At 37.8% G+C, this 144,179-nt stretch overlaps 1 non-coding gene across 1 annotated transcript; it reads right to left on the bottom strand.

Annotated features, from left to right (window-relative positions):
• Positions 1 to 83,927: 83,927 nt before the first annotated feature.
• On the bottom strand, positions 83,928 to 84,034 carry LOC132651696 (U6 spliceosomal RNA). The gene has a single exon (XR_009589279.1). It is a non-coding gene; the product is annotated as a U6 spliceosomal RNA (small nuclear RNA).
• Positions 84,035 to 144,179: the final 60,145 nt, after the last annotated feature.

A 144,179-nucleotide genomic window follows, 5' to 3' on the forward strand; every position in this document is an offset into this window, starting at 1 on the left:
GAGGATTGTGACCAATAGATGCTTGTCAGGCAGGAATTTCCCCTTCCTTAGACATGCTGGGAGAGACCAGAATCTTTAAATCACCCAACTCACCTGAGCACAAGTCTCTTGTCTCTCACTGCTTTGGCAGTGGGGAATGTGAGCCCAAGCTACAGCTTGTAATGATTTATAATAAAAAGATCCTCATGTTGTTTGCAACAGAATGGCTCCTGGTGTTTGTCTTTGGAATATCATGATTCAGGCACAACATAATTTGAGGGCTCTCTGGGATCCCGGAGACCTCACAGGACTCCTGAGCTGGAGGACTAAAAGCCCAGGTAAGCACATTTTTTTCTTGGCCAAGTTCTTTATGTCTCTGTTCTGTCATTCTGTGTATTTTTGAGTTCTCAAGTCAGTAGTCAGTGAATGGCCAGGGATCTGTAGTGTCACAGTACATTGTGTGATGAGCTGGCAGACTGAGGCCATGGAGATCTTGGGAGATAATCCTAGATCCTGGTCGGGCAGTTCTCCCAATAGCACTGTGAGGGATACGGGGTCTCAAATCTCTTTGATAGGCCTAAATCTCTTTGATAGGCCTAGAAAGTGGGTCACTCCCATGGAGACAGGAAGTACTGACTGAATCTGTTCTTTTGTCTCTGTGTTTCTTGCTGTCCAGCAGGTGTTGAGTGAAAAAAGAAAATGGTTAAAAAGAAAGTGCTGGAAGAAGTAAGTAAAATTTTGTCTTTCTGTTCAAATGTATGTATGGTCATTATGTTTGTTTTGACTAATATTATGCTCTGTAGGTCGTGGTTAATATGATCAAACATAATTGGGTATGTTAAAACGTTAAATTTAAACATGTTTAAAATGTATAAATGTGCCTATGTGTTTATGAGGTCTATGAATGCATATGTTTAAATAACAACAATATAGGTTGCCACGTGGTATGTGATGTGCCTCACTGCCATCTTGAGGTTACCATGTGGGCTATAAAGTGACCAACATGTTGAGATCGTCATGTGAACTCTAAGGTGACCTGTGACTGCCATCTTGAGATTGCCACAGGCACTGTAATGTGATCTTGATGGCCATATGGTTTGGATAAAAAAAAGGGGGGGGAACCTTCATCAAATAATTTTCATTTCATTCTAGATTAATGAGTTATTTCAAGTTGGTATTGGTTTTAAAAATTAAATTGTTTGCAATGGTAAATTCTGGTTTTAAAATCTGGTTTTGACTTTTAAATTTATGTTTATTCCTTGAGACTTCTCTCCTAAAAAAGGGGTACTTTATTTTAATATTACAAAAACAGGTTTTAAAAAATGTTTAAATGTTTAAGGCTTTAAAACATTTAAAGTTTTTCAGGTAATTTAGACAATGATCTAGGTATTCTAATAAAAATTTTGAAAAAGTTTCTCCATCCTTTGGAGGATAAAAAAATACTTTGGTATTTAATTAGTTTTAGTAATGAAACCAAGCCATATGGTTTGCACTAATTGAGAAAATTTCAGTTTTTACAGTGTATCTTCTAGGGAGCTCTTTGTTTTTTAAGCTGCTTTGTTTATTGAAAAACATGTTTCCACCCAGGTCCACATCTTGACACAGAGAAAAGAGGAAGTTTCACCAAGTTCCTTAAAACTTGTTCTAAGTGCCTTAGAATTTGTTTATGTAATCTTGGACCATGTATGCTACATGGAAGTAATTTTAGAAAAAAAAAAGAGTTTAGTAGTTTCAAAACTTCTTTTTTTATTAATATGACTTGTTTTTGCTTTGCGTGTAAAAAACAAATGGTGGACTCTGGGCTCCTGCAGGACCATGTCAGGATTGAAAGCATTTTGTTGAGAGTTTCTATGTTTGAGAGAGAGAGAGAGAGAGAGAGAGAGAGAGAGAGAGAGAGAGAGAGAGAGAGATTAAGGAAAAGAATAGCTTGTCTAAAGTAAGAATGTCTGGTTAAGCCAGAAGAACAAAGCTAGCAACCTGAAGATATATAGAATGTTGCAAAAGATTAGTATATGTATAAATAACCAAAGGGTAAATATGACTTGAGAAAGAACTGTATTTAAAAATATGTTGTACTTAATTTAAAAGGCTGGTGATTCTGTATTGGAAAATATTTTCCTTATGCTTTCTTTAAGGGGGAAGAATTCTGGCTAATAGGTTTGGTGTGGCCAGAATATTTCACATAGTTTAAAATTGTTCTGTACTGTTATGTTATTTGTTTGGTTCTGGAGCTTGTTTGGTTACAATGTTAGAACTTTTAGTTATGGGGGATTGTGGATGCTCCACAGAGTTTGCTATATCATCATCAGCACCTAATGGTTATGTTTTATTTTGCCAGCCACAGCCTGTGGCAACAGGTGACTAATATGCTATGTTGGTTCAGAGATAAAGGGAGTGGAACCATCATCCTTTTGGTGCCATCTTTGTTTAGGGCTGCCAGCTATATTCAGTTCCCCGGGAGCACTGTGTATTAGTGCTATTGCATCTTTTGTAATAATGCTAAATGCAACTTTTGTCCTTTGAGCTTTTTACTGTTCAATTTTAATGCAAGTGGTAAGATCAGCATGATTTGCTAGGCTCTCTATAAACTGTATCTGATTAAAGGTTTTCTCTGATTTTAGTTCAGAAAGAGCAGATTTAAAGTTAGGCTAACGACTGTAGTTGGTTAAGATGTTGACCTTTAACCTAGTGTCTTTGTTTAGGTTTTTTAAGGTAGGATGGGTAAACACAAAGTTTGTCTATGTAGATCTACTGAAAATATGCAGTTCTAAAACATGCATTTTAGGACTATGCCAGAATTAGAGAGTATAGCATTCTGTTTTATAGGACACAGTTTAGAGCAGATGATAAAGATAGATAAAGAGTAACTCAGACATGCTGGTGCTAGGCTTGTCAGAGATCTGATGAATATGGCATTTTAACATGTGTAAGCTTATTGTGACAGAGAGTCCCCAAATCCTGACAGTATCTTCCCCAAGGCCTGCAAGAAGATTTGGAGACTTGACAGATGATGGCGACTCTGGATTGTGCTATACTACCCACTGGGCAATACTGCCTCAACTGGCCCACTGCTAGGGCCCAGCCTAAACTGTGGACAAATCTGTGGAGACCATTGTTTCACATTGCTAGAGGCAAGATGAGGTCAGTCTCTCATGTTCCTCTTTCCACAGAAGCAATCTCTCATCCTCTGTGACAAATGGCTGGACTGTCATGGACTAACCCAGCCCGGAGTCCCCCACCCTCAGAAGAATCAAGGAATTCAGACACAGGTAGGTGAAATGACAGAGACCACACCAAGTAGTATTGGATCTACTGTGCTTTACTGAAGTCAAGCCAACACTTATAAAGTTATTACATAAAGAAGCACCTGAAGTTTACATATTTCCCGGAGCATTCAGACTTTTTAAAAAGTTTATATTTTAACTGAAATAGTAACCTGGTAGGAGCAGTGTCTACAAAAAATCTTGGCCTAACAGCCTCTTAAGCAGAGCAAACATAGAACTAGTGTCATATTTACATAGTGTTATTGCTGCTAATTTAGCGAGTAGAGGGCCAGGGGATTGTTAAACTTTTGGTCTGTTTGCATAGTTTATTGTTAGTTAATTCCAGGCTGTTAATAATCCTCTGAGTTAAGTCAGCTAAAGTTTACAACCCCCTTGGAGATAAGCATTGAGGGGAATTCCTCCTTTTTGGGTTGCTAAGGATTTGCAATCTTTCCTTTGAGATAAGATGCTTGAGCTAGCCTGTCTGCAAAACTTATAGTATAATATAAAATTCTCTGACCTTCTATGTTTACCTATTTTTTTTTTTTTGCCTCATCATAAACATCTGTGTTAAGTAATGGTTTTGTAGTAATTTTACTGCAGTGGGAATATTCAGAACATTTATCCTAACAGATCCTGATTAAAATTTTCTTTAGAAAGCCCTAAAACTCCTGTCTCTTTATTACCTACAATGTTTGTTTTTGTTTTTGTTTTTCCACAAGCAATTCTTGATGCTGAATCTGATTTATTACCTCTCCTAAAATTTTCCTTCTACTCTTATTTGCTTAAGTTTTTAGTAATCTATTAGCAATGTGTTTCCTTGGATACTTAATTGTGCTGTTCAAGAAAAATAGAGAAACAGCAAAAATACTCATCAATCCAATCTTGCAAATGAGCAAGTGTGGGACTTTCAGAATACATCTTTTTAGCTTAAGTGGCCATGTTAGGGTTTTTGCCAGGGACTTCCAAAGAGCTCTTATTCCCATGGGAATCGTATCTCCTATCTGTTTGCATAATTTCATGCTTTCATACCACATTTCATGCTATACAGACAACTCCTGGACTTAGTGTAGCACTGGACCACCTCTTCTCATGATGCCATAAGAGCACAGGAGCCAGAGATACTTCCTAGGTGATGAACTAACTAGTCATCTCTGTCATTTTGTTTGGCCCATAGATTGGTATATACAATTTATCCTTCTCAGGTCTCTGAACACCATGATGGTTATGCTAAGCTAATGGTAGCTTTGCAGCTAATGAGCAGACAGTTAGATCCACAGTTAGCTCATTGGTCAGTTCATTAGCTAGCTAGAACTACAAGGTACTCTTATTTAAAAGCAAAAACAGGGAGGAGGGGCAAGATGGCAGCGCCAGGAGGACTCTCATTCTGAGCAGCAGCACAGCAGGATCAGCACAGTGAACAGCAATCAGAACTCTCGGCCATAAAACACAGTCATTGTGTTTCCCAGGTGAGAGGATACCCCACGGTGGGGGATTCAATCAGCTTTTAACTCACCCGGCTAATCCGCGGAAGAGATCCCGGTTCCGCCAGAGGCTTGGCTGCCAGCCAACAGCCCCAGCCCCAGCCCAGAGCCACAAGCCAGTGTCTCTGGTCACGGTCCCAGACTGAACCTTGGGCACCACACTATCAGAGACTGGAATTTTCAGTCGTGAGATAACCCCAGGGTACAGGAAACGATTGGGACCGGCCTTAGGTCACCCAGACATCCCCTGGAAAAGACTCGGGCGGGTTCCACGGGCACCCCAGGAGCCAGCCCGGAGCCAGAGCCGGGGACCCAGGTTCAGGCACAGAGCCCTGCCTGCCTGCGCGCCTGATTAGCCGCCGGAGATAGAAACGGCGGGTCTGATCTCAGAGCACTCAGCTCATCCCCAACCTGAAAAGGTCCCCGGAAAATTACCCAGCTTAGGGAGTCTCTCAGGCTCCCAAAAGCCGCAAAGGCAGACACAGGCAGTTTCTGCGCACCAGACAGCTGGCAGAGACTGAGCCACCATCACACAGCTGTGCTCCAGGCACAGGCAAATTTCTGTGGCCAGCCAGCTGGCGGACTCTGAGCAGTGTGCACCAGGGCAAAAAAAGACACTAGGAGTCCTTGTCTCCAGAGACTCCACGGGGAAGGAAGGAAACTGTACTGATCTAAAACACCCAATCCTTCCCTAGAAAAAGTCTAGCAGTCTAATGGGGCCGAGGCGCCAGCACTCAGCTGTGCTCCAGACACAAGCACAAAGAGTTGAGGTGCACCTGATGTCCAACTGGGTCACAGCAGCTGAACATTAAATTTGCAACAAGAAACCCAGAAACAGGGCAGCTGCCCTCAGGACTTCCCTGGGTGAGAGGAGAACCCTCTCGACTAACAAAGACCACAGTTACCACTCAGGTCTATATCCCTGAGGTGAGCAACTCCTGAAAAAACACCAGCCATTCAGGGACTATACCCAAAAAGCTGAGAAAACATCCTTCAGGAAAAACCAGCTTTCTGCAAAGGGGATTCTCTCCACCACAGGATCCCCAGGAACCACCAGAAAATAACCCCAAACTCCTAAGATAACAAAATGGGTAGAGGCCAGCGTAAAAGCTCAAGCAACAAAAGACAGAGCAATATGGCATCTCCAGAACCCAGTTACCCAGGGGCAAGTAGCCCTGGACACCCCACCATAACTGAAATCCAAGAAGATGACCTAACAAGTATGCTCATGAGGATGATAACAGAGGAAACAAATAAGATTCGTAAAGACATGGAGGAAGATAAACTCAAACAGAATATTGCCATCTGTAAAGAAATAGAGGAAGCTGCAGCCAAACAGTTTATGGCCTTTAGAAAGGAAATGCTTAAAACACTGAATGAAATGATAGAAATAGAGTTGAAGGAACTAAAAGAAAAACAGGAAAGTACAATCAGACAGGTGAAGGAAGTAAACAAAACAACTCAAGACCTGAAGATAGAATTGGAAAAATTAAAGAAAACACAAATGGAAGAAATAATGGAAAGGAAGAATCTAGGGAAGAAAACAGGAACTACAGAGGTAAGCATAACCAACAGACTACAAGAGATGGAAGAAAGAATCTCAGGTGTAGAAGATACAATGGAAGAAATCGATGTATCTGTCAAAGAAAATGTTAAATCTGAAAAATTCCTGACACAGACCGTCCAAGAAATGCAAGACAATATGAAAAGACAAAACCTAAGAATAATAGGTATAGAGGAAAAAGAAGACTCCCTTCTCCAAGGCCCAGAAAATATTTTCAACAAAATCATCGAAGAAAATTTCCCCAAGCTAAAGGAGAGGCCAATTAAAATACATGAGGCCTACAGAACACCCAACAAATTTGACCAGAAAAGAAAATCCTCCCGCCACATAATAATCAAAACAGTAAGTATACAGAACAAAGAAAAAATACTAAAAGCTGCAAGGGAAAAAGGCCAAGTAACATATAATGGCAAACCCATTAGAATCACACCTGACTTTTCAACAGAGAATATGAAAGCCAGAAGGGCCTGGACAGATATCATGCAGACCCTAAGAGAACACAGATGTCAGCCCAGGCTACTATACCCAGCAAAACTCTCAGTCCTCATAGATGGAGAAAACAAGATATTCAGTGACAAAAACAAATTTCAACAATACCTACAAACAAATCCAGCATTACAGAAGACACTGGAAGGGAAAATACAACCCAAGAAAGCTAGCTACATTCAAGAAAACACAGGAAATAAATAACGTCACTTCAGTAAAACAAAAAGCAACCAAGCACACAACCTGATGACCACAGCCAACATCAAAATCAAGAGATCTAACAGCCACTGGTCATTAATCTCTCTCAACATCAATGGACTCAACTCTCCAATAAAAAGACACAGATTAACAGAATGGATACGTAAACAAAACCCAGCAATCTGTTGCATACAAGAAACACACCTAAGACACAAAGATAGACATTACCTGAGGGTATAAAGGGTTGGAAGACGACTTTCCAAGCAAACGGACCCAAGAAGCAAGCAGGAGTAGCCATTCCAATATCTGATAAAATAGACTTTCACCCAAAATTAATCAAAAGAGATGGGGAAGGACATTTCATACTCATCAAGGGAAAATTCCACCAGGAAGACATCACAATCCTGAACATCTATGCCCCAAATACAAGGGCACCCACATTTGTGAAAGAAACATTGATAAAATTTAAAGCACATATAGATCCACACACATTAATAGTGGGAGACTTCAACACCCCACTCTCAACAAAGGACAGGTCAACCAAACAGAAATTAAACAAAGAAACAATGTCTCTGACAGAGGTCATGAATCAAATGGACCTAACAGACATTTACAGAACTTTACACCCAAACACAAAAGAATTTACCTTCTTCTCAGCACCTCATGGAACCTTCTCCAAAATAGACCACATAGTGGGTCACAAAGCGAGCCTCAACAGATACAAGAAGATTGAAATAATCCCATGTATCTTCTCTGATCACCATGGAATAAAGCTGGACCTCAACAATAACAGAAATAACAAAAAGCCTACACACACATGGAAACTGAACAACTTGTTACTAAATGACAGCTGGGTCAGGGAAGAAATAAAGAAAGAAATTAAAGTCTTTCTAGAAATCAATGAAAATGAAGACACAACATACCTGAACTTGTGGGACACAATGAAAGCAGTGCTAAGAGGAAAGTTCATAGCACTAAGTGCCTTCAAGAAGAAATTCGAGACATCTCATTCAAGCACCCTAATGGCTCACTTAAAAACCCTAGAAAAAGAAGAAGCAGACACACCAAGAAGGAGTAGACGGCTGGAAATAATCAAACTCAGGGCTGAAATCAATCAATTGGAAAAAAATAAAACAATTCAAAGAATCAATGAGAAAATCAACAAGATCGACAAACCCTTAGCCAGGCTAACTAAAAGGCAGAGAGACACCACCCAAATCAACAAAATCAGAAATGAAAAGGGGGATATAACTACAGACACTGAGGAAATCCAAACAATCATTAGGACTTACTTCAAAAGTCTATATGCCACAAAATTTGAAAATCTAAATGAAATAGACAATTTTCTTGATCGATTTGACTTACCAAAGCTGAACCAGGACCAGGTAAATCAACTAAATAGACCTATATCCTCCAAAGAAATAGAAGTGGTCATCAAAAGTCTCCCATCCAAAAAAAGCCCAGGACCAGATGGCTTCAGCGCAGAATTCTACCAGACCTTCAAAGAAGAGCTAACACCAATTCTCTTCAAACTATTCCACAAAATAGAAACAGAAGGAATATTACCAAATTCATTCTATGAAGCCACAGTCACCTTGGTACCTAAACCTCACAAAGACTCAACAAAGAAAGAGAATTTCAGGCCAATCTCCCTTATGAACATTGATGCAAAAATACTTAATAAAATACTTGCAAACCGAATCCAAGAACACATCGAAGTTATTATCCACTATGACCAAGTAGGCTTCATCCCAGGTATGCAGGGGTGGTTCAATATACGGAAATCCATCAATGTGATCCACCATATTAACAAACTGAAAGAAAAAAAACCACATGATAATCTCCCTAGATGCTGAAAAAGCCTTTGACAAAATCCAACATCCATTCATGTTCAAAGTATTGGAGAGATCAGGGATACAAGGCACATATCTAAACATAGTAAAGGCGATATACAGCAAGCCTATAGCCAACATCAAACTGAATGGAGAGAAACTTAAAGCAATCCCACTGAAATAAGGGACAAGACAAGGCTGCCCACTCTCTCCATATCTCTTCAACATAGTGTTGGAAGTCCTTGCTAGAGCAATAAGACAGTTGAAGGAGATCAAGGGGATACAAATTGGAAAGGAAGAAGTCAAATTATCACTATTTGCAGATGATATGAGAGTATACGTGAGTGACCCCAAAAACTCTACCAGGGAACTCCTACAGCTGATAAACACCTTCAGCAAAGTGGCAGGATACAAAATTAACTCAAAAAAATCAGTAGCCCTCCTGTATACAAAAGACAAAAGGGCTGAGAAAGAAATTAAGGAAACAACACCCTTCACAATAGCCACAAATGACATAAGGTACCTCGGAGTAACCCCAACCAAGGAAGTCAAAGACTTGTATGAAAAAAATTTCAAATCTCTGAAGAAAGAATTAGAAGAAGATATGAGAAGATGGAAAGATCTCCCATGCTCATGGCTTGGTAGGATTAACATATTAAAAATGGCCATCTTACCAAAAGCAATCTACAGATTCAATGCAATGCCCATCAAATTACCAACACAATTCTTTACAGACCTGGAAAGGAAAATTCTCAACTTCATATGGAATAACAAGAAACCCAGAATTGCTAAAACAATCCTCTACAATAAAAGATCTTCTGGAGGTATCTCCATCCCTGATCTTAAGTTGTACTATAGAACAACAGTTTTAAAAACTGCATGGTACTGGCATAGAAACAGAATGGTGGATCAATGGAACCGAACAGAGGACCCAGAAATAAACCCACACACTTATGGACACCTGATCTTTGACAAAGACGCCAAAACCATACAATGGAAAAAAGATAGCATCTTCAACAAATGGTGCTGGTCTAACTGGATGTCTACATGTAGAAAAATGAAAATAGATCCATACTTGTCACCCTGCACAAAACTGAAGTCCAAGTGGATCAAAGACCTCAACATAAAACCAGACACATTAAATCGGCTTGAAAAAAAAGTGGGAAATACCCTAGAACTCATTGGTACAGGGGGAAACTTCCTGAACAGAACACCAACAGCACAGGCTCTAAGAGCAACAACCAATAAATGGGACCTCATGAAACTGAAAAGCTTCTGTAAGGCAAAGGACACCGTCATCAAAACAAAGCGACCACCTACAGATTGGGAAAGAATCTTCACCAACCCTTTATCTGACAGAGGACTCATATCCAGTATATATAAAGAAATAAAGAAGCTGAAAAGCAGCAAACCAAGTAATCCACTTAAAAAATGGGGAAGAGAGCTAAACAGAGAATTCTCTGTAGAGGAATACCGAATGGCAGAGAAGCACTTAAAGAAATGCTCAACCTCATTAGCCATTAGGGAAATGCAAATCAAAACAACCCTGAGATTTCACCTTACACTCATGAGAATGGCCAAGATCAAAAACTCAAGTGACAACACATGCTGGAGAGGTTGTGGAGAAAGGGGAACCCTTCTCCACTGCTGGTGGGAATGTAAACTTGTACAACCACTCTGGAAATCAATCTGGCGCTTTCTCAGACAACTAGGAATAGCGCTTCCTCAAGATCCAGCCATACCACTACTGGGCATATATCCAAAAGAGGCTCAAGTACACAAAAAGGACATTTGCTCAACCATGTTTGTAGCAGCTTTATTTGTAATAACCAGAAGCTGGAAACAACCCAGATGCCGCTCAATTGAAGAATGGATGCAGAAATTGTGGTACATCTAGACAATGGAATATTACTCAGCAATGAAAAATAAGGAAATCATGAAATTTGCAGGTAAATGGTGGGATCTGGAAAGGATCATCCTGAGTGAGTTGTCTCAGAAGCAAAAAGACACACATGGTATATACTCACTCATATAGACATACAACATAGGACAAACCCACTAAAACCTGTGCATCTAAAGAAACTAAGCAAGAGAGAGGACCCTAACTAAAACGTCCAATCCCCATCCAGAAAGGCAAAGAGGATGGACATCAGAAGAAGAAGAAAACAGGAAACAACCTAGGAACCTACCACAGAGGGCCTCTGAAAGCCTCTGTCCTTCAGACTATCAAAGCAGATGCAGAGCCTGATGGGCAACTGTTGGGCAGAGTGAACGGAATTTTAGGTAAGAACTGGGAAATATTAAGAGCTGGAGAGTACAGGGTCTCCACAAGGAGAGCAACAGAACAAGAAAATTTGAACATAGGGAACTTCCCAGAGACTCATACTCCAACCAAGGACTATTCATGGAGATAACCTAGAACCCCTGCACAGATGTAGCCCAGGGCAGTTCAGAGTCCAATTGGGTTACATAGTAATGTGAAGAGGGACTGCCTCTGACATACTCTGATTGGCCTGCTCTTTGATCACCTCCCTCTGGGGGGGGAGCAGCCTTACCAGGCCACAGTAGAGGACAATACAGCCACTTTTGATGTGAACTGACAGACTAAGATCAGAAAGGAGAGGAGAACCTCCCCTATTAGTGGACTTGGGGAGTGTCATGCAAGCAGAGGGAGGAGGGAGGGTGGGATTGGGATGGGAGGAGGGAGGGGCTTATGGGGGGATGCAGAATGAATAAAGTGTAATTGATGAAAAAAAAAAAAAAAAGCCCAGGACCAGATGGCTTCAGCGCAGAATTCTACCAGACCTTCAAAGAAGAGCTAACACCAATTCTCTTCAAACTATTCCACAAAATAGAAACAGAAGGAATATTACCAAATTCATTCTATGAAGCCACAGTCACCTTGGTACCTAAACCTCACAAAGACTCAACAAAGAAAGAGAATTTCCGGCCAATCTCCCTTATGAACTTTGATGCAAAAATACTTAATAAAATACTTGCAAACCGAATCCAAGAACACATCAAAGATATTATCCACTATGACCAAGTAGGCTTCATCCCAGGTATGCAGGGGTGGTTCAATATACGGAAATCCATCAATGTGATCCACCATATTAACAAACTGAAAGAAAAAAAACCACATGATAATCTCCCTAGATGCTGAAAAAGCCTTTGACAAAATCCAACATCCATTCATGTTCAAAGTATTGGAGAGATCAGGGATACAAGGCACATATCTAAACATAGTAAAGGCGATATACAGCAAGCCTATAGCCAACATCAAACTGAATGGAGAGAAACTTAAAGCAATCCCACTGAAATAAGGGACAAGACAAGGCTGCCCACTCTCTCCATATCTCTTCAACATAGTGTTGGAAGTCCTTGCTAGAGCAATAAGACAGTTGAAGGAGATCAAGGGGATACAAATTGGAAAGGAAGAAGTCAAATTATCACTATTTGCAGATGATATGAGAGTATACGTGAGTGACCCCAAAAACTCTACCAGGGAACTCCTACACCTGATAAACACCTTCAGCAAAGTGGCAGGATACAAAATTAACTCAAAAAAATCAGTAGCCCTCCTGTATACAAAAGACAAAAGGGCTGAGAAAGAAATTAAGGAAACAACACCCTTCACAATAGCCACAAATGACATAAGGTACCTCAGAGTAATCCTAACCAAGGAAGTCAAAGACTTGTATGAAAAAAATTTCAAATCTCTGAAGAAAGAATTAGAAGAAGATATGAGAAGATGGAAAGATCTCCCATGCTCATGGCTTGGTAGGATTAACATAGTAAAAATGGCCATCTTACCAAAAGCAATCTACAGATTCAATGCAATGCCCATCAAATTACCAACACAATTCTTTACAGACCTGGAAAGGAAAATTCTCAACTTCATATGGAATAACAAGGAACCCAGAATTGCTAAAACAATCCTCTACAATAAAAGATCTTCTGGAGGTATCTCCATCCCTGATCTTAAGTTGTACTATAGAGCAACAGTTTTAAAAACTGCATGGTACTGGCATAGAAACAGAATGGTGGATCAATGGAACCGAACAGAGGACCCAGAAATAAACCCACACACTTATGGGCACCTGATCTTTGACAAAGACGCCAAAACCATACAATGGAAAAAAGATAGCATCTTCAACAAATGGTGCTGGTCTAACTGGATGTCTACATGTAGAAAAATGAAAATAGATCCATACTTGTCACCCTGCACAAAACTGAAGTCCAAGTGGATCAAAGACCTCAACATAAAACCAGAAACATCAAATCGGCTTGAAAAAAAAAGTGGGAAATACCCTAGAACTCATTGGTACAGGGGAAAACTTCCTGAACAGAACACCAACAGCACAGGCTCTAAGAGCAACAACCAATAAATGGGACCTCATGAAACTGAAAAGCTTCTGTAAAGCAAAGGACACCGTCATCAAAACAAAGCGACCACCTACAGATTGGGAAAGAATCTTCACCAACCCTTTATCTGACAGAGGACTCATATCCAGTATATATAAAGAACTAAAGAAGCTGAAAAGCAGCAAACCAAGTAATCCACTTAAAAAATGGGGAAGAGAGCTAAACAGAGAATTCTCTGTAGAGGAATACCGAATGGCAGAGAAGCACTTAAAGAAATGCTCAACCTCATTAGCCATTAGGGAAATGCAAATCAAAACAACCCTGAGATTTCACCTTACACTCATGAGAATGGCCAAGATCAAAAACTCAAGTGACAACACATGCTGGAGAGGTTGTGGAGAAAGGGGAACCCTTCTCCACTGCTGGTGGGAATGTAAACTTGTACAACCACTCTGGAAATCAATCTGGCGCTTTCTCAGACAACTAGGAACAGCGCTTCCTCAAGATCCAGCCATACCACTACTGGGCATATATCCGAAAGAGGCTCAAGTACACAAAAAGAACATTTGCTCAACCATGTTTGTAGCAGCTTTATTTGTAATAGCCAGAAGCTGGAAACAACCCAGATGCCGCTCAATTGAAGAATGGATGCAGAAATTGTGGTACATCTACACAATGGAATATTACACAGCAATGAAAAATAAGGAAATCATGAAATTTGCAGGTAAATGGTGGGATCTGGAAAGGATCATCCTGAGTGAGTTGTCTCAGAAGCAAAAAGACACACATGGTATATACTCACTCATATAGACATACAACTTAGGACAAACCCACTAAAACCTGTGCATCTAAAGAAACTAAGCAAGAGAGAGGACCCTAACTAAAATGTCCAATCCCCATCCAGAAAAGGAAAGAGGATGGACATAAGAAGAAGAAGAAAACAGGAAACAACCTAGGAACCTACCACAGAGGGCCTCTGAAAGCCTCTGTCCTTCAGACTATCAAAGCAGATGCTGAGCCTGATGGGCAACTGTTGGGCAGGTGAACGGAATTTTAGGTAAGAACTGGGAAATAGTAAGAGCTGGAGAGGACAGGGTCTCCACAAGGAGAGCAACAGAACAAGAAAATTTGAACATAGGGAACTTCCCAGAGACTCATATTCCAACCAAGGACTATTCATGGAGCTAACCTAGAACCCCTGAACAGATATAGCCCAGGGCAGTTCAGAGTCCAGTTGGGTTACATAGTAATGTGAAGAGGGACTGCCTCTGACATAATCTGATTGGCCTGCTCTTTGATCACCTCCCTCTGGTGTGGGAGCAGCCTTACCAGGCCACAGTAGAGGACAATACAGCCATTTTTGATGTGAACTGACAGACTAAGATCAGAAAGGAGAGGAGAACCTCCCCTATTAGTGGACTTGGGGAGTGGCATGCAAGCAGAGGGAGGAGGGAGGGTGGGATTGGGAGGGGAGGGAGGGGCTTATGGGGGGATGCAGAATGAATAAAGTGTAATTGATGAAAAATTTAAGAAAAAAGGGAAAAAATAATTTAAGAACCTTAAATGACTTTCAAAAGTGGAGGAAAACATGGAGTTAGTCAATTGGCATTGGACACGTCTCGCTCCTGGGGGCAATGGTTTCCTGAACCTACTCAGACCTCGGACACCACCACTGCTAGTTCTAGAACTGACGCAGGATGTTCCAACGAGGGGTTAAGGCTTCTCATAATATTTCCTATAAGCCCACACCTGTTTGTCTATATCCCCCATTTTTATTCATTATTAGCCAGATAGAGCCAAGTAATTGTGGTAATGATACTTGCTTTTTTGCCCAATGCTGGAATGCTAGTAAATTTAGGTATGCCCTGGTTACTCGCATGCCTCACTGGGTGCCTGTGCCCATTGACGCCCCTCACGCTATGACTCTCTTCAGACAGAAAAGGGATCTTGGAACTACAGCCACCATTGTTACTACCATCTCATTGACGGCTGTTGGAGCTACCACCAGGGCATTAGCCATGAGTCATACTGGGCAGACTGCTCAGACCCTGAATAATCATTTAGCCAATATAGCTCATGCCTTAGTTGTACATAAAGGAATTAATGCTCAACTAAAAGGAAGCTTGATGGTGTTCAATCAGAGGATTGACCTCGTGCAGGAGCAAATTGATACCCTATGGCAAATCGCTCAACCTGGCGGTCAATCAAAGTATGCTGGACTTTGTGTCACTAGCATACAACATGAGAATTTTTCCTGTGCTGAAAATCTGTCTAAACAATTGTCAAGCTATATTTTAGGTAACTGGACTGGAGAATTCGATACTACGATGGAGCAGCTGAGAGAGGCCATTGTCACAGTAAATTCTACCAGAGTGGACGCAGGACTAGCCACAGGATTATCAACATGGATTGCTGCAGCCATGAATCATCTGAAGGAATGGGCGGGCATGGGAGTGCTAGCAGGCCTTCTGGTGTTGGTCTCCTTGGTTTGCCTGTGGAATATATGCAAGATTAGAGTCTCACAACAGTGTGATGCAGCCATGATCATTCAGGCCTTTACAGTCATTGAAGCAGGACAGTCTCCCCAAGCATGGTTGGATACCATAAACAGCTAAAATGATACGCTCAGGATGCGAGGCTAAGCACTGCACTCAGGGTCAGCCGCTTTGGACCCAGAGAAGAGCATGTCTGATTGCATGCGGGTTGATGCCCCAGGTCCGGCCACTGAGAAAAAGGTATCAGACGGGTCTGATGCTCTTTGGGTTGATGACACCTAAATGAACATCTGTACAACATCCCAATTTATTTCTAATATCAGAGATCAGACCTCTACTCTTGCCTGATGCATCTAAAACAAAAAGGGGGAACTGTAGAGAGCTGCGGAATGCTATGCCTTAAAGATGGAGCTGGTTTCTGCCTTCCAACTTCCCGATGGTGAGTGCTCTCTGTCATGAACAATTCCACATTTGGCTAAGGCTGAGGATCTGGCTTGCTTCCATGTATGTGGACCTATCTGCATTGCCCCCGTGGCACGCCTGGGTTGGCTACCCAGAGGCTATTTAAGCTGTGGGCTGGCTTTCCCCGGGGTCCGAGGATTGTTCAATGTTCCTGAATAAACTGCATTGAAAAAAAAAAAAAAAAGCAAAAACAGGGTTGCCTTGCTCAAGGAATTCATGTCAGTTGCCTGTGTCTTAAGACATATAGCTGGTTAAAAAGATAAGGAGTTTAACATTTTAAGGTATATAAATATGAGTTATGAAGATATAAAAATAATTTAAATCATATTAAAAATGTGAGATACTTTAGATTTCCCCCCATTGCAACTGTTGTACTTATAAGGTTTCAGGATTTCAGAGTTTTAGCATTGATCAATAGAGTCTGATAAGTTAATGGAGCACTAACTATTTTTTATTCACCAGCTTGAGATTTTAATTTTCTTTGGTAGTTTTCTAAACATAGATTTAAAGGTGCTTGTCATCATGCTAAAATCATCTCTTTAATGTGTATATCTCACCCAATAGCCATAGCCTCTACTATAGTATTCTTAATATCTGCATTTCTGAGGTAGACTGGATTTAGGAATATCTTAAACATATTACTTCTAGTTGCTTTGTTAAGGAAAATCCAAGCATCCAGGGTTTAGCAAGAAACCCATGAATATATTTTTGTCTAAATTTCCAGTGTGAACATGAGGATGGGGTGAAAAGTAGATGCTGAAAAAGCATTTGATGAAATCTAACATCCATTCATGTTTAAAGTATTAAAGAGATCAGGGATACAAGGCACATATCTAAACCTAGTAAAGGCAATATTCAGTAAGCCTATAGCCAACCTCAAACTCAGCGGAGAGAAACTTAAATCCCACTGAAATGAAGAACAAGGCAAGGCTGCCCATGCTCTTGATATCTTTTGAACATAGTTCTGGAAGTCCTTGCTAGAGCAATAAGACAATTGAAGGAGATCGAGGGAGAAGAAATCAGAAAGAAAGAAATCACACTGTCAAATATTTTATTCCCACTCAGGTCTCCTTTTACACTCAAAGATATTTCCCTGTTTAAGCCAAACCAGTCCCCAGAATTGTCTGTTCTCCTTCTCTTTTCCCTACTCTTAAGGAGTCAAAACCCCAGGGAATCCTACACCCTGCTAGCCTATTTATTATATCAATAAGAATGTGAAGGTACATTTAGTGAGAACATTTAAAACTGCTCAGTTCAAAGTTACAACCTAGGAATTTCAGATCCAAGAGCCTAGTAGGAGACCACCTTGTCATTTGGTACATTTTGTTTAATCCCACATTACTTTGAAGCTTCCCTACTTAGGAAGCAGTCCAATTAAATAAACATTAAAATTTCATTTCCTACCTGATATTGTCACATCGGTAAACAGGAGTAAGGTGTGGGATCTGTATAAAGGGATGAGATAAAGGCTTGTTAGGTTTCACAAGAAAAAGTCAAGTGCACACAGAATCAGAGATACTGGACAATGAGGAAAGTTTGTTTACTCATCTCCATGGAAACCTCAAGATTCTCTCAGGTACTGATTGGCTGAGAGGGAGATTGATGTCATGCAATAGGTGAAAACCTGTAAGAGATTCAGGAGCCAGTTATTAAAAGGTCCAAGTGGACAGCCTGCTAGAGAGAAAGACTGATCAGCCCTACATGCCTTAATATGGGCAGCTAAAAGCACAGAACTCAGAGATGAAAGTTCCTGTGTCCAATCAGTTAGTTTAGGAAAAATGTCACATATTTCTTTCAAGTGATCATTAAAAAATCATGTATCTTTGACCTGAGTTTTACCTTATTACAAACTCCATTAGTATTTGACAATGCATACATATGTCCTCAGTCAGTGAATTACTTACTGTGAAATGTTCTCTGAACAAGGCAATTCTTTGAACAAAATAAATTTAATTGGGACCTTGCTTATATTTTTAAAGAGACCATCCAAGATTTCATGACAGTAAGCAATCATCTTATTGTTGTACTTTAACATAACTGATAACATTTCATAATGAACCACAAGCTACAGGCAGAGAGAGGGTGACAGACAGAGACAGAGAAAGAGAGCTATACAGACAGATTCAGGAATAGAGAGACCAAGACCAACAGAAGAAAAGACATAAAAAGACAGAGACCCGGAGACAGAGACTCCTTTCTGTCTGGTCATTTTCATTGGCATATCAATCTCAAAGGAAACCTTCCTATATTATAACTCTAATTGAAATTATATTATCTAACAAAGCCATAAATCCTAACCCTTGCCAGACATTACCTCACTGGGGACTCAGCATGTAAATAGATGAGATTCAAGAGAACATTGCAATTCACATCACCAAGGAGTAGAAGATGGAGGGACTTCTATGCTAAATGAACATAGTGAATTGATAGATTGTCACTCAATACAATGATTAAAGTCCCAGCAACTTCCAAGTTCCAAAGAGCACTGATGATTTCCTTTTGGGAAAATGTGGAATATATCCATAACTGAGAATTTTTCTGCTAATAAAATGACATCATAATGTTTTCAGGAAAATTGATGAATCCAGGAAAAATCATCCTGGGTGAAGTAAATTAATGTAGAAAGAGAAATATGTTATGTGTTCACTGTTTAGGAAGTCTCCAAATAATGCAGGATAAAATTCCAACAGGCCATCTCTAATGAACAAACCAATCTTCTACTAGGAAGAATGGGTGGCAGTGATTTGAGTTGTTGCCTCAGGGTATTCCATGGAAATTTTCAAGCCACCCAAGTTGTTGTCATTAAAACATGCTGCTCTCTGCCCTGAAATGATAGATCAGAGCCACGTTCTTGTATCCACAGAAATATTTCATTCTGCATCAAATGGGATTGCATACAGAGACCCACACTCTGATATTATTCTCGAGAGACACTATAAAACACCCAGCACTGAATGGGATTTTTCTATAAAAGTCTGCCTTCCTTCAGAGCTCTGCGAAGCCTGCAAAAGAGGAGGCAGCAAGAATGTCATAAGTAGAGGCCATTGCAGACACAAGATCAATGTCCTGTGAATCAGGCCAAAAAGAAAGATGATACAGCTAGACTTGATGAGACCTAATAAGCTAGGGTCAGATAGAAGGGCAAGGAAGTCCTCACCTATCAGCGAACTATAGAAAGGTCCTAGGGGTAGAAGAAGGAGGGTAGGCGGGTAGGAAGAAAAAGATGTATGGGGAACAAAGTTGATACAATGTGAACAATTCATAATAAATAAATACATAGAAAAACTGCGATCAAGGGGATGAAATATAGAGCTCTTCAGGACTAATGTCTTCTTCTTGGGGGTGTCCCATGGTGTGGCAAGGATGAACTCAGGTTTCTTTAAGGGACCTTGCACTGAGACTCTAATCATGTTTCATTGAGTAGATGAAAAACACATACTCAAATTGATGTATTTTAAAGAAAAAAAGTTTTTACTGTTACAGGGAAGGAACTTGAACCTGCGAGCAATGGAAATGTAGAATATATGAAATTCCCACATAATTAATAAAATTAATAGCTCAACATCTTTTGTAATTACTTTTAACATGGAGAAAATATTCCTCTCAAGTAGTGCAGAGTTGACTTTGTAAGGCATGCTTTCTAGGATCTCATTAGGTAGCAGAGAATCCTAGCCATGAACTATTGTTACCCAGCTACCTCAAACCTCATGAGCTCAGGAGGCACCTCAGATCAAGCAATCCTGACACTAACACTATGTTTAGAGGGTTTGTCTGGAGGACCACTATAGGTAACACTGCTGCTCTTGTGTCCTAGACATATAAAACGGAAACCTTTCTCTGTCCTGAAGGCCCAGTTTTAACTTTAATCCTCTGGAACAGGATGGTTCCTCACTGACTACAGAGTAGGACAGAGCTCTAAATCTAGCCAGGTCAGCCAAGGCAATGGTGCTCATAGACGTTTGGCAACAATACTGTGGAACATCACAAGCTATCAAGGAGTTTATTGCTCCTTAGTTCTCCTTTTATATACACTGATCTTTTTCTGTTTCAGCTAACAATTCCCAGGAATTTTCTGGTTTGCTTCTCTTTTCCTGCTCTTTAAGACTCAATATGCCAGGGAACACTAGACCCTGCCGGCCTAATATATCAATAAGAATGTGAAGGTACATTTAGTGAGTACACCAGTAACTGCTCAGTTCAAATTTACAATCAAGGATATTTCAGATCCAAGACCCTTAAACCCAGATCATTTTAAAGGTTCCCTACTTAGGAAGCAGTCCAATTAAATAAACATTATTTTTTTCATTTTCTACCTGACATTGTCACAGAGGTAAACAGGAGTAAAGATCTGGATAAAAGGATGAGATAAAGGCTTTTTGAATCTCACAAGAAAAGTCAGGTGTGCACAGGATGAGAGATACTGGACAGTGAGAAAACTTTCTTTACTCATCTCCATGGAAACCTCAATATTCTCTCAGGTGATGATTGGCCAAGAGGGAGAATTATGTCAGGAAACAGATGAAAGCCAGTAAGAGTTTCAGGCAGTTATTAAAAGGGCCAAGTGTACAGCCTGCATGAGAGAAAGGCTGAGCAGACAGATAGAGACATAGAGAGAAAGATATATGGAGACAGATTCAGAAACAGAAAGACCAAGACCAACAGAAACAAAGATATACAGTGACAGAGACCAAGAGACACAGACTCCAATCTGTCTGGTCACTTTCATTAGCATATAACCTATATATGCTAACTTTCATTAGCATATCACTTTCATAACCTCATAGCACACCTTCTAAAATATAACTCCAATAGAAATTATATTATCTAACAAGATCATACTTCCTAACACTTCTCAGACTTTTCCTCGTTGGGGATTAAACAAGTAAATAGATGAGCTGCAAGGGGACATTGCAATTCAAATCACCAGGAAATGGAAGAATATCGAGGGACTTCTAAGCTAAAAGAACATTGTTTGTCATTCAATACAACATTTAAAGTCCCAGAAAATTCCAATTCTATTATAACATTACAATGCTATTATGAAACTACAATGCTATTTTGACAACACAAAGATATGACCTCACAATGCTATTATGACATCACAACCTTATTATGAAATCACAATGGTGTTGACATAAAAATGGAATGATGACATCACAATGCTATGACGACTTCACAATGCTTTTATGTTATCAGAATGGTATCATGATATCAAACTTCATCAAGACATCCAATACCATGATGACATTACAAGGGTATTATGACATCACAATCACATTATTATGTCAATGTGCTATATGATATTACAATGGGATTATGAGGTCAATATGCTATTATGAATAATAATGCAATTATGACATTACAATACTAATACAACATGCTTGTGTTATGATATCAGAATGCTATGATGACATCACAGTGCAATTACATATCACAATGGTCTTAGACTTCACAATGCTTTTATAACATTACAATGCTATCTGGCATCACAATTCTATTATTACATCACAATGTTATGATGACTTCACAACCAGATGACTTCACAACAGTATTTGGATATCACATTTGTATTAGGATTTCACAGTGTTATGACAACATAACAAAGCTATTATCATATCAAAAGGGTATTAGGATATCACAATGCTAATATGTTCTCAAAATCATATTCTGACATCACAATGGTATAACATCACAATGCTATTATGATTTCAAAAAGCTACTATATCCCAGTGCTATTATGACATTACCATAATATGACATCATTATAGTATTATGAAATCACAATGTTGTTATGACATCAAAATGCTATGATGACATCACTATGCTATTATGATATCACAATGGCATTATTATATCAAAATTCATCATGATATCCCAATGGTATTATGACTGCTCAATGCTATTAATGCATGATTGTAGTATGACATCACGATGGACTTTGATATCACAATGGTATTATTACATCACAATGATATGATGACATCATAATGCTATGATGAAATCAAAATGCTATTATAACATCACAATGACATCATGTCATCACAATTCATCATCACATCCAATGCTATTATGACCAGATAATGCTATTATCTTATCATAAATTATCTTATCACAATGTGATTATAACATCAAAATTCTCTTATGATATTAAAAAACTATTATGACATCAGAAAGTTATTAGGATATCACAAAGCTAATATGACATCACAATATTATCAGGACATCACAATGGTTTTATGACATGATTATGGTATGATATCAAAATGAAGTTTTGCTATTATGACTTCTCAACTGTATGACTTCACAAGATATTAGGACAACACAATGGTATGATAACATCACAGTGTCATATGACTACACAATTATATTTTGCTATCACAATGCTATTATGAAATGGCAATGGTATAACATCTCAATGTTATTACAACTACACAATGGTGTTATGACAACAAAATGATACTATGACTTCACAATGATATTATGCTATAATAACATCACAATCACATTGTAACTTTAATAGGTTATTAATGACATCACAATTGTATTATGACATCACAATGTTATTATGACATCACAATGGGTTTATGAGACCAATATGCTATTATTACATAACAATGCTGTTATGATATCTTCAATGCTATTACAACATTAAAATGATATAAAATCACAATGCTATTATGGTATCAGTGTGAGGTGAACAAGGAGCAGGCCAATCTGTTCATGTTAGAGTCAGTCCCTGTTCCCATTACTATGGAAGCCACTTGGACTCTAAACTTCCATTTGTCCAGGGGTTCTATGTTATGTCCAAACATTGTACTTGCTTAGAGTATGAGTCTCAGGAAAGACCACTATACTCAGATATTATGGTTCTGTTGCTCTCATTCTGGAGCTCCTGTTCTCTCCAGATCTTATTATTTCCCACTACTTTCACTAGATTCCAAGCACTATGTCCAACAGTTGGCCATAAGTCTCAGCATCTGCTGGGCAGAGCCTTTCAGAGGCTCTCTGTGGCAGACTACTAACGTGTTTCCTGTTTTTTTTTTCTTCTGATGTCCATCCTCTTTGCCATACAGGATAGAGATTTTGCCATTTAACCAGAGTCCTCCCTCTTTAGGTGTACAGATTTTAGTAGGTTTATCCTATATTATATGTCTATATGAATGAGTATATACTGTGTGTGTCTTTCTGCTTCTGGGATAGCTCACTCAGGATGATCTTTCCAGTTCCCACCATTTACCTGCAAATTTCATGATTCCTTTTTTTTAATTGCTGAATAATATTCCTGCAAATTTAATGATTCCCTTTGTTTGTTTGTTCTTTATTACAGTTTTCACCATTTACCTGCAAATTTCCTGATTTTCATGTTTTTTTTTTATTGCTGAGTAATATCCAATTGTGTAGATGTACCAAAATTTCTGTATCTATTATTCAGTTGGGGTAGCATCTGGGTTGTTTCCAGTTCTGGCTAGTACAAATAAAGCTGCTACAAATATCGTTAAGCAAATGTCCTTATTGTGTACTTAAGCCTCTTTTGGATATTTGCCTAGGAGTGGTATAGCTGGGTCTTGAGGAAGTGCTATTTCTATTTGTATGAGAATGCACCAGATTGATTTCCAGAGTGATTGCACAAGTTTACATTACCATGAGCAGTCGAGGAGGGTTCCCCTTTCTCAATAATCTCTCCACCATGTTGTCACTTGAGTTTTTCAGCTTGGCCATTCTGATAGGAATAGCATTGAATCTGTAGACTGTGTTTGGTAAGATGGACATTTTCACTATGTTAAGCCTGCCAAGCTATGAGCATGGAAGATCTTTCCATCTTCTGGTATCTTCTTCTATTCTTCTAATTTTTTTTTCAGTGTCTTGAATTTGTTTTTTTTCATACAAGTCTTTGACTTTCTTGGTTAGGGTTACACCAAGATATATTATGTCATTTGCAGCTATTGTGAAGGGTGTTGTTTCCAAATTTCTTTCTCAGCCTTTTTATCCTTTGTACACAGGAAAGCTACTGATTTTTTTTTGAGTTAATTTTGTATCCGGCCACTTTGCTGAAGGTGTTTATCAGCTGAAGGAGTTCCCTGGTAGAGTTTTTGGGTCAGTCAAGTATACTATCATATCATCTGCCAATAGTGATAATTTGACTTCTTACTTTCCAATTTGTATCCTCTTGATCTCCTTCAATTGTCTTTTTTGCTTCCAGAACTATATTGAAGAGATATGGAGTGAGTAGCCTTGCCTTGTTCCTGATTTCATTAGGATTGCTTTAATTTTCTTTCTGCTTAGTTTGATGTTGGCTATAGGCTTGCTGTATATTTCCTTTACTGTGTTTAGATATGTGCCTTGTATTGCTGATGTCTCCAATACTTTAAACATGAATGGATGTTGGATTTTGTCAAATGCCATCACTGAAACATTGAGAATGAAGATTGGTGAACTATTTATGCAAACTAGCCCAGTCAGATCAGTCATTAACTGGCCAACATAGCACTAGTTTAACCATCAGAGGAATGACTTTACAAGCAAAATGGTTGTTTATCTCAGCTCACAGGATAGACAAAACGTGACACTGGGTGACAACAAGCCCTCAATACTAAGTGTAGCACTCAGGTTGCATGACCAGACAGACAGCCCCTATACCCTATTGGTGTATATTCTCCCATTTTTATTTTCTTTTCAGCATCTAAGAAATTGAAGGAAAAACAGTAAAATACAGTCAGGCAATTGAAGGAAATCAACAAAATGGCTCAAGATCTGAATATAGAATTAATAAAAAATTAAAGAAAACACAAATGGAGGAAATTGTGGAGAGAAAGAACTTAGGGAATAAAACATGAACTATAGTGTTAAATATAACCAACAGACTAAAAGAGATGGAGGAAAAAATCTCAGGTGTGGAAGTACAATGGAAGAAATAGATGTATCCTTCAAAGAAAATAATGAATCTAAAAAATTCCTGACACAGACCTTCCAAAAATTTCAAGACTAAATAAAAATTCAAAGCCTAAGAATATAGGAATAGTGGAAAAAAAAGATTCCCTCCTCTAAAGAATATATTTTCAACATCACTGAAAAAATTTTCCCCAACTTAAAGGAGAGGCCAATTAGAATACAAGAGGTCTACAGAACACCCAATGAATTAGACCAGAAAAGAAAATCATCCTGCCACATAATAATCAAAACCTTAAGTATACGACCAAAGAAAAATACTAAAAGCTGCAAGGAGAAAAGGCCAAGTAATATATAATGGCAATGCTATTATAACATCACAATACTATTATGACATAATGCAATATGTGTTCACAATGATAGGACATCACAATGGTATTACATCATCATAATTGAATAATTACTTCACAATGGTATTACAACATCACAGGGCTACGATGACAACACAATGTTAAGATGATATCACAATGCTCTTCTTACGTCACAATAGTATTATGATATCACAATTGTCTTATGACACCACAATAGTTTGACATTAGTATGCTATGATGACATCATATTGGTATTATTACATCACAGTATTATGATACCACCACACAATAATGACTTCAAAATTGTAGCATGACATCACAATGGTATCACTTCGCAATGCTTTGATGAAATCACATTGGTGTTATGACATCCCAATATTATTATAATATCACATTAGTGTTATGAGATCCAAAAGCTATTATGTCATCACAAAGATATGACATTGCAAAGGTTTTATGATATAATGTTATTATGACATCACAATGGTATTATTACACCACATTAATATCATGACATCCCAATGGTTTTATGATTTCAAAATGGACATCACAATGGTATTATGACCTCAAATTGTTTTTATGACATCCCAATGGAATTATGATTTCACCGTGGTATTATAACATCATAACGTTATTATATCACAATGCTATTATGACACTGAAAATTTAATGAACATTAGTTAAAGAAAATTGGTATCAGGGCTGGAGATGCAGCTCAGAGGTCAAGAGAACTGGTTACTCTTACAGATATCCTTCTTCAATTTCCAGCAACCACAAGATGGGCTCACAACCATCTAAAATGAGCTCTGGTGCCCTTTTTCAACATGCAGTCAGAACAGTGTAAATATATATATACTTATATACAGTGTTGTGTATTATATATATATGTGTATAATAATAATAAATAAGTAAATAAATAGTTGGTACAAAGTTCTTTTGGAATGTATACAATTTATCCTTGTTCTTTCAAATGCTGATTTCTGTCCCCCACTCTGGTTTCAATACAGAAATTGCTCTACAATGCTTATTCTATGCAACACCTGTCTTAAGTTTGTGTAAACATGCCACCATTTGTTCTCTGTATTTTCAATAAAACAACCAGCTAAAATGCTGAGCAATGGGTGGGACATCCTGGTCCATAGTGGAAGTAAGAGGAAGGAAGCAGGAGAGGAGAGGTGGAAAACCAGGAGGAAATATGTCTTGGAAATATGTTGAGAGATGGACCATACCTAAGATATGACTAAAAGCACATACAGTAAGTGAAATCTGAATGGTAGGAATCTAATCCAGTCTTGGAGGTTTAGGATAGAATACTTATTGCCAAGCATTGTGCTCTAGGTTAATTAAATAAATCCCAGTCTCTGTGTCATGATTTGGGTATACAGCTGGTTTAGGAATAACTGCTGCTTGAGTAAAAGGTATTTCAATAGTAAACATTAATAACTATCAACAAATGGAACCCAGCTAATCTAACTGTACATTAAATGGCCACAAACTAAGTATCTACACCCTTTAAATCAAATTTAACATAATTTGGTGGGGTGAATAAGCTCTCAGTAATACAATCCCAATAACCCAAACTTAAAACCTAAAAACTCCCAGGTCAATTACTGTCTCTTTAAGACAGTCTTAAACAGGCCCAGGAGCAAAAGACAGCCTATTTTGGAGAGACCTGAGACTTAGTATAAAAAAAGTGGCTGCTGCTATAGTCTAACAGGAGGATACACAAGCATGGCTTCCTTATACTATGGCTGGCTCAGCTCAGCTTAACTCAGCAGCCCTGTCTGTAGAGAAAGGAAATGGAGGCACACAGACCTCTAGACAGAGCTTGGCCTAAAACTGAATCTAAAATTTAAAAAAAAAAATGCCACGGCAGAGGGTGTTTTAATCCACTCTGACTTTGTTTTGGTTGTCATGGTCATGGATCTAGTTGCAATATATTTAATGGTGGTGGCTCTTCTGGATGACTTCTCTAAGAAAGTGCAAGGAGGAAATGGCGAAAACAATCAAAGACTGGAATACTAAGTTACAGACAATAAATATGGCACTCTTCCCAATAAAAATTAGATTAATAATGATTAAAATTCAAAACTCTCTGGCTGCAAGATAATTGTCAGCTCTTTCTGGTAAGGGTCCACCAATTCACTAAAACATCAACTAAATTCCAAAAAAAAAAAAAACACAACTGGGCTTTGCTTGTTACAGTGTAACAACTGACCGAAAACTTAAAATTTTGTCTCTTTGCTTAATTTTCATTTAAAGGCTTTGAGTTACAATTATATTGATTTGTGAAAAAATATTTGAACAAGGTGATAAAGGCTCAAGCCTTTAATCCCAATACAAAGTATAAAGAAACAGGCAGATCTCTGAGTCCCTGATCAGCCTAATTTACATAAGAAAGCCAGAATGGCAATTTTCTGCTGGTTAGCCACTTGCACAGATTGTCTCAGATTCAAAATCACAAAATTTCCCTTAAGGTTACCATGTAAGTTCTTTTTTCTTAATGATAGATGCTATGTCCTTACTGTTTTAAAGATTAAATTCACATCAATTTTAGGTTTATATGAGGAGAGATGATGTCACAATGCTCTAAAAAGTCCAGCCAATCTCAGAAAGTGGGACTTCCACAGAAGAACTGGTGCTAAAGAGCACTTTGGCTTAAGAGATATGTTCTGTTGGTCAATGTGAGGACCTAAAATTAGGCTGGGAGACCAACATGCAAACTGTATGCCTGCCATGTAAAAACAAACAAACAAAAAAAACTTTTAAATATTGACTAAATTTACATGTCACACTGCTCTGGAAGCTGACATATCCTTGCAACATGAAATATTTTCACAAGGGATAGATATGGCTCATGCCTAATGCAAGATAGACACCTGAGACTTACAGCTGACAAAGTACACACCAGCCTAGTTAAGTACTAAAAATTCAAAAATTATACTTCATATGTTTAAAAGGCAAAACTTCCATCCATATCAAAAAGGGCACACACAAAAAAAAGGCAAAACTAATTTCAAAACCCTAGGATGCCTACCCTAAACCTAAACCTAACTTCTAACCCTAAACCTAATCATAACCATAACCCTAACCCTAACTCTAACCCTAACCATAACCATAACCCTAACCATAACCCTAACTCTAACCCTATGTAGGCTATGTGGCCATCACAATGGTATAATGGCTTCAAAATGGTATTATGACATCACAATAGAATTTTGACATCAGAATGGCATTATATCCTCAAAATTCTTTATAATATCACTATGGCATTTTGACATCACATTGACAGTATGACATCACAATGAAATTATGACATCACAATTGTATGATGGCACCACATCATGACATCCTAAAGCTATTATGACATAGCAACGTTTTTATAAAACCAATATGCTATTATGACATGATTGTTGTATGACATCAAAATGGAATTTTGCCATCACAAAGCAATTATGACAACTCAATGCTATTATGACATTACAATGGCACCGTAAATCAAAATGCTATTATGACATCACAATAGCATTTTTTTTACTTCACAATGATATTAGGATGTAACAATTCTATTATGACATCACAAATGTAATATGACATCATGATTTTATTATGACATATCAAGGGTGTTATGTCATCACATTTGTGTCATGACATTTCAGTGCTTTTACAACATCAACAGGGTATTATAACACCTCATTTATATTGACATCACACTGGTATTATGACATTACAACTTTATTATGACAACTAAATGGTGTCATGATATCTCATTGCTTTTATTGCATCACAATGGAATTATTAATAACAACGGTTTCATGATATCTCAATGGAATTATGACATCACAAAGCTATATTGAAATGATATACATTTCATTGAAATGATTGCAGTATGAAATCAAAATGGAATTTTGAAATCACAATGGTATTATAACCTAAAAATGCTATTATGACATCAAAATCTTATTATGATAACACAATGGTATTATGACATGACAATTGTCTGACATCTGAATGCTATTATGACATCACAATTATAGGACATCACAATGGTGTTATGACATCACAGTAGTATTAGGACATCACAAAGGAATTTTGAGATCAAAATACCTTTATGATATCAAAATGCTATTATGATATTAAAATGGTAGTATGACCATGCAACTTTATTATGACATCTCAATGGTATTATGTCATAACAATGGTGTTATGACATCTTATAGCTGTTATTGTATAACAATAGAATTATGAATTAACAAAGGTATCATGATATGCTAATACAATTATGATATCACAAAGCTATTTCAACATGATTGTGGTATGAAATCACAATAGCATTATGACCTCAAAGTGCTATTATGACATCACAATCTTATGATATCACAATGGTATTATGACTTCACAATAATATTATGACATTGAAATGCTCTATGACATCTAAAGAGTATGACATTCCAATACAATTATGACATCACAATGGTATTTTGACATCACAATGATAATATGAGATCATAATGGTCTTATGACATCGCAATGCTATATTTCAATGATATTATGATATCACAATGATAAAACATAACAATGGTTTTATGACATCACAATGGTATTATATCTCAATGGCTTTATGATACCAAAATGCTATTCTTACAACAAAATGATGTTATGACATCACAATTGTATTATGTAACAAAATGCTATTATGGCATCACAAAGGCATTATTACATCTAAATGCTATAATGACATCAAAATGCTGGTATGAAATCACAATGGTATTATGATATCTTATTGATACAGTCAATTACAACTTTATCATGACATCTAATGCTATTATGTCATCACAAGGGTATCATCACAAATAATTGTTTTTATAACATGAATATGATGTTATGAAATAAAAAAGGTATCATGAAATCCCAATGGTAATTTGATATTCCAATGCTATTTTGACATCACACTGCTATGACATTCCAATGCTATTATAATTTCAAAATGGCATTATGAGATAACAGTGCTATTATGACATGTTATGGAATTCTTACATGACAATTGTAAGACATCCCAATGCTATAATATCCTCACAATGTTATGTCATTACAATGGTATTGTAATGTCACAACGTTGTTATGACTTCTCAATGGTATTATGACATCACAATGCTATTATGACCACACAATAATATTATGACATCACTATGCTATTATTACCTCAAAAGCTTTTATGACATTTCAAAGTTATTATCACTTCACAATGGTCTTACGACATATCAATGCAATCTGATCAATATGATATAACACCTGAAAACTATTATGACTTCACAATGGTGTTATGACATTATAATGGTATTATGATGTCACAGTGCTATTATAACTTCACAATGGTATTCTGACTTCACAATGCTATCATGATATCACAAAGGTATGGCACCCGAATGCTATCATATCTTCACAATGATATGATAACACAAATTTATGTTGTCATCAAAATGGTATTATGACATCACCATGCTATTAAAACATCATCATGGTATTATAGCCTGATTGTGGTATGACATCACAATGGAATTCTGACATCACAATGCTATTTTGACTTCCACACTATATGACTTCACAATGTTATTATGAAATCACATTTTTATTACTATAGTACAATTATATGACATCACTATGCTATTACACCATGACAAAGATAATTTTTCATCACTAAGCTATTATGACATCACAATGTTCTGACATCCAATAGTATTATCATTTCATGAACATATTATGATATAAAAATGTTATTATGATATCACAATGCTATTATGAATTCAAAATATTATTATGGCATAACAATGATATGACATTGCAATGGTATTATGACATCATAATGCTATAATTGTTCACAATACTCTTATGATATCTCAATGTTATTATGACATTTCAGTGATATGAAATCACAATGCTATTATAAAATCACAAAGGTTTTATGACATCATAATACTATTATGACCTCACAATATTATGACATCCCAATGGTTTTAAGATATCACAATTTTTATGACATCACAGTGCTATGATGACATCACAATGATTGATGACATCACAATGCTTGATGATATCACAATTCCCTTATGACAATGGAATTATGATATTACAATGCTATTATGAATTCACAACTGTATGGCTTTCCAATGATATTAAGACATTTCAATGCTCTTATCAGACCACAATGCTTTTATGATACCTCCATGCTATTACAGCATCATAAAGGTATTATGACATCATAATACTAGTAAGTCATTACAGTATTTTGACATCCCAATGGTATTATGTTTTCACAATATCACAATGCTATTATGACTTCGAAATGGCATTTCCACTTAATTGTGTTATGACATCACAATGGGATTTTTAAATCCAAAAGCTATTATAACCTCACAAGAGTAAGACTTCAAAATTATATTAGGACATCCAATGGTATTATGATATCACAATGCTAATATGACATCGCAATACCATCATGATATGAAAATTCATCATGACATCCAAATGCTATTATGGTATCACAATAGTTCGGTGCTAATTGGTTGAGAATTAATATGATGTCATGAAAGAGGTGAAAACCATTAAGAGTTTCCAAAGCCAGTTGATAAAATGGCCAAGTGGACAGCCTGCTTGAGAGAAAGGCTGAGCAGCCCTCCATGCCTCAATCTGAAGCATGAGCAGCTGAAAGCATAAAATCAAGAGATGACAATTCCTGTGCCCAAGACTCTTAGTTCAGTTAATCTGTCACATATTTCTTTCCAGTGGTCATTAATAAAGTCACAAGTCCTTGATATGCGAATTTCATATTTTCACAGATTCCATTATTATTTGTTAAATGCACAGATATGCCCTCTGTCAATGAATTACTTACTGTGGAAAAACTCCCTGACCAAGGCAAACCTTTGAACAAAAAAACATTTAATTGGGACCTTGCCTCTATTTTTACAGAGACAATCCAGGATGTCATGTTGGCAAGCAGTCATCTCGTTATAGTACCTCAGCAGAACTGACAGCTTTTCATTCTGAACCACAAGCAGAGAGAGTGACAGAAAGAGACAGAGAGAGATACAGACAGAGAGAGAAAGAGCTAGAGAAACCAATTCAGAAATAGAGAGACTGAGACATAAAGAAACAAATATACAAACTGACCTAGACAAAGAGACAGAGACTCCATTCTGTCTGGTCACTTTTACTGACATATCAACCTCCGAGCACATATTCCTATAGTATAACTCCAAAAGGAATTATATTTTTAATATTTTTTATTTTATAAAAATTACATTTTACTCAGTTTGTATTCCCCAATAAACCCTTCCCTCCACCCATCCTAATCCCACCCTCACTCCGCCTTGTCCACTCATGGCCTTTCCCAAGTCCACTGATAGGAACTTCCTCTTCTTCCTTCTCTTCCTACTATCAGATCATATCAGAAGTATCTGCATTGTCTTCCTCTGTGGCCTATTAAGGCTGCTCCACCATCAGGGTATGGTTTTCAAAGAGCAGGACAATCAGTTCGTGTAAGATGCAGTCCCTATTCCCATTACTATGGAACCCACTTGGACATTGAATTGCCATGAGCTCCATCTGTGCAAAGGTTCTAGGTTACCTCCATGCATAGTATTTGCTTAGAGTCTCAGGAAAAACTCTTGTGCTTGATTCTGTTGCTCTCCTGGTGGAGCTCCTGTCCTCTCCTGATCTTACTATTTTCCACTTCTTTCATTAGATTGCATGCATTCTGCTCAACAGTTAGCCATAATTCTCTGCATCTGCTTTGATAATCTGCACAGCAGAGGCTTTCACAGGCCCTCGGGGGCAGGCTCCTAATGTATTCCCTGATTTCTCCTTCTGCTGTCCTTTGCTTTACAGAAGTTTTTAAGTTTCATGAAGTCCATTTTACTGATTTTTGCTCTTAGAGCATGTGCTGTTGGTGTTCTCTTCAGGAAGTTGTCTCCTGTGCCAATGAGTTCAAGGATCATCCCCACTTTTTCTTCTAACTAATTTGATGTGTCTATGTTTATGATTATGTGTCTATGATTATGTTGAGGTCTTTGATCCACTTGGTCTTTAGTTTTGTGCAGGGTGATGAGTATGGATCTATTTTCATTTTTCTACATGTAGACATCCAATTGGATCAGCATCATTTGTTGAAGATGCTGTCTTTTCCTCATTGTATGGTTTTGGCATCTTTGCCAAAGATCAGGTGTCCATAAGTGTGTGGGTTTATCTCTGGGTCCTGTTTGGTTCCATTGATCCACCATTCTGTTTCTATGCCAGTACCATGCAGTTTTTATTGCTGTTGCTCTATAGTACAGCTTAAGATCAGGGATGGAGATACCTCCAGATGATCTTTTATTGTAGAAGATTATTTTAGCAATTCTGAGTTTCTTGTTATTGCATATGAAGTTGAGAATGTTTCTTTCTAAGTCTGTAAAGAATTGGTAATGTGATGGGAATTGCATTGAATCTGTAGATTGCTTTTGGTAAGATGGCCATTTTTACTATGTTAATCCTGACAAGCCATGAGCATGGGAAATCTTTCCATCTTCTGATGTCTTCTTCTAATTCTTTCTTCAGAGACTTGAAATTTTTTTTTCATACAAGTCTTTGACTTGTTTGGTTAGGGTTACTCCAAGGTATTTTATGTCACTTGTGCCTATTTTTAAGGGTGTTGTTTCCATAATTTCTCACTCAGCCCTTTTTTCTTTTGTATACAGGAGGGCTACTGATTTTTTAACTAATTTTTTATCAGGCCACTTTGCTGAAGGTGTTTTTCAGCTGTAGGAGTTCCCTGGTAGAGTTTTTGGGGTCACTCACGTATACTATCATATCTGCAAATAGTGATAATTTGACTTCTTTTTTTCCAATTTGTATCCACTTGATCTCCTTCAACTGTCTTATTGCTCTAGTAAGGATTTCCAGAACTATGTGAAGAGATATGGAGAAAGTGGGCAGCATTGCCTTGTCCCTGACTTCAGTGGGATTTCTTTAAGGTTCTCTCCATTCAGAGATCTTGTTGATAGGCTTGCTGTATATCACCTTTACTATGTTTAGATATGTGCCTTGTATCCCTGATCTCTCCAATACTTTAAACAGTAATGGATGTTGGATTTTGTCAAATACTTTTTCAGTATCTAGGAAGATTATCATGTGTTTTTTTTTTTCTTTCAGTTTGTTAATATGTTGGAATACATTGATGGATTTCCATATATTGAACCACCCCTGCATATCTTGGATGAAGCCTACTTGGTCGTAGTGGATGATATCTTTGATGTGTTTTTGTATTCAATTTGTGAGTATTTTGTTGAGTATTTTTGCATCGACATTCATAAGGGAGATTGGCCTGAAATTCTATTTATTTTGTTGGGTCTTTGTGAGGTTTAGGTACCAAGGTGACTGTGGCTTCATAGAATGAGTTTGGTAATGTTCCTTCTGTTACTATTTTGTGGAATAGTTTGAAGAGAACTGGAGATAGCTCTTCTTTGAAGGTCTCGTAGAATTCTGTGCTGAAACAATCTGGACCTGGGCTTTTATTTGGATGGGAGACTCTCAATGACTGCTTCTATTTCTATAGGACTATTTAATTGATTTACCTGGTCCTGATTCAGCTTTAGGTAAATGGAATTGATCAAGAAAATTGTCCATTTCATTTAGGTCTTTAAAATTTGTGGCATATAGACTTTTGAAGTAAGTCCTAATGATCATTTGGATTTCCTCAGTGTCTGTAGTTATGTTCCCCGTTTCATTTCTGATTTTGTTGATATGGATGGTTTCTCTATGCCTTTTACTTAGCTTGGCTAAGGGTGTCTCTCCTGTTGATTTTCTCAAAGAACCAGCTTTTGGTTTCATTGATTCTTTGAATGGTTTTGTTTGTTTCTGATGGATCTCAGCCCTGAGTTTGATTATTTACAGCCATCTACTCCTTTTTGTTGTGTGTGCTTCTTCTTTTTCTAGGGTTTTTAAATGAGCCATTAAGTTGTTTGAATGAGCTGTTTCGAATTTCTTCTTATAGGCACTTATTGCTATGGAATTTCCTATGAGGACTGCTTTCATAGTGTCCCACAAGTTTGGGTATGTTGTGTCTTCATTTTCATTGAAGTATAGGAAGACTTTAATTTCTTTCTTTCTTTCTTTCTTCCTTTTCTTTCTTTCCTAACCCATCTGTCATTTAGTTGCAATTTGTTCAGTTTCTATGTGTGCACAGGCTTATTTCTATTTCTGTGGTTGTTGAGGTCCAGCTTTATTCCATGGTAATCAGATAGGATACAGGAGATTATTTCAGTCTTGTATCTGATGAGGCTTGCTTTGTGACCAACTATATGGTCTATTTTGGAGAAGGTTCCATGAGGTGCTGAGAAGAAGACACATTCTTTTGTGTTTGGGTGTAAGGTTCTATAAATATCTGTCAGGTCCATTTGATTCATGACTTCTGTTAGAGACATTGTTTCTTTGTTTAATTTCTGTCTTGTTGACCTGTCCTTTGTTGAGAATGGGCTGTTGAAGCCTCCTATTATTAATGTGTGAGGATCTATGTGTGGTTAAAGTTTTATCAATATCTCTTTTACAAATGTGGGTGCCCTTGATTTGTGGCATAGATGTTCAGGATTGTGATATCTTCCTGGTGGAATTTTTTCTTGCTGAGTGTAAAGTGTCCTTCCCCATCTTTTTTGATTAACTTTGGTTGAAAATCTATTTTATGAGATATCAGAATGGCTACTCCTGCTTGCTTCTTGATTCCTTTTGCTTGGAAAGCTGTCTTCCAACCCTTTACCCTCAGGTAAAGTGTATCTTTGTTCCTTACATGTGTTTCTTGTATGCAACAGATTGCTTGGTTTTGTTTATGTGTCCATTCTGTTAGTCTGTGTCTTTTTTATTGGAGAATTGATTCCATTGATGTTGAGAGAGATTAATAACCAGTGGCTGTTAGATCTTTTGATTTTGATGTTGGCTGTGTTCTTAAGGTTGTGTGTTTGGTTGCTTTTTGTTTTACTGTAGTGAGGTTAATTATTTCCTGTGTTTTCTTGAAAGTAGCTAGTTTTCGTGGGTTGTATTTTCCCTTCTAGTGTCTTCTGTAACGCCTGCTTTGTGTGTAGGTATTGTTGAAATTTGGTTTTGTAATTGAATATTTTGTTTTCTCTGTCTATGAGGACTGAGAGTTTTGCATGGTGTAGTAGCCTGGGCTGACAGCTGTGTTCTCTTAGGGCCTACATGATATCTGTCCAGGCCCTTCTGGCTTTCATAGTCTCTGTTGAGAAGTCCGGTGTGTTTCTAATTGGTTTGCCATTATATGTTATTTGGCCTTTTACCCTTGCAGCTTTTAGAATCTTTTCTTTGTTCTGTATACTATGGTTTTGATTATTATGTGACAGGAGGATTTTCTTTTCTGGTCAAATTTATTGGGTGTTCTGTAGGTCTCTGGTATTCTTACTGGCCTCTCCTTTAAGTTGGGGAAATTCTCTTCAATATTTTGTTGAAAATATTTTCTGGTCCTTGCAGCAGGGAATATTCTTTTTCCTCTACACCTATTATTCTTAGGTTTTGTCTTTTTATGTTGTCTTGAATTTCTTGGTCGATCTGTGTCAAGAATTTTTTAGATTTAACATTTTCTTTGACAGATACATCTATTTCTTCCATTGTGTCTTCCACACCTGAGATTCTTTCTTCCATCTTCTGTAGTCTATTGGTCATGCTAACCTCTGTGGTTCCTGTTTTCTTCCCTAAGTTCTTTCTTTCCACATTTTTCTCCATTTGTGTTTTCTTTAACTTTTTCAATTCTATCCTCAGGTCTTGAGCCATTTTGTTGATTTCCTTCACCTGTCTGACTGTATTTTCCTGTTTTCCATCAATTCCTTCATCTGTTTGTTTGAACAATCCTCTTTTTCTTTTATTTCATTCAGTGAATAAGCATATCCTCTATATAGGCCACAAACTGTTTGGCTGCAACTTCCTCTATTTCTTTACAGATGGCCATAAACTCTTTGTTTTTATCTTCCCCTGTCTCTTTACACATTTTATTTGTTTCTTTTGTTATCTTCTTTATAATCATAGATTATAGGTCCTCTTCTTGCATTTCATTTATGCTGGGGTGTCTAGGGCTACTTGTCCCTGGATAACTGGGTTCTGGAGATGCCACATTGCTTTGCCTTTTGCTGGTTGAACTTTTATGTTGGGCTCTACCCTTTGGGTTATCTTAGGTTTTTGGAGTTGGTTTCTGGTTTTTCCTGGAAATCTGTGGTGGAGAGAATCCCTTTTGCAGGAAATTTTTTTTTTTTTTTTCTGAAGGAAGCCTTCTCAGCTTTTTGGGTATAGTCACTGGATGGCTGGTGTTTTTCAGGAGTTTCTGCTGATCACCTCAGGAGTAGAGATCTGAATGATAACTGTGCTCCTTATTAGTGGAGAGGGCTCTTCTCTCACCAGGAGAAGTCCTAAAGACAGCTGCCCAGATTCTTGCTGTGAATTTGGGGATCTGCTGCTATAACCTGTGTGTCCATTGGTTTGGTCAGTTTTGTTAGGGATAACTGGTTGCCCTGTGGAGCAGTATCTGAGGGTTGCTCTCAGGGATCCCGGGCTTTTGTAGGTCTGAGGTTGGGGCTCTGTGCCCCAGTACACAAGCAGTAATCTGTGGTGTGTGAGTACTGCTCTCCTGGTAACAGCAGGCTATCTGGTGCACAGCAGGTCCCTGGGTTATGCCAGTCTGGGGATATACTGGGTGGTCTAAGTCCATCCCCTTTGCTTAGTTTCCTGTGAGGATTTCTCCTGACAGTGACTCCAAGTCTCTGTTGTCCTGGGGCACACAGTTCTGTCTGTGAGGAATAGTTGGTAAAAAGCAGGTCTCTGGGCTGGTGGCATGTGCACGTGACTGCTAGTCTGCAGAAGCTGGGTACCCAACTACTCTCTGTGCTTCCCGTTTGGGGCCAGATCAGTGATGGCAGCTAGTACCCACCAGTCTGCAAGAAACTTTCCCCGGGTAAAGCCTGAGTAGCCCAAGTCAGTACTGTTTCTTTCCTTCCCTGTGGGGGCCTCTCCCAACAGGAACTCCCAGACTCTCTTGCACTAGGGTGTGCAGCTCTGTGCAAGAGAGCTGGGCACACATCCACTCTTTGTGCTGGCTCTGGGGCTTGATCCCACTTAAGTGATGGGGCTTGTACCCACCAGTCTTCGAGAAACTTCCCCAGGTAATGCCTGCACGTCCCAAGTCATACTGTTTCCTTCCTTCCCTGTGGGGCCCTCTCCCAACAGGAACTCCCTGTCTCTATTGCACTAGGGCACACAGCTCCATCTGTGCTAGAGAGCTGTCGTGAAGTCCCTGTCCATGCTGGTGGCGGGAGGTCAGTTCAGTGATGGAGGCTCTTACCTGCTGGTCTGTGAAACTTTTCCAGAGAAAGACCGGGTGACCCGTGGCCAGTCCCGCTACTTTCCTTTTCCATAGGTTTTTCTCATGACTGGGACTCCCAGTCTCTGGTGTTTCTGTGCCCACCAATCAGCCTGGGAAGCTGATCGGGACAAGAGGTATTAGGCTCTGGTCTGGAGACCTAGTGCCTGCATGACCTGGGATCTCTTCCAGGTTCTGGCTGGGTGGCCTGAGAGTGGGCTGACTGATTCCCACACCGTGGGGTTTTCCTCTCTCCTGGGAAACACAATCACTGTTGTTTTAGTGCCCAGAGTTCAGTCTCTTGGTTGCTGCATGGAAAATGTTGTCCTGTTCATTAGATGCAGTGTTCTCCTGGTGCCACCATCTTGGCCTACCCAGTCTTGTTCTTCTAATCAATTTAATGTACCTGGTTTTATGTTGAGGTCTTTGATCCACTTTAGTTTAGTGGAGGGGCATAAGTATGAATCTATTTGCATTGTTCTACATATAGAATTCCAGTTAAATCAGCATCATTTGTTGAAGATGCTCTTTTTTTTATTGTATGGTTTTGGCATCTTTGTCAAAAATCAAGTCTCCATAAGTGTGTGGGTTTATATCTGTGTCATTTATTTTGTTCCATTGATCCACCCTTCTGTTTCCATGCCAGTACTATGCAGTTTTTATTACTTTTGCTCTATAATACAGCTTGAGTTCTGGGATGGAGATACAGCCAGAAGATCTTTTATTGTGTAGGATTGTTTTGATAATTTTGGGTTTCTTGTTTGTCCATATGAAGTTGAGAATTTTTCTTTCAAGGTCTGTAAAGAATTGTGTTGGTAATTTTATTGAAGTTGTAGATTGCTTTTGGTAAGATGGCCATTTTTAAAAATTTAAGCCTGCCAAGTCATGAGCATGGGAGATTTTTCCATCTTCTGATATCCTCTTCTAATTGCCTCTTCAGAGACTTGAATTTTTTTTCATACACAGCTTTGACTTACTTGGTTAGAGTTTTACTAAGGTACTTTTTGTCTTTGACCAGACACAAGAACACATCAAAGATATTATCCACTATGACCAAGTAGGCTTCATCCCATGTATGCCTGGGTGGTTCAATATATGGAAATCTATCAATCTGATCCACCATGTTAACAAACTGAAATGAAAAATACCACATGATAATGTCCTTAGTTGATAAAAATTATTTGAGAAAATCCAACATCCATTTATGTTTAAACCATTGGAAAGGTCAGGGATAAAAAAAACACATATTTACATATAGTAAATCCATTTACAAAAATGGAGAGAAACTTAAAGCCATTCCACTGAAATCAGGGAAAAGGCAAAGCTGCCCACTCTCTCTATATGTCTTCATCATAGTTCTGGGAGTCCTTGCTAGAGCAATAAGACAATGTTAGGAAATCAAGAGGATAGAAATCTGAAAGGTAGAAGTCAAAATACAGCTATTTTCACATGATGTGATAGTATACCTAAGTGACCTCAAAAATTGTACCAAGTAATCCTACAGCTGATAAATTCCTACAGCAAAGTGGCTTTATACAAAATTAACCTAAAAATATCAGCATCCCTCCTGTATACACAAGATAAAAGGGCTGAGAAAAGAAAATAGGGAAACAAAAGGAATTATATTATCTAAAAATGACATAACTCCTAACTCTTCCCAGACATGTTCTCACTGGGGACTCAACATGTAAATAGATGAGCTTCAATTCAAATTCCAATTCAAATCACCAGGAAGCAGAAGAAGATGGAGGGACATCTAGGCTAGAAGAACATAGTTATTCTAATACTTTTTCATTCAATACAATGATTAAAATCCCAGCAACTTTCACTGACCAAAGAACAGGACTGAAAATCTGGATGGGTTTTTCCCTATGACACTCTATCTGTGAAACTTAGTGCTCTGGGAAGCCTGCAACATAGTTGGCAGGAAGAGTGCCATAAGTAGAGGGATTTGAGGACACAAGGAGAACAATAATCCCCTGAGAATCAGGCAGCAGAGGAAGATGATGCAGCCATCCTTGATGAGACCTGAGAAGCTAGGGTCTGATAGAAGGAGGAGGAAGACCTCCCCTATGAGGGAAGTAGAGATAGGGCACAGGTGTAAAAGAAAGAGGGTGGGTGGGACTGGAAAGAAAAGAGGTAGGGGGTAGCAGAGGGGATACAAAGTAAAAAAAAATGTAATACATAAATACATAAGAAAAACTGTGATCAAGGGGATGAAGTATAGAGCTCTTTGGGACAGATGGCTTCTTCTTTGCGGTGCCAGGGTGCATCAAGGATGAACTCAGTTTTCTTTAAGGAACTTGGCACTGAGACTCTGATCATTGACCAATGAGTACATGAACAACACATACTTCAACTGATATATTTTAAAGAAAAAATTTAGTGTGACACATAGTTTGGAATTTGAACCTGGGAGCAATGGAAAAGGAGTGTAATGTATATTACATGAAATTCCCATATAATCAATAAAAATAATATGTTTACAACTTTTACAATGAATTTTAACATTGAGAAAAGAATCCACTAAAGGAGGGCAGAGTTTGACTTTGTAAGGAATGCTTTCCAGGTACTCATTTCGTAGTAGAGAATCCTATCCATGAACTTGTGGTTTCCAGATACCTCAGACTCCATGAGCTCAGTGGCATGACTTAACTAGAAGTCCTGACACTAACACTACCTTTAGATGTTTTGTCTGAAGGACCACCGCAGGAAACACTACTTCACTTGTGTCTTAAGCATATAACAAAGACCCAGGTCTCTGTCCTGAAGGCCCAGTTTTAATTGTGAAACCCCAGAACCAAGAGGATTGCTCACTGACCATGGAGGAGGATCCAGCTGCCAATCCAGCCAGGTCAGACAAGTCAACCCTGCTCACAGAGTGTTCCCAACACTAGTGTGGTACATTGCTAGCTGTTAAATAGTTTATTGCTCCTTAGTTCTTCTTTTACATTTGCAGATCTTTCTCAATTCCAGCCAAATTTGTCCTGGGAATTGTCTGGTTTCCTACTCTTTTCCCTGCTCTTTAAAGACTCAATATACCAGGGAACCCTAGACACTGCCAGCCTATTATATCAGAAAGAATGTGAAGCTCAATTTCGTGACTACACAAGTAACTGCTCACTTCAAATTCACAACCAAGGATATTTCAGATCCAAGACCACAGTAGGTGACCTCCTTGTCATTCAGTGCATTATTTTTAATCCCACTGTACTTTCAAGCTTCCCTATGTAGAAAGTTGTCCAATTAAATAAACATTAAAGTATCATTTCCTAACTGATATTATAACAGAGGTAACCAGGAGTAAAGGTGTGGGATCTGGAAAAAGGGATGAGATAAAGTCTTGTTGGTGCTGATTGGCTGAGAGGGAAAATGATGTCATGAAACAAGTAAAAGCAAGTAAGAAATTCAGGAGCCAGTTATTAATTAAAAGGGCTAAGTGGACGGACTGCTGGAGAGAAAGGTTGAGCTGTATTACATACTTCAATATGGGCTACTAAAAGCACACAGCTCAGAGATGACAGTTCCTGTGTCCAAGACTCTTAGTTTAGGAAAAGTGTCACATATTTCTTTCAAGTTCTTATTAATAAAGTCATATGTCCTTGACATATGACTTTTATATTTTCACAGATTCCATTATTATTTATTAAATGCACAGATATGTCTTCAGTCAGTGAATTACTTACTGGGAAAATATTCCCTGAAAAAGGAAACTCTTTGAACAAAAAATGTTTAATTGGCAGCATGCTTACATTTTTAGAGACTATCCATGATATCCCATCAACAAGCAGAAAACTTGTTGAAGTCCTTCATCAGAACTGAGTGCTTTTCATAGTGAACCACAAGCAGAATGTAGAGAGAGAGCGAGAGACTGAGAGAAGACAGAGAGAGAAAGAGTTAAATAAACAGATTCAGAAACAGAGAGACCGAGACCAAGAAACACAAACAATTAAAGTGACAGAAGCTACTTTCTGTCTGTTCACTTTCATTAGAATATAGATCTCAAAACACACCTGCCTATAATATAACTTCATTAGGAAGTATATTATTAACAAGGCCATAATACTAACCCTTCTCAGAAATTTCCTCACTATTGAATCAACATATAAATAGATGAGCTTCCAGGGGACATTGCAATTCAAATCACTAGGAAGTGGAAGATGATGGATGGACTTCTAGGCTAAAAGAACATAGTTATCCTGATACTTTGTCATTCAACACAATGATTGATGACCAAGCTACTTCCAAGTTCTAAAGAACAGGACCAACAATCTTCTTTGGGCAAAATATGGAGTATTTCATTAACAGAGTATCATTCAGTTAAGAAAATGACATCTAGACATTTTAAGGCAAATGGATGGAACCAGGAAAAATCATCCTGGGTGCAGTAACTAAACCGAAGACAGACAAATATAGTATGTATTTCTTTATTAGGAGATTTCCTAATAGTGGGTTATAAAGTTCCAATAGACCATGTATTGTGACCATCAAGTCTTCCAGTAGAAAAATTGGATTTCAGTTGAGTTGTTGGCCCAGGGCATCCTATTGAAACTTTCAAGAAACCCAGGCTGTTGTTATTAAAATATGTTGCTCTCTGCCCACAACTGATATATCAGTTCCATGTTCTTGGATCTACAGTGTTGCTTCCTTCTGCATCAAATGGGATTGCATACAGAGATCCACTGTCCCATATTATGCAGAGAGAGAGAACTTAACTCACTAGGCTCTAAATGGAAATTCCCTATGAAATTTTTCCTCCCCTCAGAGCTCTGGGAAGCCTACAGGAGAGAAGGTAGGGAGAGTGTAGTAAGTAGAGGGAATTGAAGATACAAGGAGAACGATGCCCTGAGTTTTAGGCTACAGAGGAAGATGATGCAGCAAAACTTGATGAGATCTGATGACTAGGGTCAGATAGAAGGGGGAGGAGCACTTCCCCTAACATCGAACTAGATAAAGGGTATAAGGGTAGGAGAAGAATGGTTCATGGGACTGAGTAGAGAAGAGGGAGGTGGCAGCAGAGTAGATATAAAGGTAACAAATCAGGATAAATAAATATGTAAGAAAAGCTGTGATCAAGGTAATGAAGTATAGAACTCTTCAGGATATATGGCTTTTTCTTATGGGTGGTGCCAGGATGTGTCATGGTTAAACTCAGCATTATTTAAGGGACTTGACACTGAGACTCTGATCATGTTTCAATGTGCATATAAACAACACATCCTTGAACTGATGTATTTTAAAGAAAAAAAATAGTGTGACACATGGGTAGGAATTTGAACCTTGGAGCAATGGTAAATAATTGTAATATATGTAATATGAAATTCCCACATAAACAATAAAAATAACATGTTGACAACTTTTACAATGACTTTAACATGGAGAAAAGATTTGGCAGTGTTTGACTTTGTAAGTCTTGCTTTGCAGGAACTCATTATGTAGCAGAGAATCCTAGCCATGAATTAGTTGTTATCCAACGATCTCATGTGACCTCATGTGGCACCTCTGAACAACCAGTCATGTAACAAACACTACATTTATATGCTTTGTCTGGAGGACCACAGCAGGAAACATCCATGGTCTTGTGTCCTAGGCATATAACACGGAACCATTTCTCTCTCCTGAAGGCCCAATTTTAACTGTAAACCCCAGAATCAGTAGAGTCCCTCACTGACCACTGAGTAGGACATAGGTGCAATCCAGCCAGGTCAGTGAAGATGAACCTGCTCCTAGCAGGTTGGCCACACAAGTGTGAAACAGCATCAGCTATCAGAAAGTTTACTACCCCACAGTTCTCCTCTTACCCTCACTGATTATTCTCTGTTTAACCCAAACCAGTTACAGAAATTGCCTGGTTTCCTTATCTTTTCCCTGCTCTTAAAGACTCAATATCCCTAGGGAACCCTAGACCCTGGCAGCCTATTATATCAATAAGAATGTGAAGGTACATTTAGTGAATAAATAACTGCTCAGTTCAAAGTTACAATGTAGGAATTTCAGATCCAAGGACTCAGTAGGGGACCATGTTTGAAATTCTGTACATTCCTCTTAATCCTACATCACTTTGAAGCTTCCATACTCAGAAAGCGGTTCCATTAAATAAAGATTAAAGTTGTATTTCCTAGCTGACATTGTCTAAGAGGCAAACAGGAGTAAAGGTGTGGGATCTGGATAAAGGAATGATTTAAAGGCTTGCTTGGTTTCACAAGAAAAACTTATATGTGCACAGAATCAGAGATACTGTACACTCAGGAAAGTTTGTTTACTCATCTCCATGGAAAACTCAAGATTCTCTCAGGTACTGATTGGCTGAGAGGGAGAATGACTTGATGCAACAGGTGAAAGCCAATAAAACTTTCAGAAGCCAATTATTAAAAGGGCCAAGTTGACAGTCTGTTTGAATGAAAGGCTGTACAGCCTAACATGCCTTGATCTGGGCAGCTGAAAGCACACAACCAAGAGATGAAAGATCCTTTGTCCAAACTCTTAATTAAGGAAAAGTGTCATTTACTTCTTTCAAGTGATCATTAAAAAGTCAAGTGTCTTTGACCTGTGAGTTTCACCTTCTCACATATTCAATTAATATTTGATAATGCACACATATGTCCACTGTCAGTGAATTACTTACTGTGAAAATGCTCCCTGAAGTAGGCAATTCTTTGAACAAAAAACATTTAAATGGGACCTTGCTTATTTTTACTGGGACCATCTATGATGTCGCATCAGCAGGCAGTCCTCCTTTTTTAGTCCTCCAGCAGAACTGATAGCTTTTCATACTGAACTACAAGTGGCAGGCAGAGAGAGGGAGACAGAGAGACACAGAGATAGAAAGCTAGAGAGAAAGGATGTGGAAGAAGATGGAGGGACTTCTAGGCTAAATGAATATAGTTATCCTGATAGTTTGTCATTCAATACAATGATTAAAGTCCCAGCAACTTCCAAGTTCTAAAGAACAGCACTGACAATCTCTTTAGTTGAAAATGTGGAATATTTCCATAATGAAGTATTATTCAGCTAAGAAATGTAATCATGATATTTTTCAGACAAATGGATGGAACGAGGAAAAATCATCTTGGGTGAAGTAAATAAATGTAGAAAAACAATTATTTTATGTATTCTCTGATTAGGAGGTCTTCTAATAGTGCAGGATAAAATTCCAATAGGCCATCTCTTGTGACCAAACCAGATTGGGTGGCAGTGAATTGAGTTGCTGTGCCAGGACATCCTACAGAAATTTTTAAGCAACCCAGGCTACTGTTATTAAAGCATGTTGCTCTCTGCCCTCAAATGATAGATTAGTGCCCTATTCTTGTATCCACAGAGATGCTTCCTTCTACATCAAATGAAATTGCATACAGAGACCCACAATTTGATAATATGCACAGAGAGACCTTAAAACACTCAGCACTAAATTTTATTTCCCTATGAATTTCTCTTTCCCTCAAAGCTCTGGGAGGCCTGCAGGAAAGGAGGCATGAAGAGTGTCATGAATAGAGGCAATTGAGGACACAAAGAGAACAATGTCCTGTGAATCAAGCAGAAGAGGAAGATGATGCAGCCAGCCTTGATGAGACCTGATAAGCCAAGGTCATATAGAAGTGAAAGGAGGACCTTACCTATCAGTGAACTAAAGAAAGTTCCCAGGGGTAGAAGAAGGAGAGTAAGTCGGACTAGAAGTAGAAGAGGCGGGGGGAACAGAGTGAATACCAAGTGAACAAATCATAATAAATAAATACATAAAGCAAACTGTGATTAAGGTGATGAAGTGTAGAGCTCTTCAGGACTAATGGGAGTCCTTGGATCACCCCCAAGGACTCTTCTTGGGGGTGATTCCCCAGGGTGAACTCAGTTTCCTTTAAGGGACTTTGCACTGAGAATCTAATCATGTTCCAATAAGGAGATGAAAAAGCCATACTTGAATTGTTTTATTTTAAAGAAAAAATAATTTTTACTCTGACAAATGGGAAGGAATTTGAACTTGGGAGCGATGGAAAAGTAGTATATATGAAATTCACACATAATCAATAAAAACAGTAGGTTACAAAGATTCCTCTCAAAGAGTGCAGAGTTTGACTTTGGAAGGCATGCTTTCCAGGTAGCAGAGAAACCTAGCCATGAACTAGTTTTATCCAGTTACCTCAACCTCATGAGCTTATGTGGCACTTGGAATCAAGCAGTCCTGGCACATTTAGAGGGTTTCTCTGTCGGATCACAGCAGGAAACACATCTGCTCAACACCTACCCATTTCTCTATCCTGAAAGCCCAGCTTTAACTGTAAACCCAGGAATAGGAGGGTTCCGCACTGTACCTAGAGGAGGACACAGCTTCAGATCTTGCTAGGTCAGCCAGGCAACCCTACTCATAGAGCATTGACAACACTAGTGTGGAAGAGCACCAGACGTCAAACAGTTTATTGCCACTCAGTTCTCCTCTTACAGATACCTATCTTTCTCTTTTTCAGCCAAACCAGTCTCAGGAATTATTTGCTTTCCTTCTCTTTTCCCTGCTATAACTCAATACCCCAGGGAACCTTAGGCCCTCCCAGCCTATTATGTTAGTAAGATGTGAAGATATATTTAATCAGTACAGGAGTAACTGGCTACTTCAAAGTCACAACCAGGGAATTTTCAGAATTAAGACCTTAATAGGAGAGACCACCTTTTCATTCGGTATATTCCTCTTAATCCTGTTAATCCCTCATCACTTTGAAGCTTCCTTATGTAGGAAAATGTCCAATTAACTAAAAATAAAATTTCAACTCCTACCTGACCTTGTCACAGAGGTAAACAGGAGTAAAGGTTTGAGATCTGGAAAAATGGATGAGATAAAGGCTTTTTCGGTTTCACAAGAAAAGTCATGGGTGCACAGGATCAGAGATACTGGACACTGAGGAAAGATTGCTTACTCATCTCCACAGAAACATCAAGATTCTCTCAAGGTGTTGAACAGGTGCAAGGGAAAATTATGTTGTCCAAAACGTGAAAGCAATTAAGAGTATCAGTAGCCTACTATTAAAAAGGTCAAGTGGACCACCTCCATAAGGCCAGCTGATAGAACACAACCCAGAGATGACAGTTCCTGTATTCAAGACTCTTAGTTCAGAGAGAGTGTCACATGTCTCTTTGAAGCGGTCATTAAGAAAGTTACATTTCCTTGAAATGTAACTTATCACATTATCCACAGATTCCATTATTATTTTTAAATGCAGATATTTCCTCAGTAAGTGAATTAATTACTGTGAAAATGATCCCTGATCAAGACAAATCTTTAAACAAAAAGCATTTAATTGGGACCTTGCTTATATTTTTACAGAGACCATCCCTGATGTCACATCAGCAAGCATTCAACTTGTTGTAGTCCTTCAGCAGAACTGAGAGCTTTCATACTAAAACAAAGCAGCATTCAGAGAGGGAGACAGAGAGAGAAATACAGAAAGAGCTAGGTAAACAGATTCAGAAATACTCAGGCGAACCCAACAGAAGGAGAGATATGAATTGAGAGAGACCGAGAGAAAGAGGCTCCTTTCTGTATGGTATTTTTATTGGCATATCAACCTTTGAACACACCCTCCTACAATATAAATCCAAAATGGATTATATTTTTTAATATTTTTGTTTTAATTTTTGTTAATTACATTTTTTTCACTGTGTATCTCCCCATAAGCCTTTCCTATCTCCACTCACCATCCCATCTTCCTCTGTCCATGCATTCTCTCCCCAAGTCCACTGATAGGAGAGGACTTCCTCTCCTTACTTCTAATCCTAGTCTATCAGATCTCATCAGGAGTTACTGCATTTTCTTCCTGCATTGTGGCCTGGTAAGACTGCTCCCCCATCAGGGTGAGGTGATCAAAGATCAGCCCAATCAGTTCATGTCAGAGGCAGTCCTATTACTGTGGAACCCACTTGGACACTGAAGTGCCATGGGCTACATCAGTGCAGAAGTTCTAGGATATCTCCATGCATGGTACTTTGTTGGAGTACCAGCCTCAGGAAAGACCCCTGGTGCTCAGATTTTTTTGGTTCTGTTGCTCTCCTTATGGAGCTCCTGTCCTCTCCATATCTTACTATTTCCCACTTCTTTCATTAGATTCCATGAACTCAGTGCTATTATGACTTCACAATGGCATTATGACTTCACAATGCCATTATGACATCACAGTGCTATTATGACATCACAATGGTATGATATCTCTCTTGTATGTTTGATTAATATTTACATTTGATATATCCTCTGTTCAACCTGCTGTTCATCCTATAGAGCTGTATATGCAAATCACCACACTGATTCTGGTTTCATTTAGTTAACCTAGAACACAATGCTGGTCAATAGTTACTTCATCCTCCAAGCCCTTATCATTTCCTAACATCATATTTTACATATTTTACTTACTTTTTTGTGAAATGTTAGGTCTGGTGCATTCTTCACCTAGTTCCTAGTTCCCCTCCCAGCTCAGTTCTCTTAGCTCTGTTCTGGCCTTTTTTCCTCCTGCTCATTTTCTGCCTTCTGGCTCCTCCCCTCTGTCCTGTCCTCTGGCTCCTTCCTTTGCACAACATTGTAGCTAGTTGCTTTAATTTGGTCTTTTTACACAAAGTTGAGACAGGATACATAGAATAAATATCACAATGCAAGATCCGGAAACCAGAAAGTGTGTGTAGGGGGGATCAGGATGTGATTAAAAAGAGTAAGTTGTATACATTTCAAAAGAACTTTTTACCAACATTTCCCCCTTTAGGTCCAATAAAAGGCTCCTTTTATTCCAATACAAAAATAATTATGAAAACTATTCAGTAAAATTGTCATGTGTAATGTCCAGTCCCTGTGTATTTAGCAACTTAGGAGAATGTATCCAATTATCCTAAGTTTAGAGTTGACAAGTTTAGAGTTCTATACCTGAATTAACTGTTGTCATTATTGGTATTACCTATGTAAAAGCATCTCTTAACTTCTAAACAACTTAAATGTAATTGTGGTAGTATAACTATTTGGTCTTCAACCCCATCAGAAACTTAAGAAGAAATAATATTAGTTACTAGAGTAAATAGGAAGTGCTTGTTAGCAGCTTCCAAAAATTAAAAAAAAATTGATTGACAGAAATAATTTGCTGTCTCAAAAGTCACCCATAACTCTCTGTAACGTTGGATCATCATCTTCAGCCCACTGGCTCAGAATATTTAACAGAAATATATGAAAAGGAGAAACTATTTAGTACTTACTAAGTATGTCTTGGCAGGGTCCAGCAAAGGTATGTCATCTTAATGCTATGCTGACATCCTAATGTTATCACATTATTATGTTAACATGACATCAGTATTGTATGACAACTCAATGCTATTACGACATGATTGTGTTATGACATCAAAATGGAATTTTGACATTGCAATGCTATAGCAACATCTCAATACCATTATAATAAGATAGTTTCATGATATCACAATGAAATTACAATGCTATTATGATACAACAATGCTATTATGATGCCATCAAAAAGGTATGGAATCACAATAGATTTAAAACATCCCAATGCTATTATGATATAACAATGCTATGATGACATCAAAATGCTATCATGACATCACATTGCTATGTGATATCACAATGCTATTGTGACTTCACAATACTATATAGATATCATAATGGTGTTATTAGTTCACAATGCTATAAAACTATGCAATGGTGTTATGACCAAAAAATTGTATTATGAAAAAACAATGCTATGATGACATCACAAAGTTATTTTAATATCACAATGCTATGATGACATCACAATGTTATTATGACATCAAAATATTATTATGACTTCACAATGCTATTATGATATCTCAATGCTATTATGATTTCACAATGATATGAACTAACAATATTATGATATAATGAAGGTATTTTGATATCAAAATACTATTATGACATCACAATATTTTGACATCCTAATGGTGTTTTTGACTTCACAATGTTATTATGATGTTACAATGCTATTGTGATTTCACATGGTATTATGACTTCACAATGGTATTATAACAACAGCATTCTATGATACTATGACATCACAATGCTAGGATGACATCACAATGCTATTATGACCTCAATACTATTATGACATCACAATGTTATGATGACATCACAACACTATTAGGAAATGATTGTGGTATTACATCGAAATGGAATTTTGATATCACAATGGAATTTTGATATCACAATACTATGATAATATCACAATGCTATCATGGCATCACAATTGTATTACTACATCACAATGCTATTAGGACCACAAAATTTATCATGCCCTGAGAATTGTATTATGCCCTCATAAAGCTATTATGACATCACCAAGTTAATATAACATCATTATGTTGTTATGATATCACAAGGCTCTTATTACATCAGAAATTTTTTATAATATCACAATTACATTATAACCTCAAAATGATATTATGACATCATAATGCTATTATGACTTAAAAAAGACATTGTGACATCAAAATGTTAAGACATCTAAATGCTATTATGATACACAATATGACATTAGAAGGGTATTATTATTATGATATCACAATGCTTTTATGGTGTCTCAATGCTATTTTGACATCACAATGATAGGAATTCACAATGCTATTATTACATCACAATTGTATTTTGTCAAAAATCACAATGGTGTTAGGACTTCACATGTATTATGTCACTACAATGCTATTATGACATCACAATAGTATTATGACATCCCTATGCTATTATGACTTCCCAAAAATATGACATTACAATGATATTAGGACATCTCAATGCTATGTGACATCACAATGCTATTATTCTATCACACTGGTGTTAGGACTTCACAATGTTATTGTGACATTACAATTATTATTAAGACATCACAATGTTTTACGACATCACAATAGTATTATGACATCACAAGGGTATTACAACATGATTGTGGCATGACATCACAATGGAATTTTGTCATCAAAATTCTATTATGACTTCACAACAGTAAGATTTTACAATCATGTAGAACATCACAATGCTATGATGACATTACAAAGTAATGATGATATCACAATGGCATCATGACATCAAAATTCATCAACATACTCCAATGTTATTATGACTTCACAAAGCTATTAAGACATGATTGTTGTATGACATGACAATGCTATTATGACTTCAAACTGTATGACTTTACAATCATACTAAGATATCTCCATGCCTTGATGACATCATAATGCTATTATGCTATTACAATGGTGTTATGAGTTCACAATGCTATTTTGACATCACAATGTTATTATGACATCATAATAATATGAAAATCACAGAACTATTATGACATCACAATGCTACAATGACAGCACATGATGTCACACAATGATGACCTCACAATGCTAATGATATCTCAACAGTATTATGACATTAAAATTCATCATGACATCCCAATGCCATTATGATACCAGGAAGTCATTACAACATGATTGTGGTATGACATCATAAAGAAATTTTGATATCAAAATGGTATTATGCTAATCAATGTTATGACTTCACTTTGCTTTTGACATTACAATGGTAATATGAAATAGTATTATTAATTCACAATGGTATTATGATATCACCATGCATCACAATGGTAAGGTGCTGATTGGATGAGAGGGAGAATAATGTCATGAAACAAGTTAAAGGCAGTATGAGTTTCAGGAACCAGTTATTAAAAGGGCCAAGTGTACATCTTGTTTGAGAGAAAGTCTGAGCAGCCCTACATGATTCAATCTGGGCAGCTGAAAGCACACAACCCAGAGATGATAGTTCCTGTATCCAAGAATCTTAGTTCAGGCAAAGTATCACATATTTCTTTGAAGTGGTCATAAATAAAAGTCACATATCCTTGACACGTGACTTTCACATTATCACAGATTCCATGATTATATGTTAAAAGGAAATATATGTCCTCAGTCAGTGAATTACTTATTGTTGAAATGCTCCAGGACCAAGGCTAATCTTTGAACAAAAAACGTGTAATAAGAACCTTCCTTATATTTTTACAGAAACCATACAAGATCTCATGTCAGCAAGAAGTCATCTTGTGGTAGTCCTTCAGAAGAACTGAGAGCTTTCCAACTGAACCACAAGTGGCTGACTGAGAGCAAAAGACAGGGAGAGAAAGAGCTCAAGAGACAGATTCATAAATAGAGAGACCAAGACCCACAAAAACATAGATATGTACTGACAGAGATCAATAGACAGAGACTCCATTCTCTCTGGGCACTTTCATTGGCATATCAAACTCAAAGCACAGTGCCTATAATATAACTCCATTAGGAAGTATATTGTCTATCAAGGCCTTACCTCCTAACCCTTCCCAGACATTTCCTCACTGGGGTCTTCAAATGTAAATAGATGAGCATCAAGGGGATTTGCAATTCAAAATAGCAGGAAGTGGAAGTAGATGGAAGGAATTCTAGGCTAAAAGAACTTGGTTATTCTGATAATTTGTCATTCAATACAATGATTAAAGTCCTAGCAACTTCCAAGGACTAAAAAAAGGACTGACAATCTCCTTTGGGGAAAATGTGGAATATTTCCATGATGGAGTAATATTTAGCTAAGAAAATGACATCATGATATTTTCAGGCAAATGGATGGAACCAGGAAAATCATCCTGGGTAAAGTTAATAAAATGCAAAAAGACAAATATGGTATGTATTAACTTATTAGGAGGATTCCTAAAAGTGAGTGATAAAGTTCCAATAGGCCATCTATTATAAAAAAAAGAAAAAAAAAAGCAGTTAATTGGGTTGATGGGCCATGGCATCCAAAAGAAATTTTCAGGGAACCTGGATTATTATTATAAAAAGATGTTGCTCTCTGCCCTCAACTGATATATCAGTTTCAGCACAGAGATGCTTTCTTCTGCATCAAATGGGATTTCATACAGAGACCCACTTACCAACATTATGCAGAGAGAGAGACCTTAAAACAAAAAAGCTCTAAATGGCATTTCCCTATGGAACTTTCCATCCGCTCAGAGTTCCGGGAAGCCTGCAGGAGAGGAGACAGGAAGTGTGTCATAAGTAGAGGCAATTGAGGACACAAGGAGAAAAATGCATTGGGAATCAGGCCTTAGAAGAAGATAATTCAGCCAGCCTTGATGTGATCTGAGAAGCTAGGGTCAGTTAGAAGCTGGAGGAGGGCCTCCCATATCAGGGAACTAGAGAAAGGGCATAGGGGTAGATGAAGGAGGCTGGAGGGTGAACTGGAAGGAAAAGAAAGAGGTGGCAGCAGAGGGGAGTCAAAGTGAAAAAATCATAATTAATAAATATATAAGACAAAGTGTGATTAATGTAATGAAGTATAGAGCTCTTCAGGACTGATGGCTTCTTCTTGGGGTGGTGACATGGCGCAGCAAGGATGAACTGAGTTTTCTTTAAGTGACTTGGCACTGAGACTGATCATGTTTCAATGAGTGTATAAATAACACATACTTCAACTGATGTATTTTGAAGAAAAATCATTTTTATTGTGACATACACCAATCTTTCTCTATTTCAACCAAACCAGTGCCAAGAATTGCCTTCCTTTGTGGCCTGGTAAAGCTACTCCTCCATTTGGGGGAGGTGATGAAGGAGCAGGAATTCCTTTCATGTCAGAAGCAGTCCCTGTTCCCATTACTTTGGAACCCTTTTGGACACTGAACTTTCATGAGCTATATCTGTGCAGGGGTTCTAGGTTATCTCCATGCATGGTACTTGGTTAGAATATGAATCTCAGGAAAGACAACTGTGCTCAGTTTATTTTTGGTTCTGCTGCTCTCATGTGGAGCTCTTGCCCTCTCCTGATTTACTTCCCACTTCTTTCATTAGATTACATGCACTTTGCCCAACAGTTGGCCATAAGTATCAGCATCTGCTTTGATAGTCTGCAGGGTAGAGCCATTCAGAGGGGAAGACCTCTGGGTTGTTTACAGGTTCTGGCTATTACAAATAAAGCTGCTACAAACATGGTTTAACAAATGTCCTTATTTCTTTTGGATTTATCCCTAGAGGTGAAAAGCTGAATCTTGAGGAAGTGCTACTCCTTGTTGTCTGAGAAAGAGCCAGATTGATTTCAAGAGTGGTTGTATAAGTTTACATTCCTACCAGCATTCAAGGAGGGTTCCCCTTTCTCTACAACCTCTCTAGCATGTGTTGTCACTTGAGTTTTTGATCTTGGCTATTCTGATGGGTGTTATAGGTGAAATCTCAGGGACATTTTGATTTTAATTTCCCTGATGGCTAATGATGTTGAACATTTCTTTAAGTGTCTCCCTTCCATTTGATATTCCTCTATTGAGAATTCTCTGTTTAGCCCTGTTCCCCATTTTTTAAATTCCAAATATTTTCACTTTAAATGGGGTCACTAAAGTTTTGATAACAAAACAAGTCTTTTTACAAATGTACTCCAACATAAACATTTAATTATCTGTGGTAGACAGTTTTTTTAAGACTCTTGATGAATTGCTACCCTTATTATTTGATGACCCTTCTGTCTTCTTTTTTCAGTTTTATTAATTGCACTTTATTCACTTTGTATCTCCAATAATCCCCTCCCTCCTTTCCTCCTAATCTCAACATCCCTCTCCTTTCTTTACACATGCCCCTCCCAAAGTCCACTGATAGTGGAGGTTCTTCTTTCCATTTTTCTGATCCTGGACTAATATAATACCAAAAGGTATTATAACATCATAATTTATGATATCCCAATGGTATTATGACATCACAATGGTTTTCTGACTTCACAATGATATTATGACAGCACAATGCTTTTATGACATCACCATACTATGATGTTATCATAATACTATCATTTATTTACAAAGGTATTATGATATCACAATGCTATGAAGACATCACAATGGTATTATGACACACAATGGGGTTATGAAATCACAATGGGGTTATGAAATCACAATGCAATTATGATATCACAATGCAATCATTACATCATATGGAAAATATCACAATAGAATTTTTGAAATCAGAATGGTATTATGACCTCACTATGGTATTATTTCACCACAAGGCTTTTATCACAATGGTGTTATAACTTCACATTTCAGTGGTATTATGACAGCACAATGGTATGACATCCCAATGGTATTATTACATCCCTATTGTATTATGACATCACAATTTTGTTATAACTTCACAACGGTATTAGAACTTCACAACGCTATGATGATATCACAATGCTATTATGGCATCACAAAGCTATTATGACAGGGCAATGGAATGAAGTCTCAATGCTATTAGAACATCACATTGCTATTATGAAATCATGATTCTGTTTTGTCATCACTATGGTATGATGATATCACAATTGCATGCTGACATCATAATTCATCATGACATACCAAATAGCATCCCAAAATAGCATTATTTATGCTATTATGTCAGCACTATGCTATTAAGACATGATTGTGACAGTCACAATGGCATTACCTCATCACAATATTATTTTGACCTCACATTAGTATTATGACATCACAATGGTATTATGATTTCAGCAGGGTATTGTAACATCACAATTATTATGATATCACAATGCTATTATGATACTAAAAATTTAAGAATTATGAACTAAAGAAAATTGGGACCACTGCTGGAGAGGTGGCTCAGAGGTTAAGTACATTGGTTACTCCTAAAGATGTCCTTCTTCAATTCCCAACAACCACAGGGTGGCTCACAACCGTCTATAATGAGATCTGGTGACTTTTTTGGGCATGTAGGCAGAACATTGTATATACTATATATATATATATATATATATATATATATATATATATATATATATATAATTTTGTTGGTACAATCTTCTTTTGGAATGTATACAATTTACATCTACCTGTACAATAAATGGCTACCAATTAATCTAAGTATCCACAACCTTTAAATCATACTTTAACATTATTTGGTGGGGGGAATAAGCTCACAGTAATACAACCCCAATAAGCCAAACTTAAAATTAAAAACTCCGAGGTCAAATTTTGTCTTTTTAAGAGAGACTCTTAAACAGGCTCAGGAGCAAAAGACAGCCTATTGTGGACAGACCTGAGACTTCACATAACAAATCTGATGCAAGGAGGAAATGGGAAAACCAACCAACGATTGGAATACTAAGTTAGAGACAATAGAAAGGGCACTCTGCCTAATAAAAATTAGATTAATAATGGCTAAAATTCAAAGCACTCTGGCTGCAAGATACTTGTCAACTATTTTTGGTAACTGTCTACCAATTCACCAAAACATCATCTAAATTCCAAAAAGAAACCTTTGCTTTGTTTGTTACAATGTAACAACTGACCCAAACTTAAAAAGTTTCTTGTCTCTTTGCTTAATTTTCATTTAAAGGCTTTGAGTTACAATTATATTGATTTGAGAAAAAATATTTGAACAAGGTGCTAAAGGCACGTTTTTAATCCCAACACAAAGTAAAAAACAGGCAGATCTTTGAGTCCCTGATCAGCCTGATTCAAAATGACAAAATTTTCCTTAAGGTTACTATGTTGTGTTTTTCTTTTTTTTTTTTTTCATAATGATAGATGTTTTAAAGATTTAATTAACATCAATTTTAGGTTCATATGAGGAAAGGTGATGTCACAATGCTCTAAAAAGGCCAGACAATCTCAGAAAGTGGGGCTTCCAGAGAAGAACTGGTGCCAAAGGGCATTTTGGGTTAAGAGATATGTTCTGTTTGTCAATGTAAGGACCTAAAATTAGGCAGGAGACAAACATGTGGACTGCATGCCTGCTATGTCAAAAAAAAAAAAAAAAAAAAAAAAAACTTTTAAATGCTGACTAAATTAACATGTTACACTGCTCTGGAACCTTACATCCTTTCATCATGGGATATTTTCAAGGGGCAAGATAGACACAGGAGGCTTACAACTGGCAAATTACACACCATCCTTGTTAAGTACTAAAGACTCAAAAATTGTACGGCATGTGTTTAAAAAGCAAAACTGTCTATCCCATATTAAAAAGGACACAAACAAAAGATAGCCAAACCAAGCATCAAAACCCAGGTACAAAATGCCTAACCCTAACCCTAAACCTAACCCTTAACCCTAATACTAACCCTTAACCCTAATACTAACCATAACCCTAACCCTATGTTATGCTTGACATCACAATCGTCTAATGACATCGTAATTGTCTTATGACATCTCAATGGTGTAATGTCCTCACAATGGTTTCATGACATCTCATATTATTATGATATCACAATGGTATTATGACAATACAATGGTGTCATGATATGCCAATGGTATTATGATATCACAATTCTATTATGACATCGCATTGTCATTATGATATCCCAGTTTCATTATGACCTCATAATGCTATTATGACATCACAATGAAATTTTGACATCAAAATGCTTTTATGACATCAAAATGGAATTTTGACATAACAAGGCTATGATGGCATCACAATAGTTTCATGACATCACAATGCTATTATGAAATCACAATGTTATGAAACGAAAATGCTATTACAATATGATTGTCCCATGATATTTGACCTAACAAAGCTATTATGACAGCACGATGCTATTATGACATGATAGTTGTATGACGTATCAATAGAATTTTGACATTACAATTTCATTATGTCTTCAAAATATTATTATGATATCACAATGGTATTCTGACATCATAATGATAGTATGACATCACAGTGGAACTATGACATCACAATGCTATTATAATGCGATTTGTTATGATATCACAATTGAATCAGAACATCAAAATAATATAACATAACAATGCAATTATGACATCACAATGCTTTTATGATAGCGCAATGGTATGACATTCAGGCATGATGTCACAATAGTTTCATGACATCACGAAGTTATCATGACATCAAAATGATTATGACATCATAACCCTATCCAACATAATTATGGTATGACATCACAATGGAATTTTGACATCACAATGGCATTATGAACTTAAAATGCTATTACATCATCACAATACTCTTATAACTTCACAATGCTATTATGATATCACAATGGCATTATGCCCTCAAAAGGCTGGAATGACATCACAATGTCTGACATCTCAATGCTATTATAATATCACAGTACTATAATGACATCACAATGGTAATATGATCTCACAATTGTATTATGACATCACAATAGCATGACATCCAAATACAATTATAACATCACAGTGGTATCTTGATATCCCAATGGAATTATGATATCCCAATGCTATTTTAAAATCATAATGCTATTATGTCTTCACAATGATACAATATATCACACTTGTATTATGACAGCAAAATGGAATAATCAGGTCACAATGGTATTACAACATTAGAGTGGTATGATGACAACACAATGCTATTATGACATCACAATGAAATTATGACATCAAAATGCTATTACGACATTGTAATGATATTTTGACTTTAAAATGGCATGACATCACAATTCTATTATTACATCACAAAAGTCATATGATATCACAACTTTATCATGACAACTCAATGGTTTTATGTCATCATAATTGTGTCATGACATCTCGGTGCTATCACAATGGTGTCATGATATTGAAATGGTATTATGACATCACAATGCTATTATGACACAAAAGCTTTTATGTTATGATTGTGCTATGAAATCACAATGGAATGTTGGTATCACAATGGAACTATGACATCACAATGCTATGATGAAATCCTAATGCTATTACGACATCACAGTGCTACTATGACATCACAGTAGTATTAGGATATCACAAGGCTATGATGGCTTCAAAAACTGTCATGACATCACAAAGGTATTATGACATCCCTACAATATTATAACATCCCAATACTATCATGACATCTCAATTTTAAGACATCACAATGCTATGATGTTATCACAACGCTATTATGCTATCACAATGGTGAAAGGTGAAACAGCATTGTGAAATGCTATTATGACATTAAAATGCTTTTATTACAACATAATGTTATTATGACATCACAATGCTATTATGACAACAAAATGTTCTTATGACATGATTGCATTATGACATCACAAAGGAATTATAACATTACAATGCTAGTATAACTTCACAACGGAATGACTTTAAAAACATAATAGGACATCTCAATGCTATTATGACATTACAATGCTCTTATGACATCAAAAAAGTTATTATGATATCATAATGCTGTTATGACATCAAAATGGTATTATGATATTACAATGATATTATGACATCACAATACCATTATGATATCGCAATGATACACAATGGTAGGAAATCACAATGCTATTATTACACCACAAAGTATTTTGACATCAAAATGCTATAATGCTAAAATACTGTTATGATAGCTCAATGCCACACAATGGTAAGAAATCACAGTGATATAATATCACAAAGGTATTTTGACATCAAAATACTATAATGTCATCACAATATTATAACATCACAATGGTATATTGATTTCAAATGTTATTATGACATAACAGTGCTATTATGACACCACAATGATATTATGATTCCACAATGGTTTTATGGCATCATCATGCTATTATGACTTTGCAATGGTACTACAACATTATTGTGGTATGACATCACAATGGAATTTTGACATCTAAAACCTATTATGACTTCACAACAGTAAGACTTCAAAATGATATTAGGACATCCAATGATTTGATGACATCGAAATGCTATTATGACATTACAATTGCATCACAACATCAAAATTCATTATGACATCCCAATGCTATTATGATACCTCGATGGCAAGGTGCTGAATGGCTGAGAGGGAGAATGCTGGCATGAAAAAGATAAAAGTCAATAAGAATTTCCAGAGCCAGTTATTAAAAGGGACAGGTGGACAGCCGGCTTGAGAAAAATGATGAGCAGCCCTACATAACTCAATCTTGGCGGCTGAAAGCACACCAAATAGAGATGACTGTTCCTGTGTCCAAGATTCTTAGTTCAGTTAATCTGCCAAATATTAATTTCAAGTGCCATGTCCTTGACATTCGATATACCCATTATCAAAGATCCCATTAAATGTACAGATATGTTCTCAGTCAATTAATTACTTACTGGGAAAAACGCTCCCTGACCAAGGCAACTCTTTGAACAAATAGTTTTTAATTATGACCTTCCTTATATTTTTACAGGGACTAACCATTATGTCACATCAGCAAGCAGACAACATGATGTAGTCCTTCAGCAGAACTGAGAGCTTTTCCTACTGAACCACTAGCTACAGGCATAAAAAGTGAAACAAAGAAACAGAGAGAGAAAGAGCTAGAGAGACAGATTCAGTAATAGAGAGACAGGGACCTACAAAAACAAATATATAAAGGGACAGAGACAGAAAGACTGACACCATTCTGTCTGGTCATTTACATTGGAATATCAACCTCAAAACACACCTTCCTAGGAACTTCCAGGCTAAAAGAACATAGTTATCCTGATAGTTTGTCTTCCAATACAATGATTAAAGTCTCAGCAACTTCTTTGAAGACATTTTGGAATATTTCCAAAAATAGAGTATTATTCAGTTAAGAAAATGACATCATGATATTTTCAGACTACAGATGGAAGCAGGAAAAATCATTCTGAGCAAAGTAACTAAAATGCAGAAAGACAAATATGGTATGTATTCACTTATTAGGAGGTCTCCTAATAGTGGGGGATAAAGTTCAAATAGGCAATCTAATTGTGACCAAACTAGGATTCTACTAGGGGGATTGGGTTGTAGTGCATTAAGCTGTTGGGCAAGGGTATCCTACAGAAATTTTCAAGCAAACCATGCCATTGTTATTAAAATATGCTGCTCTCTACTTTCAACTGATTGATCATTGTCATGTTCTTGGATCCATAGAGATGGTTTCTTCTGCATCAAATTGGATTGCATACAGAGACTCACAATCTGACATTATGCAGAGAGAGGCCTTAAAACATGCAGGTCTAAATGAGATTTCCTCATGAAATTGTCTCTCCCCTCAGTGCTCTGGAAAGCATGCAGAAAAGAAGGCAGGAAGAGTATTTTAAGTAGAGTGAATTAAGGATACAAGGTGAACACTGCCCTGAAAATCAGGCCACAGAGAAAGATGATGCAGGCAGCCTAGGTAATATCTGATGAGCTAGGGTCAGTTAGATGGGGAAGAATGACCTCCACTATCAGGGGATTTTTAGAAATTGCAAAGGGATAGAAGGAGTATTGGTGGAACTGGAAGTAGATGAGTGAGTGTGCAGTAGAGGGGATACAATGTAAACAAATCAAGAAATGTATACCTAAGGAAAAGTGTGTCAAGGTGATGAAGCATGGAGCTCTTCAGGACTGAGAGTTTCTTCTTGGGGTGGTGCTAGTGTTCAGCAAGGATGAACTCAGTTTTCTTTAAGAGAGTTGGCACTGAGACTCTGATCATGTTTTAGTGAGTATATGAATAACACATACTTGCATTGGTGTATTTTAAAGAAAAAAATATTTAGTGTGACACATGGGTAGGAATTTGAAGTTGGGAGCAATGGAAAAGGAATGTAATGTATATTATATCAAATTCACACACAATCAATAAAAATATGTTGACAACTTTTACAATGACTTTTAAAATGGAGAAAAAATTTCCTTAAGGACGGCAGATTTTGAGTTTGTAAGGCATGCTTTGAAGGAATTCAATATGGAGCAGAGAATATTAGCCATGAACTAGTGGTTAACCAGGTACCTCAAACACAATGAGCTCAGGTGGCTCCTCAGAACAAGTAGTCCTGGCACTAACACAATGTTTAGAGGGTTAGTCTAGAGTACCACCGTAGGAAACTCAGCTGCTCTTGTGTCCTAGGCAAATAACATGGACCGCTTTCTCTGTCATGAAGGCCCAGTTTTTGTAAACAACAGGACCAGGTGGGTTCCCCACTGATCACTGAATAGGACATAGCTGCCTATCCAGCCAGGTCAGCCAAGGCAACTCTGCTCATAGAGGTTTGGCAAACCTAGTGTGGAATAGCACCAACTGTGTAATTATATCTTGCTGTTCAGTTCACCCTTTACACTCAGAGATCTTTCTCTGTTTCAGCCAAACAAGACCTAGGATTGTCTGTTTTTCTTCTCATTTTCCTGCTCTTAAAGACACAATAACACAGGGATTTGTAGACTCAGCCAGCCTATTATATCAATAAGAATGTGAAGATACTTTTATTGAGTATGCAAGTAACTGCTAAGTTCAAAGTCACAACCTAGGATATTTCAGATCCAAGATGACAGTATGAGACCACCTTGTCATTCTGTACATTCCCCTATATCCCACATCACTTTGCAGCTTCTGTCCAGTTAAATAAAAATTAAAGTTTCATTTTCTACCTGATATTGTCAGAGAGATAACCAGCAATAAAGGTGTGAGATCTGAATAAAGGGATGAGAGAAATACTTGGTGGGTTTCACAAGAAAAAGTCACGTGTCCATAAGGTCAGTGATACTGGACAGTGAGGAAAATTTCTTTACTCATCTCCATGGAAACCTCAAGATTCTCTAAGATGCTGAATAGCTCAGAGGAAAATAATGACATGAAATAGGGGAAAGTAATTAAGAGTTTCAGGAAACATTTATCAAAAGTGCCAAGTGGACAGCCTGTTTGAGAGAAAGCCTGTGCAGCCCTACATGCCTCAATCTGTACAGCTAAAAGTACAAAACCCAGAGATGTCATTTACTGTATCCAATACTCTTAGTCCAGGAAAAGTTTCACATATTTCTTTCAGGTGGTACTTAATGAAGTCCTGTGTCCTTGACATGTCAGTTTCACATTATCACAGATTCCATTATTATTTGTTAAATGTACAGATTTGTTGTCAGTCATTGAATTACTTACTGGGAAAATGCTCCCTGGCCAAGCCAATTCTTTGAGAAAAAACACATTCAATTGGGACCTTGCTTATATTTTACACAGACCATCCATGATGTCTCATCATCAAGCAGTAATCTGGTTGTGCTCCTTAGGAAGAATTGAAAGCTTTCCATACTGAACCACAAGCAGCAGGGAGAGATAGGGAGATAGAGAGAAAGTGAAAGAGCTAGAGAGACAGATTCAGAGATACAGAGACTGAGACTGACAGAAAACAAAGATAGGAAGTGACCTAGGCTGAGAGACAGAGACTCCATTCTGTCTGCTAACTTATTTTCATATCAACCTCCAAGCACACCCTCCAATAATATAACTACAAAAAATATATTTTTTTAACATTTTTCATTTTAAATTGTATTATTTACACTTTATTCACTTTGTATCCTGCCATAAACCTCTCCCTGCTACCTTCCCAATCCCTGCATCCCTTCCCCTTGTCCACTCATGCCTCTCCCCAAGTCCACTGATGGGGAGGTCTTTTTCTCCTTCTTCCTGGTCCTAGTGTATCAGATCTCATCAGGAGTGGCTACATTCTCTTTCTCTGTGGCCTATTAAGGCTGCCCCCTCTCCCCTTTCAGGGTTTGGTTTTCAAAGACCAGACCATCAGCTGATGTCAGAGGCAGTCCCTGTTCCCATTACTATGGAACCCCCTTGGACACTGAAATACCATGGGCAACATCTCTGTAGGGGTTCTAGTTTATCTCTGTGCATGGTACTGGGCTGGAGAATGAGTCTCAGGAAAGACCATAGTGCTCTGATTTTTTGCTTCTCTTGTTCTCCGTGTTGCTCTCCTGTCCTCTCCAAATCTTACTATTTCCCACTTCTTTTTTTTTTTTTTTTTCCAATTCAGGAACCTTGAACAATCCTCGGACCCTGGGGAAAGCCAGCCCACAGCTTAAATAGCCTCTGGGTAGCCAACCCAGGCGTGCCACGGGGGCAATGCAGATAGGTCCACATACATGGAAGCAAGCCAGATCCTCGGCCTTAGCCAAATGTGGAGTTGTTCGTGACAGAGAGCACTCACCATCGGGAAGGTGGAAGGCGGAAACCAGCTCCATCTTTAAGGCATAGCATTCCGCAGCTCTCTACAGTTCCCCCTTTTTGTTTTAGACGCATCAGGCAAGAGTAGAGGTCTGAAATCTGATATTAGAAATAAATTGGGCCTTTGTACCGATGTTCGTTTAGGTGTCATCCACCCAAAGAGCATCAGACCCGTCCGATACCTTTTTCTCAGAGGCGGGACCTGGGGCATCAACCCGCATGCAACCAGACATGCTCTTCTCTGGGTCCAAAGCAGCTGACCATGAGTGCAGTGCTTAGCCTCGCATCCTGAGCGTAACATTTTAGCTTTTTATGGTATCCAACCATGCTTGGGGAGAATGTCCTGCTTCAATGGCTGTAAAGGCCTGAATGATCATGGCTGCATCACACTGTTGTGAAACTCTAATCTTGCATATATGCCACAGGCAAACCAAGGAGACCAACACCAGAAGGCCTGCTAATGCTCCCATGCCCGCCCATTCCTTCAGATGATTCATGGCTGCAGCAATCCATGTTGATAATCCTGTGGCTAGTCCTGCGTCCACTCTGGTAGAATTTACTATGACAATGGCCACTCTCAGCTGCTCCATCGTAGTATCGAATTCTCCAGTCCAATTACCTAAAATATAGCTCGACAATTGTTTAGACAGATTTCCCACTTCTTTCATTAGATTCCATGCACTCTCCCAAACAGTTGGCCATAAGTCTTAGCTTCTGCTTTGACAGTCTACAAGGCAGAGCCTTTCAGAGAACCTCTGTGGCAGGCTCCTAACTTGTTACCTGTTTTCTCCTTCTTCTGATGTCCATTCTTTGCCTTTTGAAATGGAGATTGAGCATTTTAACCAGAGTCCTCTCTCTTTATTATTTACTTTAGGTGTACAGATTTTAGTAGGTTTTTCCCATATTGTATGTCTGCATGAGTGTGTATATACCATGTGTGTCTTGGTGCTTCTGGGTAGCTCCCTCAGGATGATCTTTTCCAGTTCCCACCATTTACCTGCAAATTTCATCATTCCTTGATTTTTATTGCTGAGTGATATTAATTTGTGTAGATGTACCACAATTTCTTTATACACTTTTCAGTTGGGGGCATCTGGATTGTTTCCTGGTTCTGGCTATTAAAAGTAAAGCTGCTACAAACATGGTTGACCAAATATCTGTATTGTGTACTTGAGCCTCTTTTGGATATATGCCTAGGAATGGTATAGTTAGATATTAAGGAAGAGTTATTCCTCAAGAATGAGCCAGATTTATTTCCAGAGTGGTTGTACAAGTTTACAATACCACCAGCAGTTGATATGGGTTTCCCTTTCTCCACAACCTCTCCACGATGTGTGGTAACTTGAGTTTTTTATCGTGGCCATTCTGATGGGTGTTAGGTGAAATCGTAGGGTCATTTTTATATGCATTCCCCTGATGGCTAATGATGTTGAACATTTATTTCAGTGCTTCTCTGTCATTTGTTATTCCTCCATTGGGAATTCTCTGTTTAGCTCTGTTTCCCATTTTTTAATTACTTTATTTGTTGCTTTTCAAATTCTTTAGTTCTTTATATATAATGAATATTAGCATAGAGACTTGGTGAACATTTTTTGCCAATTTATAGGCATTTGTTTTATTTTGATGACACTGTCCTTTGGTTTATAGAAGCATTTCAGTTTAATGAGGTCCCTATTACCGAATGTTGCTCTTAGAGCCGGTTCTGTTGATTTTATGTTCAGGAAGTTGTCTCCTGTACCAATGAGTTCAAGGCTCTTCCCCACTTTTTTTTTTTTTGTTTGCTTTTTTTGTTTAATGTGTCTGGTTTTATGTTGAGGTCTTTGATCCATTTGGACTTTAGTTTTTTGGAGGGTGATGAGAATGTATCTATTTGTATATTTCTGCCTGTAGACATTCAGGTAGACCAGTACCATTTTTTGAAGATGCTATATTTTTTCCATTGTATAGTTTTGGCATCTTTGTAAAAAATTAGGTGTCCATAAGTGTGTCGGTTTATTTCTGCATCTTCTGTTTGGTCCCATTGATTCACCATTCTGTTTCTCTGCTAGTTTTTATTGCTGTTGCTCTATAGTACAGCTTGAGATCAGAAATGGAAATAACTCCAGAAGAACTTTTATTGTAGAGGATTGTTTTAGCAATTATGGTTTTTTTTTTTTCATATGAACTTGACAATTTTTCTTTCAAGGCCTGTAAAGAATTGTGTTCTTAATTTGATGGTAATTGCATTGAATCTGTAGATTGCTTTTGGTAAGATGACATTTTTACAATGATCATCCTGCCAAGCCTTGAGGATTGGAGATCTTTTCATCTTCTGATATCTTTTTCTAATTCTTTCTTTAGAGACTTGATTTTTTTTTTTCATACAAGACTTTAACTTTCTTGGTTAGGGTCATACCAAGGTACATTGCATCTTTGAGTAAATACAAAAACACATCAAGGATATCTTCCACTATGACCAAGTAGGCTTCATCCCAGTTATGCCAGGGTGGTCCAATATAAGGAAATTCATCAGTGTGCTCAACCATATTAATAAACTGAAAGAAAGACGCACACACACACACACACATACACACACAATAATCTCTTTAGATGCTTAAAAAGAATTTGACGAAATCCAAAATCCATTCATGTTTAAAATGTTGGAGAGATCAGTGATACAAGTCACACATCTAAATATAGTAAAGGCAATATATAGCAAGCCTATAGCCAACATCAAACTAAACTGAGAGAAGCTAAAAGCAATCCCACTGAAATCGGGGATAAGGCAAGGCTGCCACTCTCTCCATATCTCTTCAACATAGTTCTGGAAGTCCTTGCTAGAGCAATAAAACCTTTGAAGAAGAGCAAGGGGATAGAAATGGAATGGAAGCAGTCAAAGTATCAGTATTTTCATATGATATGATAGTATAACTCAGTGACCCAAAAATTCTACCAGGGAACTCCAACAGCTAATAAACAACTTTGGCAATCTTAGTGGATTCATAATAAACTAAAAAATGCGTCTAAAACAAAAAGGGAGAACTGTAAAGAACTGCGGAATGCTGTGCCTTAACGATGGAGCTGGTTTCCGCCTTCCACCTTCCCGATGGTGAATACTCTCTGTCATGAACAATTCCACATTTGGCTAAGGCTGAGGATCTGGCTTGCTTCTATGTATGTGGACCTATCTGCATTGCCTACGTGGCACACCTGGGTTGGCTACCCAGAGGCTATTTAAGCTGTGGGCTGGCTTTCCCCAGGGTCCAAGGATTGTTCAAGGTTCCTGAATAAACTGCATTGAAAACAAACAAACAAACAAACAAAAAAAACACAACGAAGCCCCACTTTTTAAGTATATGTTGCAAATATTGAGAAAAAAATCAGTAGCCCTCCTGTATAAAAAAAAGTCAAAGGGGCTGAAAAGAAATTAGGGAAAGAAAAGGAACTATATTATCTAACAAGGCCATACAACCAACACTGCCCAGACATTTCCTCACTGGAGACTAAACAGGTAAATAGATGAGCTACAAAACCATTTGCAATTCATCCTGAAGTGGAAGAAGATGGAGGGATTTCTAGGCTAAAAGAACATAGTTATCCTGATAGTGTGACATTCAGTACAATGATTCAATTCCCAACAACTTCAAGGACTAAAGAATAAGACTGACATTCTCCTTTGGAGAAAATGTGGAATATTTCTATAACTGAGTATTATACAGCTAAGAAAATGACATCATATATTTTCAGGCAACTGTTTGGCACTAGGAAAATCATCCTGGGTGAAGTTATTAAAATGCAGAAAGACAAATGTATTACGTATTCACTTATTAGGAGTTCTCCTAACAGTGTGGGGAAAAAGTTCCAAAAAAACATCTATGGTGAACAAATAAGTCTTCCACTAGGGGGATTGGTGTCAGTTGATTGAATATTTGGGCCAGGGAATTCTATGGAATTTTTCAAGCAACCCAGGCTGTTGTTAATGAATTATGTTGCTCTCTGCCTTCATCTGATAGATCAGTGCAATGTCCTTGTATTAATAGAGATGCTTCCTTCTGCATCAAATGGTATTTCATACAGAGTTCCACAATCCAATATTATTCAGAGAGAGACTTAAAACACCCAGCTCTAAATGTGATTTCCCTATGAAATTCTTCCTTCCCTCAGAGCTCTGGAAAGCCTGCAGGAGGACAGGCAGGAAGACTGTCAAAAGTAGAGGGAATTGAGGACACAAGGAGAAAAATGTTCTGAAAATCAGGATGCAGAGGAAGATAATGCAGCCAGTCTTGATGATACCTGATATGCTATGTTCAGAGGTGGGCAAGTAGAGAAGGGCACAGGGGTAGAAGAAGGAGGGAGGGTGGGACTGGAAGGAGAAGAGTGAGGGGTCAGCAGAGGAGATACAATGTGAATAAATTGTAATAAATGAATACATATGAAAAACTGTGGTCAAGGTGATGAAGTATAGAATCTTCAGGACTGATGGCTTCTTCTTGGGGATGTGCCAACGTGTGGCACTGAGACTCTGATCATGTGCCAGTGATTAGATGAACAACAAATATTTCAATTAATATACTCTAAAGAAAAAAATTCTGATGGCACATGGATAGGAATTTGAACCTGGGGGCAATTATAAAGGAGTGTAATGTATAGTGTATGAAATTCCAACATAATCAATAAAAACAATACGTTGATAACTGTTACAATGTCTTTTAACATGGAGAAAAGATTCTGCTAAAGGATTGCAGAGTTTGACTTTATAATGGATATGTCCAGGAACTCATTATATAGCACAGAATTCTCGCAATATACTAGTGGTTACCCAGCTACCTCAGACCCTATGAGCTCAGGTGAAACATCTTAGCAAGCAGTCCTGGCACTAAATTAGGTTTAGAGGCTTTGTCTGGAGGAGTACAGGAGGAAACACAGCTGCTCTGTTTCCTAGGCATATAACAGGGACACAGTTCAATGTCCTGAAGGCCCAATTTTAAATTTAAAAACCAGGACCAGGAGGGTTCCTCACTGACCACTGATTAGACCTACCTGCCCATCCAGCCAGGTCAGCCAAGGCTACCCTGCTCATAGAGGTTTGACATCCCTAGTGAGGAACAGAACCAGCTATCAAATAATTTGTTTCCCCTCATTTCTCCTTTTACACTCACAGATCTTTCTCTTTTTCAGCCAAACCAGTCCCCAAAATTGTCTGATCTGAAGGAGTCTGGTAACTGGAATTCTGTCTCCTGGTCTTGTCAGATATGGGTCTTATCTAAATTCTATGTCTCAGAGGATTTTGTTTGTGACCTCTGTAAGGGGAGTGTTCTGAGTCTGAGTAGTAGGTAGCAAGCTCCCTGCAACATTGGGAACCAGACCACAAACTTTCTGTAACCATGAGTGAATCCCTGCATGCCTTGTTAGGTGGCACAGATGTGTTGCTACTGTGAAAAAAAATTATTTTACCAGTTGATTTATGAGTGTTGTTTGCTCATTCAGACTAAGACCTGATCAAGAATCTGTCTTTTATCCATTCTTCACCTCTCTGTGCCCCCATTTACACTCCCTCTTTCAGGTAGACCCTTTTCTGTTGATATAATGTTCTTTTGAATTGTATAAATCTTACTCTTGTTCATTGAAATGCTGATTTCTACCCCCCACCCAAATCTCTGGTTTCAATCCGGATATTTCATTGTGATAAACAGGCCAGAATCAAACAACTAACCACATTGTTGTGCAATGGGAGGAGCCAGAGGACAGGAAAGGGGGGAGGAGCCAGAGGGCAGGAAATGAGTGGGAGAAAAGTGCAAGAGAGCTTGGAGAAAGGGGTGGAGGAAGACCTTGGAACTACATGGAGATGGACTGGACATAATATTTCACAAAAAGCAAGTATACTGGGTAAAAATCTAAATGTTAGGAAACTATGAGGTCTTGGAGGGTTTAGAGAGAGTAACTATTGCTCTGCATTGTGTTCTAGGTTAACTAAAAAACTAAATAAATACAGCTGTTTAGGATTAACAGCAAGAGTTACTAAAGATAATTATTAGTAAATATTAATCATATATATAACACTTTTTGACAAGCCCGAAGGATGGGTCAGTTGGCGACCAAACAAGGGACCTTGAAAACGAGGGCCAATGTTAGAAAGGCTGGTTTTTGGAGATCCAGATGCCCAAGAAAAAAGTGATGACCTCCCATTGCAAAAAGGAAGACAAGGTAGTCAGGCAACAAAACTACTGGGCAGAGAAATAGCAGGGAGATGTTAATGAGGACTTTAGAGTCAATGCTAATAAAAGTGAGGAATTTTGAGAAATGCCCTCATCCCCTTGAGTTTGTAAATGAAGTTTGTCCCTGGTTCTCAGTTGAAGGTACCATCAATCCCAAAACTTGGGAAAAGGAATCTCACAAGCAAAAGAGTTACTTGGAGAAATTAGAGCAGCCAATAATTTTTTTCTATTATTATTAGAAAAAAAAATACTTCTAAGGTTATTTCAAATGTTCATAAAGGAGCTCAAACAGATTTCTGTAATTTGAGAGCAGAAAATAATTCAGGAGTTAGATAGTGAGGATGAAACGGAGTCAGAGGAAAAAACTGCCAAGCCTCATAATTCTGACTGTCCTCCTATGTCCTCTGCCCCCTTGGCTTTTCCAGCCATATGTGCAGGAGATATGGGACCATTGCAGGAAGATATTAATGTTCTCTGAGCAAAAGTTCAATTAGAAAGGGAACAAGTTCAGTTATTAAGGGAGTTAGAGAAATTAAAATTACAAAATAATAATAATAATAATAATAATAATAATAAATAACAATAAAATTGGATTGATTGCACTGGTAAATTTTAAAGTCTGGTTTTTACTTTTAAAAATATAAATGTGCTTTATGATTTCTCTCCTAAAGAGGATACTTTGTTTTAGTATTACAGAAACAAGTTTTAAAAAAATATTTAAATCTTTAAAAAGCAGGTACCAGGTTGTTTTTTGTCTTTGTTTCTGTTTTTTGTTTGTTTTGTATTTTTTGTTTTTTGTTGTTGTTGTTTGGTTTTGTCTGCCAGCTTCTGTATTAGTTTCTGGTTTTGGTTTGCTCACAATGTTTGGGAAACTTGGAGAGTTTTCAATCTGGTCGAGGGAATCTGGAGGAAGCTCCAATTCCCAGGCAAGAGGCCCATAATGGTCCTTTAGGGACCAGGAGAGAGCATCGCTGGGATACTATTTGGTGTGATAAGAGGGCTACTGGAGTCTGCTCTCCATTTGGAAGGGCCATAGGAGCTCTACTCCTTCTGGAATCTAAGTGTATGGAGGCACCTATGAGGGGGTCTGCTCCTTCTGGAATCTGTGGGACTTGTGTCCAGTAGGGGTTGGTCAAGCCCTGATTTATGTATTCTGGTTACTCCGAGGTGAAAATGTTGGATTTCTATGTTCCTTATGTATCTCTCTGTATGTGTATGTTTATCTGTAGACTTGGATATTTTTAGACATGGGACAATTTGAATCAACACAGATTTGCAGCACAGGAAAAATTCTCATGGATCATAGGAGTTTAATTCTATAAAACATTTTAAATTTATCAGGTATTTTAAAATATTAAACCTTGGGCAGTCTAACAGAACTTAAAACAGTTCTCAAGAGTTTGGGGAAAAACAAAACAAAACAAAACAACAACAACAACAACAAAAAACTTTTGGTTTTATTAAGTTTACAAATTAAAACCAATGCATGCTGTTTAAGCCAATTAAACAAAAACTGCAGTAATTTCAATATATTCATGGGAGTGAGACAGAGAGAGACAAAGAACTAGAGCAACAGATTCAGAAATAGAGAGACAGAGACCAACAGAAACAAAGATATAACATGACAGAGATCAAGAGACACAGACTCCATTCTGTCTGGTCATTTTCATTGTCATATCAATCTCAAAGCACACACTCCTATAATGTAACTCTAATAGGAATTATATTACCTAACAAGGCGACACCTCCTAACACTTCCCAGACATTTCCTCATTGGGGATTACACATATAAATAGATGAGTGTTGTAGGAAGTTATTAATATTTACTATTGGTTTATCTTCTAGTAAAGCTGCTGTTAATCCTCAGCAGCTCTATAACCAAATCACCACACAGAGACAGGGATTTTAGTTAACCTAGAACACAATGCTGGGTAATATTTACTGCCTCCTAAACCTCCAAGCCCTCAGTTTCCTAAAATTTAGATTTCCCATATTATACTTGCTTTTTGTGAAATCTTAGGTCTGGTTCATGCTCCAAGTCCTCCAAGCTCTCCCTTCCAGCTCTGCTCTCCTCACTCCTTCTCCTCCTTCTCCTCCCATTCCTCTCCTGCCTTCTAGCTCCTCCCCTCTTCCCTGTCCTCTGGCTCCTCCCTGCTCAACATTGTGTCCAGTTGCTTTATTTTGTTCCTGTTTACACAAGAGTTGAGACAGGTTGCTTAGAATGAGTATCACAATGCAATATCTGGATTGAAACCAGAGAGTTGGGGGTGGGGAAATCAGCATTTGACTTAACAAGGGTCGGGCATATACAGTTTAAAAGAACATTATACCAACAGATGAGCTTCAATGGGACATTGCAATTCAAATCACCTGAAAGTGGAAGACCATGGAGGGTCTTCTAGGCTAAAAGAACATTGTTTGTCATTCAATACAATAGTCCCAGTAACTTCCAAATACTAAAGAATAGAACTAAAAATATCCTTTGGGATAAAATGTGTAATATTTCCATAAGGGAGTATTATTCAGGTAAAAAAAAAAACAAACCAAACAAAACAAACAAACAAACAAACAAACAAAAACTGACATCATGTTATTTTCAGGCAAATGGATGGAACCAGGAAAAATCATTCTGTGTGAAGTAACTAAAATGCTGAAAGACAAATATGGTATGTATTCACTTATTAGGAGATCTCTTAATAGTGGAGGATAAAGTTCCAATAGGTCATCTATTGTGAAGAAACCAGTCTTAAACTGGGGGATTTGGGTGGCAGTTGATTGAGTTGTGGGGCCAGGGAATCCTATAGAAATCCTCAAGCAAACCTGGCTGTTGTTTTTAAAATATGTTCCTCTCTTCCCTCAGCTGTTAGTTCAGAGCCATGTTCTTTTATCCACAGAGATGTTTACTTCTGCATAAATTGGGATTACATACAAAGACACACTTCAATATTATGCACAGAGAGACTTTAAAACACATAGCTCGAAATTGGATTTCTTGAAATTCTCCCTCCACTCAGAGCTCTGGGAATCCTGTAGGAGGGGAGGCATAAAGAGTGCCATAAGTAAAGGTAATTGAGGACACAAGGAGAACAATATCCTGAGAATCAGGCCACAGAAGATGATGATGATGAAGCCAGCCTTGATAAGCCCTGATGAGCTAGGGTCAGAGAGACGGGAGAGGAGAACCACCCCTATCTGGGTAATTAGAGAAAAGCATAGGGGTAGAGGAAGGATGGTGGGTTCAATTGGAAGGAGAAAACTGAGGGGGCAGCATTGTGGTATGACATCAGAAAGGTATTTTGACTTCACAGTGGCATTATGACCTTAAAAACCTAAAAGGAAGCTTGATGGTGTTCAATCAGAGGATTGACCTCATGCAGGAGCAAATTGATACCCTATGGCAAATTGCTCAACTTGGCTGTCAATGAAAATATGCTGGACTTTGAGTCACTAGCATATAACATGAGAATTTTTCTTGTGCTGAAAATCTGTCTAAACAATTGTTGAGCTATATTTTAGGTAATTGGACTGGAGAATTCGATACTACGATGGAGCAGCTGAGAGTGGCCATTGTCATAGTAAATTCTACCAGAGTGGATGCAGGACTAGCCACAGGATTATCAACATGGATTGCTGCAGCCATGAATCATCTGAAGGAATGGGCGGGCATGGGAGCATTAGCAGGCCTTCTGGTGTTGGTCTCCTTGGTTTGCCTGTGGTATATATGCAAGATTAGAGTCTCACAACAGTGTGATGCAGCCATGATCATTCAGGCCTTTACAGCCATTGAAGCAGGACATTCTCCCCAAGCATGGTTGGATACCATAAAAAGCTAAAATGTTAGCTCAGGATGCGAGGCTAAGCACTGCACTCAGGGTCAGCTGCTTTGGACCCAGAGAAGAGCATGTCTGGTTGCATGCGGGTTGATGCCCCAGGTCCCGCCTCTGAGAAAAAGGTATCAGACGGGTCTGATGCTCTTTGGGTGGATGACACCTAAATGAACATCGGTACAAAGTCCCAATTTATTTCTAATATCAGAGATCAGACCTCTACTCTTGCCTGATGCATCTAAAACAAAAAGGGGGAACTGTAGAGAGCTGCGGAATGCTGTGCCTTAAAGATGGAGCTGGTTTCCGCCTTCCACCTTCCCGATGGTGAGTGCTCTCTGTCATGAACAATTCCACATTTGGCTAAGGCTGAGGATCTGGCTTGCTTCCATGTATGTGGACCTATCTGCATTGCCCACGTGGCATGCCTGGGTTGGCTACCCAGAGGTTATTTAAGCTGTGGGCTGGCTTTCCCCAGGGTCCAAGGATTGTTCAAGGTTCCTGAATAAACTGCATTGAAAAACAAACAAACAAACAAACAAAAAAACAACTATATCATTACAATGCTTTTATGATATCCCAAGGGTATCATGATATCACAATGGTATTATGACAATACAATGGTATGACATTCCAATGCTATGTTGACATCCCAATTGTATTATAACATCACGATGGTATGATGACATAACAATGTTTTCATGATATCCCAATGGTGGTATGACATCCAAATGTTTTGATAAAATCACAATGGTATTATGACATCACAATGCTATTATATCTTCACAATGATTAGACATTGCAATAGTGTTATTACATCAGAATGGTATAATGATTTCACAATGATATGTTGTTGGTAATGATTAATATTTACTATTGGTTTATCTTTTATTAATGCTTGCTGTTAATCCTAAGCAGCTGTATAACCGATTCACCACACAAAGACTTAGAACCCAATACTGGTCAATAGTTACGCCCTCCTAAATCTTTAAGTCCTCATCGTCTCCTGACATTTAGATTTTACCCATTATATTGCTTTTTGTGAAGTCCTAGGTCTGATTTATTGTCTCCCTGCTATTCCAAGAACTCTCCTCCCTCTCTGCTCTCCAAGCTCTGCTTCCTCACCCTCTCTCTTCCCAATCATTTTCTGCCCTCTGGTTCCTCCCTTTGCTCAACATTATGACTAGTTGCTTTATTCTGGCCTGTCTACATAAAGTTGAGACAAGAAGCTTATAATAAGTATCACAATGCAATATCCTGATTGAAACCAGAGAGTGGGTATAGAAATCAACATTTGAAGAACAGGGTAAGGTGTATACATTTCAAAATAACATTATACCAACAATGGTATGATAATAACACAATGCTATAATGACAACACAATGCTATTATGTCATCACAATATATTAAGACATCAAAATGATATTATGACATCACAATGGTATTATTAATTTACAATGCTATTATGATTTCAAAATGGTATTATGAGATCACAATGCTATAAAGACTAAAATATCTCAATGATATTATGACATCAGAAGTTTATCATGACATCTCAATTGTATCATGTCATTAAAATGGCGTCACAACATATTACTTCTACTATGACATCACAATGGCATTTTGACATAACAAGATTATTATGACATCACAATGCTATTGTGGCATGATTGTTATATGATATCTCAATGGCATTCTGACATCACAATGGCATTATGATTTCAAAATACTATTATGATCTCACATTGGTATTGTGACATCACAAGGCTATTGTGACATCATATTGTATGATATCACAATGAAATTATAACATAATGCAATTATAACAACACAATATTATTATGACAGCACAATGGTATGGCATCCAATGGTATTATGACATCACAATGGTATTATAACAATGGTGTAATGGCATATCAATTATATGGCTTCACAAAACTATGATGACATCACAATGGCATTATGACTTCAAAACTGTATAACTTCAAAATTATATTAGAAAATCATAAAGCTATGATCACACCCCAATGGTATTATGATATCACAGTGGTATTAAACCAATGGTGTAAAGACATCCCAATTATACAGATTCACAAAGTTGTGATGATATCACAATGGCATTATGAACTCAGATTTGTATAATGACATCACAATTGTATTTTGACATCACAGTGATATTATGAATTCCCAATGGTATTGTGATATTACAATGATATTATGACTTTACAATTATATTAGAACAGCCCAATGGTATGGCATCAAAATGGTATTATGACAACACAATTATATTATAACATAAAAATGGTGAAAGGATATCCCAATGAGATGGCTTCACAAGGGAAACATGACAATACAATCAAATTTTGACAAGACAATGATATTATAACATCACAATGCTACTATGACATTACAATGCTATGATAACATCACAATGGTAATATTAAATCACAATGCTATTATGACATCACAATGCTATATTAACATTACAATGGTATGACATTTCATGGCAATTATGACAACACAATGATATGACATCACAATGCTTTTATAACATCTCAATGTTATAATGATATCACAGTGATAGGATATCACAATGGTGTTATGATTACACAATTGTATTATGAAATCACAATGCTATGATGACATCCCAATAGTATGACATCTCAATTCTATCATGACATTACAGTTATATGACATCTCGATGGTATTTCTACATTACTGTGGTATGTAATCACAATAGAATTTTGGCATCACAAAGGCATTATGACCTCAAAATGCTATTATGACATCACAATGGTGTTATAACTTCACAATGCTATTATGACATCACAATTGTATGACATTACAATGGTATTAGGAAATCACAAATTTGTGAAGCTATTATGACTGCAGAAAAATATGACATCACAATGATATTATGTCATTCCAATGATCTGATATCAATGGTATTATGATTTCACAATGTTTTTATGATATCAAAATGCTATTATAACATTTCATTGCTATTTTGAAATTACAATTGTATGATATATCAATGATACATGACAACACAATGATATGACATCACAAAGCTTTCATGACAACTCAATTATGCTATGATATCACAATTGTTTTATGACATCACAATGCTATTATGAAATTACAAAGGTGTATGACATAAGGAATTTTATTATGACTTCAAAATGGTATTAAGACATCAAAATAGTATTATGATATCAAAATAGTTTTATAACATGATTGTGATATGATATCACAATGAAATTTTGATATCAAAATTCAATTATGAGTTCACAATGGTATGACTTCACAATGATATTAAAACATCACAATGCTTTTATGGCTTCACAAATCTTTTATGATAGCTCAATGCTATTAAAACATAACAATGATACAAATTCACAATGTTATTATGATATCACAAAGGTATTTTGACATCAAAATGCTATTATGATATTACAATATTATGACATCACAATGATATTATATAACATGAATGATATTATATGACCTCAAAATGGTATCATGAAATCACTGTGCTATTATGACTTAAAACATGTATTATGCCATCATAATTGAATGACATCAAATGCTATTATGACATCAGAGTGTTATTATGCATCACAATGATAGGAAATAACAATGCTATCATGACATCACAAAGGTATTTTGACATGGCAATGCTATTATGATATTACAATATTATGACATCCCAATGGAATTATGATTTCACAATATTAATATGACATCACAATGTTATTATGACTTCACAATAGTATTTCAACATGATTGTATTATGAAATCACAATGGAATTTAAAAATAAAAAAAAGCTCTTATGACTTCACAAGAGTAAGACTTCACAATGATATTAGGACATCAAATGCTATAATGACATCACACTGCTATTATGACTTCACAATGACATCATGACATTAAAATTCTCCATGCATGATACTCATTTGAAGTATGAGTCTCAGGAAAGACCCCTGTCCTCAGACGTTTTTGGTTCTATTGCTCTTAATGTGAAGCTACTGTTCTCTCCAGATCTTACTATTTCCCACTTCTTTCATTACATTCCATTCACTTTGCCCAAGAGTTGGCCATAAGTCTCAGCATCTGCTTTGATAATCTGCAGTGCAGGGCCTTTCAGAGGCCCTCTGTAGCAAGCTCCAAACTTTTCCCTGTTTTTCTCCTTTTTCCATCCTCTTTGCCTTTCAGAATGGGGATTAAGCATTTTAGCCAGAGTCCTCCCTCTTCATTAATTTGTTTAGGTGTACAGATGTTAGTAGGTTCATATTATATTATATGTCTATATGAGTGAGTGTATACCATGTGTGTCTTTCTGCTTCTGGGATAGCTCACTTCTATTTCCCTCCATTTACCTGCAACTTTCATGAATTCCTTGTTTTTTTATTGCTGAGTAATATTCCGTTTTACAGATGTAACAAAATTTCTGTATCCATTTTTCAGTTGGGGAGCACTTGGGTTGTTTCCAGGTTCTGGCTATTACAAATAAGGGCCTTACAAACATGGTTGAGCAAAAGTCCTTTTTCTGTACTTGAGCTATTTGGATATATGCCTAGGAGTGGTAGAACTGTATCTTGAGGATGAGCTACTTTTCATTGTCTCATAAATTCCAGATTGATTTCCAGAGAGCTTGTACAAGTTTATATTCCCACCAGCACTGGTACAATTTACATTCACACCAGCAGAGGAGGAGGGTTCCCCTTTGTCAAAACCTCTCCAGCATGTGATGTCACTTTAGTTTTGATCTTGACCATTCTGAGGGGTTTAATGTGAAATCTCAGGGTCATTTTGATTTGCATTTCCCTGATGCTTAATGATGTTGTGCATTTCTTTAACTGTTTCTCTACCATTCCATATTCTTCTTCTATGTTGAATTCTTTTTTTAGCTTTGTTCCCCATTTTGTAATTGGATATCTTGATTTGTTGCTTTTCAACCTTTTTACTTCTTTAAATATACTGGATATTAGCCCTCTGTAACATAGATGCTTCCTGAAGATTCTTTCCCAATCTGTATGCATTTGTTTTGTTTTTATGACAGTGTCCTTTACTTTACAGAAACCTTTCAACGAGTTCCTGTTCATTGATTTTTGAGCTTAGAGCCTGTGCCATTGGTGTTCTGTTCAGGAAGTTGTCTCCCGTGCCAATGAATTCAAGGCTCTTCTACAATTTTTCTTCTAACCTATTTAATGTGTTTGGTTTTATGTTGAGGTCTTTGATCCACCCACACTCTAATTTTGTGCAGGGTGATAAGTATGTTTCTATTTATATTTTTCTGCATGTAGACATCAACTTGGAAAAGCATTATTTGTTCAAGATGCTATCTTTTTTCTATTGTATGTTTTTGGCATCTTTGTCAACGATCAGGTATCCATAAGTGTGTGGATTTATGTCTGGGTCTTCTATTTGATTCCATTGATACATCAGTCTGTTTCTATGCCAGTACCATGCCATTTTTATTACTGTTGCTCTATTGAACAGCTTGAGATCAGAGATGGAGATACTGCCAGAAGATCTTTTACTGTGAAAAAATTTATTTTAGCAATTCCTGCTTTCTTGTTTTTCCAAATGAAGTTGAGAATTTTTCTATCTAAATCTGTAAAGAATTGTGTTGGTAATTTGATGGCAATTGCATTGAATCTGTAGATTGCTTTTGGTAAGATGGCCTTTTTTACTATGTTAATCCTGCCAAACCATGAGCATGGGAGATTTTTCCATCTTCTGGTATGTTCTTCTAATTCTTTCTTCAGAATCTTGAATTTTTAACATAGAACTTTTTTACTTGCTTGGTTAGGGTTACACCAACGTACGTTATGTCTTTTGTTGCTTTTTTGAAGGATTTTCTTTCCCTAATGTCTTTCTCAGCCATTTTGTCTTTTGCATATAGGTCTATGAATTTTTGAGTGAATTATGTATCAAGCGACATTGCTGCAGGTCATTATCAGTTGTAGGAGTTCCCTGGAATAATTTTTGGGGTTACCCAGGTATCATATCATCTACAAACAATGATACTTTGAAATATTCCTTCTGATTTGAAATTTTTTTTTTCATACAAGTCTTTTGGTTAGGGTTACACCAAGGTACTTTATGTCATTTGTGGCTATTGTGAAGGGTGTTTTTTCTCTAATTTCTTTCTCAGGCATTTTGTCTTTTGTATACAGGAGTACTACTGATTTTTTGAGTTAATTTTGTATTTGGCCACTTTGCTGAAGGTGTTTATCAGCTGTAGGAGTTCCCTGGTAGAGTTTTTGGGGTCACTCATATATACTATCATACCATCTGCAAATAGTGATAATTTGACTTCTTCCTTTCCAATCTGTATCCTTTTGATCTCCTTCAATTGTTTTAAAGCTTTCGGAAGGACTTCCAGAACTATGTTTAAGAGATATGAAGAGAGTGGGCAGCCTTGCCTTTTCCCTGATTTCAGTGGGACTGATTTAAGCTTCTCTCTGTTTACTGTGATGTTGGCTATAGGCCTGATGTATATTGCCTTTACTATGTTTAGATATGTGTATTGTATCCCTGATCTCTCCAATACTTTGAAACATGAATGGATGGTAGATTTTTGTCAAATGCTTTTCATCATCTAAGGAGATCATCATGTTTTTTTTTTTTCTTTAACTAGGGTGGGTCGCATTGATGGATTTCCATATATTGAACCACCCCTGCCTACCTGGGATGAAGCCTACTTGGACATAGTGGATAATATCTTTGATGTGTTATTGTATTTGGTTTGCAATTATTTTGTTGAGTATTTTTGCATCAATTTTCATAAAGATTGGCCTGAAATTCTCTTTCTTGGTTGGGTCTTTGTGAAGTTTAGTTACCAAGGTGACTGTGGCTTCATACTATGATTTTGGTAGTGTTCCTTCTCTTTCTATTTGGCATAATAGTTTGAAGATAACTGCGGTTAGCTCTTCTATGAAAGTCTAGCAGAATTCTGCCCTGAAACCATCTGGTCCTGAGCTTTTTTTTTTTTTTTTTTTTTTTTTTTTGGATGGACGACTTTTGATTACTGCTTCTATTTCCTTAGGGGATATAGGACTCTTTAAGTGATTTACCTGGTCTTGATTCAGCTTTGGTAAGGGGAATCGATCAAGAATATTATCCATTTCATTTAGATTTTCAATTTTTTTGGCATATAGACTTTTGAAATAAGTCCTACTGATTGTTTGGATTTCCTTAGTGTCTGAAGTCATGTCCCCATTTTCATTTCTGATTTTGTTGATTTTGATGTTTTCTCCCTGCCTTTTAGTTAGTTTGGATAAGGGTTTGTCTATCTTGTTGATTTTCTCAAAGAACCAGCTCTTGGTTTCATTGATTCTTTGAATAGCTTTATTTGGTTCTAATTGATTAATTCCAGCCCTGAGTTTCATTATTTCCAGCCATTTCCTCCTTTTTTAGTGTGTCTGCTTCTTTGTTTTTTGTTTTTTTTTTCCCCTATGGAGTTTAGGTGATCCATTAAGTTCCTTGAATGAGCTGTCTCGAATTTCTTCTTAACGGCACTTAGTACTATGAACTTTCCTCTTTTTACCTCTTTCATTGTGTCCCATTAGTTGCTATATGTTGTGCCTTCATTTTCATTGAATTATAAAAGACCATTTTTTTTATTTCTTCCCTGACCCACCTGTCATTTAGTAGCAATTGTTCAGTTTCCATGGGTGTGTAGGCTTTTTGCTATTTCTGTTGATTTTGAGGTCAAGCTTGATTCTATGGTGATCAGATAAAATACAAAGGAGTATTTCAAACTTCTTGTTATCTTTTGAAGCTGTATTTCAAACTTTGTGACCAACCATATGGTCTATTTAGGAGAAGGTTCCATGAGATGCTGAGAAGAAAGTAAATTCTTTTTGTGTTTGGGGGTAAGGTTCTGTAAATATCTGTTAGATCCATATGATTCATGACCTCTGTTAGAGACATTGTTTCTTTGTTTAATTTCTCTTTTGTTGACCTGTCTTTTGTTGAGAGTGGGGTGTTGAAGTCTCCCACTATTAATGTGTGGGGGTCTATATGCGGTTTATGTTTTATTAAAGTTTCTATCACAAATGTGGGTGCCCCTGCAGTTGGGGCATAGATGTTCAGGATTGTGATAAATTCCTGGTCAATTTTTCCTTTGATGAGTATGAAGTGTCCTTCTCTATCTCTTTTGATTGATTTTGGTTGAAAATCTACTTTATTAGATATTAGGATGGCTACTCCTGCTTGCTTCTTGGAAAACTGTCTTCCAGCCCTTTGCCCTCAAGTAATGTCTACTTTTATGACTTATGTGTGTTTCTTCTATGCAACAGATTGCTGGGTCTTGTTTAAGCATCCATTCTGTTGGTTTGTGTCTTTTTATTGGAGAATTGAGTCCATTGATGCTGAGAAAGATTAATGAACAGTGCCTGTTAGATCCTTTGAGTTTGATGTTGACTGTGGTAGAAAGTTTGTCTGCTTGGTTGCTTTTTGTTTTACTGTAGTGACGTTAATTATTTCCTGTGTATTCTGGAAAGTGGCTAATTTATTGGGTTTTATTTTTCCTTCCAGTGTCTTCTATAATGCTGGATTTGTATGTAGGTATTGCTGAAATTTGTTTTTGTACTGATAGTTTTACTGTGTATAGTACTGCCTGGAATGACTTCTGGTATTTGTCCAGGCCCTTCTGGCTTTCCCAGTCTCGATTGAGAAGTCAGATGTGATTCTGATGGGTTTGCCATTATATGTTACTTGGCCTCTTTCCTTTGCAGCTTTTAGTAGTTTTTTTTCTTCTGTATACTTACTGTTTTGATTATGTTGTAGTGGGAGGATTTTCTTTTCTAGACTAATTTATAGGGTGTTGTGTAGACCTCTGATATTCTTATTGGCCTCTCCTTTAAATTGGGGAAATTTTCTTCAATAATGTAGTCCAAACTATTTCCTGGACCTTGGGGGAAGGAATCTTATTTTTCCTCTATGCTTATTATTCTTAGGTTTTTGTCTTCTTATGTTACTTGGACGGTCTGTGTCAGGAATATTTTAGATTTAACACTTTCTTTGACAGATACATCAATTGCTTCCAATGTTTCTTCCACACCTGAGAGTATTTCTTCCATTTCTTGCAGTCTATTGATTATTATTACCTCTATAGTTCCTGTTTTCTTCCCTAAGATTTTTCTCTCCACAATTTCCTCTATTTGTATTTTCTTTAATTTCCCCCCAAAAATATGGAACGCTACATGAATTTGCGTGCCAGCCTTGCACAGGGGCGATGCTAATCTTCTCAGTATTGTTGCAATTTTAATTTATGTGCTGCAGAAGAGAGCATAGCATATTTTTTTCAAGTGATTCACATTATCAAAGATGCCATTATTATTTGTTAAATGCACAGATATGTCCTCAGTCAGTGGATTTTCTGTTAAAATCCTCCCTGACCCAGGCAAATTTTTGAACAAAAAGTGTTTAATTGGGACATTGCTTATCTTGATAGTTTCTCACTTAATACAATGATTAAAGTACCGACAACTTAAAGGACTAAATCACAGGACTGACAATCTCCTTTGGGGAAAATGTGGAATATTTCTATAACAGAATATGATTCAGCTAAGAAAATGACACCATAAATTTTCAGAAAATGGATGGAACAAGGAAATATCATCCTTGATGAAGTAACAAAAATGCCAACACAAAACAATGGGAGTTAAAGCTCCAATAGGCTATTGTAACCAAACCAGGCTTCAACTAGGGAATTTGGGTGGCATTTAATTGAATTGTTGGAACAGGGCATTCTATGAAAATTGTCAAGCCACTCAGATTGTTGTAATTAAAACATATTGCACTCAGCCCTCATCTGATAGATCAGGTTCATGTCCTTTTATCCACAGAGATGCTTCTTTCTATATCAAATGGGATTGCATACAGAGACCCACACTCCTGTAACATGCAGAGAGAGATCTTAAATCAATCAACTCTAGATGGGGTTTGCCTTTGAAACTCTCACTCTACTCAGAGTTATGGGAAGCATGCAGGAGAGGAAAGAAGAGTGTCATAAATAGATGAAATTGAGGACACAAGGGGAACTTTGATCTGAGAATCAGGCCATAGAAGAAGATGATGCAGCCAGCCTTGATGAAACCTGGTAAGGTAGGGTCAGATAGAAGGGTGAGGAGGATCTCCCCAATCAGGGAACTAAAGAAAGGGCATGAGAAAGAGGGTGTGTGGGACTGGAAGAAGAAGGAGGGTGCAGCAGAGGAGATGGAGTGAACAACAACAATAATAACAACAAATATATATATATTTATATATATATATATATATCTGTGATCAAGATGATGATCTTTTCAGGAGTGATGGTTTGATTGGAACAAATCACTATATATATATAAAACTGTGATCAAGATGATGAAGAATAGTGCTTTTCAGGACTGTTGGTTTATTTTGGGGGGTGTGCCAGGTTGTGGCAATGATGAACTCAGTTTTCTTTAAGGGAGTTAGCACTGAGACTCTGATCATGATTCCCTGAGTATTTGATTAACACACACATCAGTTGATTTATTTTAAAGAAAAAAGTATTTAGTCTGGAACATCGGTAGGAATTTGAAACTGGGAGCAATGGAAATGGAGTGTAACATACATTATATGATATTCCCACATAATCAATAAAACTAATGTGTTGACACATTTTACAATGACTTTTAACACAGAAAAGATTCTGCTAAAGGAGAGCAATATTTGACTATGTAAGGCATTCTTTTGAGGAACTCATTATGTAGAAGAGCATCTTATCCATGAACTACTACTTACCCAGCTACCTCAGACCCCATGAGCACAGGTGGCTCCTTTGAATAAACAGTTCTGGTACTACCACTATGATTAGAGGGTTTGTATGGAGGGACCGCATCAGGAATCACTGCTGCTCTTGTGTCTTAGGCATATTACAAGGACCCATTTCACTGTCCTGAACACCCAGGTTTAATTGTAACCCTATGACCAGGAGGTTTCCTCTCAGACCACAGAGCATAAAACAGCTGCAATCAAGCCATATCAGCCAAGGCACCCCTGTTCTTAGAGTGTTGGAAACACTAGTATGGAACATCACCAGCTGTCAAAAAATATCTTGCCCTTCAGCTCTCCTTTAACACTCAGTGATCTTTTATTTTTTCAACAAACAAGTCCCAGGAATTCTCTGATTTCCTTCTCATTTCCCTGCTCTTAAAGACTTAATACCTCAGGGAACCCTATCCCTGCAAGATATTATATCAATAAGAATGTGAAGGTACATTTAGTGAGAACAGGTGTAACTTCTCAGTTTAAAGTCACAATATGGGAAATTTCAGATCCAGGACTACAGAAGGAGATCACCTAGTCATTCCGAACATTCACCTTATCATACATCACATTGAAGTTTCCCTACTTAGGAAGCTGTCCAATTAAATTAACATGAAAGTTTCATTTCCTACCTGACATTGTCACAGAGGTAAACAGGAGTAAAGGGGTGGGATCTGCATAAATGAATGAGATAAAGGATTGTTGGGTTTCACAATAATATTCCACATGTGCAGAGGAAACCTTTCAGTTTTATGAGGACAATTTACTGATTGCTGCTCTTGGAGCCTGTGCTGTTTGTTTCCTGTTCATGAAGTTGTCTCCCATGCCAATAAGTTCAAGGCTCTTTTTCTTCTAACCGATTTAATGTGTCTGGTTGTATGCTGAGGGCTTTAATCAACTTGGACTTTAGGTTTATGCAGGGTGAAATCAGTTTTCTACTTGTAGACATCCAGTTAGACCAGCACCATTTGTTAAAATGCTATGTATTTTCCATTGTATGGTTTTGGTATCTTTGTCAAACTCAGTTGTCCATAAGTGTGTTGGTTTATTTGAGGGTCTTCTCTTCAGTTCCATTGATCCATCATTCTGTTTCTATGACATTACCATGCAGTTTTTATTACTGTTTCTCGATAGTACAGCTTGAGATCAGGGATGGAGATACCTCCAGAAGAGCTTTCATTGTAGAGGATTGTTTTAGCAAATCTGGATTTCTTGTTTGTCCATATAAAGTTGAGAATATTTATTTCAAATTGTGTAAAGGATTGTGTTGGTAATTTAATGGGAATTGCATTGAATCTGAAGATTACTTTTGGTAAGATGGTCATTTTTACTATGTTAATCCTGACATGCCATGAGCATGGGAGTTCTTTCCATCTTCTGTAATATTCTTTTTATTTCTTCAGAGACTTGATTTTTTTTTCATACAAGTCTTTGACTTCCTTGTGTAGGGTCATACCAAGGTATTTTATGTCTTTGAATGAATGCAAGAACAGAGCAAATATATTATCCACTATGACTAAGTAGGCTTCATTGCAGTTATGCTGGGATGGTTCAATATATGGAAATCTATCAATGTGATACACCATATTAAAAAATGAAAGAAAAGAAAAAAACATGATAATCTCCTTAGATGATGAGAAAGCATTTGACAAAATCCAACTCCATTCATGTTTAAAGTATTAGAGAGATAATGGATAGAAGGTACATATTTAAATATAGTAAAGGCAATATGCAGAAAGCATATAGGCAACATCAAATTAAACTGAGAAAAACTTAAAGCAATTCCACTGAAATCAGGGACAAGACAAGACTAACTACTCTCTCCATGTCTTTTCAACATAGTTGTGGAAGTACTTGCTAGGGCAAATAAAACAATTGAAGAAGATCAAGGGAATAGAAATCAGAAAGAAAGAATTGAAAGTATCACTATTTGCAGAGATAAGATTCATACCTGAGTGACCCCAAAAATTCTACCATGGAACTCCTAATCATTAAATACAATGATTAAAGGCCCAGCAACATCCAAGGACTACAAAACAGGATTGCTAATCTCCTTAGGGAAAAATGTGGAATATTTCCATAACAGTGTATTATTCACCTAAGAAAATGACATCATGATATTTTCAGGCAAGTGAATCCGACCAGGAAAAAAATCATCATGAGTGAAGTAACCAAAATGCAGAAAGACAAATATAGAATATATTTACTTATTAGGAGGTATCCTAGTAGCGGGGGATAAAGTTTTAATAGGCCATCTGTTGTGACTCAACAGTCTTCCACTGGAATGATTTGTCGGTTGTTAATTGAATTGTTGGGCTAGGGCATCCTAAGTTAATTTTAAAGCAACCCAGGCTATTGTTATTCAAATGTGTTCCTCTTTGCCCTCAACTGATAGATCAGTGCCAAGTTCTTAGATCCACAGAAATGCTTCCTTCTGTATCAAATAGGATTGAATACAGAGGCCCACAACTCTAAATGGGGTTTGACTGTGAAATTTTCACTCTACTCAGAGCTATGGGAAGCATGAAAGAGAGGAGGCAGGAAGAGTGTCATAATTAGATGAAATTGAGGACACAAGGAGAACAATGCCCTGAGAATCAGGCTACAAAAGAAGATGATGCAGCCAGCCTTGTTGAGACCTGATAAGCTAGGGTCAGATAGAAGGGTAAGGAGTACCACCCTTATCAAGGAACTAGAGAAATGGCATAGGGGTAGAAGAAGGAAGGTGGTTGGGCCAAAGAAGGAGGGGCCAGCAGAGGGGATAAAAGTGAACAAAAAGGTGATTAAGGATAGAGCTCTTTAAGACTGGTGGTTTCTTCTTGGGGATGGTGCCTGAGTGCAACAAGGATGAACTTAGTTTTCTTTAAGGGACCTGGCACTGAGACTCTGATCATGTACCAATGAGTACATGAACAACACATATTTCAGTTGATGTATTGTGAAGAAAAACATATATTTATTGTGACAGGGTAAGGAATTTGAACCTGGGAGCAGTGGAAAAGGAGTGTAATGCATGATATATGAAATTACCACAAACTCAGTAAATACAATATGTTGACAACTTTTACACTGACTTTTAACATGGAGAAGTTATTCTGCTAATGGAGGGCAGAGTTTGACTTTGTAAAGCATGCTTTCCAGGAACCCATTATATAGCTGAAAATACTAGCCATGAAATAGTGGTTACTTAGCTTCATCAGATGCCTTAAACTCTGGTGGCACCTCTAAAAAAGAAGTCCTGGGACTAACACTACATTTGGAGGGTTTGTCTGGAGGACCACAACAGGAAACACAGCTGCTCTTGTGTGCTAGGTATATACATGTACCCATTTCTTTGTCCTAAAGGACCATTTTTATCTGTAAACCCCAGGAAGAGGAGGAGTGGTCAACAGCTAATGAGTAAGACAATGCTGCCAATCCAGGCAGGTTGGACAAGACAACACTGCTCATAGAGGACTGGCAAAACTAGTGTGAAAAATCACCATCTGTCAAATAGTTTATTGCCCCACAGTTCTCCTTTTATATGAACTGCTCTTTTGCTGTTTCAGCCAAACCAGTGCCAGGAATTGTCGGGTTTCCTTCTATTTTCCCTGCTCTTAAAGTCTCAATAACCCAGGGAACCCTACACCCTGCCATCCTATTGTATCAATAAGAATGTGAAGGTCCATTTAGTGAGGACAGGAGTAACTGCTTAGTTCAAATGGAAATTTCAGATCTAAGACAGTAGTATGAGACCACCTCCTCATTTGGTACATTTCCCTTAATCCCACATCACTTTGAAGCTTCCTAATTATTAAGTTGTCCAATTAAATAAAGTAATATTAAAGTTGCAGTTCCTACCTGACATTGTTAAAGAGGTAAAGAGGCCTAAATGTGTGGGAAATGGATAAAGGGATTAGAAAGGGCTAGGTGGGTTTCACACGAAAATGTCACATGTGCACTGGATCAGAGATATTGCACATTGAGGAAGGTTTGTATACTCATCTCCATAGAAACCTCAAGATTCTCTCAGGTGCTGGTTGGTTGAGAGGGAGATTGTTGTCATGCAACAGTTGAAAATCAGTAACTGTTTCAGGAACCAGTTATTTTTTTTTAATGCAGTTTATTCAGGAACCTTGAACAATCCTTGGACCCTGGGGAAAGCCAGCCCACAGCTTAGATAGCCTCTTGGTAGCCAACCCAGGCGTGCCACGTGGGCAATGCAGATAGGTCCACATACATGGAAGCAAGCCAGATCCTCGGCCTTAGCCAAATGTGGAGTTGTTCGTGACAGAGAGCACTCACCATCGGGAAGGTGGAAGGCGGAAACCAGCTCCATCTTTAAGGCATAGCATTCCGCAGCTCTCTACAGTTCCCCCTTTTTGTTTTAGACACATCAGGCAAGAGTAGAGGTCTGATCTCTGATATTAGAAATAAATTGGGACTTTGTACCGATGTTCATTTAGGTGTCATCCACCCAAAGAGCATCAGACCAGTCCGATACCTTTTTCTCAAAGGCGGGACCTGGGGCATCAACCCGCATGCAACCAGACATGCTCTTCTCTGGGTCCAAAGCGGCTGACCCTGAGTGCAGTGCTTAGCCTCGCATCCTGAGCGTAACATTTTAGCTTTTTATGGTATCAGTTATTAAAAGCACCAAGTATACACACTGCATGAGAGAAAGGCTGAACAGCCTTACATTCCTCAATATGGGCAGCTGAAAGCACACAACCCAGCAATGAGAGTTCCTGGTTCCAAGATGTTTAGTTCAGGAAAACTGTCACGTATTTCTTTCAAGTGGTCATTAATAAAGTAATGTGACTTTCACATTATCACAGATTCCCTTATTATTTGTGAAATGCACAGATATGTCCTGAGTCAGTAAATTACTTACTGGGAAAATGCTCCCTGACATAAGGCAATTCTTTGAACCAAACCTTTTAATTGGGACCTTGCTTATATCTTTTCAGAGACCATACATGTTGTTATATCAACAAGAGGTCATCCTGTTGTAGTCCTCCAGCAAAACTGAGAGCTTTCATACTGAACCACATGCATCAAGCAGGAGAGGGAGACAGACAGAGAGAGAGGGAGAGAGAGAGAGAGAGGCAGAGAAACATATTCAGCAATAGAGAGCTCAAGACCAATAGAAACATAGTTATAAAATGACAAAGACCAAGAGACAGAGACTCAATTCTGTCTCATCACAATCACTGGCATATCAACCTCAAAGCACACCATTCTATAATATAACTCCAATAAGAATTATTGGAGTTATAGTATTTAATAAGGCCATAGTATCTAATAAGGCCATACCTCCTAACACTTCCCAGGCATTTCCTTACTGGGGACTCCAAAGCTTAATAGCTGATTTTCAAGGGAACATTACAATTCAAATGACCAGGAAGTGGAAGAAGATGGAGGTACATCTAGGCTAAAAGAACATAGTTATTGATAGTTTGTCATTCAATACAATGATTAAAGTCCCAGCAAATTCGAAAATCTAAAGAACTGGACAATGTCCTTTGGGGAAAATGTGGAATATTTCCATAACAGAGCATTATGTAGATTAGAAAAAATGACAACATGATATTTTTAGCAGATGGATGGAAGCAGGAAAAAATCATTTGGGATGAAGTAACTAAAATGCAGAAAGACAAATATGGTATGTAATCACTTATTAGTAGGTCTCCTTATAGTGGGGAATAAAGTTCCAATACACCATCTATTGTGAACAACCAGTCTTCTACTAGACTGATTGGATGGCAGTGAATTGAGCTCTTGGGCAAGGGCATCCTGCAGAAATTTTCAAGCCAACCAGGCTGTTGTTATTAAAATATGTTGCTCTCTTCAACCAACTGATAGATTAATGCTATGTTCTTGGATTCACAGCAATGCTTCCTTCTGCATCAAATGGTATTGCATACAGAGACCCACACTCTGATATTAGGCAGAGAAACAGACCTTAAAACACACAGCCATATATGGAATTTTCCTATGAAATTCTCTCTCCCCTCATAGCTCTGGGATCCTGTAGGAGAAGAGGGAGGAGGAGTATCATAAGTACAGGGACTTGATGACACAAGGAGAACAATGTCCTGTGAATAAGACCACAGAAGAAGATGATGCAGCCAGCCTTGATGAATACTGATAATCTAGGGACAGATAGAAGGGGGAGGAGGACCACACCTATCAGGGAATTAGGGAAAAGGCATAGGGTTAGAAGAAGGAGGGTGGTTGGGCCTGGAAGCAGAAGAAGGAGGGGGCAGCAGAGGGGATACAAAGTGAACAAATAGTAATAAATAAATATAGAAGAAAAAGTGTGATCAAGATGATTAAGGATAGAGCTCTTCAGGACTGATGGCTTCTTCCTTGGGGTGGTGCCTGAATACAACAAGGATGAACTCAGTTTTCTTTAAGAGACTTGGCACTGAGACTCTGATCATGTCCCAATGAGTATATGAACAACACATATTTCAGTTGATGTATTGTAAAGAAAAACAAATATTTAGTGTGACACATGAGTAGTAATTTGAACCTGGGAGCAAAGGAAAAGGAGTATAATGTATAACAAATTCTCACAAACTCAGTAAATACAATATGTTGACAACTTTTACACTGACTTTTAACATGGAGAAAATATTCCACTAAAGGAGAGCATAGGATTACTGTGCAAGGCAAGTTTTCTTGGAACTCATTATGTAGTAGAGAATCCCAGCCATGAGCTAGTCATTACCCAGCTATTTCAGACCCAATGTGCTCAGAGGGCACTTCTGAACAAGCAGTTCTGGCACTAACACCACTTTTAGATGTTTTTTCTGGAGGACAACGTCAAAAAACACTTCTGCTCTTGTGTCCTAGGCATATAACACAAACTCACTTCTCTGTACTAAATGACCAGCTTTAATTGTAAACACCAGGAACACAAGGATTTCTCAATGACCACTGAATAGGACACAGCTGCCAATCAAGCCATGACAGCCAAGGCAACCCTCATCATAGAGGGTTGCCTACATTAGTGTGGAACAGCACCAGCTGTAAAAGAGTTTATTCCCCCTTAGTTCTTCTTTTACAAACACAGATCTTCCTCTTTTTCACTCAAACAATTCCAGGGAATTATTGATTTTCCTTCTCTTTTCCCTGCTCTTAACATCTCAATACCCCAGGCAACTCTAGACGCTGCCAGCGTATTTATCAATAACAATGTGAAGGTAACTTTAGTGAATTCAGGAGTAACTGTTCAGTTCAAAGTCACAACTTAGGAAATTTTACATCCAAGACCATGGTATGAGATCTCCTTGTCATTGGGTACATTCCCCGTAATCACATATCACTTTGAAGCTTTCTTTTTTAGGAAGCTATCAAATTAAATTAATATTCAAGTCTCTTTTCCTACCTGACATTGTTACAGAGGTAAGCAGGAGGATAGGTGTGTGATATGGATAAAGGGATGAGATAAAGTCTTGTAGGCTTTCACAAAAAAAAAAAAAGTTCATGTGTGCAAGGATCAGAGATACTGGACACTGAGGAAAGTTTTGTTTACTAATCTCCATGGAAACCTCAAGATTCTCTTAGACATTGATTGGCTGAGTGGCAGAATGATGTCATGAAACAAATTAAAGCCATTAAGTGTTTTAGTAGTCAGTTATTAAAGGGCCAAGTGGACAGCCTGCTTGAGAGAAAGGCTGAGCATCCTACATGCTTCAATCTGGGCAGGTGAAAGCAATCAACCTAGAGATGACAGTTTCTGGGTCCAAGAGTATTAGTTCAGGAAAAGTGTCACATATTTCTTTCAAGTGGTCTTTAATATAGTCACTTGTCTTTGACATGAGTTGCACATTATCACAGAATCCATTATTATTTGTTAAAAGCACAGATATGTTCTCAGTCAGTGAATTACTTAGTGGGAAAACCCTCCCTGACACTGGCAAATCTTTGAACAAAAACATTTAATTAGGGAACTTGCTTATATTTTTGCAGAGACCATCAGGATGCCATGTCAGCAAGCAGTCATCTCGTTGTAGTCCTTCAGCAGAAGTTAGAGCTTTTCATACTGAGCCACAAGTGGCAGGCAGAGAGAAAGAGTGATCCACCCTATTAACAAACTGAAAGAAAGGGGGAGGGGCAAGATGGCGGCACCGGGAGGACTCTCATTCTGAGCAGCAGCACAGCAGGATCAGCACAGTGAACAGCAATCAGAACTCTCGGCCATAAAACACAGTCATTGTGTTTCCCAGGTGAGAGGATACCCCACGGTGGGGGATTCAATCAGCTTTTAACTCACCCGCTAAACCGCGGAAGAGATCCTGGTTCCGCCAGACGCTTGGCTGCCTGCCGCCAGCCCCAGCCCCAGCCCAGAGCCACAAGCCAGTGTCTCTGGTCACGGTCCCAGACTGAACCTTGGGCACCACACTATCAGAGACTGGAATTTTCAGTCGAGAGATAATCCCAGGGTACAGGAAACGATTGGGACCGGCCTTAGGTCACCCAGACATCCCCTGGAAAAGACTCGGGCGGGTTCCACGGGCACCCCAGGAGCCAGCCCAGAGCCAGAGCCGGGGACCCAGGTTCTGGCACAGAGCCCTGCCTGCCTGCGCGCCTGATTCGCCGCCAGAGATAGAAACGGCGGGTCTGATCTCAGAGCACTCAGCTCACCCCCAACCTGAAAAGGTCCCCGGAAAATTACCCAGCTTAGGGAGCCACTCAGACTCCCAAAAGCCACAAAGGCAGACACAGGCAGTTTCTGCGCACCAGACAGCTGGCAGAGACTGAGCTGCCATCACACAGCTGTGCTCCAGGCACAGGCAAATTTCTGTGGCCAGCCAGCTGGCCGACACTGAGCAGTGTGCACCAGGGCAAAAAAAGACACTAGGAGTCCGTGTCTCCAGAGAATTCACGAGGAAGGAAGGAAACTGTACTGATCTAAATCACCCAATCCTTCCCTAGAAAAAGTCTAGTAGTCTAGTGGGGCCGAGGCGCCAGCACTCAGCTGTGCTCCAGACACAAGCACAAACAGTTGAGGCACACCTGATGTCCAACTGGGTCACAGCAGCTGATCATTAAATTTGCAACAAGAAACCCAGAAACAGGGCAGCTGCCCTCAGGACTTCCCTGGGTGAGAGGAGAACCCTCTCGACTAACAAAGACCACAGTTACCACTCAGGTCTATATCCCTGAGGTGAGCAACTCCTGAAAAAACACCAGCCATCCAGGGACTATACCCAAAAAGCTGAGAAGACATCCTTCAGGAAAATCCAGCTTTCTGCAAAGGGGATTCTCTCCACCACAGGATCCCCAGGAACCACCAGAAAATAACCCCAAACTCCTAAGATAACACAATGGGTAGAGGCCAGCGTAAAAGCTCAAGCAACAAAAGACAGAGCAATATGGCATCTCCAGAACCCAGTTACCCAGGGGCAAGTAGCCCTGGACACCCCACCATAACTGAAATCCAAGAAGATGACCTAACAAGTATGCTCATGAAGATGATAACAGAGGAAACAAATAAGATTCGTAAAGACATAGAGGAAGATAAACTCAAACAGAATATTGCCATCCGTAAAGAAATAGAGGAAGCTGCAGCCAAACAGTTTATGGCCTTTAGAAAGGAAATGCTTAAAACACGGAATGAAATGAAAGAAACAGAGTTGAAGGAACTAAAAGAAAAACAGGAAAGTACAATCAGACAGGTGAAGGAAGTAAACAAAACAACTCAAGACCTGAAGATAGAATTGGAAAAATTAAAGAAAACACAAATGGAAGAAATAATGGAAAGGAAGAATCTAGGGAAGAAAACAGGAACTACAGAGGTAAGCATAACGAACAGACTACAAGAGATGGAAGAAAGAATCTCAGGTGTAGAAGATACAATGGAAGAAATCATTGTATCTGTCAAAGAAAATGTTAAATCCAAAAAATTCCTGACACAGACCATCCAAGAAATCCAAGACAATATGAAAAGACAAAACCTACGAATAATAGGTATAGAGGAAAAAGAAGACTCCCTTCTCCAAGGCCCAGAAAATATTTTCAACAAAATCATTGAAGAAAATTTCCCCAAGCTAAAGGAGAGGCCAATTAGAATACATGAGGCCTACAGAACACCCAGCAAATTTGACCAGAAAAGAAAATCCTCCCGCCACATAATAATCAAAACAGTAAGTATACAGAACAAAGAAAAAATACTAAAAGCTGCAAGGGAAAAAGGCCAAGTAACATATAATGGCAAACCCATTAGAATCACACCTGACTTTTCAACAGAGACTATGAAAGCCAGAAGGGCCTGGACAGATATCATGCAGACCCTAAGAGAACACAGATGTCAGCCCAGGCTACTATACCCAGCAAAACTCTCAGTCCTCATAGATGGAGAAAACAAGATATTCAATGACAAAAACAAATTTCAACAATACCTACAAACAAATCCAGCATTACAGAAGACACTGGAAGGGAAAATACAACCCAAGAAAGCTAGCTACATTCAAGAAAACACAGGAAATAAATAACGTCACTTCAGTAAAACAAAAAGCAACCAAGCACACAACCTGATGACCACAGCCAACATCAAAATCAAGAGATCTAACAGCCACTGGTCATTAATCTCTCTCAACATCAATGGACTCAACTCTCCAATAAAAAGACACAGATTAACAGAATGGATACGTAAACAAAACCCAGCAATCTGTTGCATACAAGAAACACACCTAAGACACAAAGATAGACATTACCTGAGGGTAAAGGGTTGGAAGACGACTTTCCAAGCAAATGGACCCAAGAAGCAAGCAGGAGTAGCCATTCTAATATCTGATAAAATAGACTTTCAACCAAAATTAATCAAAAGAGATGGGGAAGGACACTTCATATTCATCAAGGGAAAATTCCACCAGGAAGACATCACAATCCTGAACATCTATGCCCCAAATACAAGGGCACCCACATTTGTGAAAGAAACATTGATAAAATTTAAAGCACATATAGATCCACACACATTAATAGTGGGAGACTTCAACACCCCACTCTCAACAAAGGACAGGTCAACCAAACAGAAATTAAACAAAGAAACAATGTCTCTGACAGAGGTCATGAATCAAATGGACCTAACAGACATTTACAGAACTTTACACCCAAACACAAAAGAATTTACCTTCTTCTCAGCACCTCATGGAACCTTCTCCAAAATAGACCACATAGTGGGTCACAAAGCGAGCCTCAACAGATACAAGAAGATTGAAATAATCCCATGTATCTTGTCTGATCACCATGGAATAAAGCTGGACCTAAACAATAACAGAAATAACAAAAAGCCTACACACACATGGAGACTGAACAACTTGTTACTAAATGACAGCTGGGTCAGGGAAGAAATAAAGAAAGAAATTAAAGTCTTTCTAGAAATCAATGAAAATGAAGACACAACATACCCGAACTTGTGGGACACAATGAAAGCAGTGCTAAGAGGAAAGTTCATAGCACTAAGGGCCTTCAAGAAGAAATTTGAGACAGCTCATTCAAGCACCCTAATGGCTCACTTAAAAACCCTAGAAAAAGAAGAAGCAGACACACCAAGAAGGAGTAGACGGCTGGAAATAATCAAACTCAGGGCTGAAATCAATCAATTGGAAACAAATAAAACAATTCAAAGAATCAATGAAACCAAGAGCTGGTTCTTTGAGAAAATCAACAAGATCGACAAACCCTTAGCCAGGCTAACTAAAAGGCAGAGAGACACCACCCAAATCAACAAAATCAGAAATGAAAAGGGGGATATAACTACAGACACTGAGGAAATCCAAACAATCATTAGGACTTACTTCAAAAGTCTATATGCCACAAAATTTGAAAATCTAAATGAAATGGACAATTTTCTTGATCGATTTGACTTACCAAAGCTGAACGAGGACCAGGTAAATCAACTAAATAGACCTATATCTCCCAAAGAAATAGAAGCAGTCATCAAAAGTCTCCCATCCAAAAAAAGCCCAGGACCAGATGGCTTCAGCGCAGAATTCTACCAGACCTTCAAAGAAGAGCTAACACCAATTCTCTTCAAACTATTCCACAAAATAGAAACAGAAGGAATATTACCAAATTCATTCTATGAAGCCACAGTCACCTTGGTACCTAAACCTCACAAAGACTCAACAAAGAAAGAGAATTACCAGCCAATCTCCCTTATGAACATTGATGCACAAATACTTAATAAAATACTTGCAAACCGAATCCAAGAACACATCAAAGATATTATCCACTATGACCAAGTAGGCTTCATCCCAGGTATGCAGGGGTGGTTCAATATACGGAAATCCATCAATGTGATCCACCATATTAACAAACTGAAAGAAAAAAACCACATGATAATCTCCCTAGATGCTGAAAAAGCCTTTGACAAAATCCAACATCCATTCATGTTCAAAGTATTGGAGAGATCAGGGATACAAGGCACAAATCTAAACATAGTAAAGGCGATATACAGCAAGCCTATAGCCAACATCAAACTGAATGGAGAGAAACTTAAAGCAATCCCACTGAAATCAGGAACGAGACAAGGCTGCCCACTCTCTCCATATCTCTTCAACATAGTGTTGGAAGTCCTTGCTAGAGCAATAAGACAGTTGAAGGAGATCAAGGGGATACAAATTGGAAAGGAAGAAGTCAAATTATCACTATTTGCAGATGATATGATAGTATACGTGAGAGACCCCAAAAACTCTACCAGAGAACTCCTACAGCTGATAAACACCTTCAGCAAAGTGGCAGGATACAAAATTAACTCAAAAAAATCAGTAGCCCTCCTGTATACAAAAGACAAAAGGGCTGAGAAAGAAATTAAGGAAACAACACCCTTCACAATAGCCACAAATGACATAAGGTACCTCGGAGTAACCCTAACCAAGGAAGTCAAAGACTTGTATGAAAAAAATTTCAAATCTCTGAAGAAAGAATTAGAAGAAGATATGAGAAGATGGAAAGATCTCCCATGCTCATGGCTTGGTAGGATTAACATAGTAAAAATGGCCATCTTACCAAAAGCAATCTACAGATTCAATGCAATGCCCATCAAATTACCAACACAATTCTTTACAGACCTGGAAAGGAAAATTCTCAACTTCATATGGAATAACAAGAAACCCAGAATTTCTAAAACAATCCTCTACAATAAAAGATCTTCTGGAGGTATCTCCATCCCTGATCTTAAGTTGTACTATAGAGCAACAGTTTTAAAAACTGCATGGTACTGGCATAGAAACAGAATGGTGGATCAATGGAACCGAACAGAGGACCCAGAAATAAACCCACACACTTATGGACACCTGATCTTTGACAAAGACGCCAAAACCATACAATGGAAAAAAGATAGCATCTTCAACAAATGGTGCTGGTCTAACTGGATGTCTACATGTAGAAAAATGAAAATAGATCCATACTTGTCACCCTGCACAAAACTGAAGTCCAAGTGGATCAAAGACCTCAACATAAAACCAGACACATTAAATCGGCTTGAAAAAAAAGTGGGAAATACCCTAGAACTCATTGGTACAGGGGGAAACTTCCTGAACAGAACACCAACAGCACAGGCTCTAAGAGCAACAACCAATAAATGGGACCTCATGAAACTGAAAAGCTTCTGTAAAGCAAAGGACACCGTCATCAAAACAAAGCGACCACCTACAGATTGGTAAGAATCTTCACCAACCCTTTATCTGACAGAGGACTCATATCCAGTATATATAAAGAACTAAAGAAGCTGAAAAGCAGCAAACCAAGTAATCCACTTAAAAAATGGGGAACAGAGCTAAACAGAGAATTCTCTGTAGAGGAATACCGAATGGCAGAGAAGCACTTAAAGAAATGCTCAACCTCATTAGCCATTAGGGAAATGCAAATCAAAACAACCCTGAGATTTCACCTTACACCCATGAGAATGGCCAAGATCAGAAACTCAAGTGACAACACATGCTGGAGAGGTTGTGGAGAAAGGGGAACCCTTCTCCACTGCTGGTGGGAATGTAAACTTGTACAACCACTCTGGAAATCAATCTGGCGCTTTCTCAGACAACTAGGAATAGCGCTTCCTCAAGATCCAGCCATACCACTACTGGGCATATATCCAAAAGAGGCTCAAGTACACAAAAAGGACATTTGCTCCTTGTTTGTTTGTAGCAGCTTTATTTGTAATAGCCAGAAGCTGGAAACAACCCAGATGCCCCTCAACTGAAGAATGGATGCAGAAATTGTGGTACATCTACACAATGGAATATTACTCAGCAATGAAAAATAAGGAAATCATGAAATTTGCAGGTAAATGATGGGATCTCGAAAGGATCATCCTGAGTGAGTTGTCTCAGAAGCAAAAAGACACACATGGTATATACTCACTCATATAGACATACAACATAGGACAAACCCACTAAAACCTGTGCATCTAAAGAACTAAGCAAGAGAAAGGACCCTAACTAAAACGTCCAAACCCCATCCAGAAAGGTAAAGAGGATGGACATCAGAAGAAGAAGAAAACAGGAAACAACCTAGGAACCTACCACAGAGGGCCTCTGAAAGCCTCTGCCCTTCAGACTATCAAAGCAGATGCTGAGCCTGATGGGCAACTGTTGGGCAGAGTGATCGGAATTTTAGGTAAGAACTGGGAAATAGTAAGAGCTGGAGAGGACAGGGTCTCCACAAGGAGAGCAACAGAACAAGAAAATTTGAACATAGGGAACTTCCCAGAGACTCATACTCCAACCAAGGACTATTCATGGAGATAACCTAGAACCCCTGCACAGATGTAGCCCAGGGCAGTTCAGAGTCCAATTGGGTTACATAGTAATGTGAAGAGGGACTGCTTCTGACATAATCTGATTGGCCTGCTCTTTGATCACCTCCCTCTGGGGGGGGGGGGAGCAGCCTTACCAGGCCACAGTAGAGGACAATACAGCCACTTTTGATGTGAACTGACAGACTAAGATCAGAAAGGAGAGGAGAACCTCCCCTATTAGTGGACTTGGGGAGTGGCATGCAAGCAGAGGGAGGAGGGAGGGTGTGATTGGGATGGGAGGAGGGAGGGGCTTATGGGGGGATGCAGAATGAATAAAGTGTAATTGATGAAAAATTTAAGAAAAAAGGGAAAAAAGTAATTTAAGAACCTTAAATGACTTTCAAAATTGGAGGAAAACATGGAGTTAGTCAATTGGCATGGAGCACGTCTCGCCCCTGGGGGCAATGGTCTCCTGAACCTACTCAGACCTCGGACACCACCACTGCTAGTTCTAGAACTGACGTAGGATGTTCCAACGAGGGGTTAAGGCTTCTCATAATATTTCCTATAAGCCCACACCTGCTTGTCTATATCCCCCATTTTTATTCATTATTAGCCAGATAGAGCCAAGTAATTGTGGTAATGATACTTGCTTTTTTGCCCAATGCTGGAATGCTAGTAAAGTTAGGTATGCCCTGGTTACTCGCATGCCTCACTGGGTGCCTATGCCCATTGATGCCCCTCACGCTATGACTCTCTTCAGACAGAAAAGGGATCTTGGAACTACAGCCACCATTGTTACTACCATCTCATTGACGGCTGTTGGAGCTACCACCAGGGCATTAGCCATGAGTCATACTTGGCAGACTGCTCAGACCCTGAATAATCATTTAGCCAATGTAGCTCATGCCTTAGTTGTACATAAAGGAATTAATGCTCAACTAAAAGGAAGCTTGATGGTGTTCAATCAGAGGATTGACCTCTTGCAGGAGCAAATTGATACCCTATGGCAAATCGCTCAACCTGGCTGTCAATGAAAGTATGCTGGACTTTGTGTCACTAGCATACAACATGAGAATTTTTCCTGCACTGCAAATCTGTCTAAACAATTGTCGAGCTATATTTTAGGTAATTGGACTGGAGAATTCGATACTATGATGGAGCAGCTGAGAGTGGCCATTGTCACAGTAAATTCTACCGGAGTGGACGCAGGACTAGCCACAGGATTATCAACATGGATTGCTGCAGCCATGAATCATCTGAAGGAATGGGCGGGCATGGGAGTGTTAGCAGGCCTTCTGGTGTTGGTCTCCTTGGTTTGCCTGTGGTATATATGCAAGATTAGAGTCTCACAACAGTGTGATGCAGCCATGATCATTCAGGCCTTTACAGCCATTGAAGTAGGACATTCTCCCCAAGCATGGTTGGATACCATAAAAAGCTAAAATGATACGCTCAGGATGCGAGGCTAAGCACTGCACTCAGGGTCAGCTGCTTTGGACCCAGAGAAGAGCATGTCTGATTGCATGCGGGTTGATGCCCCAGGTCCCGCCTCCGAGAAAAAGGTATTGGACGGTCTGATGCTCTTTGGGTGGATGACACCTAAATGAACATCAGTACAAAGTCCCAATTTATTTCTAATATCAGAGATCAGACCTCTACTCTTGCCTGATGCGTCTAAAACAAAAAGTGGGAACTGTAGAGAGCTGCGGAATGCTATGCCTTAAAGATGGAGCTGGTTTCCGCCTTGCACCTTCCCGATGGTGAGTGCTCTCTGTCACGAACAACTCCACATTTGGCTAAGGCCGAAGATCTGGCTTGCTTCCATGTATGTGGACCTATCTGCATTGCCCCCGTGGCACGCCTGGGTTGGCTACCCAGAGGCTATTTAAGCTGTGGGCTGGCTTTCCCCGGGGTCCGAGGATTGTTCAATGTTCCTGAATAAACTGCATTGAAAAAAAAAATATTACTGCTATACACATACACAGAGATACCTTTCTGTGGAATTAAGTCAACATACCTTTCTATGTATCTCTATGAAATATTTTATGAAAACCAAATAAATGTTCCAAAACAATTGCTCTTAAAAAAAAAAAAAAACTGAAAGAAAAAAAAAAGACATTGAAATTCTTTAGATGCTGAGAAAGCATTTGACAAAATCTAACCTCCATTCTTGTATAAAGTATTGGAGAGATCAGGGATAAAAGTCACATATCTAAATATAGTCAAGGTAATATATTGCAATCCTATATGCAACATCAAACTAAACAGAGAAAAACTTAAAGCAATCCCACTGAAATCAGGGACAAGGCAAGGCTGCACACTCTCTCCATATCTCTTCAACATACTTACGGAAGTCCTTGCTAGAGCAATAAAACAATTGAAGAAAATCAAAGGGATACAAATGCGAAAGGAAGAAGTCACAGTATCACTCTTTGCAGATGATATGATAGTATAACTGAGTGACCCCAAAAATTTTATCAGGGAACTGCTATAGCAGATAAACACCTTGGGCAACGTTACTGGAAACAAAATTAACTCAATAAAATCAGTTGCCCTCCTGTATACAAAAAATATAAGGGCTGAGAAGAAATTAATGATACAAAAGGAATTATATTATCAAACAAGACCATACCTCCTAACCCTAACCAGACATTTCCTAACTGGGGACTCCATATTTAAATAGATGGGCTTCAAGGAGACATTGCAATTCAAATCAACAGAAAGTAGTAGAAGATGGAGGGTATTCGAGACTAAAAGAACATTGTTATCCTCAAAGTTTGTTAGTCAATACAATGATTAAAGTTCCAGCAAATTCCAAGGTCTAAAGATCAGGACTGACAATCTCCTTTGGGGAAAATGTGTAATATTTCCATAATGGAGCATTACTCAGCTGACAAAATGACAAGATATTTTCATGCAAATGTATAGAACCAGGAAAAAATCATCCTGGGTGAAGTAACTAAAATGCATAAAGACAAATATTGTATGTACTCACCTATTAGAAAGTCTCCTAATAGTGAGGCATTAAGTTCCAATAAACCATCTATTCTAACCAAACCAGTTTTCCACTACGGGGATTGGATCACAGTTAATTGAGTTGTTGCATCAGGGTATCCTATGGAAATTACCAAGCAACCCAGGGTGTTATTAAAATATGTTGCTTTCTGCCCTCAACTGATAGGTCAGTCCCATGTTCTTGGATCCACAAAGATGCTTCATTCTGCATCAAGTCAGACTACATAAAGAGACTCAGAGTCCAATATTATGCAGAGAGAGACCTTAAAACACCCAGATCTAAATGGAATATCCCTATGTTCTACCTTCCCTCAGCTCTCTGCTAAGTCTGTGGGAGGGGAGGCAGGAACATTGCCATAAATAGAGGGAATTAAGGATACAAGAAGAACAATGCCCTGAGAATCAGACCACATAGCCATCTTTGATAAGACATGATAAGCTAGGGTCAGATAGAAGCGGGAGGAGGACCTCCCCTATAAGGGAACTTCTACCCATAGGAGTAGAAGAAGGGGGCTGTGTGGGAAGAGAAGAAGAGGAAGGGGCAGCAGAGGGGATACAAAGTGAACAAATTGTAATAAATAAATTTCACAAGAAAAACTGATCAAGTTCTTGAAGCATAGAGCTTGTCAGGACTAATGATTTCTTTTTAGGTGTGTTGCCAGAGAGTGGAAAGAATGAATTCATCTTTTTTAAGGGACTTGGCACTTATACCCTGATCATGTTCCAATGACTATATGAACATACATACTGAATTGATTTCTTTTTTTTTTTTTTTTTTTGTTTTTTGTTTTTTGTTTTGTTTTTTTTTTTTTCAATGCAGTTTATTCAGGAACATTGAACAATCCTCGGACCCCGGGGAAAGCCAGCCCACAGCTTAAATAGCCTCTGGGTAGCCAACCCAGGCGTGCCACGGGGGCAATGCAGATAGGTCCACATACATGGAAGCAAGCCAGATCCTCGGCCTTAGCCAAATGTGGAGTTGTTCGTGACAGAGAGCACTCACCATCGGGAAGGTGGAAGGCGGAAACCAGCTCCATCTTTAAGGCATAGCATTCCGCAGCTCTCTACAGTTCCCACTTTTTGTTTTAGACGCATCAGGCAAGAGTAGAGGTCTGATCTCTGATATTAGAAATAAATTGGGACTTTGTACAGATGTTCATTTAGGTGTCATCCACCCAAAGAGCATCAGACCGTCCGATACCTTTTTCTCAGAGGCGGGACCTGGGGCATCAACCCGCATGCAATCAGACATGCTCTTCTCTGGGTCCAAAGCGGCTGACCCTGAGTGCAGTGCTTAGCCTTGCATCCTGAGCGTATCATTTTAGCTTTTTATGGTATCCAACCATGCTTGGGGAGAATGTCCTGCTTCAATGGCTGTAAAGGCCTGAATGATCATGGCTGCATCACACTGTTGTGAGACTCTAATCTTGCATATATACCACAGGCAAACCAAGGAGACCAACACCAGAAGGCCTGCTAACACTCCCATGCCCGCCCATTCCTTCAGATGATTCATGGCTGCAGCAATCCATGTTGATAATCCTGTGGCTAGTCCTGCGTCCACTCCGGTAGAATTTACTGTGACAATGGCCACTCTCAGCTGCTCCATCGTAGTATCGAATTCTCCAGTCCAATTACCTAAAATATAGCTCGACAATTGTTTAGACAGATTTGCAGCACAGGAAAAATTCTCAAAAAAAATTAGTGGGTGAGAATTTGAACCTGAGAGCAAAGGAAAAGGAGTGTAATCTGTATTATATTAATTTCCCACATTATCAATAAAAATGATATGTTGAAAATTTTACAATGAATGTTAACCTGTAGAAATGATTACACTAAAGGAGGGCAGAGTTTGACTTTGTAAGGCATGCTTTTCAGGAATTCATTATTTAACAGCGAATCCTAGCAATGAACTAGTGGTTTCCCAACTACCTCAATCTTCATGAGCTCAGGAAGTACCTCTGAACAAGCAGTTCTGGCACTAATACTAACTTTAGATGTTTTGTCTGGCAGACCACAGCAAGAAACATAGCTGTTCTTGTGTCCTAGGCATATAGCATGGACATATTTCTCTGTCCTGAAAGCCCAGTTTTAATTGTACACTTCAGGATGAGGAGGGTTCCTCACTAACCACTGTGTAGGACACAGCTGCTGATCCACCCTGGTCACCAAAGTCAACCCTTCTTATAGGGTTTGGCAACACTATTAAGGATCAGCACCAATTGTCAAATAGTTTATTGCTTCTCAGTTCTCCTTTTACATACACTGATCATTCTCTGTTTAAGCCAAACCAGTCCCACTTATTGTCTGGTACTTTTCTCTATTTCCTGCTTTTAAAGACTCAATAGACCAGTGAACCTAAGGCCCTGACAGTCTATTATTATTATATCAATAAGAATGTTAAGGCCCATTTAGTGAGTACACCAGTAACTTCTCAGTTCAAAGTCACATCCTGGGAAATTTCACATCCAAGACCACAGTAGGGGATAACCTTGTCTTTCAGTACATTCCCCTTAATCCCACATTACTTTGAAACTTCCCTATATAGGAAGCTGTCAAATTAAATTAACATTAATGTTTCATTTCCTACCTGACATTGTCACAGCAGTAAAGAAAAGTAAAGGGATGAGATTTAGAAAAAGGGATGAAATAAAGTCTTGTTTGGTTTTACAAAAAAAGTCACATGTTTCAGTCAGAGAAGGAAACAGAGAGAGACAAACAGAATGAGCTAGAGAGACAGTTTCAGAAATAAAGAGTCTGAGAACAAAAGAAACAAAGATATAAAACGACAGAGACCAAGAGATAGAGACTCCATTGGGTATCGACACTTTCATTGGCATGTCAACCTCACAGTACACCCTCCTATAATATAAATCCATTTGGTATTATATTATCAAACAAACCATACCTCCTAACCCTTCCCAGACATTTCCTCACTGGGGACTAAACATATAAATAGATGAGCTTCAAGAGGACATTGCAATTCAAATCACCAGAAAGTAGAAGATGGAGGGACTTCTAGACCAAAAAAAACATAGTTATCCTGATAGTTTGTCATTCAATCCAATGATTAAAGTCCCAGCAACTTCCAAGATATAACTATCAGGACTGACAATCTCCGTTGGGGATAATGTGCAATAATTCTATAACTGAGTATTATTCAGCTAAGAAAATGACATCATGATAATTTCAGCTAAGTGGATTGAACCAGGAAAAATTATCCTGTGTGAAGTAACTAAAATGCAGAAAGACAAATATGGTATGTATTCCCATGTTAGGAGGTCTTCTAATGGAGGATAAAGTTGCAATAGGCAATCTATTGTGACCAAACCGGTCTTCCACAAGGGGGATTGTGTGGCAGTTAATTTAATTGTTGGAAGTTTTCAAGCAACCCATGCTGTTCTTATTAAAATATGTTGCTCTCTGCCCTCAACTGATAGGTCAGTGCCATGTTCTTGGATCCACAGGGATGCTTCCTTTTCATCAAATAAGATTGCATACAGAGACCCACAGTCTGACATTATGCAGAGAGAGGCCTTAAAATACCCAGCCTTAAAATCCCTTAAATGGGATTTTTCTTTGATATTCTCCCTCCCCTCAGAGCTCTTGGGAGCCTCCAGGAGAGGAGGGAAGGAGAGTGTCATAAGGATAACAATGCCCTGAAAATCAGCTTGCAGAGGAAGATGATACAACCAGCCTTGATGAGACCTGATAAGCTAGGGTCAGATAGAAGGGGAGAAGGACCTCCCCTGTCAGGGAACTAGAGAAAGGGCATAGTGGTAGATGAAGGAGGGTGAGTGGGAATGTAAGGAGAAGAGGAAGGGGGCAGCAGAGGGGACACCAAGTGAACAAATAGTAATTAATAAATTCATAACAAAAACTGTGAGCAAGTATGAAGTATAGAGCTGATGGCTTCTTCTTGGGATTGGTTTCAGAGTAAGGCAAGGATTTGCTCAGTTTACTTTGAGGGACTTTTCACTGGGTTTCTCATTGTGTTCCAATGAGTGTATGAACAACACAGTTGAATTGACGTATGTTAAAACAGTTTTTTGTTTGTTTGTTTGTTTGTTTGACATATGCATAGGAATTTAAACATGGGAGCAATGGAAAAGGAGTGTAATGTGTATTCTATGAAATTTCCACATAAGTAATAAAAATAAAAAAATAATATGTTCACAAATTTAGAAAGACTTTTAACATGGAGAAAAGATCCCCAAAAGGAGGGCAGAGTTTGACTTTCTAAGGCATGCTTTCCAAGAACTCATTAGATACAAGAGAACTCTAACCATCAACTAGTGGTTACCCAGCTACCTCAGACCCAATGAGTTCATATGACAGGTCTGAACAAGCAGTACCACTATAATTAGAGGGTCTGTATGGAGGACCACAGCAGGAAACACAGCTACTCTTGTGTCTTAGGCATATAAAATACACACATTTCTCTGTCCTGAAGGCACAGTTTTAACTGTAAACCCCAGGATCAGGAGGGTTCCTCACTGATCATTCAGTTGGATACAGCTGCTGATCCTGACAAGTCAGCAAAGGCTACACTGCTTATAAAGATTTGGCATCAGTAGTGAGGAACATCATTAGCTCTCAAATAGTTTATTGCCCCTCAGTTCTCCTTTTACACTCAACAATCTTTCTCTTTTTCAGCCAAACCAGTCCCATGTATTGTTTGGTCTCTTTCTCTTTTCCCTGCTCTTAAAGACTCAATAGCCCAGGAAACCCAAGGCCCTGCCAATCTATTATATCAATAAGAATGTGAAGGTAAATTTAGTGAGTATGCCAGTAATTGCTAAGGTCAAAATCACAACCCAGGAAATTTCAGATCCAAAATCATAGTAGGAGACCACATTGTCATTGGCTACATTCCCCTCAATACCAATTTGTTTTATGTTCCCTACTTAGGAATCTGTCAAATTAAACAATAAATGTTCATTTCTTACCTGACATTGTCACAGAGGTAAACAGGAGTAAAGGTGAGGGATCTGGATAAAAGGATTAAATAAAGATTTGCTGGTTTTCACAGTAAAAGTCACATTTGCACAGGATCAGAGCTACAGGACACTGAGGAATGTTTGTTTTCTCATCCCCGTGGAAACCTCCAGATTTTGATTGGGTGAGAGGGAGAATGATGTCATGAAACAGGTGCAAACCAATAACAGTTTCATGAGCCAGTTATTAAAAGGGCCAAGTGGACAGCCTCCTGGAGTTAAAAGGTGGTGAGTCCTACATGGCTCAATCTGGGCAGCCAAAAACACACAACCAAGAGATGACATTTTCTGCATCTAATATTTTTAGTTCAGGAAAAATGTCACATATGTTTCAAGAGGTCATTAATAAAGTCATGTGTCCTTGACATGTGACATTCACATTATTACAGGTTCCATTATTAATTGTTAAATGCACAGATATGTCCTCAGTCAGTGAACAACTTTCTGTGAAAATGCACCCTGACCAAGCAATTCTTTGTACAAAAAGCTTTTAAGTTGGACTTGTATTTAATTTTGACTGAGACAATCTATATTGTTATGTCAGCAAGCAGTTATCTTGTTTTAGTCCTTCAGCAGAACTGAAAGCACTTTGTACTGAACAAAAATGGCAGGCAGTGAGAGAAATAGCTAAAGAGAGATATTCAGAAATAGGGAGACCCATACTAACAGAAATATAAGATATATAAAGTGACAGAGAGCAAGAGATAAAGACTCCATTCTGTCTCATCACTTTTTTGGGATATCAACCTCAAAGCCCAGCATCCTATAATATAACTCCAATAGGAATTACATTATCTAACTAGGCCATACCATTTAACCATCTAACCAGACAATTCCTCACTGTGGACTAATCTTATAAATAGATGAGCTTCAGGGAGACATTGCAATTCAAATCACAAGGAAGTAGAAGAAGATGGAGGGACTTCTAGGATAAATGAACATAGTTATCCAGATAGTTTGTTACTCAATAAAATATTTGAAGTCCCAGCAAATTCGAAGTTCTAAAAAACGGTACTGTCAATCTCCTTTGGGGAAAATGTGAATAATTCCCATAACGGAGTATCATTCAGCTAAGAAAATGACATCATGAAACTTTCTGGAAAATGGATGGAACAAGAAAAAGTTATCCTTGGTGAAGTAACTAAAATGTAGAAAGCCTAATAAGGTATGTATTTACTTATTAGGAGGTCTTCTAATAGTGGGGAATAAAGTTCCAATAGGAAATCTACTATGACAAAGCCAGTCTTTCACTATGGGGATTGGGTGTCAGTTAATTGAGTTGTTGGACCAGGGCATGCTACAGAAATTTTCAAGCACCCCAGGCTGTTGTTATTAAAATATGTTTTTCTCTGCCCTCAACTGATAGATCAGTGCCATATTCTTGTACACACAGAGTTGCTTCTTTCTGCATCAAATTAGAATGCATAGAGACCCACAGTCTGATACAGAGAGAGACCTTAAAATACCCAGCTCTAAATGGGATTTCATTATCAAATTCACCCTCCTCTCATAGCTCTGGGATATCTGCAGGAGAGGAGGCAGAAAGAGTGTGATAAGCAGAGGGATTTGAGGACACAAGAACAATACCCTCAGAATCACAGTGCAGAGGAAGATCATGCAGCCACCCTTGTTAAGACCTGATAAACTAAGGTCAGATAGAAGTGAGAAGAGGTCCTCCTGAATCATGGAACTACAAAAGGGGATAAGGGTAGAAGGAGAATGGTTGGTGGGACTTAAAGGAAAAGATTGAGAGGTCAGAATAGGGGAAACAAAGTGAACAAAATATAATAAATAAATACATAAGAAAAACTGTGATCACGGTGATGAAATATAGAGCTCATAAGGAGTGATGCTTCTTCTTGGGGGTTGTGCCAGGGTAGGGCATGGATGAACTCACCTTTCTTTAAGGGACTTGGCAGTGAGACTCTGATCATGGTCCAAGGAGTTTATGAACAACACATAATTCAATTGTGGCATTCTAAAGAAAAAAAAAATGTGGCACATGGGTAGGAATTAGAACCTAGTAGGATCCTTGGAAAAAGACTGTAATGTATATTATATGAAACTACCACATAAGCAATAAAAATAATATGTTGACCACTTTTACAATGACTTTTAACATGGAGAAAAGATTCTGCATAAGAAGGGCAGATTTTGACTGTGTAAGTCACGCTTTCCAGGAACTCATTTTGTAGCAGAGAATCCTTGCCATGAACTAGAAACCCAGGTATGTCAGACCCTAGGAGCTCAGGTGGCACCTCTGAACAAGCAGTCCTGGCACTAACACAAAGCTTATAGGGTTTGTCTGGAGGACCACAGCAGTAAACACAGCTGCTTTTGTTTCCTAGTCATATAACAAGGACCAATTGCTCTTTCCTGAAGGCTGTTTTAACTGTAAACCTCAAAATCAGGAGGGTTCTTCACTGACCACTGAATAGGACACAGCTTCAAGTGTAGTCAGATCACCCAAAGGAACCCTGCTCCTAGAGGGTTGCCAATATTAGTGTGGAACAAAACCAGATACCAAGTAGTTTATGTCCCCTCAGTTCTCCTTTTACACTAACTGATCTTTCTGTTTCAGCCAAAACAGTCCCAGGAATTACATGGTTTCCTTCTCTTTTTTCTGCTCTTAAAGACTCAATAGTCCATGGAACTGAAAGCCCTGCAAGCTTATTATATCAATAAGAATGTGAAGATACATTTAGTGAGTATGCCAGTAAATGCTCAGTTTAAGGTTAGAACATAGGAAATTTCAGGTCCAAGTTCACAATAGGAGACTACCTTGTCATTTGGTACATTCCCTTTAATCCGACTTCACTTTGAAACTTCCCTACTTAGGAAGCTGTCTCTGCCCTCAACTGATAGATCAGTGCCATTTTCTTGGATCTACAGAGATGCTTCATTCTGCATCGAATGGGATTGCTTACAGAGACTCACAGTCTGATATTATACATAGAGAGACCTTAAAACACCAGCTCTAAATGGGATTTCCCTATGAAATTCTCCCTACCCAAAGAACTCTGGATAGGATAGGAGTCAGGAAGAGTATTATAAATTGAGGGAATTGAGGCCAAAAGGAGAACAATGCCCTGAGAATCAGGCAGCAGAGAAAGATGATGGAGCCTGCCTTGTTCATATTTTGATACTTATTCTATGCATCCTGTCTCAACTTTTTATAAATAGGCTGAAATAAAGCAACTAGCCACAATATTGAGCAAGGAGAGGGGAGGAGCCAAAGGACAGGAAAGAGGGGAGGAGCCAGAGTGCAAGAAATGGGTGGGAGGAAAAAAGTGTTAGGGCAGAGCTAGGAGAGTCTCAAGCTAAGAGTGGAACAAAAAACTATGTGTAGAATGAACTATTGGGATGAGATATAACTGTGATATACTAGCATTGTGATGTCATAATACCATTGTGATGTCATATAATTATTAACTCATGAATGTATTGTGATATCATAATATATTTGTGATGCCATAACAGCATTCTATTGTCATCATAGCATTGTGATATCATATCATTCTGATGTCCTTATACCATTGTGAACTCATACAGTTATGAAGTCATAATAGCATTGTGATGTCATAATAAAATCTTGATGTCATAATACCGTTGTAAAGTCAAAATAGCTTTTTGCATTATGATGCTGAAATAGCATTGTGATGTCATAACACCATTGTAATGTCATATCATTGTGATGTCAAAATAACATTTTGATGTTCTAATAGTATTGTGATGTCTTGATTTCATTCTGATGTCAAAATGCCATTGTGATGTCATAATAGCATTTTCAGGTCATAATTTCATTGATTATTGTCAAAATGGCATTGTGATATGATACCACAATCATGTTGTAATAGCATTTTAATGTCATAATAACATTTTGATGTCATAATATAATTTTGATATAATAGCATTGTGATGTCATATCCTTGTGATATAATTATAGCATTTTGATGCCACAGTACCATTTTTATGTCATAATTCCATTTGATGTCACAATAGCATTGGGATGTCCTATCATTGTGAAGTTATAAAACCATTGTAATATAAAATTGTGATGTCATAATAGCACTGAGGTGACGTACCAATGTGATGTCATTATAGGGTTTTAATGTCATGATACCACTCTGATATTATAATGTTATTGTGATATGAAAACAGCTTTGTAATGTCATAACACCATTGTGATATGACAATACTCATGTGCTGACAGGAAATCATTGTGATGTCATAATTGCATTGTGAAATCATAATACCATTGGAATGTCATACTGTTGTGAAGACATAAGACAATTGTGAGGTCATAAAACCATTGTGATGTCATATAACAATTGTGTTGTAATAGCATTGGGATGTTATAATACCATTGTGACATCATAATAGCATTTTGAGTTTAGTGCCATTGTGATGTCATGCCACAATCACGTCATAAGAGCATTTTGATGTGATTTGTAATAGTATTGTTATGTTGTAATAACATTGTGATGCCATTATAGAATCATGAACTTATAATAGCATTGTGATGTCATAATAACACTGTGAAATTATACCTTGGTGATATCATACCGTTGTCCTGTCATTATATTATTGTGATGTCATTCTCACTTTAAGATGTCACATGAGCATTATGATGCCATAGTACCATTGTGAAATAATAATGCCTTTCTTATGTACTATCATTGTGATGTCATGATAGCTTTGTGATGTCATGATAGCATTTTTCAGGTCATAATGCCATTGTGATATTAAAGTTCCATTGTGATGTCACTGAACAATCATATCATAACAGCATTGTGATGTCATAATACAATTGTGATGTCATACTATCATTGTGATGTCAAAATACTATTGTGATATCATAATAGCATTTTGAGGTCATAATGAAATGGTGATGTCAAAATTATACTGTGATATCATAATGAGAATAGGAGTTCATAATAGAAGTGTGATATCATAATAGCACTGGGATATCATGACACCATTGTTATGTCATAATACCATTGTGAGGTCATAATAGCACTGTGATGTTGTGACACATTTGTGATGACATGATATAACTGATATGTAATAATAAAGCTGTAATGTCATAATTCAATTGTGATATCATAATTTCATTGAGATGTCATGGTAGCATTATGATGTCATAATATCTATGTGATGTCATAATAGCATTTTGAGGTGATTACCCCATTGAAATTTCATAATAGAATTGTGATATCATCATAGCATTGTGATGTTCTCATACCATTATTGGCATAATGTTCTTTTAAAAAGTATAGATCTTACCCTTGTTCATTCCAATGCTGATTTCTACCCTCCACTCTCTAGTTTCAATCTGGATATTGCATTGTGATACTTAGTGTAAGTATCTTGTCTCAACATTGTGTAAACAGAATAAACTACAATCAGCTATATTGAGCAATGGGAGGAGCCAGGGGGCAAGAAAAGAATGGGAGAAGCCAGAGTGCAGGAAATGAATGCGAGGAGAGAGGGTGAGGGAGCAGAGCTTGAAGAGCAGAGCTAGAGGAGAGATCTTAGAACAGAATGGAGAGAATAAATCAGACCTAACACTTCACAAAAAAAATGGGTAAAATCTAAATATTAGGAAACTATGAGGGCTTGAAGGTTGAGGAGGCAGTAACTATTGACCAGCATTGTGTTCTAAGTTAACCAAATCCACTCTCTGTGTGGTAAAATGGTTATACAGCTGTTTAGGATTAACAGCAAGCAATAATAAAAGATGAACCAATAGTAAATATTAATCATCACCTACAACATACCATTTTGAAGCCATTTTACATTTGTGACATCATTACACCATTGTGATGTCATATCATTGAGAAAATATATAATAGCATTGTGATATCATAATAGCATTATGATGTCATAATAACATTATGATGTCATAATAACACTGGGATATTATAATAACATTGGGATGTCATAATACCATTGGGGTATCAGGACAGAACTGTTATGTCATCATACCATGGTGATGTTTTAACACCATTGGGAGGTCATTATAGCATTGTGATGTCATACTATTGTGATGTCATAAAACCATTGTGATATCATGATATTGTGTTGGCATAAATACATTGTAATGATATAATAGTACTTGCAGTCATAAAGCCACTATGAATTAAAAACTCCATTGTGATGTCCAACAACAATGATATTGTAATAGCATTGTGATATCATAATATGATTGTGATATGATAACATATCATGATAGCATTGTAGTATCAAAATTGCATTATGTTATATTATTATTGTGATGTTATATTTCCATTGTGATATCATATCATAAAAGCTCATTATAACATCGTGATATCATAATAACATTGTGATGTCATAATAGCATATTAAATTCATAACCTCATTGTGATGTCATAATAGCAGTTTGACATCATTGTAGCATAATGATAAAACCACTGTGACATCAAAATTCCATTTTGCTATCATACCAGGTGATTTATTAATGACTTCTTGAAAGAAATATGTGACATTCTTCCTGAACTGAGTCTTGGATGCAGGACCTGTCATTTCTAAGTTGTATGCTTTTAGCTCCCTACATCGAGGCATGTAGGGCTGCTCAGCCTTTCTCTCAAGTAGGCTGTCTACTTGGACTTTTAATACAATTGTGATATCATAATTTCATTGAGATGTCATGGTAGCATTATGATGTCATAATATCTATGTGATGTCATAATAGCATTTTGAGGTGATTACCCCATTGAAATTTCAGTTAAAGCCTGAACCTCTTTCTGGCTTTAACCTATTTCATGACATCATTCTCTCTCTCAGCCAATCAGCACCTGACTCTCAGAGCATTGTTCTCCTTATCTCCTCAAACCCCTCAACATATGACACTCATACTGCATCCTCTCCTTTAGGCTTTTCAAAGCTCTGAGGAGAGGGAGAATTTCATAGGAAAATCATATTTGGAGTTGGGTGTTTTAAGATCTCTCTGTCTATAATATTGGACTGTGTGTATGCAATCCCATTTGATGCAGAAGTAAGCATCTCTGTGGATACAAGAACATAACACTGATCTATGAGATGAGGGCAAAGAGCAACATATCTTAATAACAAAAGCTGGGTTTGCTTGAAAATTTCCATAGGATGCCCTGGCTCTACAACTCAACCAATGCCCCTAGTTTAAGACTTGTTTGTTTACAATAGATAGCCTATTGGAACTTTATCCCCAATATTAGGAGACCTCCCAATAAGTGAAGACATACCATATTTGTCTTTCTGCATTTCACTTACTTCACCCAGGATGATTTTTCATGGTACTGTCCATTTGCCTGAAAGTAACATGATGTCATTTTCTTAGCTGAAAAATACTCTGTTATGGAAATATTCTACATTTTCCCAAAAGGAGATTGTCAGTGCTGTTCTTAAGAACTTGGAAGTTTCTGAGACTTTAATTATTGTATTGAATGACAAACTGTTCATTTAGTCTAGAAGTCCCTCCATTTTCTTCCACTTCCTGGTGACTTGAATTGCAATGTTCTCTTGATGCTTATCTATTTACAAGTTTAATTCCTGGCGAGGAAAATCAGGGAAGGGTTAGGAGTTATGGCCTTGTTAGGTAATATAATTCCTATTGGAGTTATATTATGAGAGTGTGTGCTTTGAAGTTGATATGCCAACTTGAAAGAAATATGTGACACTTTTCCTGAACTAATAGTCTTGGACCCAGGAAGTGTCCTTTCTAAGTTTGTGTGCTATCAGCTACCCAGATGGAGGCATGTATGTCAGTTCAGCCCTTCTCTCATACAGGCTGTCCATTTGGCCCTTTTCATAACTGGCTCCTGAAAATTTTACTGGATTTCACCTGTTTCATGACATCATTCTGCCTCTCATACAATCAGTACCTGAGAGAATCTTGAAGTTTCCATGGAGATGAATAAGCAAACTTTCCTCAGTGTCCAGTATCTCTAATCCTGTGAACAAGTGAATTTTTTCTTGTGAAACCCAACCAGCCTTTTTCTCATCCCTTAATCCAGATTCCACACCATTACTCTTGTTTACCTCTATGACAATGTCAGGTAGAACATAAAACTTTAATGTTTATTTAACTGGAGAGATTACTAAGTATGCCTTTAAGGGGAATGTATGTAATGACAAAGTGGTCTCCTACTGTGACCTGAAATTTCTTGGATCTGAAATTGCCTAGATTGTGACTTTGAACTGAGCATTTACTTGTGTAATCACTAAATGTACGTTCACATTCTTATTGATATAATAGGCTGGCATGTTCTAGGGTTTTCTGGGGTATTGAGTCTGTAAGAACAGGAAAAGAGAATGAAATGAGACAATTCCTGGAACTTGTTTGGCTGAAACTGTAAAAGAATGAGTGTATGTAAAAAGAGAACTGAAAAACAATTAATTATTTGACAGCTGGTGCTCTTGTACACTAGTGTTGCTAACCCTCTTTGAGCAGAATTGGCTTGGTTCATCTGGATGGATCAGGAGCTGTGTTCTACTCAGTGTTCAGTGAGGAACCCACCTGGTACTGGGGCCTTCCGGACAGAGAAATGGATCCATGCTATGTGCCTAGGATAAAAAAGCAGTTATGTTTTATTTAGTGGTGCTCCATACAAACTCTCTACGTGTAGTGTTAGTGCTAGGAGTGATTGTTCAGAGGTTCCACATGAGCTCCTGGGGTCTGAAATAGCTGGGCAACCACTAGTTCATGGCTAGGATTCTCTGCTACATAATGAGATCCTGGAAAGCAAGCCTTACAAAGTAAAACTCTGGCCTCCTTTGGGGAATCTTTTCTCCACGTTAAAAATCATTGTAAAAGTTGTCAACATATTATTTTTATTGAATATTTGGGAATTTCATATACTATACATTACAATGTTTTTGCATTGATCCCATAGTCAAATTCCTACTCATGTGTCAAAATAAACATTTTTTTCTTTAAAATACATCAATTGAAGTATGTGTTGTTCATTTATTCATTAGAACATGATCAGATTCTAAGTGCTAAGTCCCTTGAAGAAATCTGAGTTCATCCTTGTCATACCCTGGCACCACCCCTAAGAAGAAGCCATTAGTCCTGAAGAGCTCTATATTTGCCTTGATGACAGTTTTTTTATGTATTTATTTATTATGATTTGTTCACTTTCTTTCTCATGAGCTACTCCCTCCCTTTTCTCCTCCCTGTTCCACCCACCCTCCTTCTTCTACCCTCTTGCACTTTCAATAGATCTCAGTGAGTGTAGGTCCCCCTACCCCTTATATCTGACACTAAAATATCAGGTCTCATCAAGTCTAGCTGCATGACCTTCCTCTTGGCCTGAATCTCATGGCATTTTCCTCAAACTGTCTGCAATTTCTTCTGTTTATGACACTCTTCCTGCCTCCATTCCTGCAGACTTCCCAGAAATCTGCAGGAAGGGACAATTTCATAGGGAAATCCCATTTAGAGCTGGGTGTTTTAAGGTCTGTCTCTCTGCAGAATATCAAACTGTGGGTCTCTGTATGCAATTCCATTTGATGCAGAAGGATGCATCTTTGTAGATGCAAGATATGACGCTGTTCTATCATTTGAGGGCAGAGAGCAACATATTTAATAACAACAGCCTGGGTCGCTTGAAAATTTCTGTAGGATGGCTTGGCCCAACAAATCAATTAACTGCCACTGAACTGCCATAGTAGAACACTGGTTTGATCATAATTGATGGCCTATTGGAACTTTATCACCCACTCTTAGGAGACCTCCTAATAAGTGAATACATGCCATATTTGTCTTTCTGTATTATAGTTACTTCAACAAGGATGATTTTTCCTGGTTCCATCCATCTGCCTGAAAATACCATGATGTCATTTTGTTAGCTGAGTAATACTCCATTGTGGAAATATTCCACATTTTCCCCAAAGGAGATTGTCAGTTCTGTTCTTTACTCCTTGGAAGCTGCTGGGACTTTAACCATTGTATTGAATGACAAACTATCAGGAAAAATATGTTCTTTTAGACTAGAAGTTCTTCCAGCTTCTTCCACTTGTTTGTGATTTGAATTGTAATGTCCCCTTGAAGCTCATCTATTTAGATGTGGAATCCCCAGGGAAGAAATGTCTGGGAAGTGTTCAGAGGTATGGCCTTGTTAGATTCTAAAATTCCTGTTGGAGTTATAATATAGGAGGGTGCGGTTTGAGGTTGATATGCCAATATAAGTGACCATACAGATTAGAATCTCTGTCTCTCAGTCTCATTCCCTTTATATATTTGTTCTGTTGGTCTCAGTCTATCTTAATCTGTCTTAATACTCTTTCTTTCTCTCTCTCTGTCTTTGTCTGTCTACCTCTCTCTGTCTGCTGCTTGTGGTACAGTATGGAAAGCTTTCAGTTCTCCTGAAGTACTACAACAAGATGACTGCTTGCAGATGCGTACCTAGATGTTCTCTTTAAAAATATGTGCAAGGTCCCAATTAAACACTTAAAACAAAAAGATTTGCCTTTGTCAGGGAGCATTCTCCCGCTAATTCAATGACTTAGGGCATATCTGTGCATTTAACAAATAATAACAGAATCTGTGATGATGTAAAACATGCATGTCAAGGTCATGTGACTTTAAAAATGGCCACTGAAATATTTGACAGCATTCCTGAACTAAGAATCTTAAGTGTCATATCTGTGTTGTATGCTTTCAGTTGCCCAGATTGAGGCATGTAGGGCTGCTGCTGCTCAGCCTTTCTCTCAAGCACACTGTCCACTTGGCCCTTTTAATAACTGGCTCCTGAAATACTTACTGAATTTAACCTGTTTCATGTCATCATTCTACCTCTCAGCCAATCAGCTCCTAAGAGAATCTTGAAGTTTCCATGGACATAAGTAAAAAAAAAAAAAAAAAAAAAAAAAAAAAAAACTTTCCTCAGTGTCTAGTATCTCTGATCCTGTGCACATGTGACATTTTCTTGTGAAACCCAACCAGCCTTTTTCTCATCCATTTATCCAGATCCCATACCTTTATTCTTGTTCACCTCTGTGAAAATGTCAAGGAGGAAATGAAACATTAATATTTACTTAGTTGGACAGCTTCCTAAGTAGGGAAGATTCAAATTGATGTGGGATTTAGGGAAATGTACCTAATGAAAAGGTGTTGTCCTACTGTGGTATTGGATCTGAAATTTCCTAGGTTTTGACTTTGAACTGAGCAGTAACTGGTGTACTGACTAAATAGACCTTCACATGCTTATTGATATAATAGGCTTGCAGGTTCTAGGTTCCCTGGATTATTGAGACTTTGCAAGCAGGGAAAGGAGAAGGAAACCAGACAATTTATGGGACTGGTTTGGGTGAAACAGAGAAAGATCTGTGTATGTAAAAGGAGAACTGAGGGAAAATAAACACTTTGACAGCTGGTGCTTTTTTACACTAGTGTTGGCAACCCTCTATGAGCAGTGATATCTTGGCTGACTGGCTGCATCATAAGCTGTGTCCTACTCAGTGGTCATTGAGAAATCCTCAAGGTCCTGGGGTTTACAATTAAAATTAATCTTTTAGGACAGAGAAATGTGTCCATGTTATATGCCTAGGATACAAGAGCAGAAGTTTTTCTTGATGTTGTCCTTCAGACAAACCATCCAAACATAATGTTAGTCCCAGAACTGCTTGTTCAGTAGTGTCACCTGAGCTCATGTGTAAAAACAAGTTCATGCCTAGGATTCTCAACTACATAATGAGTTCCTGGAAAGCATGCCTTGCACATTCAAACTCTGCCCTCATTTAGTGGAATCTTTTCTCCTTGTTAAAATTCATTGTAAAAGTTGTCAACATATTACTTTTTTTGATTACGTGGGAATTTCATGTAATATACGTTAAACTGCTTTTACATTGCTCCCAACTTCAAATTCCTAACCATGATACACATTAGTTTTTTTTTTTCTTTAAAATATATCAATTCTAATATGTGTTTCTCATATACTCATTGGAACATGATCAGAATTTCAATTCCAAGTCCCTTAAAGAAAACTGAGTTCATCTTTGCCCTGCTGTGGCACCAGCCTCAAGAAGAAGCAACCAATCCTGAAGAGCTTTAAACTTAGTCACCTTATGACAGTTTTTCTTATGTATTTATTTATTATGATTTGGTTACTTTGTATCCCTGCTGCTGCCCCCTCCCTCTTAACTTTCTAGTGTCACCAACCATCCTTCTTCAACCATTATGCCCTTTCTCTATTTCCCCGATTGGCGAGGTCCTCCTCCCTCTTATAACTTACCCTACCTTATTGCATCTCAACAAGCCTGGCTGTATCTTATTTTTCTGAGGCCTGATTCTCAGGGCAATTTTCTCCTTGTGTCTTCAACTCTCTCTACTTATGACACACTCCCTGCCTCTTTTCTTGCAACATTCCCAAAGCTCTGAAAGGCTGGGATTTTCATAAATAAATCCCATTTAGAGCAGGGTGTTTTAAGGTATCTCTCTGTATAATACTGGACTGTATGTTTCTGTATGCAATTCCATTTGATGCATAAGGATGCATCTCAGTGGATTCAACATATGACACTAATCTATCAGTTGAGGAGAGAGAGCAACATATTTTAATAACAGCCTGGGTTGTTTTAAAATTTCTGGAGGATGGCCTGGCCCAAAAAATCAATTAATTGCCACCAAATACTCCTAGTGAAAGAGTAGTGTGGTCATAAATGATGGCCAAATGGAACTTTATCCCCTAATAATAGGATACCTCCTAATAATTGAATACATACCAAATTTCTTTTTTCATTTAATTACTTCACACAGAATGGTTTATCTTGGTTCCATCCATTTACCTGAAAACATAATGATGTCATTTTCTTAGCTGAATAATGCTTCCTTATGGAAATATTCCACATTTTCCCCAAAGGAGGTTGTCAGTACTATTCTTTAGAACTTGAAAGTAATTGGATCTTTAAACATCGTATTGAATGCAAACTATCAGGATAACTATGTCCTTTTAGCCTAGAATTTCCTCCATCTTCTTCTACTTCCTGGTGATTTTAAATGCAATGTCCCTTGTAAGCTTATCTACTTAACATATTTAGTCCCCAAGGAAGGAATGTCTGGGAAGGAGTAGATGGTATGGCCTTGTTAGATAATATAATTCCTTTAGGAGTGATAATATAGGATTGTGTGTTCCGATGTTGATATACCAATGAAAGTGACCAGACAGAATGGAGTCTCTGTCTCTCAGTCTCTGTCACTTTGTATCTTTGGTTCTGTTGCTCTTCTTTTCTCTACTTCTGAATTTGTCTCTCTAGCACTTTCTCTCTCAGTCTCCCTCATGCTGTCTGCCACTTGAAGATCAATATGAAAAGCTCTCAGTTCTTCTAAAGAACAACAACAAGATGAAAGCTTGCTGACATGTCATCCTGGATGGTATCTGTAAAAATATAAGCAAGGTCATAATTTAACACTTTTTGTTCAAAGATTTGCCTTGTTCAAGTAGTATTTTCACAGTAAGTAATTCACTGACTGAAGACATGCCTGTGCATTTAACAAATAATAATGGAATCTGTCATAATGTGAAAGACACATGACTTTATTAATGATCACTTGACAGAAATATGTGACACTTTTCCTGAACTAAGAGTCTTGGACACAGGAACTAACATCTCTCGGTTGAGTGCTTTCAGCAGCCCAGTTTGAGGCATGCAGGGCTGTTCAGCCTTTCTATCAAGCACAGTGTCCACTTGGCCCTTTTAGTAACTGGCTCTTGAAACTCTTACTGGCTTTCACCTGTTTCATGACATCATTCTCCATCTCAGCCAATCAGCACCTGAGAGAATCTTGAGGTTTCCATCAAGATGAATGGACAAAAATTCCTCAGTGCCCAGTATCTCGGGTCCTGTGCACATGACAGTTTTTTTTTTTTTTTAAATCCAACAGGCCTTTATTGCATCCCTTTTGCCAGATACCACAACTTTACTCCTATTTGCCTCTGTGACAATGTCAGGTAGGAAATTAATCTTTAATGTTTACTTAATTGGACAGCTTCCTATGTAGGGAAGCATCAAAGTGATGTGAGATTAAGTGGAATTTACCGAATGACAAGGTGATCTACTACTGTGGTCATGGATCTGAAATTTCCTAAGTTGTGACTTAAAACTCATCAGTTACTGGTGTACTCACTAAATATACCTTCACATTGATATAATTGGTTGTAAGGATCTAAGGTTCTCTGTTTCACTGAGTCTTTAAGACCATCGAAATTAGTAGGAAACCAGACAATTCCTGGGACTAGTTGGACTGAAATAGAGAAAGATGTGTCAGTGGAAATGGAGAACTGAAGGCAGGCCTGTTCCACAATAGGGTTTTCAACCCTGTATGAGTGGGTTGCCTTGACTGACCTGTCCAGCTTGGCAGTTGTGTCCTTCTCTATGGTCAGTGAGCAATCCTCCTGCTCCTGGGGTTTACAGTTAAAACTGGACCTTCAGGAAAGAATAATTCTTCCATGTTATATGTCTAGGACAGAAGAAATGCTTTTTCACAGTGTCATGGAGCTCATGGGGTCTTAGGTACCTGGAAAAACACTAGTTCATGTCTGGGATTCTCTGCTACATATTGATTTTCTGAAAAACATGCATTATAAAGTCACTTTCTTAGCTAAATAATACTCCTTTATGGAAATATTCCATATTTTACGCAAAGGAGATTGTCAGTCCTGTTCTTTAGAAATTGGAAGTTGCTGAATCATTGTATTGCATGATAAACTCCACCCTCCTTTAGCGTAATCTTTTCTCCATGTTAAAAGTTGTCAACAGGGAGGCTCGGAAGATGGCAGTGACTAGTGTGCAGCTTAGCTTAAGGGGAGAGGACTTGCAATGTGGAAATTGGTGAGCAAAGGGGCTGATCAACCCAGAACAGAGTTATCTAGACTTCCAAGAAGAAAGAGACTAACCATGATCTGAGTCCATCCAGAATCAGGTCATGGCAGACTCCTCCAGATAGAGACACCACAAGAGGTGATCCCCAGGCACTTCCCCACACCCAACTCCCTCCTCCCTCTTGGAGGAGGCAGGAGGCATCCAGAAGAATCTGCCACAGACCACACTGTCTGTACCACAGCCTGAGTGAAAGCTGCAGCTCCCACAAAAAAAAAAAAAAAAAAAAGGTTTGGAGCTGAGAAAACCCAATTCTTTTGGGCACTCCCCCAAGAACTAGAACACCACCACAACCCTGCCCCAGTGGAGCTAAAGGAAAGAGAGGTGCACAGCAGGTTCACAGTGCCCAGACCCCAGTGCTGCTGGCTGCTACTAGCAAACAAACTTCAGCTCATGATCTGGGACTGTTGTTGTAAAGAGTTATTGATATTTACTATTGTTTTATCTTCTTGTAACTCTGCTGTTAATCCTCAGCAGCTGTATAACCAAATCACCACACAGAGACTGGGTTTTTAGTTAACCTAGAACACAATGCTGGGCAATATTTACTCCCTCCTAAGCCTCCAAGCCCTCAGTTTCCTAACATTTAGATTTCCCACATTATACTTGCTTTTTCTTAAATCATAGTTCTGGTTCATGTTCCACGTCCTCCAATATCTCTCCTCCAGCTCTGTTCTCCATGTGCTCTCCTCTCCTTGAGCTCCTCCTCCTTCTCGCCCCTTCCTATTCTCTAGTTCCTCCCCTCTTTCCTGTCCTCTGGCTCTTCCCATTGTACAACATTGTATCTAGTTTCTTTATTTGTGTCCTGTTTACACAAGAGTTGAGACAGGATGCTTATAGTGAGTAACACAATGCAATATTCAGATAGAAACCAGAGATTTGGGGGTGGGGAAATCAGCATTTGAATTAACAAGGGTAATGCATATACATTTTAAAAGAATATTTTACCAACATTTCCCCCTTTCAGTCCAATAAAAGGCTCCTTTTCTTTCAATGCAATAATAATTATGAAAACTGTTAAGTAAGATCTACATGTGCAATGTCTAGTCCATGTGTATTTAGCACATGGAGAGGGTATCTTAGGAAAAAGTGTCTGATTATCCTATCTATCTTGACAAGTTTAAAGTTCTATACCTAAATTAACTTTTATCCTTATTGGTATTACCTATAAAAAAAGATTTCTTAACTTCTAAACAACTTAAGCTTAAATGTGGTACTGTAACTATTTGGTCTTCAACCCCATCAGAGACTTGAGAAGGAATAAAATTAGATATGAGAGTAAAGAGGAAGTGCAAGTTAGCAGCTTCCAAAAAATAAAAATTGACAAAGACAGTTTGCTGCTGAACAGTCACCCATAACTCTCTATAAAGTTGGAGCATCATCATCAGCCTTCTGGCTCAGAATATTTTGACAGACATATACATGAAGCATGAACTATTTAGGACTTGCTTACCCTGTCTTGACAGAGTTTGGCAGTCAACTTGTCCTGCATTTAAGCTTGCCCATTTTAGGCAGATTTTTGTCTGTTGTGAAGTGAGGGTATTTTCTTTACCGGAGTGGCTTGTTTGACACATTTGAAGCCATCTCCATATGGAGGTTCTTTGATGCTCATTACCTTCTTTCAGGTAGGCGGGGTGTTGCCAGGAAATGACTTGTCTCATTGTCAAAGAATCTTTAAAATGATAAGAACATTTTAAATGCCATATTCTGTAGGTCTCTGAAGTTTTTGAAGACTACCTATCTTTAGATAATCGCTTTATAAACGAAGTCATAGCTGTTAAACTTATAATGTATACTCCTGTGATAAATGAGACTAGTGTCTGAAATGACTATGAGTTGAATAACTAACAACTTGCATACCTAATATCCTAACCACCTATTAATAGTAGTTTAAAAGTATTGGAAGTAACCTTGACTTTCTATCAATATAGTAAAGCTTATAATAACCAATGTATTAAAAATACTTATTTTTGCATGAATATGCAAAATCCTATGCCAGAGTTAAAATTAACCTTATTTGGTAATAACAAATAAAACCTTAAGATGAGTAGATTCAATAATCTACCCTTTTTTCTACTTTTATAAAATATCCCTGTATATTCTTTGTTTTACTTTGAATAAGACCATTAATAATAAACATCTCCCAAAGACAATAAAATATTGTAGCCATATCAAACAACCAAAAAAATACCCAACCCCCTTTAAAGAAAATTGGATGTCGTTCTCATGAGTTTCTTCTAGCTGACATTGTGGACATGTAGAAATCCTGTAGGGGGCCCAAATAAAAATGGTTAATTAAGCAAGCAATAACATTTGTGGTCCAATAACATTTGAATTTTGAGAAATTTCAGGCTTCATAAAAGTCCTTTTTGTAACAGTCTAAAATGCTGGACCAGTTAAAATTAGTAGCTTTCTTCAAAGTTCTTTTGGGAGCAGGCTTCGATGAGAAACAGGAGTTGAAGAAGTTGAGGCAGGTACAAGCAGAATGCTGGAACATGCAAGAAGCTGGAACAGATGTGTCAATGTCTCAGCATGCTGAAGAATGATTCTGTTAGGTTTGATCCAGCAACTCTGGTGTCCAGTTCTTTTGTTCTGCAAACATATAATTTCTCACAAGCATTATAGAGTTCTAAAATTATAAATGTATGAGATGTGCAGGATGAAACTAAACTGTAAGCCAATTTAATCTATATCAATTAAAAGGTTAGCATAATACATGTTGAAGATATTATAGCCAAGGATTTATTGGCCAAGTATTGTTGAAGTTTTGGCTGGAGACACATTTTTATGTCTAGTCTGTTTCAGAATTGTTCCCATAGAAAAGGATCAGCATTATAAGGTACCATATTATTGAACATACAATCATTATCATCAAAACAAGGTTAGATAGATTAAAATATCTTTTCGGGCTCTTGCATGCCTGTTGTATTAGGCCAAGTTGCTATCGATTTCCCTAGAGAAGCCTCCCATTAGAGAGACAAGCTGGTTGCCTTGAGCAATAGAAAACACATTTTAAGTAAACTTTATATAAACTCCTTTTAAATTTAGAATATAAGCATACCGTATGTATCTTGTACCTGTTCTGAGGTTTAGTCCTAGATTTTTATAAATGTTGTAGCTATTTGTCCTATCCCCTTGTTTATGTAGAATGGGCAGCTATGCCTTTATAGCCAAACTTTAATTAAACTCCCTCTTACCTTTAGCATTTGAGCATACCCTAGGCATCTTGTACTTGGGCTTTACAATGATAACCATACCCTAGGCATCTTGTACCTGGGTTTTACATTTTTTTGGCTATTTTTTGGCTTGTCCCTTATTTATACAGGATGGGCAGTTATGCCTTTATAGCCAAACTTTTTATTTAAACTCCCTGTTACCTCTAGCATTTTAGCATACCCTAGGCATCTTGTACCTGGGCTTTACATTGATAGTGACTATTTTTTGGCTTGCCCCTTTTTTATGCAGACTGGACAGCTATGCCTTTATAGCCGAACTTTATATATAAATTCTCTTAGTATTAGCATATAAACTCTCTTACCCTTAGCGTTAAGTATATCCTAGGAATCTTGTACCTGGACTTTACAATGATAGTGGCTATTCTTTGGCTTGCCCTCTTTTTAATATGAGATGGACAGTTTTGTTTTTTAAACATATGAATATAATTTTTGAGTTTTTAGGACTAAACTAGGTTGGCATGTACTTTGCCATCTTTAAGCCTCTTGTGTCTTTTTTACATTAAGCATGACCAACATTTTTCCCCAGTGAAAATGTCTCACATTTAAAAGCATAAGACAGTTTCCAGAGCAGTGTGACATATCTATCTTTACATAAACCTAAAAATCATGTGAATCCAACCTTTAGACCAGTAAGGATATAACATCTATTATTAAGAAAAAAGAATTTACATGGTAACCTTAAGGAAAATTTTGTCATTTTGAATCTTAGACTATCTTCATAAGTGGCTAAACAGCAGGAGCTGTCATCCTGGCTTTTAGTATGTAAATAAGCTTGATCCAGAACTCAGAGATCTGCCTGTTTCTTTTTACTTTGTGTTGGGAAGAAAGGCTTGTGCCTTCACCAACTTGTTCAGATATATACAGTTTCAAATCAGTATATTTGTAACTCAAAGGCTTTAAATGAAAATCAGCAAAGAGAAAAGAAAATTTTAAGTGTGGGGTGAGTTGTGCCAATTTACGCAGTAACAAACAAAGCCCAGTTGGTTATTTTAGTTGATGTTTCAATAAATTGGTGGACCCTTACTAGAAAGAGCTGACAAATACCTTGCAGCCAGAGAGCTTTGAATTTTAGCCATTATTAACCTAATTAGTTAGATGAGTACTATTGTCTGTAACTTAGTACCCCAATCCTTGGCTTTTTCCCCATTTTCTCCTTGAACTTTCTTGGAGAAAGCATGGAGAAGAACCAACACCATTAAAAATATTGCAACCAAATCCATAATATGACAGCCAATATGAAGCCAAAAGGGATTAAAACACCCTCTGCCATGGCAATTCTTTATTTTACATACAGTTTAGTCCAAACTTTGTATAGAGGTTTGAATGCCTCCAGTTCCTTTCTTTCCTACCATGGCTGTGGAGCTGAACCAGCTGAGGTAGCCACAGTATAAAAAGTCACGCTTGTTGACCCCTCAGTTAGACTGCAGCAGCAGCCAGTCTCAGGTCTGCCCACAGGAGGCTGTCTTTTGCTCTTGGGCTGGTTAAAGAGCCTCTCTTAAAGAGACAGTAACTGACCTGGGAGGTTTTAGATTTTAAGTTTAGGTTTTATCACTGGGAGCTTATATTCCCCACTCCAAATTATATTTAAGTATGATTTAAAAGGTGTGGATTCTTAGATTAGTTGGGCGCCATTTGTTGTAGGAGTTATTGATATTTACTATTGTTTTATCTTCTTGTAACTCTGCTGTTAATCCTCAGCAGCTGTATAACCAAATCACCACACAGAGACTGGGTTTTTAGTTAACCTAGAACACAATGCTGGGTAATATTTACTCCCTCCTAAACCTCCAAGCCCTCAGTTTCCTAACATTTAGATTTCCCACATTTTACTTGCTTTTTGTGAAATCTTAGTTCTGGTTCATGTTCCACATCCTCCAAGATCTCTCCTCCAGCTCTGCTCTCCACCTGCTCTCCCCTCCCTGAGCTCCTCTTCCTTCTAGCCCCTTCCTGTTCTCTAGTTCCTCCCCTCTTTCCTGTCCTCTGGCTCCTCCCATTGCACAACATTGTATCTAGTTGCTTTATTTGTGTCCTGTTACACAACAGTTGAGACAGGATGCTTATAGTGAGTATCACAATGCAATATCCAGAGATATTGAAACCAGAGATTTGGGGGTGGGGAAATCAGCATTTGAATTAACAAGGGTAAGGCATATACAATTTAAAAGAACATTATACCAGCAGACTGTGGTCATTCAACAAGTCCTAGACTCTCCCGGGTCCAGCACAATAAAGTCTAGCACCAAGTTCTAGCACCAGCGGCCCCCCAGCCCATGACAGAGAAAGCCCATCTCATGATCTGTTCCCCATTTTTTTAACTAGATTACTTTATTTGTTGCTTTTCAATTTGTTTAGTTCTTTATATATTCTGGATATTTGTCCTATGTCACATAGAGTCTTGGTGAAGATTCTTTCCTAATTTGTAGGTATTTGTTTTGTCTTGATGACAGTTTAATTTGCAGTGAAGGTTTTGAGTTTCATGAGGTTCCATTTACTGATTGTTGCTCTTAGACCCTGTGCTATTGCTTGGTGTTCTGTTCAGGAAGTTGTCTCCTGTGCCAATGAATTCAAGGTTCTTCCCCACTTTTTCTTCTAAATGATTTAATATGTTTGGTTTTAAATTGACGTCTTTGATATACTTAGAGTTTAGTTTTGTGCAGGGTGATAAGTATAGATCTATTTGCATTTGTCTACATGTAGACATCCAGCTAGATCAGGACCATTTGTTGAAGATGCTATATTTTTTTCCATTGCGTGGTTTTGGCATCTTTGTCAAACTCAGGTTTTTTTAAGTGTGTGGTTTTATTTCTGGGTCTGCTAGAAAGTTCCATTGATCCACCATTCTGTTTCTATGACAGTACCATGCAGTTATTATTACTGTTTCTGTTTATTTTACTACAACTTGAGATGAGGGATAGAGATACCTCCAGAAGATCTTTTATTGTAAAGGATTGTTTTAGCAATTCTGGGTTTTTTGTTTTTCCATATGAAGTTGAGAATTTTTTCTTTCAAAAAAAATGTAAAGAATTGTGTTAGTAATTTGATGGGAATTGCATTGAATCTGTACATTGCTTTTGGTAAGATGGCCATTTTTACTATGTTAAGCATACCAAGCCATGAGCATGGGAGCTCTTTCCATCTTCTGATATTTTCTAATTATTTCTTGAGAGACTTGAACATTTTTTCATGCAAATCTTTGACTTACTTGTTTAGGATCCTACCAAGGTACTTTATGTCTTTGACCAAATACAGGAACACATCAGAGATATCATCCAATATGACCAAGTAGGCTTCATCCCAGATATTCAGGAGTGGTTCAATATAGAAATCCATCAATGTGATTCACCACATTAAAAAAAATGAAAGAAAAAAAGACCACATGATTATTTCCTCATATGTTAAAAAAGCATTGGGCAAAAACCAACCTCCATTCATGTTTAAAGTATTGGACAGATCAAGGATATAAGGAGCATATCGAAATATAGTAAAGACAATATGCAGGAAGCTTATAGCAAACATCAAACTAAATGGAGAGTGACTTAAAGCAATCCCACTGAAATCAAGGACAAGGCAAGGCTACCCATTCTTCTCTATGTCTCTTCAACACAGTTCTGGAAGTCCTTGCTAGAGCAGTAAGACAATTGAAGGAGATCGAAGGGATACAAATCACAAAGGAAGAAATCAAAGTATCACTCTTTGCAGATGATATGATATTATACCTGAGTGACAAAAAAATTCTAACAGGGAATTTCTACTGCTGATAAACACCTTCAGCAAAGTGGGTGGATACTAAATTAACTCAAAAAAAATTAGTACCTCTCAAGTATACAAAAGACCTGAAAAAGAAATTAGGGAAACAAAAGCAATTATATTATCTAACAAGGCCATACCTCCTAACCCTAACCAGACATTTCCTCACTGGGGACTTCACATGTAAATAGATGGGCTTTGATTGTACATTGCAATTTAAATCACCAGGAAGTAGAAGAAGATGGAGGAAATTCTAGACTGAAAGAACTTGGTTATCCTGAAAGTTTTTCATTCAGTAAAGTCATTAATGTCCCAGGAACTTCCAAAGACTAAAGAATAAGGCTGAAAATCTCCTGCGAAAACATGGAATATTTTCATAATGGAGTATTATTCACCTAAGAAAACAAGAACAAGATATCTTCAAGCAAAGGGAAAGGACCAAGAAAAATCATCCTGGGTGAAGTACCTAAAATATAGAAAGACAACTATGATAATTATTCACTATGAGGAGGTCTTCAAATAGTGGGGGATTAAGTTCCAATAGGTCATCTATTGTGAAAAAATCACTCTTCCACAAGGGGGATTGGATGGCAGTTAATTGGGTTGTTGGGCCAGGTCATTCTATGGAAATTGTCAAGCAAACTAGGCTGTTGTTATTAAAATATGTTGCAGTCTGCCCTCATCTGATAGATCAGTGCCATGTTCTTGTATTCACAGATATGCTTCCTTCTGCATCAAATGGGATTGCATATAGATAAACACAGTCTGTTATTATGTACAGAAAGACCTTAAAACCCACATTTCTAAATGGGATTTCCCTATGAAATTCTCCCTCCTACCAGAGCCCTGGGAAACCTGCAGGTTTGGAGGCAGGAAGAGTGTCACAAGTAGAGGTAATTGAGGACACAGGAGAACAATGCCCTGAGATTCAGGCCACAGAGGAAGAAGATGCAGCCAGCCTTGATAAGACCTAATAAGTGAGGTTCAGAGAGAAGGGGGAAGAGGACCTCCTCTGTCAGGTAACTAAAGAAAGGGCATAATGGTAGAAGGAGGGTGGTTGGGACTGGAAGAAAAATTGGGAGGGGGCAGTAGAGGAGATACAAAGTGAACAAATTGTAATAAATAAATACATAAGAAAAATATGATCAAGGTGATGAGCTATAGAGCTCTTCAGGACTTGATGGCCTATTCTTGGAGGTGATGTCAGGGTGCATAATGCTGAACTCAGTTTCTTTTAAGAGACTTGTCATTGAGACTGATTGTGTTTCAATGACTATATATAAATAACATGTTCTTGAATTGGTTTATTTTAAACAAACAAAAAAGAAATTGAGTGACAGATGGTTAGGAATTTGAATCTGGGAGCAATGTAAAAGGAGGGTAATGTATATTATATGAAATCCCCACATAATCAAAAAAATAATATGTTGAAAATTTTACAGTGACTTTAAACATGAAAAAAAGATTCCGCTAAAGTAGGACAGATTTTTGACATTTTAAGGCATGCTTTCCAGGAACTCATTATGTAGCAGAGAATCCTAGCCATGAACTAGTGCTTACACAGCTGTCTCAGGACCTATGAGCTCAGGTTACACCTCTGAACAAACAGTCCTGGCATTAAAAATATGTTTAGAGGGTTTGTCTGGAGGACAGGTAGGAAACACAGCTACTCTTGTGCCCTAGGCATGTAACATGCAATAATTTCTCTCTCCAAAATACCCAGGTTTAACTGTAAACCCTAGGACAAGCAGGGTTCCTCAATGACCACTCAGTAGGACATACCTGCCAATCCAAGCCAGGTCAGCCAAGGCAACCCTGCTCATAGAAGTTTGGCAAGAGTAGAGTGAAACAGCACCAGCTGTCAAATATTTTATTGCCTTTATGTTCTCCATTTATATATGCCAATATTTCTCTGTTTCAGCCAAACAAGCCCAATAATTGTCTGGTTTCCTTCTTTTTTACCTGCTCTTAAAGTCTCAATACCACAGGAAATCCTAGACAATGTCAGCCTCTTATATTAATATGAATGTGAGGGTATATTTCGTGAGGACCCGAGTAACTACTCTGATCAAAGCCACAACCTAGGAAATTTCAGATCCAAAACCACACCACTTTGTTATTTGGTACGTTTCCCTTAATCCCGCATCACTTCATCACTTTGAAGCTTCCCTAATTAGAAAGCTGTCCAATTAAATAAACATTAAAGTTTCATTTCATACCTGACATTGTCACAGAGTTAAATGGGAGTAAAGGTGTGTGATCTGGATAAAGGGTTGAGATAAAGACCAGTTATGTTTCACAAGAAAAAAATCAGTAGTGTATAGGGTCCACTATACTGGACACTGAGGAAAGTTTGTTTACTCATCTCTATGGAAATCTCAAGATTCTCTCAGGTGCTGATTGGCTGAGTGGAGAATCATATAAAGAAACAGGTGAAAGCCACTAAGAGTTTGAGAACCAGTTATTAAAAGGGACAAGAGGATAGTCTGCTTGAGAGAAAGGCTGAGCAGCCCTACATGCCTAAATATGGGAAGCTGAAAGCACACAATGCAATGATGTCAGTTCCTGTGTCCATGTCTCTTAGTTCAGTTAATATGTCACATATTTGTTTCAAGTGGTTTTGAATAAATTCATGTGTCCTTGACATTTGACTTTCACACTATCACAGATTCCATTATTATTTGTTTAATGCACAGGTATGTCCTAACCCAGTGAATTACTTACTGTGAAAATGCTCCCTACCAAGGCAAATCTTTGAACAATGATCCTTTAACTGGGTCCTTGCCTATATTTTCAAAAAGAACATCCATGTCGATGTCATGTCAACAAGCAGTCATCTTCTTGTAGCCTTCAGCAGAACTGAGAACTTTTCATACCAAACCACAAGCAGCAGACAGAGAGAGGAAAACAGAGAGAAACACAGAGAGAAAGAGCTATAGAGACAGATTCAGAAATAGAGAGACTAAGACCAACAGAAACAAAGATGTAAAATGACAGAGACCAAGAGACACAGACTCCATTCTGTTTGGTCACTTTCATTGGCATATCAACCTCACAGTACAACTTTCTAAAATATAACTCCAATAGGAATTATATTATCTAAGAAGGTCATACCTCCTAACACTTCCCAGACTGTCCACACTGGGGATTAAACATGTAAATATATAAGTTTCAAGGGGACATTGCAATTCAAATCATCATGAAGTGGAAGAAGATGGAGGGATTTCTAAGATAAAAGTTTCTCATTCAATACAGTGATTAAAGTCGCAGCAAATTCAAAAGACTAAAGAACAGGACTAACAATCTCCTTTGGAAAATGTGTAATATTTCCATAACAGAGTATGATTCACCTAAGAAAATGACATCACAATGGTTTTATAAAATCACAATGCCATTATAATATCACAATGCTATTATGAAAATACAATGCTATTATGACAACACAAAGATATGACCTCACAATGCTATTATGACATCACAATCCTATTATGAAATTAAATTGGTGTTATGACATCACAATAGCATGATGGCATCACATTACTACGATGACTTCACAATGTTTTTTTTACATCAGAATGACATCATGACATTGAAATTTATCAAGACATCCCAATGCTTTGATGACATCCCAATGGTTTTATGACATCACAATAACATTATTACATCAATAGGCTATTATGACATCACAATGGGTTCATAAGTTCAATATGCTATTATGACATAGCAATGCTATTATGACATCACTATTATATTATGACATCATATTCCATTTCGAGATGAATGTGGTATGACTTCACAATGGAATTATTACATTACAATGCTATCATGACTTCACAATGTTATGACTTTACAATGATACTAGGAAATCTCAATGTTATGAGGACATCTAAAAGCAATTATTTCATCACAATTGTATGTTAACAGAATGCTATAATGAGTCACAATTCTATTATTTATCACAATGTTGTTATGACTTCACAATGCTATTATGACATTACAATGATATTATGATATCACAATTGTATTATGATATCACTATGCTATTAAGACATCATAATTGTATTATGACATGTTGTGGTGTGACATAACAATTGAATTGAATTTTGACAACAGAATGATATTAAGAGGTCAAAATTCTATTATGAGTACATCACAATGCTTTTATGACATAATTTTTTATGACATCACAACATAATTATGATATTACAGTGGTGTTATGACATCACCATGGTTTTATGAGTTCACAATGCTATGATGATGTCACAATGGTATTATGATCTCACAATGGTATTTTGACTTCACAATGGTATTATGACATCACCATGGTATTATGATAGCACAATGGTTTTACGTCATGTTTGTTGTATGTCATCACAATGGAATTTTGATATCAAAATGCTGTTATGACTTCACAATGCTAATTCTTTACAATGGTATTATGAAATCAAAATAGTATTAGGGTAGCATGCTATGATGATATTAAAATAGTGTAATGACATTGCAATGGTATTATGACACACCAATGTTATTATAATATTACAGTGTCATCATAACATCACAATGATACGACATTACAATACTATTATGACATCACAATTCTATGATATCACAAAGGCATTATCATATCACAATGGTATTATGACATTCCATTGATGTTATGAGTTCAGAATGCTATGATGACATCACAATGCTATTACTAATTCATAATGCTATTATGCTATTTCAATGCTATTACAACATCCCAATGGTATGAAATCACAATGCTATTAGTACATACCAAAGGTATTTCTCATCACAATACTATTATGACATCACATTGTTATAAACTCCCAATGGTTTTATGATTTCAGTATGTTATTGACATCACAATGCTAGTATGCTATGGTGTTTTGACTTTACAATGGTTTTATGAATTTACAGTGCTACTATGTCATCACAATGGAATTATGACCTCAAAAAGTTTTGATGACCTTACAATGAACTTATGACATTACAATGGTATTATGACATTTTTATGTCATAATGGTGGTATGACATCATACTGTAATTTTGACATACAAATTCTGTTATAACTTCACAATGGAATGACTTCACAATGTTATTAAAATATCACAATGTATTATGATATCAAAATGCCTTCATGACATCAAACTTCATCATAAAATTCCAATGTTATTATGATAACCCAATGGTATTACAACAGGATTGTGGTATGATATCACAATGGAATTTTGACATAACAATGATATTGTGACATCAAAATGCTATTATGACACATTGCAAAGGTGTTATGACATCTGAATGGTGTTATGAGTCACAATGCTATGATAATATCACAATGATACTATGACATCATAATGCTATTATGATATCTCAATGCTATTAAGACATCAAAAGATTTTGATATCCCAGTGCTTATATGACTACAAAATTGTGTTATGAGTTCGCAATAATATGATGTCACATTGCTATTATAAAATCACAATGATATTATGTCAGTATGGTATGATGATATCAAAATGACATTATGACATCAAAACTCACTATGACATCCCAATGCTTTTATGACAGCACTAAACTATTAAGACATGATTATGGTATGACTTTACAATGGAATTATGACATCACATGATATTATTAAATCAGATGAGTATCATGACATCCCAAAGGTTTTATGATTTCAAAAAGGTATTATGGCATCACAATGTTATTGTGACATCACAATGGTATTATCATTTCACCATGGTATTATAATATCACAATGTTGCTATGATATCACAACGCTATTATGAAACCAAAAATTTAAGGAATATGAACTAAAGAAAACTGGGACAAGGGCTGGAGAGGAGGTTCAGAAGTTAAGAGCATTTGTTAGTCTTACAGATTTCCTTCTTCAATTTCCATCAACCACAACTGACATACTAACATATTGTGCTATATAGTGGCTCACAACCATCTATAATGAATTCTGGTACCATCATATAATATATATATTAAGTAAATAAATTGTTGGTACAAAGTTCTTTTGGAATGTATACAATTTACCCTTGTTCATTCAAATGCTGATTTCTGTCCCCTACTCTCAGGTTTCAATCCAGAAATTGCACTATGATGCTTGTTCTATGACTCACCTGTGTCAAGTTTATGTAAACATGCCACCATTTGTTCTCTGTATTTTCAACCGGATACAATGCTGAGCAATGGAGAAGATAGGGTGGGATATCCTGGTCCATAGAGGGAGGAAGAGGAAGGAAGCAGTGGAAAGGAGGTAGAGAATCAGGAGGAGAGGTCTTGGAAACACGTGTAGAGATAGAGCATACAAAAGATATGACTAAAGTACGTATAATGAGTGAAATCTGAATGTTAGGATTCTATGCAGTCTTAGAGGTATAGGATGAAATAACTATTGCCCAGCATTGTGCTCTAGGTTAATTAAATAAATCCCAGTCTCTGTGTTGTGATTGGGGTAGTTTAGGAATAACTGCTGCTTAACTAAAAGATATTTCAAATAGTAAATATTAATAACTATCAACAAATGGCACAAAGCTAATCTAACTGTACAATAAATGACCACCAACTAATCTAAGTATCTACAGCCTTTGAATCATACTTTTACATCATTTGGTGGGGGGAATAAGCTCTCAGTAATCCAACCCCTATAACCTAAACTTAAAACCTAAAAATTCTCAGGTCAATTACTATCTCTTTAAGAGAGACTCTTAAACTGGCCCAGGAGCAAAAGACAGCCTATTGTGGATAGACCTGAGACTTAACATAACAAAACTGGCTGCTGCTATATTCTAACAGGAGGATAAACAAGCATGGCTCCCTTTTACTGTGGTTGGCTCAGCTCAGCTCAACTCAGCAGCCATGTCTGGAAAGAAAGAAATGCAGGCATACAGACTTCTAGACTTTTAGGCCTAAAACTGCATCTAAAATTAAAAAAATAATAATAAATAAAATAATAGCAGAGGGTGTTTTGATCCACTTTGGATTTGTTTTGGGTGTCATAGTAATGGATCTACTTGCAATGTATTTAATGGTGGTGGCTCTCCTGGAGGACTTCTCCAAGAAAGTGAAAGGAGAAAATGGGGAAAATAACCAAGGAATGGAATATTAAGTTACAGACTTTAGAAAGGGCACTCTTTCTAATAAATATTAGATTAATAATGGCTAAAATTCAAGCTCTCTGGCTGCAAGATACTGGTAAACTCTTTCTGGTAAGGGTCCATCTATTCACTAAAACATCAACTAAATTCCAAAAAAAGCAACCAACTGGGCTCTACTTGTTATAGCATAACTGACCCAAAACTTAAAATTTTCTTGTCTCTTTACTTAATTTTCATTTAAAGGCTTTGAGTTACAATTATATTGATTTGAGGAAAAAATATTTGAACAAGTTGATGAAGGCACATGCCTTTAATCCCAATACAAACTAAAAAGAAACAGGCATATCTGTGAGTCCTGTATCAGTCTAATTTACATAATAAAAGCTAGGAATGCAAATCCTGCTGTTTAGCCACTTGCAGAGATAGTCTAAGATTCAAAAAGACAAAATTTTCCTTAATATTACCATGTAAGTTCTTTTTTCTTAATGATAGATGTTATATTCTTACTGTTTTAAAGATTGAATTCACATCAATTTGAGGTTTATATGAGGAGAGATCATGTCACAATGCTTTGAAAAGTTCAGCCAATCTCAGAAAGTGGGACATCCATAGAAAAACTGGTGCCAAAAGTCATTTTGGCTTAAGAGATATGTTCTGTTGGTCAGTGTAAGGACCTGAAATTAGGCTTGGAGAAAATCAAGCAAAGTGCATGCCTGCCATGTCAAAAAACCTTTTACATGCTGACTAAATTAACATGTCATACTGCTCTGGAAGCTGATTTATCCTTTTAACATGAGATATTTTCAAGGGGGATAGATATTGGTCATGCCTAATGCAAGACAGACACAGAAGGCTTACAACTGGCAAAGTACACACCAGCCTAGTTAAGTACTGAATACTCAAAAAGAATACTTCATATGTTTAGAAAGCAAAACTGTCCATCCCATATCAAAATGGGCACAAACAAAAGATAGCCAAAAATATCAAAACCCAGGTATATGATGCTTACCCTAACTATAAACCTATTCCCTAACCCTAACAATAACCTTAGCCCTAACACTAACCCTAAGCTTATGGTATGCTGACATCACAAAGGTATAATGGCTTCAATATGGTATTGTGATATCACAATGGAATTTTGACATTATAGTGGCATTATACCTCAAAATGCTATTATGATATCACTATGGCATTTAGAAATCAAAATGATAGTGAAAGAATCAGACTAACTTTGTAACCTATGTTTCTTTTAATTGCCTTATAGCTTACATTTGCAAGTTTTAGGCCCATGTTAATTAAAGCCTCTTAGTGCTTCTCCAGAGAACCGAGGAATGTAAAAGTTCCTGACATTAGCCATCTGTGAGGGCAGAGATAAGGAAGAGAACAAGCAGAGATCTCTACTAATTGGAGAAAAAATCACCGGCTGGCACCGGTGAGATGGGCTTTGTTTGGAAACTGGGCCAAATGGCCCCAATCCTTCTCCTGACATTTGATCCAAAGCCTGAATCCCCCACTCCTCAGAATAGACATGGGATGAGTTAATCACCCCCCACATTTAACTGTGGATGACAGGAAATTCCAAACTGACTTAAAGATCAGATATTTATAACAGGGCTGACTGGACCTAAGGGTGACCAGAACTAACCAATTATTTTAAAAGTTAGACACTTCATCCAATCCTAACTTGCCAAGAAGTCAACCCCAGGAGATTCCCGCCTTGTGTCTTTTAAAAACCTAAGCTCTTTGTCTCCAGGTGCCACTCCTAGCTGACCAGCAGGGGTGACCCCATTGTACAATAGTTAAGAAGAGTCTCTTGCGTTTTTGCATTGATGGATGATTAGTTTCCTGAGTTCTCTTCATACATTCTTATATTTAGGCTCTTGCTGGGCCTAACAATAGTATGACATCACAATGCTTTGATGGCATCACAATAGTGTCATGACATCCCAATGGTATTATAACATCATAATGTTATTATGACACCAAAATGCTATTACAACATGATTGTTGTATGATATCAATGGAATTTTGCCATGACAATGTTATTATGACATAAAAATACTATTACATCATCACAACACTCTTATAACATCACAATGATATTACGACATCACAATGGTATTTTGATATCACAATGGTATTATGATATCACAATAATATGACATCCAAATGCTTTTACAAATCACAATGTTATCATTATAGCCCAATGGTATTATGACATCACAATAGTATAATATCCACATACTTTTATAACATCACAATTATATGATATCACAATGGTATTATGACATAACATTGGTGTCATTATATTAGAATGGCATTATGATATACCAATACTATAACATCAAAATACTATTATGACATCACAATGTTATTATGTATTCACAATTATATGACATCATAATTGTATTATGATATCACAGTTGCATAATTGCTTCAGAATGGTATTAAACATCACAGTGCTATGATGACAACACAATGCTATTATGAAATCACAATGGCATTATGACATCAAAGTGCTATTATGACATAACAAGGGTATTTTGAATTCACAATGGTGTTATGGCATCACAATGGTATTATGACCTAAAAGTTATTATGACATCTAAATGATTTTATAGCATCAGAATAATATGACATCATCATGCTATTAGGATATCACAATCCTGTTATGCCATCACCATGGTATTTTGACATCAGAATGCTATGTTGACATCATAATGGTATTTTGACTGCAAAATGGTTATATGACATCACCATGCTATTAGGACATCACAGTGTTATTACAGCATGATTGTGCTATGACATCACAATGGAATTTGAACATCAAAATGCTATTATGACTTCACGATGATATGACTTCACAATGCTATGATAACTTCACAATGATATTAAGATACATAAAACTATTAGGACTGAAAACATAGTATGACATCACAATACTATTATGACTTCACAATGCAATTATGATATCTCAATTTTATTACAATATCACAATGGTAGGAAATCACAATGCTATTAGGACATCACAAATGTATTTTAATATCACAATGTTATTATGCCATCACAATATTAAGACATTACAATGCTATTATGACATCACAATGGTATTATGACATCACCATGCTATTATGAGTTCACAATGGTATTACATGATTTTGGTTTGACAACACAATGGAATTTTGATATCAAAAACTGTAAGACTTCACAGTGATATTAGGACATCCAATGCTATGATGACATCCTAATACTATTATGATATCACAATGGTTAGATGCTGATTTGCTGAGAGGCAGAATGATGTCAAGAAACAGTTGAAAGCCAGTAAGAGGTTCCAGAGTGAGTTATTAAAAGTGCCAAGGGGACAGTCTTTTTGAGAAAAAGGCTGACCACCCTACATGCCTCAATCTGGGCAGCTGAAAGCACACAACCCAGAGACAACAGTTCCTGTGTCCAAGAATCTTAGTTCAAGAAAAATATCACATATTTCTTTAAGAGGTCCTCAATAAAGTCATGTGCCCTTGACATGTGACTTTCATATTATCACAAATTCCATTATTATTTGTTAAATGCACAGATATGTCCTCAGTCAGTGAATTTACTAGGAAAATGGTCCTTGACCAAGGCAATTCTTTGAACAAATAATTTTTAATTGGGAACTTGTGTATATTTTTACAGAGACCATCAAGGATGTCACATCAGCAAGCAGACAACTTGTTATAGTCCTTCAGCAAAACTGAGAGGTTTTCATACTAATCCACAAGTGGCAAGCAGAGAGAGGGAGACTGGAAAGAAAGAGCTAGAGAGAAATATACAAAATAGTGAGACCAATAAAAACAGAAACAAAGATATGAAGTGAAAGAGACCAAGAGACAGAGACTCCATTTTGTCTGGTCACAATCATTGGCATATCAACATCAAGCACATCTTTCTATAATATAACTCCTATAGGTATTATATTATCTAACAAGGCCATTCCTCCTAACACTTCTCAGACATTTCCTCACTTCGGACTCCCATTGTTAACAGGTGACATTCAAGGGAAAATTGCAATTCAAACCACCAGGGAGTGGAAGAAGATAGAGGGAATTCTAGGCTAAAAGAACATAGTCATTCTGATAATTTGACATTAAATACAGTGATTAAAGTCACAGCAACTTCCAAAGACTAAAGAACAGAACTGACAATCTCTCTTACTGAAAATGTGGAACATTTCCTAAAAGGAGTATTATTCAGCTAAGAAAATTACATCATATTTTCAGGCAAATGAATGGAACCAGGAAAAACCATCCTGGATAAAGTAAATAACAGTAGATAGACAAATATGTATTCACTTGTTAGTAGGTCTCCTAATAGTGAAGATAAAGTTCCAATACACCATCTATTGTGACAACCAGTCTTCCACTAGGGTAATTAGATGGCAGTTAATTTAATTGTTGGCTCAGGACATCCTATGGAAATTTTCAAGCAACCCAGGCTGTTGTTATTAAAATATGTGGCTCTCTGCCCTCTACTGATAGATCAGTGCCATGTTCTTGTATCCACAGGTATGCTTCCTTCTGCATCAAATGTGATTGTGTGCAGAGACACACAGTCTGATATTATGAAGACAGAAAGACCTTAAAACACCCAAAGCTAAATGTGACTTCCCTATGAAATTCTGCCTCCCCTCAGATCTCTGGGAAGCCTGCCATAGAGGAGGAAGGAAGAGTGTCATAAATAGAGGGAACTGAGAACACCCAGAGAAAAATGCCCTGAGAATCAGACCACAGAGGAAGATGATGCAGCCAGCCTTGATGAGACCTGACAAGCTAGGGTCAGATAGAAAGGGGAGGAGGACCTAACTTATCAGGGAACTAAAGAAAGGGCATATGGGTAGAACAAGAAGTGGCGGTGGGCCTGGTGGGAGAAGAGGAAGTGGGCAGCAGTGGTGATACAAAGTGAACAAATTGTAATAAAGAAATACATAAGAAAAACTGTGATCAAGGTGATGAAGTATAAAGCTCTTCAAAACTGATTGCTTCTTCTTGGGGGGAGTGCCAGGGTGCAGCAATGATGAACTCAGTATTTTTTTAAGGGATTTGGCACTGATACTCTGATCATGTTCCAGTAAGTATATGAATAACACATACTTCAATTGATGTATTAAAAAAAATTTCTAGTGTGGCATATGGGTAGGAATTTGAACATAGGAGCAATGACAACGGAGCATAATGTATATTATATGAAATTACCACATAATCAAAAAAAAATAATATGTTGACAACTTTAACAATGGCTTTTAACATGGAAAAAAATCCACTAAAGGAAGGCAGAGTTTGAGTTTGTAAGGCATGCTTTCAAGGATCTCATGTGGCAGAGAAATCTAGCCATGAACAAGTGGTTACTTAGCTACCTCAGATCCCATGAGTTCAGGGAGTAATGCATTCAGCAGCAATGGCCCTAACACAACATTCAGATGTATTGTCTAGAGGACCCCAGAAGGAAACACAACAGCTCTTATGTCCTAGGCATATAACAATGACCCATTTCACTGTCTTAAAGGCCCAGTTTTAACTGTAAATCACAGGACCAGGAGTATTGCTCACTGACCACTGAGTAGTACACAGCTACCAATCCAGTCAGGTCAGTGAAGACAACCCTGCTTTTAGAGGTTTGGTATCACTGGTGTGGAACATCATTAGCAGTTAAATAGCTTATTGCCCCTCAGTTTTCCTTTTACATTCAAAGACATTTCTCTGTTTCAGCCAAATAAGTCCTAGAAATTATCTGGTTTCCTTCTCTTTTCCCTGCTCTTAAAGGCTCAATACACCAGGGAACCTTAGACTTATATAACCCAGTCTATTATATCAGTAAGAATGTTAAGGTCCATTTAGTCAGTATGCCAGTAACTGCTCAGTTCAAAGTCACAACCTAGGAAATTTCAGAGCCAAGACCACAGTAGGAGACCACAATGTCATCACACAACCCAGAAATGACAGTTCCTGTGTCCAAGAATCTTAGTTTAGGAAAAGGGTCATGTGTATCTTTTAAGAGGTCACATGTCCTATACATGTGACTTTTACATTATCACAGATTCCATTATTATTTGTTAAATGCACAGATATGCTCTCTGTCATGGAAATATTTACTGGGAAAATGCTCCCTGACCAAGGTAACTTAATATATATGAGGCTTTTAATTGGGATTTTTCTTATATTTTTACCCAGACCATCCAGGATTTCACGTCAGCAAGCATTCATCTTGTTTTACTCTTCGAGCAGAGCTGAGAGCTTTTCATCCTGAACCACCAGTGGCAGGAAGAGAAGGGGAGACAAAAAGACACACAGAGAGAAGATCTAGAGACACAGATTCAGAAATAAAGAGACCAAGACCAACAAAAACAAAGATACAAACTGACAGAGACCAAGAGAGAGAGACTCCATAAATTTTATAACTTTCATTGCCATAACAACCTCAAATTATGCCCTCCTATAATAGAAATCCAAAAGGAATTATATTTTTTAAATATATTTTAATTTTTTTCAACTACACTTCATTCAACTTGTATGCCCCCATAACCCCTCCCCCCATTCTCACATTCCCTCCCACTTGTCCATGCATGCCCCTACCCAAGTCAACTAATAGGGGAGGTCCCCCTCTCCTTTCTTCTGATTGTAGTCTATCAGATCTCATCAGCAGGGGCTTCAATACCTTCCTTTATGGCCTGGTAAAACTGTTCCCCCATAAGTGTGAGGTGACCAAAGTGAAGGCCAATCAGTTCATATAAGAGGAAGTCCCTCTTCCCATGGTATGGAATCCACTTAAACACTGAATTGCCATGGATTACTTATGTGCAGGGGTTCTAGGTTATCTCTATGTGAGGAACTTGGTTGGAGTATGAGTCTCAGGAAAGACCCCTGTGCTCAGATTTTTTGGTTATGTTGCT

The sequence above is a fragment of the Meriones unguiculatus genome (assembly GCF_030254825.1).
Source record: "Meriones unguiculatus strain TT.TT164.6M chromosome Y unlocalized genomic scaffold, Bangor_MerUng_6.1 ChrY_unordered_Scaffold_23, whole genome shotgun sequence".
Taxonomy (NCBI): domain Eukaryota; kingdom Metazoa; phylum Chordata; class Mammalia; order Rodentia; family Muridae; genus Meriones; species Meriones unguiculatus.